We start from the raw sequence: 144,179 nt of genomic DNA, 5'->3' as shown, positions 1-144,179 counted from the left end.
AAATGTGAAGTAGATCCCTAGCTACTAGCAAAGTTGGGCTTATTTTTGATATATTCCAGTTTCTGATTAAGATAATTCAAATATAAATAATGAGTTAGTTGAGTTAATAATAATAAAAATAGCAATATAATATCTATTCCAAGATGACATATAATTAATTCATAAGGTAATAATAGAGAAAAATCATGCTATTAATTTTAGAAAGAAAATATAAAAAAAAACAATAATTTCATTGCACTTATAAAGATATTGTTTTGGGCCATTGTTGAGTTGGATGAAATGTCAGATTCTACCTTTCATATTTATTACTGTTTGTTGTTCAATTTGAATAAAATTTAGATGAAAAATCAAATCAACTCATAAAATAAAATTGAAGATAAAGAATATATCACTAAATTAGTTCAAACTTATACCATGAATACAAAGAATTTTGTGCAGAAAAAACTTTTGTATAACAGTATTTAATTCGGTCTTTCACACACACAAGCAAATACCCCCATTCAAGATGTTCTTTTTGTCCCAAAGAGTTAGATAGTAAGCCTAATCTACATGTTTTATGTCTTTCTATACTTGTTACATGCCAAATGGTATTTAAACACATTTTTATGATGAATTGAATTAGTTTATTAATTCTCATTCAATTTAGTGAAGTAGTTTCCATTTCTGGAAGGTTTTTGCAAAACTCACAATCTTCTTAGGCATCTGGAGAGAGTGACTCATGGAGAAATTGAAAAATATGATAGATTACCAAACATTCTGTCTCACTGGGGACAGAACGTTTTTCTAATCTACACAGTACATACCAAACAGATGGAGTGTGAAAACAAATCTTTGCTGTGGGTGGTCTTATCTTTTCAGCCAAAACAATCCACATATACCAACCAAAAATATGTATCCAATAAATCTTGGGAAAAAATTTCAGGATATTTCTCAAATAATTTGTCTAATTTCTGTCTAATGTTCAATCCTTTGTCAAAATAATCTAATTTCTGGAAATTGATTACTGTTTTAAAAGAGAAATTACTATGTCAAAATTCAGCCTTATTGATATTATTGAAAACACACTGTGATCTAAGTGTACAGTGATAGGAGAATAAGGAATTTATGTTTCATGAAATTTACAGACTCTTACTCAGCCACTATCAGCACAGGGTCACGCAGAAAAGTAGAAAAATGTTTATCATCTAACACTTGGTGGGGAGAAGTAAATATATGTTTCTATGTATGTGGTGATTATGACTAAAAAATGTGCATGAAATTACAGAAGGCTAGCACTGAGCATAAGAAAAAATGTTCCACTCTTGGGTTCAACATCAGTTTTTGGTTTAAAAACATAGTTTTGTTGCCATAATCTTCTCTGTATTGTAATCAAAATGTTATTTAAATTTTATTTTGTTGTTTTAGAAAGTATTTCACTTTTGCTTCAACTCTTTGGCTGTTTTCTGGTTTTAGCTGCAGCACCACAGTGAGCTGACCTAAGTGAAGTGAATAGCACGCGAGAGGATTGTTTAAGTCTGTTAACACTTGTCTTCCAAGGGGGCTATTTGTTTACTGAGTTATCTTTGTATATTTTTTAAGCAATTAAAAATTTTAATTTAAATAATAGTGTAGATATAATACCAGTGATTATTCCCTGTATCTGTACAATATGAACAAAGTAGTTCTATAAGATTTATTTCCAAAAATAATAATGTGAATAAATATAATATGAAGTTACAACTCTAAGATAGTTATAATGTTTTCTATCTTGAGCATTTAATTCTTTTTATTGAAAGGAAAATCCAAAAGTATAATTCATCAGAATGCTTAACATTTTAGGTTAATGTGAGTTTCTGAGTTATTTATTTGATCTGGTGTATGAAGGCAAAAAGAAGAGAAAAAGAAAATTTATAATGGATTGTAACACAACAGCCTTGTGGAAAAAAATACGTATTTATGTGACACAATGAACTATGTCCTCTTCTAGACCTACACACATAAAAACTTCCTGAGAGTACATATTAACTTTTTTTTACACATGACTATTTGGAGTTAGGGAGGTAGCTCAGTTTTCACTACCATTTTAAATTACTAAATGGGAACTTAATGGATTCTATTGTCTTAGATCTCTGGATAGGACAAAATCTATTTGAGTACATTAATGTTTATATAGGTATTTAAAATTTTAAAGTGAATTAATTTAATGAGAGATGTTAATAATACTGTTGGGGACATTTAAATTTTGAATGTGGTATGCAAAAACTGAAAATTGAAAAAAGCAAATTTTGACAGGATTTATATTGTAAGTACATGAGACTATCCTATTATGCCCACAGATAACTGAATGTGGATAAAGTGGGAATTTGAAAATGTCAGGAAGTCCTATGGTTCCAGCAAAACAATTCAGAAATAGTCACTCTAAATGTAAGTTTTTTAAGAACTAAAATCCTTAAAAAACATTCTATTAATTAATATTATCAAAGTATTAGAGAAATAAAAATACATTTAAATAACAAAAGGGCAATATAAGTAATCAGCATCTGAAAGGCACTTAATCAGGCCTTCACAAAAATAGATTCCAATCACCATGTGTCTGTTACCTGTTTGTCACTATACTAAACATTATAAGCCATGTCCTGCTCTAAGAATTATACAACATGGAGAGAGGAGAGTGAGTGTGAGATGCTTGGCCTGACAGAACAGTGAGGAATTTGCCATTCAAATACCTAAAAATTATTCAGCTTTCTGTGCATTGCTCCAAATTGCTTCCATACTTGCCCTCTGGTATATCAATACCCCCCAGTCCCTTAGGGGTCAACACAATGCAATTTGGATACCACTGGAGAAGCAATTTATACTGGAACTGGGAATTGGAGTAATTAGGGGTTAAGACAAGAAAAGAATATGCTTAGGAGACAAGAATGAAGACTGTTTTGATGGAGAATGTTTCCATGTTTTCATATGGAAACTTACTTCACTCAATAATACAGAACAGAATTACAAAAGACATTAAAAGCTTACCAGGAGGTTTTATGCAAATAACAAAGGAACAGCTCTGCAGACCTTAGCTAGGAAGCAACATAAAACTAGGAGTATTTACCTTTAAGTGGAACATAACCAACAAAACAAACAAGTAAGCAAAATATAACCAGAGACATTGAAATTAAAAACAAACTGACAGTAACCAGAGGGGAGGTGGTAGGGGATGATGGGAGGAAAGGGAGAAAGGGATTTCAGGAACAACTATAAAGGACACAGGGACAAAACCAAGAGGGTGTGGAGTCAGGGGAGGGAGGTGGGGATGGCTAGGATGGGGGGAATGGTAGGGAAAAATGCAGACAACTGTACTTGAATGACAATTTAAAAAAAAAAGAAAGACTAGGAGTATTTCAGCTCCTTGACTCTGTTTCTGATACCTTAATCTACTCGGGACAATTTGACTCATTTTCTAAACTACAGCTCCGGAAGTGTCAATGGCTAAGTTTTTAGTTAGCTCAAGTCATTTCTTTGTTTTGAAGTATAAACACAGTAAAAACACATTGCATATTTTTAAAGTTTCTATTAAAGACCATATAGAAAACCATGATGAAATGGAGAAAATTATATCTTACCATGAGAAACACACTAAGAATGGGAATGTATAATACATTTAATTCCAACATTATCTTTCCCTTATTATGGGCACCTTAAATTTAAAAATAGCTAATACACTGCTGAGTTTAATGATACTTCAAATACGTTTATTTCCTCTTAAATAAATAGTGGAATTTATAGTCATGTATTTTATAGGATTTAATTTAAATCATAGCTACTTTTAAAAATAAAACCATATGAAAACAGATAAAGTAATACCAAATCTTGGAGATAAAATGAATGAGTTTTCACTTCTTGCTGTGTGAGAGGATTCGCAAATTTGCACTGCGGCTTCACACTTGGGGTGCACCAAACCCTCTAAGTGTTACCTGAGGAGCAAAGTTGATTCATCCTCACTCTGTAATAATTCCTACTATCTTCTATGTTCAGAAACTAGTGACATCTAGTGTAAACTTTATTTTTGTGTATTTTCTCCTTGGATTCATAATATTTCAGAAGAAAATTAAATACTTGCAAGCAAGAAAAGCAAACTTTAGATAAATGAGGTTGGATGTTTTTCTCTGTCTTCAGTTTCAAACCAATAAGCTATTTATTTTATAAAGAGTTAGAATTAATCTAATATTGCTCCTTAATTTTATCAATGACTTCAAATTAATTTATTCTATGATAGAGACCCTCCTTGTAGTTTTAGAACTATGTAAAAAAAGGAATCTAGATGATTACTCGTGTGTAAAAGAAGAGACACAGACAGAACACACATAGATACTAGACATAAAGGTTTTGTCCTACTTTTCCCTTATAGTTCCACTAGCATCCCTATTTTGATGAATTATACAGGAATATTAATTCAAGATTGATTTTTTCTAAGCCTAAAACAGAATGGCTTATAAAAATTTAGGGTGTTAGAATAAGTTAATTGAAGATTGAAGAAGATAAAGAGATCTTTAATAAAATGAAAATAAATCAGTAACAACAGCAAAGAGAAAGAAAAAAAGAGGGAAAAAGAAAGAAAAAAGGAAGGAAGGAAGGAAGGAAGGAAGGAAGGAAGGAAGGAAGGAAGGAAGGAGAAAGAAAGAAAGAAAGAAAGAAAGAAAGAAAGAAAGAAAGAAAGAAAGAAAGAAAGAAAGAAAGAAAGAAAGAAAGAAAGAAAGAAAGAAAGAAAGAAAGACCTGCCTTTTTTGGAGATATATATATATATATCTACTATGAAGTAGAAGACTACTATGAAGACTACTATGGAAGACTACTATGGTAAATATAGGGAGGCTGAAATTAGGTGGCTTTAGAATATGCAATCAGAATTTACTTCAGGACCATTAAATTAGTAAAAGTCCATAAACATTGAGTTTGAAGACTTAAAGACATTCTACTTTATTCTAAGTCAATGGAGACATTTAGTTTGGGAATTATTAAAGTAGTTCCTTAAATATATGCTTTATTAATTTCTTACTGAGACTGCAACTAAAATCATAAAATCTGATCAAAATAATTATTATATCTGCAAGACTACTATTTTAAAACTGTGAATGTAACTGAATCAATTATGTTATAACCTCTTTTAAGAACTGCATTAACCAAAAGTCTTTGTGAGTGCATATCTGTAAGTGCCAGGCACTGCAGCCAAGAATGTATGCCTCATTAGCCTTATAATCCCACAATGCAGGTAATGAAATTGCTCTCATTTTGCCAAAAGGAAACAGTGGTTTAGAGTAAGTGACTTGTTTGAGGATATGACAGATGTTAGTTATTAAAACAGGTATTAAAAATCAGAAACACAATTCCAGTGCCTACATATCAAACACATTATCTTGCCCTCTTAAGAAGCAGTTATCCATATCTTCCTTATACATATCTTTAATAAAAATTATGATCATGTATAATAGTCTAAAGTCAATTTTAACATTACTTGTATAATCTATAAACACATTAATATACGAGTGTTTTGGATGCAGGGAAAACCCAACTCAAACAGACCAGACAAGAAAAGAGTTTAATCCCATGGAAGGTCAGTCAGCAGGTCAGTTCAGTTGTGTCCAGATCTCTAATTTTCCATGAATCTCTCTCACAAGTGTTCTACCTGTGTTCGGTTTTTCCTAGTCATTTGCATCGGTATAATCCTTAAGTTGCCTTTCAAATATTTAAGGTAGATTCCTTCTCATTCAAATCCAGAGGAGAGAAAATATTTTTCACCCCCGTCATGTAAAAGGTGCCTTGCATATTGAGGTATGGGAAATGTTCTTCACACCTCTGGTTTGGGAAATGTCCTTCACTGATTCATTTAAGTTCAGGTCACTGCCTGTCCCTTATCCTTATGATAGGGGTGTGGGCTGTAGAAAGGCTACTGTTACAGGCTTACACAAATCAAGTCTCACTCCTGCAAATATCAAAGCAACCAATAGATGAAACACCATGATGGAAATGTTTAGTAAAAGTGAAATGTAGTCTACCATCTTTGCCAATCTTCTAGGAAAAATTGAGAGATTTAGTCAGTCTTCTTACTCTTGAACTTATCATCATCCATAAACATTTTCCAATTTTCTGCTCAATATGCCTTTTCAGATGACAAACACAGTCTTCAATTGGTAATAAAAATATTTAATAAGAAATCAGTCAAACCTCTAAGCTTTCTTTTTTTAAATAAGAGTTTCCTCTTTTTAAGATTTTATCTATCTATCTATTTATTTATTTATAGAGAGGGAAGGGAGGGAGGAGAGAGAGAGAGAGAGAGAGAGAGAGAGAGAGAGAGAGAGAGAGAGAGAGAGAGAGAGAGAGAGAGAGAGAGAGAAACATCAATGTGTGGTTGCTGGAGGTCATGGCCTGCAACCCAGGCATGTACCCTGACTGGGAATGGAACCTGCGGCACTTTGGTTCGCACAGCCCGAGCTCAATCCACTGAGCTACGCCAGCCAGGGCGAGCTTTCTTGATATATTCTCCCCTGTGTAGTTCAGACCAGCCTTTGGCTACAAACTCATCATAGGATAAGGATATATGTGGTTGGTGTTTCTTTAAATTTTCTAAAGAAAGAGAGAAGTCCTTATTTAAACTGGTAACATCTTAAACTGGGGTTGTACCCTGTGATGGGTGTTTCAAGATGATTTTCTTATAGAAAGTAATTCGGAGAAGTTCCCCATTAGGCCCTTCTATCATGAAATTCTTTTAACCCTGAAATGCTTTTATTTTCTCCTGGTACTCAATTTTGGCTCCTTTCTCAGGCTCTAGAAGTTCACATCTAGGTTTTTGTTGGTGGAGTGCCTTGACCTTTCCAGGCAGCCCAAAGCATCCAAGCCTATCCCACAGACTCACATGGGAGTAGTGTATCTTCCATGAGGAATAGTCACACATACCTGTATGCTACAAACACTGGGAGTTTAGTGCATGTGATCTCAGTCAAACAAGAACTCTAACAGCTTCAAATTCAAAGTATGTCTCTAGCCCTCTTAAAGTTCTTTAGCAGTAGCGAGATCTTTAGTGTAGTGTATCCTCCAACTATGTGGGTCTCCTATTAAGTATTCTGGGTAGCTTCACAGAAGTTCTACTCTCACTGTCTTTGAGGAGCAGATCCTATTCCAATGTAGTGGAATGGAAGAGAATGCTTATAGCCCTACTTTCCTCAAAAATATCCTACTCACAGAGATTACTTTTTTTCTCTTGTCATTTTCATATTCTCAAAATGGATGGTGGGTGGGAAGGGAATGTTCTAAGAGTTTGAAGTCATAGAAAAAGTATTAGGATATATCCTTAAATCTGCACTGTGCAACTTACACATAGCACTGCATATTAAAATGTCAGCTTTTATGTCTTATTATATTTTTTATAATTATTTTTTCTGAATTATTCATTTTAATATTTCATTATAAAATATATTAAAGATTTTTAAAAAGTATACAAAACATTTCAGAATAATTTTAATAAGATTTTAGAAGAATTTGTTAATACTTTAAAACCATTTCAAGAAATAATCAGTTTTTTCTTTGGCAATTTCAATGTTTCATTATTGGGGTAGTTTTGTTTTTAAATTCAATATCTACTATTATATTAATATGAAATAAGCTTTGTATTAAATTACTTGGAACATACTATGTAAACAAAATATTCATTTATAGCATTGAGTTGTTAGCACTTTTTATTTACATGTACATTTGAGAAGAATGGAACTGGTGGTAAACAAAATTATAGACTAACATTGATTTAGTTTTTCTATTCTAACATTTCTGGCACAGAGTAGGTGTTCGACATTTTTTTAGTACAGTAAGGTTAAAGAATATTTTAAAGGTATAACATATTTCTGGCTCAACTAATTTCAATTTACTCTTTTCTCTTTCTCCTTATCATCTTCTTCTCCCTCCTTAAAAGCAACGAATAAAATTTCAGGTCTGTGTTTCACCAGAAGGAAAAAAATCTGAATTGATCATAAATAGTAGTCTAAATATATTCAACTCAATTTAAACTGACACTAGCCAAATTCACTCAGAACATAAGTTCTGTAAGCATATAAGCAAAGGACAGGAAAACCACTGTTTTAAAATGCTGAATATTCACATCCATAATTATATTAACATCCAGGATTATACTCACATCCAGGATTATATTAACTAATCCTCATTTTAGTGTAATTGCATTAGATGGAGACAATTAAGAAATAGCCTCTTACCCTGATCAGTGTGGCTCAGCTGGTTGGGCATCATCCTAGCAAAGCAAAATATTGCCAGTTCCATTTCCAGTCAGGGTACATGCCTATATTGTGGGTTCAGTCCCTGGTCAGGGTGGGTATGACAGGCAACCAGTCAATGTTTCTCTCTCTCTCTCTCTCTCTCTCTCTCTCTCTCTCTCTCTCTCTCTCTCTCTCTCTCTCTCTCTCTCTCTCTCTCTCTCTCTCTCTCATCTCTATCTCTATCTCTATCATCTCTACCTCTATCTCTATCTCCCCCCGCCCTCTCTCCCCTTTCCCTTATAAGTAAGTAAATAAATAAATCATTTTTAAAAGGGCAGACACTCTTAAACAGGTTGGAACTCAATGAACAATTCTGAAACTGTTTCAAAAATGTAATTTCTTTTACAGCCAAGTTCTTCCTGGCCAGCATTTATGTCTGTTCTTAGATGCACATTCAATGTAGTCAATGAGCCAGTTCTAAAGATATTTCAGGAACCTAGTTTGTGCTTAGGGGCAAATTTTGGTAATTAGGACTTCTATTCTACACAAGCGGAATTTATTAGAGGGAGTACTTTAAGTGGCTCAAGCAGGTTGGGCTATTTGTACTTATTTTCTCAGCTGCCAATATGTTAATCTAACATCTGGTGGAGAAGCAGCTATTCTGCTCTGCCTCTAAACTTTGTTTTTCCTTTTCTCATAAAACTTGTTGTTCTTTACACACATACACACATGTTATCTCTGTTCTTATATACTGCTCTTGTACATACTTCCTGAGATAATATTTGCTTTCACTTTGATCAGCAAAGGGCATATAAGTATGCTAGGCCTTGAACATGGCACCCGTTTGATAATAAATGTGTGTAAAATGAAATTACCCTTCTGAATTTTAATACCCTAAAAATAGCTACAAATATCTGCTAACTTCATTATTTTAAACAACAAAAATCAAAACAATAATAACTACTACAGTATTGAGCTTTTAAAATAAACCAGACACTGTTTCAAGCACTTTGTATATATTAACTAATCCTCATAACAAACGTATAAGTAGGTAGATTTATCTTCACTGTTTACACAATTAGTAATTAGGAATTGAAATTATATGAGAATAAATGACTTTTTCTTGGTCACATATACAGTATAAATTCAAGACTCCAAACCAAGCAGTCTAGCTTCACATAATTCGTGTATGAAAGTAAATCATAATAGAGGCATTTCTACTTATGGTCAGATTGCAAAAAAAAAAAAAGCAACAGATTAATGCACACATAAACACTAACTATAAAAGCCAAATGAAACAAACAATTTATGTAAAATCGTCAGAGAAATGCAGAAATACAGAACACCAGAGAGGCTAGGATTGTGGAAAAGAAAGAAAGCTGAAGGGGAAGCTTAGTATCTGCATTTGCTTTTTTCTGAGAGTATTTGCTGCTGCTGGGCATGGGCAACAGGCCAAGAATATGGGGATGCAAGAATATGGAGGATGCCTGGGCGGAAGGCTATTGCTGTGGATGAGAGAAGCCAGGGAGCTTTCATCATCAGTTAGGTGCTGTTAGAGCAATACCGATGAAACTTAAGGCACCTAACAACACCCGTGGGTCCTTTCCCCTGGAAGCATTTGACAAATTCCAATGTATACACAGCAACAGGATGCTAAACATTTACATAATTAAATAAATAATAGAATATTCAACACTTGTGATGGGAAATATAGATAAGACCCAGCAAGGCAAAGGATGATGGTTTAAAAACAAACAAACAAATAAAAAACAAACATTGACCTTTATGTAAAAACTCTGGAGGACTAGGACTTTAAAAAGGTGGTAAATGGAAGTGCAGTCTTAGCAAACTGCACCCTGGTTTGATTCTGCTGTCTTTCACTGGATTCAGATTTTAGCTCCACTCCATACTCTCCTAAAATAGGAAAGTGTGAACCATTTCTATGAGATGATAATTTCTAGATAATCTGTCTCCCCTAAAATTTTGTCATGCCAAGCATCTCTAGCATTCAATAAAATATCAACTGAATTCCCTTTTAAGAGGGAATTATATGACCAAAAATACAGAAGATAAACAGTCAACAGCCATCCAAAATTTGCTTCAATATGAATTTTATTTGTATTTAACAAAATTTTAATGTGATTAACATGTTTTAGAAAATAGTGAAAATAGAGTCTTTAAAAATGAATCAAGTAGTTTTTCTAGAATTGAAAATAAAATACCTTAATTTAAAAATTTAATGGGTTAAACAAAATGTAAGCAGATTAATATAAATTATCCAACCGAGTCACAAAAGGAAAATAATAAATATGCATAATGAACTTGTAGAAAATTGGAACAAGGTTAAATATAATTGGAGTATTGGAATGAAGGAGAAAATGGCATACCAGACATGTATAAAGGAATTGTGGCCCAAAATTGGCCTAATCTGATAAAAAATAAATAGGCAGGCAGGTAGGTAGAAAACAAGTAGGTAAATAAATGATAGATAATAGATAGATGACAGATAGATAGATGTAATGCATTTAATAATCATTAAGACATTTAGTTCTTTATACATCTCCAAGTGAAGGAATTCAAATTAATACATATAATTTATCTACTCATTGCAATTTCAAACATATTATTTTCCAAAACTTTGGGGTTGATAAAAATAACATGTTGGGTAAGTCAATTTCACATTTTTATAGGAGTGTATAAATGAGTTCCTTGCTTTGCCCTAAACAAATCTACATGTTTATCTCACCAAGAACATATTTACAGGGGTTCTTTCAGAAATTATATTCTCTTTATTTTACTAGATACAATGCACCACTTATGTTTATTTAAGTAATTATTTAATAGCTTGATCTGGTGTTTTACAAACTCTCTCTTAAAGATGCTTGGGCCACAAGAGCTGCAATAGTAAAAGAGTAATAGTGGCTGTTTATTATGATAAATTTCATATTTCAAACTAATAAGTCCAGAACTGTGCTACTGAGTTCCTTTAGAACACTAAAGTCAATATATAAAAATTATGTGAGTATATAATTTTATTATATAATTTATTTTTATACAATATACATTTTATCAAGGTGATAATACCATTAACATACAAAAACATTTAAATGTAAACAAAATTATAAAGAAGGAAATAATGTAGTTCTATCTTAACAAAGGTGAGGATGCCAATACTATATGTCACTAGTGGCCATTACACAAGATATCAAGTATATTCCACAACTGAAATTACAAAATTTTCTAGAAAAATTTATAAATAAATAAAATTATTTTACCTGATGATGTGGTCATCTGGTTCAAAGGTACAGATTGACCTTTGTTAGCTTCCAGCCAATTAGTTTATCAGAAAAAAAGACAAAAACAAAAACATCAATACATTGTTTAAGATTTTGTTTTTATAAAAGTTGCCTTGGCTATGTTTGGTTATGACTAATTGGTTATGACCAATCTGCATATAATTAATTTCTCTTTTGATAGATGAGTAAAGTTGAGCAGAGCTTTAAAAAAAATTATTGTTGTTCAAGTACAATTGTTTCCATTTTTCCCCCACCATCCCCCTACCCCAGCCATCCCCACTTCCCACCCTTGATCCTACCTGCCTTTGCTTTGGTCCATGTGTCCTTTATACACATTCCTAAAAACCCTTTCTCCTTTTCCCTCCATTATCCCCTCCCACCTCCCCTCTAGTTATTATTTGTCCTTAATTTTACTGTTTCTGGTTATATTTTCTGTCCTTATTTGTTTTGTTGATTAGGTTCCACTTATAGGTGAGATCAGAAGCACTTTTAATTGCACTTAACAGTCTTCAGTTTGGGTTTCGTTATCTATGGAGATTCCCCTGAGGTGGCTGACCTGTGTCATGCCACGGAGACTAAAAAGATGTGCTACCTGAGCACAACGGAAACCTACAGCAAAACACCAAGTTGCACACTTCAAATATAAACAACTTTTATTTGTCAGTTATACCTCAGTGAACCTGGGGAATAAAGATTTTCTGAAACTCTTTTTAAGTTGGTCTTCAAATTGAGTTATAATTGAATGCTTGACCAAATACACAGTTTTTCTGTGAGAAATTAACAGGCATTTTTTTGTGGTTAGGAAAAGTATGCCTCTATATGAAAACATAACATATATCCATGTACTGGTATTTAGGGCTAATATAAATAAATAAGTACAGATACATTTTTAAAAAATGGTATGGGTAAGTTTTCCCACATACTTTTCCATATATATTTTTTGTACTGCTGTCATTGGGTGGGAAAGTTATCTTTAAGTTTTAGTTATCATTCAAGGCCCAACATTGGGAGAATATTATTAACACGTTTGTTCCATAAATGCATACACCTAAAAGAAAAATGTAATATATTTTTAAAGCAACAATTTCATATAATGGAATTTTAAGGTTGTTTTGTTGTTAGATTTTGAGAAACTACCCCACTTATAAATAGAAATATAATTATGTGAATATTTAAAGAAAGTTCTGGGGGAAATTATGATTGCTCATTTCCTGATTTGGACTGTTTTTAAGTCTAGAAATCTACCTTTACTTCTCTGTAATATACTCTTTCCTAAGGCAAAGATATTCATGCCCAGGGCTTCTAAATTCAGCCATCTACAAATGACTGCGAAGTATTTATCTCTAGCCTTGACAATTCCAGTTGCCTACTTTGTACCTCCCTTTGGATGTTTTGATATTTTAAAGACACCAAAAAATCAACATTTCAAAATGAAACAAATCCCAATATCTTCCTCCACAAAACCTGCTTCTTAAGCAATATAGTTTTTGAGAAGTTGCACAAATATGTATCCATTAGTGCAAGAACTATTTCCTCTCCGCCCCCAACCTTGATTGGCAATCAGTACAACATCAAGAATTTCAATATTACCTCTTTGTGTCTGTTGACTCATTAAACTGAGCTTCATAAGAACAGAGACTGGACTTCACTTTTTTGTTGTTGTACTCCCCAAACTCTGTACAATAATACCTAATCCCAAAGAGGTACTTAATACATCTTTGTTGGATGAATAAATGAGTGTCCATATATATTTTGGTCTACAACAATCAGTGAAATATAAAATATTTCTATCATTCATGGTCCAGTAAAGAAAATAGAAATCAATATTTAAAATGAAGGGATATTATTATAATGAATTGGTTATACAATTTACAGAAAATTTGTAAAGCAAATTAGGGAATTTGAAGGAAACTAAAGATTTTAGAGAGGGAAGCTGCTAACTCCTATGCTGGAGGGACAGAGGAAGGGTATACAATTACTCAGGTATAAAGACTAGTGTCATGAACAGCAGCTGGTTGTGATGTGTATACTGTGTACGTGCCAGAGCCTTTGGGAAAGAAATGTTGACTGAAGTATGGAGATGGGGAGGCATACCACATTATCTCCAGTTGATGCTTCTTACTATTCACATGGCCAGCAGTTCTACGTCACAGGAACTTGGGAATGCAGCTTCCATGTATTATTGTGTGTGTGTGTGTGTGTGTGTGTGTGTGGTCTGCCCAGAAGGTATTCAGCCAAATTAGCCATGTAATATGAAAAATAGAGACATTTATTGAAGAAGATGCAAGATACAAGAAACATTGTACATAGGACAGTGATGCCTAAGTCTCCTTCAAAGTAGGCACCTTGGGACCTCACACTGTTCTCCCAATAGCCATCAGCCTCACTGTCATATTTTCCTGACTCCCTGATATCCTGAAATCTCTTCCCTTTCAAAAATGATTTTAGTTTTGAAAAAAGCCAGAAGTCACAGGATCCAAATCTGTGCTCTAGAGGGGCTAACTCACCCAAGAGATTTGATATTTCACCAAAAACCTGCAGGAGACATGATGCATGAGTGGGTACATTGTCGTGATGAAACGCCAATCACCAGTTGCCCATAGCTTTGGCCTTCTGAATCATCCAAATAGTTTCCACAGAGCAATGCTCAAGCTTAATGCAAAATCTGATGCAGATACATTGCTCTACTCACTCAGTCATTTTGAATGTGATGGTCACATAATATACATGCTCACTCAATGGTGTCTACCGCCCCCACTGACTAGTACAGTGAAGTGGTCATTGTTCACACATGCACATTCCAGTCAAGTCTTCTGGGTTGCCAAGTTACATTGATGTTGTGCAAACCACTCTCATTATATTAACAATGACTGAATTTCTTCTGGACAGATCTCATTCATGTATATATATATATATATATATATATATATATACACACACACATACATACATTTGTATTTACACACACACACATATTATCTCTGTTCTATGCTGTAGTGTATGTATATGTATGTATTACATATATATGTAATATACACTAAAACATATTGAATGGAGTGAGATAAAAACACAAAATATTAAAAGTCTAAAGACTGTCAGTTTGTCTAAATCTATGAGAAAATTTCTAAACTCTTGTTCCCAGGCTGAGATTCACTGAGCATCTGTACAAAAGCCATTTAATGATGTTTAATCTCATGAACTATGAAGCACTATAGTTCTCTAGATATATCAATTAGTATTGACATATATAATAACATGTAAAAAAAACAAGTTTTTTTTACAGTAAGATTCATTAGATAACTGATAGTGTCTAAAAGCTCTATCTTTCACTCCATTTATTTTTTGAGCATCAAACTTCATACTGGACAGAGAAAGACAAATACTGTATGGAATCACTTAAATGTGGAATCCAAAAGGTCACATGCATAGAAAGAGGGAGCAGAATGATGGTATTAGGGGATTTGGAGCAGGGAAAATGGGGAGATGTTGGCCAAAGTGTACAAACTTTCAGCTATAAGATGACTATATTCTGGAGATTGAGTGTACAGAATGCTGATATAATTTCATAAAACTATATTGTACACTTTAGATTTGCTGAGAGAGTAGATCTTGCCACACATACACACAAAATCATAACGGTGTGAGGGGAGAGATACATTAACTAAGTTAATTGTGGTGATTATTTCAACATGTACACATATGTCAAGTCATCAGGTTATGTACCTTAAACATGTACAATTTTACTTGTCAATAATACTTTTATAGAGTGAGGGAAAACATCTCTTTGATGCCTTAACAAAAATTAATTTATAATTTTAAATTTATTTTATATTAAGACAAAGTAATTAATTATTGAATTTAAACCTAGTTGAAGGCAGCTACCAATGATATAACTAAATGAACCTCAAAGTTTCCAGTAACCTTTGTACAAGGCACAGATGACCTTGCTTTTGAGCATGATACCTAGGGGGTAACTCATCTTTGCCAACTGTCTGGAACCTAGTAGGCACTTAATAGAAAACAAACAAAACCAGAACTCAGTACATGGTAGGCAAGGGTCTGACACTGAGAAAAAGTTAAGCCTGATTCCAAATCTCTCTTTGATCACATTTAGTTCATTTTTATTTTTATTAGAATGAATCAGTTTGCAGGACAATGGTATATAAACTCTTATATGCAGCTGACAAAATATTTAATGTGAGGCTTTAAGAAATTTATATTGAAAAATAAACCATCTCAGTGATCAGCTGAATTCTGTAGCTGTTAGAAAATGTAAAGTAGATTTATTTAATGATGTATTCTATTGAATGAATTTACTTAATGACTGTACTGTAACAATTATTGTCTGTCGCCTCTCTACTAAGCTAAAACTGGGAACTCCACATTGCCTATAAGGAAAGAGACCTAAATTCAGATTTTATTTTTTTCATTAAAAACCCAACTATCTCTACCTATGTAAAAGACAGTAGATCCTAAACAGATATTTCAACCCAAGCCAATTGTTTCTTGAAGCTTTGCTTTCACAAATCACTTTCCAATCACAAAAGTTTCTTTTGTGTTGTACATATTTATTCTAGTGTTATTGTTGTTTTTCTTTTCATCATGGTTGCTGAATTACTAGTTGTGAGGGTCTTTTGGATATACATATATCTTACACAGAGCATACACATGGATGACCTAAATATTCTTACTTTGTATAATAATTTTATCTTGGTTTTTCCTCTTTTTACCTAATTAATATTTCATAATCAGCTTTTACATTCTTTTCCCTGTACCTTTTTTTTTCTGCTTGCAATTCTCCTGTTTCAGTTATCCTGTTGGCATGATAACCTGGTTAAATTTACCTCTTGTATATCTACATTGGCTAGAGCAAAATGCAAAGGCTTTGGTCTAACCTTGACAAGCCTCTCTTTAAAGTCATGGCAACCAACAAAGCTCAAGTGGATTCTATGATGACCAGCAACTCTACTTTCCCACTCTCCACATGAGATGGAACTATTTAAATCTCTTCTCTCTCTTGAAATTTCCAACCACCCCTTGTCAAAACAAATGCTCAGCTGTTGACTTCCCTCCTACTTTATTGACAGAAAAGAGGCAAACTTGAATGGACTCCAACTCTTTTATCTATGCACACACTTTCTTCCTATCTGAAAACAGAGGTGAATTATTCATGTTTGTATGTAACATCAATCTATGTGTGTTCACCACACAATTTTCCAACCATGAAACAGAGGATTTACACCATATTTATTTTATATCATTAATGTAAGTATATTTAGACATTCTATTTAAAGTGGTTTTCTAAGATATCAGATTTCAGAACAAGTGATATTATTTGTATCCTTTAATTACTTTTAAGTTAGAATAATTAAAAAATCAGTTTAATTTTAAATGAAGGAAAAACATTAAAAATGTAGTGTTTTGTGAAAATAAATAAGACAATGCATATACAGAACCCCAGTTTCTGAACATAACAGGAAAAAAATAATAATAAAGCTCTAACCATGTCTGCCTGCCTGAAAGGAACCCCAGGTTGTTTCTAGATATATCTAAGGGACAGTAAAAAAAATTTACTCTGACAACACTTGACTGGCTGATGACTATAAACCTCCCTTTCATCCACAAAAATGTTCAGAATAAAAATGCCATGAGATGGGAACTAATATTTTTAAAGATTAACAGAAAAATGCTATAAAACATTTCATAAAAAATAATTACATAGGAGCACACTTCCACACCTCAATCAATCCTTTTTGAATGGCATATAATCCAAATTCACTTTTAGTCCCAAGTGGTGGTGTTGTGATTTCCATTTAACATCTTTCCACTTTTAGAAAATATACAATTGGGGCTCATGCAAAATCAAACTCTCTGTCCGTGAAATTCTTTGAAGTTTATCTAGCATGAGAAACTACGAAATGTTCTATAAATATTCATAAGCTGGAAGTTACCCACAGCTGAAATATATTTGAGGTATGAAAATAAAAGCTGTTCAAAAAGTCCAACCTGACTATTTTAAATTGAGGTAGGAACTGTTCCCATGGGCTCATGGATGACCAGAGTATTTGTTTTAAATAGCTCTTTTTATTTTGATAATTTCCATGTTATATCCAGTATTAATGTAAAATGAGCTTATATAGTAGATGTTATTCCTTTCATTTGGTACTCTGATATATTGCTTACTTTTTGCTTATAGATTATCCTAAATAGGAAAATATTTTTATATACCTGGCAATACTAAACAGTACCTCCACATTATAATTGATCACTCTCACTTCTTCATGTGATGTCTGCCAATTTTCTACTTTCACCTAAACTTCTTATTTACAATGTTTATTATGAATTTAGGAAGACCAATTTTTATTATTTACAAAGTATATACCTATTTACTATAAAATAATTCATAAATTTTTATAACTTTTATAAATATATACATACAAGGTGATTGATATAATGATCAACTTTTGTGACAAACACTGACAGATATTACCATAATTATTATGTTTAGAGTATTGCACTATCTCTGAATTTTTTTTTTATTTACTCAAAATGTAATGGGGTAGGTCAGAACAGAGGTTCCTGGAAAACAGAGGAGACCCTAAGTTGAGGGAATTCATCCCCCAAAGCAAAAAGGTAGGGGGGTGGGTAGGGTGCCATTGGAGCAGAAGATACAGTGCTTAGGGCACATCGCATAACAAAGGTACATTACTGCAGCCTGTGTCTTCCCAAAGGGAGGGGCTACAGAAGGAGCCTGATGCCCAGGACAAACTGTAAACAAAGAAAATGTGACTGTGAGAATGTGTGCCAGCAGAGTCACTAGTGACATAGTTTCGGGCAGGGGGAGGATCATATAGTACCTGCATGATGTGCAGGAACTGCATGCCCCACTCTGGCCAAACAGACACTGGTGCACCTGTGCATGGGTGGGAAATTTTGCCCTTATTAAAAATGGCAACCAAAATGGTGTCAGAGACATTGGGGAGCTAACAAAAATGGCAGACAATGACATACCATGGGAAAAGTTGGATAATTCCACTTGTTTCCTGCAGAGGTAGGATTTTACGTGGGCCTTTTTAAAGCAAAGGCATGGAAAAACTTGCTCTCTTGGTTCAGTTCTTGGTTCAGGGCTTGGTGTGGTGAAGTTGCTCTCTTGGTATGTGGCTTTGGGGCTTGGTGCAAGCTCTCTGTCTAGGCATTTTGGACTTTCTGGGCCTCCGGCCGTACTTCCTGCACAGATGAGATCACTCATGGGACCAAACAGAGGCCAAGCCCACAGAGGAGCCCACTCCTCTTGGATGGAAACCCATTCCGGAAGGTAGGGTCCCACACCAGGATGCATGCCTCCCTGGGCTCCAGCCTCTGGGACACAGAGATCTAGTGCAGCACAGCGCATGGGTCCTGGCTTGCTACATGGAGACTGAGAGCAGTGCACCCCAGACCCAGACAGCTGCCCGTGAGAGAGTGGTGACTCTGAAACCCACAAGTGCACATTCCAGAGAGGATGGAGTTCAGTTTGCGTGACTAGCTTAAGGGCAGATAAGGAAATAGGGAACTTCTGGACATGATTTTGGCTTGTGGTGTTTTGGAGAGCAAGAGAAGTTCTGGGTTGCATGGGAGAAAAGGGTGCAGAGCAGGAGTGCCCTCAGCATCCCTGACCCCAATGTTGGACACTGTTGATAGAAACCTGTCCTTCAACATTAATTGTTGGGTCATATGTAAAGGTGACAAGCAGCCAAATCCCAGTCTGCATGGTTACAAAGGAAAGCTATAAAAATGATACAAATAAATGTTGCCTATTCCACAATTAAACTGAGTAGTATAAAAAGGATTTTGATTATAATAAAAATAACTTCATAGAGCTTAGATCTAACTTTAAAAAATATGCACACTACCATATATTAAGCATTTACACTATATAAAGACAATATCTGACCAATTTATGTGTTTTCTGTTACCGTATTTTTCACACTTTAAGATGTACTTTTTCTCCCCCAAATTTGGAAGGAATAATAGTTGTTAATGCTGAGGTTGAGTTCTGTTTACATTTACATTGGTGAAATATTATTTATTTTATTAAATATTTTACCACATTTTTTGCTTCAAAATTTTTTTCCCATTTCCCCCCTCTAAAACCTACATGCATCTTATGGCCTGAAAAATATGGTATATTAAAACTATTCTGAAGATAATTAATATTATCTTTGTTATTCTTACTTTATGATTAACATAAGCTCTCAATTATTTTTATAACTTATAACAGTTGAAATTTTGTTGCACAAGATAATTTTCCCTGGGAGGAAAAACTTAAATCAGAAGCCTATGTCATACTAATGAACAAATTTAGTAATGCTTTGGAGTGGAATGGTTGACAGATGGGTCTATGACTTTTGCCTCACTAAACTTCCATGAGTGTTCGCTGCTTAGACATCACAGCTGAGTCTTTCTCCTAGAATTTCCTGATCTTAATGGGTGACGGTTGATGTGCCAAAATTATGCCCCATCTCCAGAAATAGTTTGCACTCAGTGAATATTCAGTGTAGGGGTACAAAGGCCCAACCCTCTTATCTGAAATGTGGACAATTTGAAGAGTCCATCTTAGCTCCAGAGTTCCTAGTAGCATTAAGGCTGCCACTGTAACTGAATCATATTTCAACTTCTACCTGCATTCTATCTTCTCCCCTTTTTTTCTTACAGTAATTTGTCACCCACAGTAAACCACCTAATGAAATCTCCGTTCAGATTGTGCTTCCCAGAGATTTTGACTAAAGAGAGTTGATCCTAAATGTGGTCCTGGAAAGCAGATTTTAAACTGGGATTTTGTAGCTGAATCACTAACTGACCAACTGGCATGAAAATGTCACTGCTGGTAGATAGTACTGACAGACTCTGGCAAACTCTTGCGGTACCTTTTTACATGTTTCACAGATGTGTAAGAATCTTAGTAAAATAAATATAGTCTTGTATACAATACATCAAGTATGTGAGAGGTTAGAGAAAATTCTAATTATATAGGATAATGAATGCATTAGAGAAAAACAATGAAGGACTAAGGGTGATTAATCAACAATTTAAGACAAAGTGTAAAAACTAAAGGACTTTCTAGACAGAATATAAAGATCTTCTCCTGGATCCGAAGGACAGATGAAGCTAAGGATGAGGCACAGGATGTAATTATAATGGTAGCAGAGTTCCAGGGAAGGTTTAATTCTCAATCCAAGCCCTATCTTGGAGGAAGAGACTCTGAGACTTTCGATGTATTCTGGCTCAATACACTTGGAAATCTGCAGATTTGAACCAGTCTCCAGCTCTTGGTTAAGGAGGAGGCAGAAGAGATCTCCCTCTTATAAGACAATACATACACCCTTGAGGATATACACTGTCCTACCTTCTTGATCACTAGACCAATAGCTATGGTCATGTCGCAACTTATCTCAGGGAGTGTGGAGATTTCCTTGGTGAAAGGATTATACCCAGAAGAGGTACATAAGTGGAGGACCCAGTCAGCATGTATAGCAAGCAGAAACTTGCTGTAAGTTTATGGAACTAGATTCTGAAAATGATGAGCCTAGGGGAAAAAACAAAGTCAGACAAAGAAGAGCTTATCAATATGGGAGCACTCTTTCATGATTCGGTATTTCATTCTGTGGTAAGGAAAATGAAGGTAATATGCTGCTGCTAGGTTGGAGCTTAGAAGCTGGAAGCTTGCTTAAAGTATTGGCCCAACTTAAATGAGGTAGAAATGCCAGAATAGCTGTGGCAGGTGGTAGAGAAAAGAACCAAATGCCTTAGAGAGGTATGCATGTTATAACGTAGATACTCTATAACATCAGGAAATTCCATCCAATTATATTGTATGGAAGGTCCTAAAATAAACTATTTTCAAAAGCAATAAGGCTCTCTTTCCCCTGTAGACAACAATATCTCTGGGAAAAGTAGCTATTAGTGAACTGGGCTCACTGATCATAATGTCCTGATAGGATCTTGAACTAATAAAGACTAAGTGATAATACTTGGCCTTCAAAGCAAGACAGGGGCAGTGATGATAAAGACTAAAAAGTCTGAAGGCAGCAGACAGGCATGACTGTAGAGAATTATGGAGACAGTTAATAGAACACAGGGCCAGATAGACAGGTAGACAAGAAAGCATGTCACTACAGTAATATAACAAAAAGAAAGAATAAATAATTGGAATTGTGAAGAAAACTGACTCAATAAAAAAAATATAATGGAACTATAGTATTCCCTTTTTTTCACCAGTCCTCCTATTAAATGAAAATGAAAATGGCAAACATCAGTGGACTACTGCAAGCTTAACCAATAATAACCCTAATCAGCCCTGCCTGGTGTGGTTCAGTGGGTTGAGTGCCGGCCTACACAACAAAGGATCACCAGTTTGATTCCCAGGCTAGGCCACATGCCTGGGTTGCAGGCCAGGTCCCTAGTAGTGGGCATGTGAGGGGCAATCACATATGTTTCTCTCTCTCTCTTTTTCTTTCTCTTCTTCTCTGTAGAAATAAATAAATAAACAAAATCTTAAAAAGAAAAACAAAAAATAACCCCAATCAAAGCTGTTATGGAGATATGGAAAGAAAAAATGAACCAAGATTCAGGTGCATACTATGGAATCATGGGTGTAGCAAATATTTTCTTTTTCACCTCTCAAGGAGAATCAGAAGCAGTTCACTGTCACTGGGATGGAAAATACAGTTCGAATTTACAGTCTTGCCCCAGGCTATGCTAATCTTTCTTCCCTCTGCTAATATAGTCCAAAGAGATCTAAACTGCTTGGATATTCTATAGAATATTACATTGTCCCAATCTTCATCTTGTGAATGCTAGAATGTAGATAGGATCTAATGAGCAAGGAACGGCAAATAAACTGGAAGCCTTGTAAACCACACGTACTCCAAAGAAAGGGAGATAAACATCATTAAGACTCAAGGGCCTGCTACATCAGTGGAGTACTAGGGAATTTAGAGATCTTCAGGATCCTGGAACATTACCTTTAACCTAAAGGATATATCATTGCATCTCACATCTGCTAGCACTTAAGGAGAAAGTGCACCACCAAATAGGCAACTTAGGATTCTAAAAACAGCCTCTTCATATTTGGCAATACTTCTCCAACTATTCACTAAGTGACAAGAAAAGCTGTTGTCTTTGAGAGTGTTCCATAGTATAAAAGATTTCTGCAACAGGTCAAGGTAATCCTGCCACTTGGGCCATATGACTTGGAAGGATGTATAGCACAGAGGTACTTCTGTTAAAAAAAGGTGTCATTTGCAGTTTATGGCAAACCCTAACAGGAGAATAACAAGCTGAGTAAAAAAAACAAAATTCTTACAATGGCTTATGAAGTTTTCCATGATCTGTCCTCTGTCCTCTTTCTGACCTCATTTTCTGTTATTCCCCCAACACTCTTCATTCCAGTCACACTCCGTGCTGTTCCAGGAATGCTCCCACAACAGGGCGTTTGCTAATTCCCTGCTGCACGAGAGCTTTGCTCTCAGATGTCTTCGTGACTAATTAACTCACTGCCTTTAAACTTTGGCTCCATATCGTCTTATTAATATTGTGCATCTTGTATTACAACCCACCCTCTTGCGCCATCACCCCTCACTCCCAGTACTCCCAATCTCTAGAATTATTCATTACTTAAACACACACACACACAATGCAATTTCTAATATCCTCAATATTATATTCATTTTATGTGTTTCACCCTTTACCCCACTCTTCACTTCTAAAATATAAGGCAAAATCTTTGTTCTAATTACTGATCAGTCCCAGGTGACTAGAACAATTCTTGGCATTGAATACTCAAAAAATTTACATAATGATTTTGGAAAAGAAAACAATCACCACTTGGATTAAACTAGCCTTTGAAACAATAGTCTTTTACTTCAGCAAAGTATTGAAGGCAGGGTTAAATATAGTATGTACATCTGAATAATTCCTAAGGGTACTTATTTACCAGAATAGAGATAAACAGTTCAAACTTGTGTGAGGAAAATTGTTATGGTTAATGAAACAATGATATGCCAGATTAATCAGTTCTCTGAAAACTCATTAACACCTAGAGTTCCTTCTCTATCTACAGCACAACATAAACATTATTGCTCATAGTGATAACCTGAGATTCATATAGGAAATGCTCCTAAAATACATTCCATGTGTACTGCTTAAAAGTTTGGAATAGATAATGCATTTGTTCATGATAATTCATTTTGTATAATTGAAAATTTGAATGATGAAAAGTACCAATGGTTAATTTTGGTTATTTAGGAGAAACTAATGTATATTAGCACACTCACCCTTGATTCTAAATAAAGGAAGAGACACACAATGCCTCACTGTAAAATCTCAATTGTTGGTGTGTAGTTTTTCCAGTGTGTGGATTCTGCCAATTGTGTACCATGTGTTTCAAATCACAGAGCAACTGTTCTGTACAACACAGAACATTTCTGACTTTCAGATTCTGTCTTCATCTCTAACCTCTGCTTTTCCAGGTACTCCCACCTGTGTAGGTTACCACTTGCACATGCTGGAATTGGCAAGAGTCTAAAACCAATTCAGTCCCAGCAGAATCCATAAGGGATATTTCCATACTGAGGTGGTAACTTAATAAAACCATAAGTAAATCCTAGAGGGGGCCTTAGATACTAAGGAAATCTAATCCTATGGTATGTGAACAGAGCCCTAAGTGGGCAGCTCTTAGTGCCAAAGAGGGGCATAGCACTTGACTTGAAAGGCTGAATTCTTCAGATTTCCTTTTAAACAGAACATCTCTGCTCTACTTGTAGTTCCTGGGGTTCTACTTGAGGTAGTTTTCTTCACTCCCAATAAGAAGTCCCAAGATTATTTTTAAAAATTAAAAAAAAAATACCTACCAAGTTTTATTCTTTACAGATAAAGAACCAAAATTCCAGAGTGCAGAGAGCTCAAGACTCAGACACACAGGGTTTTCTGTTTAATTAATGATTAAAACATTTTTTTTATTCTATAGTCTAAGTATTGGAAAGTTTTTGTAAATTATCTGAGGTTAAAGATAAAGAGCCAATGAAATGGGTGGAAAGGTCTTTGGAATTCATGGTTTTAAAATGTAAAACCAAGAAAGTTTCCTGTTGTGAAAGCCAAAACCGAAGAGAATGGCAAATCCTTGACAGTCAATATAAGTAGAGTGGTGAGACATATGGACTCCTCTAAAATCTGCATCTCCAGTTCTGAACTTCCATTTGAACTTCAACAGTCTCCTTAACCTCTCCAGTGGATATACAAGAGAATTTTCAAACTTTAATACACCCTCTCCAAGATGACTCTTATTTTTCTCCCTCAAACTTCCCCCTGCCTCTCTTGCTCAGATCTGTAACTAAATTGTAGACCCAGAAACTCAAGACAAATATCTAGTAGTGTCTGTCTTGGTTTCCTTCTTTTATCAGTTCCCTTATAAATATAGAAGCAAACCCTGTCAATTTATAGTGCCAAAATATCATCAACATTTTTATTTTCTCCATTTTTACTAACCTAAATCTAGTTCAAAATCACCCCTGCAACAGAAATTCACTCAAAATCACCCAAAATCTTTCTGCAATTGAACACATGAAACCCTTCAGAAGTGGTCACAGTTTTTATCCCTTCCCTTATCTGTTACCTATTCTTTACATGGCAAATAGATCTAAGTAACCAATCAGTTACTAGTTATATTTTATTTTAATTTTTTGGATTATATTCATTACTATTTGGAATTTGTTAGTATTCACTTACGTGTTCGTGTAATGTTTGCCTGCTTGTATCACTCACTCAGATCAAGGTTACATGGTCCCAGTCTGTCTCATCCTCACTAGCATTTAGAATATGGCTTAGAACATGTAGGTGTTAATATTTATTTGGTGAATAAATTAATAACAAAATATCAAGATATATAATGCTAAACTATGGCTTGGGGTATTTAAAGTACTATTATCTAATTCTTTTGTAAACATGTTGAGTCCTTCCTAACATGACCAAATTCATCGAGCACAACATGAAATGTGTGAGGATTAAAAGGCTGCCAGATTGATTACCATTTGTTTTCATCCAAACAGGGACAGATTATACAGACAGCAATGATTAATGCTGTTTTTTTTTTAACAGAAAGATAATCTCTCACAGTGATCTCATTCATTCTCTAGTTTCCTTTTAAAAGGGGCAACATATGATATATTAATGTAATGCCATGTAGATTTGCTTTAAGAATCCACATCATGTGGTTGTACTTTGGTTACTTTTTAAAGTTATGTTTTCTATATGTTAGCAGTAACTTTAGTTTATTTAAATGGTGCATCTAACATTGCCACAAGGATTCACTGCCAATATTGGCACTTGGAACCTAAGGCATAGTCAGTTAGGGGAGTATGTGCAGAGTTAAGATGAATGCTATGAGTGGGGTTTTAAAAACCTAGTTTTACAGTAGATACAATATAAGGAAGAAGTTTATAAATAAGTATTAAGTATTGTATTTCTTACAGCACTTCACATTCTTGTGTCTTACATAATTCTTATGGTTTACACATCTCCACATACACTTGGTTATTCTAAGCTCACAACCTCACAATGACCCTTTTCAACAAAGAGAAGAGTACTATTACTACTGAGTTTTTTAAATAAATAACTTAGAATCAGAAACTGTAATGACTTGGCACTGTAAAATATCCAAAATTTTATTATAGACATTGACTGAGACACATTCTCCTCTTAGAAATAAAAGCGACAAAACTTGAAGATCTTACAACTCTTTTTGTGCTTTTTCCACTGTTTCAGAATAAACCAGAGTGACAAACAGCAGAGTCATAACAAGGGCATCAGCTAAATAACAATGTGACTTTGAAGACAAAGACTCTTCTAATACAGTAGAAAAAAGCAGAGAAAACATCTGGAATATTCTTTCTTCTAGTAAACTTCTGATTACCTCTCAGAATCTACTTACAATGCAAATGAGAATACAAAGATTCTTTCAGCATTATGAATTATATTTAAACAAGTTTTACTTCATTGCTAGCACACCTGGTTCCTTATGCATAATAATTAGTGTCATTGGTAATGGATTTTGTGTATTCTAGACCACAGGATATAAATCAAATCCTTTTAAAACCTATAAAAAATTAGCCCTGCCTTGTGTGGCTTAGGGGATTGAGTACTGGCCTGCAAACTAAAGGGTCACCAATTCGATTCCCAATCAAGGCACATGCCTGGGTTGCGGTGCAGGTCCCCAGATGGGGGCACAGGAGAGGCAACCACACATTGATGTTCCTGTCCCTCTCTTTCTCCTTCCTGTCCTCTCTGTCTAAAAATAAATTTATTTTTTTAAAACTATAAAAATTAACGCTTAAAGAGAAAAGCATAGTAATTCTATTATTCATTCTGGGACTGTGTTTATTTGTTACCCTTCGTTATTTTAATCTGGTAAATAATTTTTTGTGTTTTCCCACTTATTTACCATGTTATAAGTTTATGTTGTGCTCTTAATTGTAATTGAACAATGTGACATGACCTTTAGTTCTAATATAGTGTCACAAATGATTTTTTAGTTCTTTTGCTTCGTTTTTGATATTAAACACCAATATTTTACATTTAATCAAGTTAGTGTGGATCCAGAATATACAGAGTTTATATCTATTCTAGCAGCATGTGTAGAGCTTATATTTTGTAGGTGGATAGGTCATAGATTTGGGGAAAGCCATGAGGTAGGCAGAATAAAGAAACAGTATACTACAATGTCATTCACATACTTCTGGTCTCAAAGTCAGGACTCAAAGGCTTTGTCTCTCTTATCCTATATTCACTCATGATTCTGCATTGGACTTACATCCATGTTCATTCAATGATCAGTCTTTTATATAATATGGACAATTGTCTAAAACAACACAATAATTTAGAAAAAAATATCAATGTGTAATTTTTATTCAAGATATCCACAAATTTTTATGTTCTTTAAACTAGAATAGGTGATTATAGGCACTTAAGAAATGGAAATATTCTGAATGAAGTTTGCCCAATATTCATTACAAAATTATTTATGTAAAACATTGAAAAGAATATTAATGTCCAACATCTGCTAAATAGCAAGTACATTATGAAATACCTAAAAAAATGTGAATAAGAAACATTTAATCACATAGGAATCTACTCTAGTAGTTAAAAGTACAGATCTTTTGGGGTTCTTCTGATGCCAGCAGCACCGGGGAGGCCTGAAACCAATATTGGTGTCCAGGTTCTTGTAACGGTCTAAGAAAGTGATCCAGAGAGTGACAGAAAGATTTAGCAAAGCATGGTAAATTTATTAAAGCTACAATACACACTTGAAAAGTGAGAACCAGTGACTTTGCATTATGAGTAGCTCTGATGGGGCCTTTTTATTAAGGAAAGGTTTTTATTAAACTTAAGCAGGGAAGGGGGATAGGGTAGTCCTTGGCTTCTGATACTGGTGGGGTGACTGCCAACATGGCTTATCCATGTCCCTTCTCTCCAGGTAGCAATTGCCTTTTTGGTTCTCCAGGAATTGTCATGGCAATTTGATGGGGTTAGGTCCCAAAACCCAAAAGTGTAATGCACATTTATTATACATTTATTACAATAAATGCAAATTTATTATTTATGTCAATATGGCTGCCAAATATGATCGAGACCAGTTATGTCTCAATCACAGGAAATTGAGGCAGGGGATGGAGGGGAACAGGTGTTTAATGAATATCAAGTCTGTGATGTTCCGACCAAGAGGGAAAAAGAAAGACGGGTAGAGCTTGACACCTTTGTTACCTGTTCTAACTTTCCTGCCTCACTCCTGCAGACTTCTAAAAATATCTCCCACAAACTACTAATCGAGCGGTGTAGGACAAGTTATTCTTTCTTTGTCTCTTTTTTCTCAGCCATTTAATGGGGGAAGTAACTACTTTATAGGTTGGTGTCAACATTAATAAATAAATGCACATTAAGATCTTGAACAGTGCTTGGGAGGTAATTAATACTTAAAAAGAAAAGCTATTATGAGTATTTTATTATAATTCTAATTAAAATAGTATCTTAATGAGCAGAAATTAGAGTAAAATGATTATAATAATTATTAATATATAAACCATATCTTGAGATTACCACTGATAATTTCATTTAAAATTTACTGACTTCATGTTTTAAAAAATTTTCAAACATCTTTACAAATAAACCAATATTTTACAATGAAAATTAAAAGCATAAAAATGGACTTAAGCATTATTCTAAGTGATGAAAGTCAACCCTACGATGACCTGTCTACTGACCACTGATTTCTAGGTTCTTAGAAGAATCTTAGAAGACAGCTGACTTCCCGCAAGACTGTTTCAGCCAGGATTAGCTGGGATAGGCTGTATTTGAAAAAACAAACAAAAAGGATACAAAACAAAACAACAAAAACACTATCTCAAGTGAAAGGGTGTAAAACAAAAAGAAATAAAAAAAGGTGTATTTTATTTTTTGCTACATGTGTATCACAAGTCACCAGGATGGGGAGCATGTGGTTTACATCATAGTTTCTCAGGAAGTCTGGCTGATGCAGCAATCACCATCTCAAATCCCCTCTGTTCTGTACAACCTTGCATTGGCGGTAAATGCTTTGACCTGGAAGAGTGACACTTTCTTTAACCATGCATTGATCAAAACTAGTCACATGGTGATACCAAACAATAAAGGAGACCTGGTGTGGTCAAAAAGATTTTAACATCTTTTTTATAAAAGTGTGAAAAATTAAGAAGTTGAGGAAAGTCCATAGCCATCTAAGATTTAAATGCCAACAAGATAAAGATTCTATCATGTCATAAAATGCCCATCACACCTTTCAATTTAAGGGCTCAAGAAAACTGAGCAGGAGAAATAATGGAGATCAAATGACTGAAAAGAGAATGGTGTAACCCACTTAATTACTTGTCACTTCCACAAAAATGTCTGATAAGATTGACAAATCAACAGACTAAAGCCTGAGCTCCTAAATTACCCTGCTTCCACTGTGACTGTTTCTTCCTTTTCCGTCTCTGCAAGAGAGAATTTTATTTTTCAAGTTGCCCAAGTTGAAAAACTCAGACAGAGAAAATGTGAAGCACATTAAATTATTTGGTAAGCCACAAAAATCTTTTCTTTTTAAATTACTCAAAAAGAATAATTTTTTAAATTAAACAAACAAACTTTTGGATTCTCTTGTAAAGAGCAGACCAATAGTACAAAAAAAAAAGAGCTTTGTCCTTTTAATAGAGAGAAAACCAAATTCTACTTTTGTACTAGTGTGTTTTTAATATTAAAACACATTCTTTTAAAAACTTAAATAAATTCCAATTTTACAGAATTCCTTTTCTACAAACTTCTGCAACTTTTCCATATGCATTCATATTTGTCTTTTTTTTCACTCTCTTCACTCTGGAATGCACAGACATTTTAGTTTTGTTTACCTAGTTTTCAAACACAGTTGTTTCCTTTCAACTTTTTCTTTCTAAGTAGCTTAATTGCTTATAATTCATAACCCTCAGAATCCTCTATTTCTAGCAAAAACTAAGAAGTTAGAAATTGTAAACTGTCTGTTACTCTAGAATTCTGTGGATTGGCAAATGTATGAACACATTTCCTAATTCCTAGATATATATTCTTCCTCACAGTAGATTTTTCAGTGTAACACAAAACATGCTTACTAATGAACTCAAAAATATCTTTAGTTTCTCTATTAAAGAAAGCCCAAGTAGATAAACGTATATTTGGTAATCAATGTTTCAGCATTTTGTCTTATTTGGAAATGGCCTAGGTACTCAATGAATAACCATCATTTAAATTACCTCAGTAAAATTTCAAGTTTTCAAATTATTGGCAGAATTTTAAAAACTGTGTTTAATTAGCATAAAGCATAATTGTTGAAAAGTTAATTTATAAACTTTTAACTACATGTATTTAAATTTACTTGTTCTTAACAATTATGTTTAGATTATTCATTAAAATTTCATGATATTTTAAACAGTTAACCATCATGTATGTGCTCATTCTTACTGACAAATTCTGTATCAGAGATAACATAAGCTTATTTCACTTTTAGTAAATCCAAGTAGAATAAAAGTGTTATATTTAATATTGATAACTCTAGAGGCATACCAGTTTTAATTAACCCAGCACATTTAAACTAGCTTTTATTTATCAAGGATTATTCTAGATTATGTGAATTTGTAAAACATTTGGGTTAATTTCTACAATTCTGAGATTACATTTGATTTATACAAATGCCTGTTTCTCTTTAAGCCAATTAAATAGAGATCTTTACAAATTAATTTTGGCAATACCATACAGAGCTAGGAAAAAACACATTGAAGTTAAACATCATTATCTCATTCATTGACACCCTTCTTTACTCATTACTCTCTGCCCAGTATGAAACAACTATCCTATAAATCAGCCAAACAAAAACAGCAGACATGGTGTCTGATATACTTAGGAATACCTGCAACTTATACTTATTTTTTATAATAGCTATATATCATATATACACACACATACACATATATATGCACATGTGTACATATACATAATGTATAATATGCCTTTGTCTTATACATTACCATATATAGACAGATACACATATATATACAAGAGAGGACCCCCTAAAAATGGAATTATCTTCTGGAGGGCAGGTTCCTTGTAGTACAGGGTTCCCCACAATGTGAGTATTCTAGGAAACTATCTGTATCAGTGTATCTGCTGGTGGTGTTGTGAGAGGCTGCGTTGGACTTCAGTGAATCTTTTTGAAGACTCTTTCAACATGTTTGTCCCTTTCACGATGTGTGATTTACAAATGCACCTGTCCACACCCCGACACTGTGCTGAGTGTTGAGCAGTTTTTGACTAAACGTGGCACGTACCCTGTGTCCCACCTTCCCTATTCACCTTATCTCACTATGTGTAACGTTTTTTTTGTCTCCCCAGGTGAGAAAAGTCCTCAGAGGGAAATATTTTGCTGATGTGGAAGAACTGAAACAAAAAAAGGCAAGAAGCACTAAAAAGCATCATATTTGATGAGTTCAAAACTGTTTTAAGCAGTGAAAAAAATGTCTCCATAGCTGTATTACATCAAATGGACAGTATTTTGAAGGTGTGAAGTTGAACATGTAAGAATACATCATTTTTTATAAATAAATCCCAGTTTGGGGGTCCACCCTCATATATATGAAGTCAATATTCTGAATATAATTCAAAATTTCCATGTCTATTTTACATCAGTTGCATTTCTTTCTTTTTACCTTTGACCACCTTCTCCCAATTCTACCCCACCCCCACCTCTGGCAATCACAGATCACTGTTCTGTATCTGTGAACTTGTCTTTCCATTCGTTTGTTAGATTCTGCATAATGAAAGATCATATTTGTATTTCTCCGTCATTTTCCTTGGCATAATGCCCTCAAGGTCCATCCATGACGTGACAAAAGCAATATTTCATTCTTTTTATGGCTGGATAACATGTATATGTATACGTACATGTACTGGTATTTGTGTACCAAAATTTCTTTATCCATCAGTGGAACAGATACTTTCATATTCTGGCTATTACAAATAATAATGCAATGAATACGGCGGTGCATATCTCTTTTCAATCAGTGTTCTCTTTTTCTTTAGATAAATACCCAAATGTACAATCACTGTATTATATGGTAGTTCTATTTTTTAAAGTTTTTCAGGAACTTTGATATTGTTTCCATAGAAGCTGCACCAATTTACATTTCTACTAACAGCACACAAGGGTTCCTTATTCTACACATCCTGGCCAACATTTGCTATTTCTTGACTTTTTCGATAACAGCCATTCTAACATGTCTGAAGTGATGACACATTGTTGTTTTGATGAATGGCATATTCTTTATGATTAATACTGTTCAGCACCTGTTCATGTGCCTGTTGGTCATCTGCATATCTTCTTTAGAAAAATTTTCATTCAAATAGTTTACTCATTCTTAAATTAAATTATTTAGGTTCTTTTTTCTTTTTACCATTGATTTGTATGAGTTCTTTATATATTTTGGGTATTAGCCCTTCATCAGATATGTGCAAATATTTTCTTCCATTTCTTGTTGTTTTGTTAGGTTCCTTGCTGTGCTGAGGACAATCTTTTTTCTAGTGTCCAAGTTGATTGCAAATGAGACACCGATTTCCAGTTCATGGTTTTACTGGACCCCTAGGAGGGTGCAACAGTGGAGGCCCAGGTATTTTTATTTGTTTGTTTGTTTGTTTCTGCCCTTGGGGCTGTTGCTCCACTAGCTTAATGGACTTTTGTTATAGTCTGGCAGTCTCTTAAGAGAGGAGAGGCAATTCAGGTAAAGGATTAGTAGACTGAGTACTGAGAAAAATAGGAGAGGAGTAATAAGAGTCTTGTTAGTCTTATAATCTTTTATTTTAGATACCACTTGTATTTAGGTATGTGTCTTTAATTTGTTATTAGCTTTTGCAAAAAATCTTTCAAAGAAGCTATTTGGGAATCTTAAAGCCTATAAGTATTTTGTGCATACTGACCAAAATATGTGTCCAATTCTGCCATGTTTGTTTGATTTGGGAGTTCTAGTTTTCAAATTGCACTTCTTAAATAAAAAAAACCTTAATTGAAAGTTTCCTCATAATGGTCTTTGTCATTCTAAGTTATCTTAGTAAGATTTTGCCACCTTTGTACATGTACAGCTTTTGTGACCACAGTTCTTGGCCATAGCAGTTTCCAGAAGGTGGCATGTGTAATTCTGTGAAACCTGAGGATTCCATTTATTTAGTTTAGCTATTCCTTGTTTGTCTTGAACAACAGTAATACTAAAGAGGGATGTGTTACTGGCTTGGAGATTTTGTTATGTTTGACAGTGTACTTTGTTGCACAGAAATTTTCTTGAGGTCAGCAGGTGACCTAAGGTGGATCTCATCTACTTCATGACCAACATGCCCTAGATAAAGAGGTTTAGAGGTAGGTGCTGCGTGCTCCAGCAGTTTTCAAGAGCATGACTCATGGCTGACAATTGTGTGGCTTTGGCTTTGAAATTACCATGAGATAGATCTATTATTCCTTTAACTTGTGAGCAAATTAGTGGAAACCAAGAGCAACCAAAGAAACAGAACTGTAAATGAAAGTGGAAATCAACAAAATGGTACTGAAAACTGACCAAGAGGAAGCCTTAGGTATGGCACCAACAAAACTAGCACCATGGACCTAACTAACAGAACCTATTATATCAGAACTGCAGATTAATCAAGGGCTGGGAACTTGGGTGCCAGGTGGAACTGTCTGCAAGCTCAAATGGACCCCGTAAGCCCTAGACTGGAACCATACACTAACCAAGGGCTAAGGACCTGTACGGTTTGTGACCTTAGACTAGGCAACTCCATTTTGGGCCTGTGGTCTGCTTCATAACACCCACTAATACCTTCTCTGCTCACTCTGACCTCCCAGATGTTCTATGCCTTACGATATTTGCACTCTGTTTCCTCTACCTAAAATGTTCTTCCTTCATATACCAACATGAGTTATTCACTCTCCACCTTCAATAAAATGTCACTTCCTCAATGAAATCTTTCCTGAGTACTCTATTTAATTTTGCAAATGCCAATACTTCTCTTTATGCAACTCCTCAACATCTTCCCAAAGTCTCTCTTATTTTTCTCATTAGCAAATATCTCCATTTCCATACCACATGTTAAATATTTATCTTGGTTTTTGTCACATTTTCCTACCAAATGAAAACTTACATGGACTTTGTTAGTAAAAGTACTCTTCTGTGTTGATTCACTGAATTATTTATTCTCAACAGAATAATTCTGAATTGTGATAAAAATAAGATTTCTTTAAATCTCATTCAAATTTTTATATTTGATTTTAAAGAGTTTATAAATATGTATTTTAGCTGTTTCTGTGGTATTTAATTTTATATAAACAAAAGTTTATCTGTGAGAAGGTTGTAATGTTAAACAAATCAGCTTGCTATTAATTTAGAAATGCCTGAAAGACCTCTTGTTTGGTACTCCAGAAACCAAAACCATAAAGTAACAAAAAAGTCACATACTAGAAAACACAATTGTCAATTTTCTGGCATCACGGAGAAGTGTTTAAGTTTTTTTGCCACTGAGTAAAATGACTATAATAAATTAAACTGTTTTACACAAAAGTTGAATTCAAATCAGAGGTGCCTGATTTTACTTCTAAGTTTATAAAATGAATATGTATGGCATGTAGAGTCAAAATTTCCTTCATAATTTTGTAAATCATCCTTAAAGTATATAAAATCTAAAGTTGAGTAATATTCTATATAAATAATTTACAGGTAAACTAACTTGTAGTGTTTTGCAGAATACATATCCAGATTCTAAGAGTTAACATATATATATATTATATATATGCAAGTAATCATATATAGTTATTTAGATTCAGTTAAAAAAACATATGTATGTTGAAATCCCACAGTTTAAATTTAGGATATTTATAATTGATACATGGGTTATTTCCTAAATATTTTAGGAATAATTCAGATCTCTGAATATGATTCTATAGATAATAAAAAAACTGAATAATAATAATATAATAAAATGTAAATTCCTGCTAAATAATTATTTTCAAATTATAGCAAGGGTTTAGTAATTTACTTTGTATAAATAATGACTTAAAAATACTTCTATAAAACTATATAATGTTTGATTTTTATTACCAAATTCTGATCATCAAAAATTAATTTTGGTTTGGCTCATTACATTAATGTTTACTTATATGCAGTGTTTTCACAGATCTCTCTTGATAAATAAAAGGGTCTTTCCCCAGAGACAAAAGTAAATAAATTTCATATTCAATATTGAGGTATTTTAATATAATAATGTTTCTAGTTTCATGGAGATTGCTTTAGTATATAGTGTTCAGTATATTTAAAGTGTTAAAGAAGTCTATATATTTTAAGCTATTTGCTCTGACTAAAATTAATTTAAAAAGCTATACTTCAAATGGTTGTAAAATTTGCATTATTAGACACTAAAAACATAGGTTCTGATTTCATTATGTAATGCTATTAAACTTTTGAAAACAAAATTGCCATGTTAATAGCCAAGTTTCTTTATAACATATTAATTGGAAAAACCACATAAATTGCACACTTGCAACGTGGCACCTTAGAGTTTCTCTTCCAATCTAAATACTGTTATCCAAAGAGTGTTCCATATAGATTTAAAAACTCATAAATATTTTAAAGCTCAGCTGGTGGTCCTTACATCTCCAAAAGGTTCTAGTCTCCATTTATTAAAATAATAGCAAAGGTAGTGCACGAAGAGTAAGAAATACATAAGATTAAGACCTCACAATATGTCAGATACTACGCTAAGAATATTATATACATTTCTGTTTTAACCTTTACAAAAAATGTAGAGGTACTAAACTTATGCTAGTTATACAGATGACTGAATTGCAGGCAACCCATTTAAACAAAGGCTATGGCAAAAAAGTCTCAATCACTGATGAATTTATTGTTTTCGTGTCCCTGTCATTAAGGATAGTAATAGTAAGGACTCATGGACTTGGACAACAGTGTGGTGATTGCAGGGAGGAGGGGGTGTAAGGGAGCTAAATAGCAGTGGAAAAAATACAATAAAAAGCTTTTTAGAAAAGAACAATAACAGTAAGACTGAGGAAATGCCAAGCACTAGGCAACACTTTTATACATTTATTTACCATAATAACCTCAACAGATCACTGTTATTTTTATCCTCATTTTATAGAGAATAAAACTGAAGCTCAAGAAGGCTACATAACTTTCCCAAGGTCACACAGATAGAAAATAGAAGAGTGAGAACTTTCAGTTTTCTGCAGCCAAAAACACAACTGGTGGGTTCACCTCTCTCACAGTCAATGGAGTTTAGTGGCTAACTCAAAAGATCCAACTACACAGACCTGAAAAGTATTAGAGAAAAACAGACTAGCACTTGTTTTTGCTCTATGACCAGAGAAATTGCACCTTCTTCATATTTAACAAGAAAAGGAGGAATTCATTCCACAAAAGTTTTTGTGAGTGTTGGTGCAAATGCAGACTGGTGCAGCCACTGTGTAAAACAGTATGAAGTTTCCTCAAAAAATTAAAAATGGATCTGCCTTTTAACTCAGTAACCCCATTTCTGGAAATATATCCTAAGAATTCCAAAATAGCAATTTGAAAGAATATATTCACTGCTATGTTCACAGCAGTGTTATTTACAGTAACCAAGATCAGCAAAGAGCCCAAGTGCCCATCAGTAGATGAGTGAATAAAAAAGCTATGGTACATTTGCACTATGAAACACTATGTGGTCATAAAAAAAGAAGAACTTCTTACTTTTTTTGACAGCATGGATGGACCTGGAGATTATTATGATAAGTAAAATAAGCCAGTCAGAGAAACACAAATACCATATGATGTAACTTATATGTGGAATCTAATGAACAAAACAATCTGATGAACAAAATAAAAAGAGGTATGGATACATGGAACAGACTGACAGCTGTCACAGGGGAAGAGGAGACTAGATGAAAGATGAAGGGATTAGCCACAGAACAAAGATGCAGAACCCATCAACACAGACGACAGTGCGGTGATGGCCTGGGGAACAAGAGCTGGGTGAAAGTAGGCAAAGAGGGGAATGGGGACATCTTTAATTGTGTTAACAATAAAAATAAAATAAAAAAAAATTATTGTGGGTATTTAAGTCAGGAATTCATTTAATGCACTTAGTGCACTATCACTGAGGAACCTTCATCCTACCTCTCCTCTAGCAGAGGAGTAATAAAAATGCTTTTCTCATTATGGTGAAGCATTAAGTCAAAGTTGTGTGTATTAGATTTGCCACAGATATCTTTCTAAGTGAACTGAGCTTACAGTTAGGTTATGTTTAGAAGGCATAAATGTACTGGGGACACAATGCAAAGAGTAATAAAACAAAGCCACAAAACAGAAAGAATGTAAGTTATCTCATGGTGACTGAATTACTGCCATCTGGCTTTGGAAATTCAATAGAAACATTACTAAAGAATGTGTTTCAAATAATATCTCAATTGAATTGTGTAATTAGAAAATCTATTTTAGTAGTATAATCATGTAAGTATAATTGAAATGTGAACTTACAAGTTTATTAATTCATATGACAATTCTTCCCACAAATTGACTATACATAGAAAATGACAGAATTTTAGACAACCACTATTAGTTGAGTTTCTGAGGAAAAAAACTTTAATTACTGTTTTATTTATCCATAGTCCAATATGTTACAAAAATATTTAACATTTAAGTGCTTTTACAAAGTATAAAATAGCAAAATGTCATAAATAATGTGGTTACTTATAATAACTCTACATATTTTACACTATACTTGTTTTGTTAAGGAATTAATTAAACCTTTACTGAAAAGTCACCACTCTGTGTCACGCAACAGTTGTCAGAAGATATTTATTTATCATATTATTTTGGCTAAGTTAATCATTATTCTTAAAACAAATAAAGCAATCCAAAAACTCTTCTGCTTTCCTATTTGATATGCATTATCCATCTTGTTTTTCACAGTTCAAACCACACTTCCATAGCAATGGAAATTTTAGTAAAAATTCAGTAAATATTGAGTTCCTCCTAGAACAAAATATATTTCCAGGTCCTGAGGGGGATAGAAAGATAAATAAGATTCAGTTGGCAACTTCTAAGATTTTTGCCACAGTATTTGTCTGGAATGCAGGTTATATGATGTGACAAAATGATGAAGGGGAAAATTAGATTAAAAGGGACACTAGGGCCATATCATAAGTCTTCCGTATTGTGATTAAGAGGGGAAGTATACAATAGTCTGAAACAATATTTAGGATTTTTCTATACTATTAGGAGATTTAGCATCAGATAATCCATTTATGAGTTTACATACTTCTATCCAGTTAGCAGTGAAGTATTGATAAAGTCAGTAAAAGATACTCTCAGATCTTTACCCCTTAGCTCAAAATGAAAATAATATTAAGTTTCTTGAAGTTTTTTCGGGGCATTGTTCTTCCTTTTTTTTAACTTTCCACATTCATAGAATGTAGGATTGCTTTATCTGTTCAACTAAAACTTTACATAATCAGGAAATTTTATGCATGGCATTACATTTATGACTGATCAGTTCCCCCATTAAAATTTTCCAGCACCTTGTACTTTTCTTTCTTTGAGATTATATCTTTCTGTAATTGATTTTATAATAGAATCTGTAATCAGCAGAGGGGTTAAGGCAACTTTCATTTGATTTAGTATTCATTTCTAGTACTTAGAATAGTTACTGCATATAGTAGATACAAAAGAAATATTTAGAAAATGAAAAATATACCTGGCAGTACTTGAAGCCTTAGTACAAATATATGTTGTTTTAACACGCTAATTTAAGTTTGAAAAGTCTATGTTAAAGAATAATTAAGTAAATGAGAAATAGATACCTCACCAAAATAAAACAGTTGAGACAGTATTATGAAACATTAAGATATAAGACATCAAGTATAAATTATGCATTGTTCATTCATGTTAATGGAGACTGTGAAAGCTCTCCAAAACATATTAATAAAATGACTGTGTATCAAATAAAATATAAACATTAAAGAACTCATGGTCTTGCATAATGAAACCAACTAAGGGAACAATATTTTACCTGAAAAGGCAAATTGCTGAGACAATATTCTTGAGCTGTAATAACATAATAACAAAACCAACAATAATAACAGAAAAACACTACATTTATAAAAACTAACTGCATGTAATGACCTATGGATAATACTTTTCAACTTCCACAAATTCTATAAGCAAATCTCCTGTTCCCTGGTAAGTGGAATTTTTCCCCTCAGATATAAGAAATATATTTTACTTCTTCCTTTCCAGTTTGGATGCTTTTTATTTTTTCTTCTGGTCTGATTTCTGTGGCTAGGACTTCCAATACTATGTTGAGTAAGGGAGGTAAAAGTGGACATCCCTGTCTTGTTCCTGACCTTAAGGGGAACGCTTGTAGTTTTTGCCCATTGAGTATGATGCTCACAGTGGGTTTGTCATATATGGTCTGTATTATGTTAGAGCACGTTCCCTCTATTCCTACTTTGCTGAGGGTTTTTATCATAAATGGGTGCTGTATTTTATCAAATGCTTTCTGCATCTATTGATATGATCATGTGGTTTTTAATCCTTCATTTTGTTTATGTGGTGAATCACATTTATTGATTTATGAATGTTGTAACAACCTTGCATTCCTGGAATAAATCCCACCTGATCATGGTGTATGACCTTTCTGATGCATTGCTGTATTCAGTTTGCTAATATTCTTTTGAGGATTTTTAGCATCTATGTTCCTCAGGGATATTGGCCTATAATTTGTGTTCTTTGTAGTATCTTAATCTGGTTTTAGAATTAGGATAATACCAGGTTTATAAAATAAGTTTGGGAACCTAACCTCCTCTTGAATTTTATGAAATAGTTTGAGCAGGAGAGGTGTTAGTTCTTGGAATGCTTGGTAAAATTCACCTGTGAAGCCATCCAGTCCAGTGCTTTTGTTTGTTGGGAGTTTTTTTGATTATTGCTATAATTTCACTAAGCATAACCTGTCTATTCAGATTTTCTGATTCTTCCTGATTTAGTATTGGAGGATTTTATGTTTCTAGGAATGTATTCATTTTGTCCAGGTTGTCCAGTTTGTTGGTATATAGTTCTTCATAATATTTTCTTATAATTTTTGTATTTCTTTGGTATCCGTTGTTATTTCTACTGCTGAAATTATAATTTTATTTATTTGGATCCTCTCTCTTTTTACTGTCTTTATTTGCATATGACATGATGCTGTATGTATAGAGTCCCAAAGATTCCATCAAGAAACTACTAGAACTGATTAAGCAAAAGTAGCAGGCTAAAAAATTAATATCCATAAATCAGTTGTATTTTTATATCCCAATAATGAACTAACAGAAAAGGAAATTAAGAGAACAATCCAGTCACATTTGCTTAAAAAGAATAAAATGCCTAGGAATAAAGCTAACCAAAGATCTAAAAGGTCTGTACTGAGAGTAAGTGTCTGTAAGACACTGAAGAAAGAAATTGAAGGGCGTACAAATGACTAGACACACATACTGTGTTCAAAATAGAGAATTGACATCATTAAAATGTCCAATTTACCCAAAGCTATCTATAGATTCAATGTAATTCTTATAAAGCTTCCAATGACATATTTCACAGAACTAGAAGAAATATTTCAAAAGTTTACATGGAACCACAAAAGGCCCCATATGGCAACAGTGATCCTGAGACAGAAGAGTGACATTGGAAGAATCACGCTACTTAATATCAAACCATACTAAGGCCATAGTAATCAAAACAGCATAGTACTGGCATAAAAACAGACAAAATCAATAGAACAAAATAAAAAGCCCAGAAATAAACCCACACTTTTATAGTAAATTTATATTTCACAGAGGAGGCAAGTATATACAATGGGGCTAAAGACAGTTTATTCAATAGTGTTGGGAAATTGGACAGATATGTACAGAAAAATGAAACTACACCACATATATTAATTACACAACATACAAGAATAAATTCCAAATGGATTAAAGACTTAAAAGATAGACCTGAAACCATAAAAATCCTAGGAGAAAACATAGGCAGTAATATCTCATACATCGCTTATAGCAATTTTTTTTAGCATATATATCTTCCCAAGCAAGGGAAACAAAAGAAAAAAATAGGACTACACAAAATTAAAATGTTTTTGCACAGCAAAGGAAAACATCAAGAAAATAAAAAGACAACCCACAGAATGGGAGAACATATTTGTCAATACACCTGACAATGGGTTAATAAACAAAATGTTTATAGACCTTACAAATGTCAACACCAAAAAGTCAAACAATCCAATTTAAAAAATGAGCAAAGGACCTGAATAGACACTTCTCCAAAGTGAACATACAGATGGCCAGCAGACATATAAAATGATGCTCAGCATCACTGATCATCAGAAAAATGCAAACTAAAACCATAATTAGACCATTTCACACCTGTCAGAATGACTGTCTTCAATAAATTAACAAACAACAAGTGCTGGTGAGGATGTGGAGAAAGAGATCTGTCCTATTCACTTCCGTTTGCACTGTTGGTGGGAATGCAGATTGCTGCAGTCACTGTGGAAGGCAGTATCCAGATACCTCAAAAAATTAAAAATGGATTTGTGTTTTGACCCAGTGACCCTACTTTTGAGAATATATCTGAAGGTACCCAAAACACTAATTTGAAAGAATATAAGCACCCCTATGTTCATTGCAGCATTATTTACAATCACAAAGGTATGGAAGCAGCCCAAATGTGCATCAGTAAATGAGTGGATAAAACAACTCATTGGGATATTTACACATGGAATAATACTCAGCTGTGAAAAAAGAAGAAAATTTTATCCTTTGTTACAGTACAGATAGACCTGGAGAACGTTATACTATGTGAAATAAGTTGGTTAGAGAAAGACAAAATACTATATAATTTCACTCATATGTGAAATCGAATGAACAGACTAAACTAACAAGCAAATTAGAGGCAGATTCATAGAGAGAGATCAGGGTGACAGCTAAGCAGGGGATGAGGTTAGGGAGTGGAGGGGTTGTACAAAAAGGACATGGACAACACTGTGGTGATTATGGGGGCAAGGGGATACAAGGGGACTAAATAGTAATGGAAAAATATAATACAATGAAAAATTAAAATAAAATATAGTTTTTAAATTGTTTTTATATAGCTATAAAAAAGGACAACTTTTTTAAACTAAGCAAACCATCAGTTTTTTCTGTGAATTGTTAGAAAACATTTTTGTTCCCTTAGGGTAACATGTGCAAAGAAAATAACATGTGCAAAGAAACTTAACTGGTAGTAGAGTTTATCCCAAATCCACATTTTGAATTAAAATCAATAAGGAAAAATGATAACCTATTACATCGTGGATTTAAGTATACAAAATAACACTTGGAAAACATCCAAAATGTTTTGAGGAGGAAGTAAGGTGAGGAAATGAGAAAACATGTATTTCCTGTGACTAGCAATCATAAAGTCTGTTATGAAGTGTTCATCATTCAAACAAGCTTCCCTCCTGTTTTTAAATGGACTAAATTGAACATTGGCCAGAGGAAGGGAAAGAAAAAGACTGATCGTTCGTCTATACCAGATCACCCTATCAATATTTGGTGTCCTTTAAAACACTACTTTCAAAAGTCCTCAATATGAATCTCTTGAAATCAAGAAATCTGATTTGCCACATTAAAGGTGTGTCATTTCTCTGTGCATTTATTATCCAGTCTCTGGAATATTAAGGTACATAAGTAAAATTTAATCATAAAATTAACCCCACAAATATTCAATTAGTATACTACTATAAAAAAGGCTAATCAAATTATCTGTAGGACTCATTTTATTCATGTGTCCTTCACTCAAAAAAATATAATCAAATATTGAACTTTCTTGAATTTACTGCAGAGTATTTTACATAAAAGCTATTTTTTATAAAAACATGTTTTGACATGTGACAGGTAAGTTGAATCTTACTGTGATTTTAATGTGATAATGTGACTCTTTAATTGGTTTTAAATCACTGCAAAATTATCCTGGCTTGGCTAATTATAATAAACTACTTTTTGTCTACTCATATTGTCACCTGATATCTTGCAGCCTCAACAAATTTAGATTGCTCATTTGTGTGACCATCACATTCTGTGACCTTGGTTTTCACTTCAGTTTTTTTCATTTTCCTGCAACTTGCTGACTATAAAGAGTACACAAATAACCCATTCTATAAGAATTTCCAGCTGAGAATAAAGAATAGGATGTGAATATAAAAAGAGAAGATTGTCAAAAGTCTACCTCTTTCTTTGATGCCTTCCTTAATTCTATTTTTAATGTTCTTTAGTGTAACTCTTCCAGACTTTTTCTTATAAATCATCTATAACCAATCTTAGGAGGATTAGACACTAGAGCAACTGCCTTTGGTTTCTGTTTTTCCATTTGCTTTTTTATCACTTCATGAGGCCATTTGAAGTGTTTTTTTATCAAGTAACAAAGAGCTCCAAAATAACCCTGTAGCCCCATTTCAGTTTGCTTCCAGTAGTCTGGTTCTTGTCCTTCTAGATAAAGAAGCACTCCTATTTTACCTCAAAAATTATTTCCCTGAACTTTGTGTTAATTTACCCTAGACTTGAATTCAGTGGCTCCCCACCCCTGCCCCCATGCCTGCCCGAGACTGCCTTTTTCTTCACATTGGTTTCAAGGTTCATCTACAACTGTAGCATGTGTCAGTACTTGATTTCTCTTTATTGGCTGAATGAAAGTCTATCGAAAGTATATACCACATTAAATTTATCTATTCATAGCTTGGAAAATATTTGAATTGTTTCCAACTTTTGACTATTACGAATAGTGCTGTTATGAACATTCTAGTACAAGTATATGTTTTATTGTCCTTTGAATTGTTTTGGATCTATATACCTAGGAGTGGAATTACTGGGTCATATAAGAATTCTGTTTAACTTTTTGAAGAACTGCCACCCTGCTTGAATAGTGCTGCATGATTTTCCATTCCCACCAGAAATGTGTGAGCATTCCAATTTATCCACATCCTTACCAACACTTAACTATTTTCTTACTCTTAAAATTCATGAAGATGAAAAGGAACAAAATAAACCTCTCTATTTGAGGATGACAAGAGTCATCATATAGATAATTCTAAGGAAGCTAAAAAAATGACTACAACTGATCAATTTAGCAAGATCACAGGATAGCAGGTTAACTTATAATAATCTATTTTTATACTCTAGCATACAACATTGGAAATTGGATTTAAAAATTCTACCTCCAATAGCATTGGACAAAAAATTATTTGAAAATATTTAACAAATATCAAGAAAGTCCTCTAAAAGGGGACATGTAAGGCCCTAAAGTAAACTATATAGCGACTACGTGTTCATTTTATTATTACTTTCAAAACTGCGCATTGATGTGATAAATGTATTTCATATGAAGATTAAAGTGTTTAGAGAAGCTTCCTAGAATATAGTAAGTTATTATTTCCTCTTTAAGTATTATGTTTAATTATAATTTCATTAGGATCACATTGGTACCTGAGTAAGCTCAAAAGCATGTGCCTATATTCTAGCAAAGTAATTTAAATCTTCAAACTTACACATTATTATATAATTCTTTTCTTTTATAAATAAGTCAGATCAAGTCACTTTCTTGTTCAAAACCTTCTAATGGAATTATACTAAATTTAAATTTAAATATAAACTTTTATATGGCCTACATGATCTGCTCCATGCCAGCATGATGTGGTTCAGCCATTGCTTCCCTCCATAAGCTCCTCTGCTCATTCTGCTTTTAATTGCCATTCCTTGAAAATAATGAGTATGTTTCCATTCATGCACACCACCCTGTTTCTTTCAAACTGGAAACCTTTTTCCATAGGTTATCACATACTTTCAAGTCCCTTCTCAAATTCACCCCTCCAGAGATATTTGCATTGGTCATTCACTTAAAATGATTTTTTTTCAATCTCTATTATCTAAACTTCTCAATCCTTTCTATAAAATTATGACCCTAACAATAGATAACATTGAGAATATATTACATATGTTATATATAATATATTATGATATATATTGAATCATATTTTTAAATTGTATATATCCCCTGATAGAATATAAGCTAAATGCCACAAAGTTCTACAAGGACACATTTATTGTTTTATTTGTTGCTATAGTTCTAGTGCCTAAGACTGTTCCACTTTCATGGTTTACCATCAATAGTCATCGAAAGAATGAAGTAAGTACAATTTTCAACTTAGTGCAAAGATTCTCCAGTAAGATTCCTTTAAAAAATTAAATCCACTAATCTCAGATCAATTTTAAAGCATAGATTAACACTCAGCTTGGAAAATCCATAATTCCATGTGTTATATAGCCAGGTTAGTCCACTTTCACAGAATCTCTTTCACAACTCCTAATATTTTCACACTTGCACACACACACGTGCACACACAATTTCTCACAAACCATGTTAGAGTTTTACAGTGTGCTTTAACAATAACAAACACCAGTTTTCCCAAGGGAAATGTAATTTCTGTATAAACATTAGGAGTTATTTCTGGCAAGATTCATTCTAAAAATTACACAATGTGTGACTTAAAAATGTTTCCTTTGTTATCGGTATGGTGTGATTACACAAGATTGCCAGTGGTCATCTAATAACATATCTAACTCACTCTATTTTCCTGAGTAGGTTTATAGTTGTTAGATTTTATTGCATTTCATCACAGGTTTGCATTACTGCATAAATTCCTTAAGGCATTTCACACATTAATCGTTATTTCATCCCAAATTTTAATCTTGAGTATCACTTTATTTGGGTTCTTGTGAAAATGAAATCCATCTGTATGTTGAGATGACTTTGACAGAAAACAAGTGGTTGCCAAACATTCTGTAGAATTGTGCTCAGTGCCAATTTGGTTTTGGCAAATATTAATGGAAAATAAAGCACTAATGAACCCTTTGCCTAGAATAATATTTGATGTTTATATAGTTTCTCTCATCAAAAGACATCAAACATACAACAAGCAAAAATCTCGTTAACCTTCACAAAATCCCGGTGAGAAAAGTAGAGGTCATGGATTTCTATTCCAATTCCATGCATTTTCCATTCTACCTTTCTGGGGACAGAAGTAAAGATTTTACATAATGACACGCACAAAGCTGGAAAAGAAGCTCTGCCTCATCCACAGAATAATTATTTAAACCAGATTTGGTCAAACATTGGATTCAAATTAAATTTTGATAGGGTTCTTTAGAGCATTTCACACATGAAGACAGATGTTAATGATTATACAAGTCTTTGAAATGTATTGGAAATTGATTAAATCTAATTTTGGTGAGGAAGTATTTTGTTACACATTTTACAGTCAAATATACTATAGTTCCTTGAGTATATATGTGTGTGTGTGTGTGTGTGTGTGTGTGTGTGTATACACAAATCATTTACTTTCAAATCATTTACTTTCACAAAAAATAATTGTTTTAAAAATTTATAAATAAGAATTTTAGTTAAAAATTTATCTTAGACCTCGGAATCTTCTGCCCTTTTGCCTCTTCAGTTGCCAGTCACTGGCTTCCTCCTGGCCCCCATTGTGCCTCCTGTATCGCAGTACTTCTAACTGTGTGGTCTATAGACCAGCAGCACCAGCATCCACTTGGCACTGGTTACAAAAGCACATATCAGGCCCCATAATGAATAAGAATCTCTGGAAATTAACTCAGAAACCAGTGTTTTTGGATTGTGATTCTGATCCATGCAAATGTTTGAGGGTCATTGCTTTATATGATTTTTCTTACCAAACCCATGAAAGTCTTATGCTGGAAGCTGAGATGTATAAAATATACAGAACATATGGCATTCTATCCAATGCAGCGTTTAATGTTGCTATTTTCCTTAATTTTGAAATTTGTCTAGGTGTTGTTTAATTTCTTAATTGACATTTTTTCAAGTGGTTGTACAGCCCAACTTGGGAACCAATGTTCAAAAGAAGACAAATTAAATTATTCCTTAACTTAGGAAAAATCTTATTATATAATATTGATCTTAGAATATTTGTGACCATATTAAATTTATAGTTTTATTTTTAGTCTCCATTACTGAAATATGGTAGAAGTAAACTAATAGAACATAGAAAGATTATAACAGAGGGTGATGTGGACAAGAGCTGGGCTGTTGATGTCAGGATAACTTCTCAAAGGACGCAGCATTAAATCAAGACTGGAAAAAAGAGAAGAAATCAGGCATGCACAGAACAATCAATACCATTGTTTATTTTTTCAAATTTATGTACATATTTTTCTGAACCACTTGAGAAGAGTTATACACATTATGCCTCTTTTCCTGATAATACTTTCTAAGAACAGAATATTCTCACATGTATCCACAGTACAGATATCAAATTGAGGGCATTTATTGTTGATACAGCACTTTAATATACAATCTACTGCTATTAAAATCCAGTATTGTCAATTATCACAACAATTTCCTTCACAGCAATTTTTCCTCCAGTACAAGATGCCACTAGGAATCATTTGTTTTAGTTGTGATATTTATTTAGTTGTTTTTCTTTGCTTTTGTGTCATTAATATATTTTAAAGACAGTAGGCCACTAAAGTTAAGAATATATCTTTTGTCCTTTTTATCGAATTTATTGGAGTGACACTAGTTAACAAAATTATACGTGTTTCAGGTACGGAATTCCACAACACATCATCTGTACACTGTATTGTGTGTTCACCACCTTAAGTAAAATCTCCTTCTATCACCATTAATTCCCCCTACACCCTTCTCCACCTTTCCTCATCCTACCCCCAACAATTACCATACTATTGTTCATGAGTTTTTTTCTCTTTTTTTCAATCCCTCCAGCACCCCTCTAACACTGAAACTGCAATAGTTCAGGTGCATGAACCAGCATGTTGTATATAAGCAACGTAACAGATGCCAATGGGTGCTCAGCACATGGAACCAATAGGACAGATGAAAGAGATGACAGAATAGGCATGTAGGAGCCAGATCTGGCTCTTTTCATTTGGAATAAAACATATGAAATTCAGAAATGTTACATAGATTGATAGTTTGTCTTTCCTCTTACTTAACTGTCATTCATTGTACCAATGTGGTTTCTTTATGTAGGCCTAGAAGTTCAAAGAAAGAAGTTTAGATTTTATTGTAATAGATGAGAAAGGTCTTTGTTGGTGGCAAGTACGGGGGTGACATTATCAGCTGGTGTCTGCAACAGATAGGGTGTTTGCACCATTATTAATATAGGGTTTTTTAACTTTTTTATTGTTGTTCAAGTACAGTGGTCTCCATTTCCCCCCACCACTTCCCCCCATTATTAATATAGTTTTGAATGTTCTATAATGTAACATGGCACAACAGGAGCAGGAAATTTGTTTAATAAAATACAAAATTTGCTAACACCTTCACTGTATCACAGAATTACCATTTTTTTGTGGTCAGAATATTCAAAATGTACTGTCTTAGTCATTTTCAAGTACAAAATATAGTACTGGTAACTCTAAATCATGACGCTGTGCTTTAGAGCCCAGAACTTAAATGCACCCCTCATGTTGCAATATATAGGTGTATAAAATGCCATTTATATCTTAATAAAGCTAAAAAAATAACTACTTTCACATTAATAGTTTATGTAAGTATCTTTTCTTTGGGCCATGTTTCTCTATATTTAAAAAATCCTTCATTTAAAGAGTTAAACGTGAAAATAAAACACATTTTTAAAATTTAATTTAATTCCTTAGGGTAATGCATTATAATAAAGAAAAATATAAAAATAAAAAATAATAAATTTTACTACAACTCAGAAAATGTTTAAAACCTCAAGCAAATAGCACCTGGAATATGTATAGGTAATAGTAACATTGTGATTGGAAAGAAAAATAATGCTCTGAAGCAGATAGTCCCGAATCCTGTCTGAGTGGCATCATTTGCAGATAGCACTTTTGACAGTTACTTAGTTTCAGTGGGCATCTGCTTTCTCTCCTGTTGAGAAGGGGAAATAATATGTATTTTTCAGGTTTGCACTGAAGATGAAAAATGACAGTAGAGTAGTCTCACCTTATTCACAGGGGATATGTTCCCAGACACCATGCATGACACCAGATCTATATGTATTATTATTTTTCTATACATAGGTACCTGTGAAAGGGTTTAATTTATAAATTAGGTACAGAGATTGATAACAATAATTAATAATAAAATAGAACTATTATAACAATATACTGTAATAAAGTTATGTTAGCGTTTTCTCAAAATATCTTATTGTACTTTACTTACCTTTTCAACAAAAGGAAACCCTTTATAGCTTCTCTTTGGCATATCCAAGTCACCAGCATCTCTACTCTTGTGTTTTGGGGACTTTATTAAATAAAATAAGGGTGATTTGAATGCAAGCACTGCAATGATATGATAGTCAATTTGATAACGGAGCCAGCTCTTAGTGACTGACAAGCAGGGAGCGTGGGCATCATGAAGAAGCTGGACAAAGGGATGCTTGTCATGATGCTAATCAGAGGGCATACAGTTTAAAATTTGTGAACTATTTCTTTGTAGAATTTCCCACTATTATTTTCATACCACTATTGATCTCAGGTAACTGTGACCATGGAAAGTGAAAACATGGATAAAAGGCAGGCTATGTGCAATTGAACAGCTTAATAGATAGCAAGCATCGCCAGCTTAGCTACTAAAATTCTCAACAGAGTGAGAATCTTATTCTCACTCTGCAAAAATATGTGAGTTCTTAAGTATAGCAATTCTCCTGTACAACAGCAATAACCAATAAAAAAATACAATGGAAATGAAAAGAAAGAACCCTATCACTTAATAAGAATATTAAAGTATAAACTGTGGAGAAATCAAAGCATTTTAAAGAGTAGAAGAAAATATTCCATTATGTATTCTAAGTATGTATTATATCTTTGCATAAGGTATGTTTTCCATATTTTAAAAAACAATCCTTTAATTAAAGAGTTAATTAAAAAGTTAATACTTGCCCTGGCTGGCATGGCTCAGTGGATTGAGTGCAGGCTGCGAACCAGGCATTGCAGGTTCAATTCCCAGTCAGGGCACATGCCTGGGTTGCAGTCCACAGCCCCCAGCAACCGCACATTGATGTCTCTCTCTCTCTCTCTTTCTCCCTTCCTTCCCTCTCTAAAAATAAATAAATAAAAATCTTAAAAAAAAAGTTAATTCTTTAATCCTTTAAGTAAAGAGTTAACATAAAAAATAAAATTTAAATTTTAAAATTTGTTCCATAGACTAAAATGAATTTTTAAATAAAAACCAAATGTCAAAAGTAAAAAATGATAAATTTTATCACATTTTACTTAAGAAATTCTATGAGGGAATGACAGAATTTTTAAAATGTATTTGTAAATTCACATATGTTAAAATTCACTCTTTTTTATATATAATTCTATGAGTATTGACAAATGATAAAGTCATGTAACCACCACAACTGAGATAGAGGACAGTTATATTAGCCCCCAGGTACATTCAACATATTTACAATACTCAGTAGTCATAGGAGTCCCCTTTTTAAGCCCTAATTACAAGTGATGTTTGTTCCTATAAATGTCATATAAATAGAATCATCCAATATACAGCCTTCAGCATCTGGCTTCTTTCATTTAACCTAACACATTTGCAGTTCAGACACATTGTTCTGTGAATCCATAGTTTGTCGTTTTCTATTGTTTAATAACAGTCCATTGTGTGGATAGAGCACAGTTTTTGTTTTTTGTTTTAAATCAAACACTATTGAAGTGGATTATTTCTAGGTTTGGAGCAATTATAATAAAACCATTATAAACATTCACATGCAAGTTTTCATATAAGCATCAGTTTTTGTTTCTCTTGAATAGGTCTTTAGGTATGAGATAATTGGATCGTGCAGTATGTTCACATTTCACTACATAAGACACTGCGACACTTCACAGTTTTGTATTTCTACCAGAAGTGTATGAATTCCAACTGTTTCATGTTCATATCAGCACTTGGTATGGTACTCTCAGGATGTTTCTTTCTTTGTGTTTTTTTTCACCATAGCCATTTTAATAGATATAAATAGTATTTCATTGTGGTTTACAATTTCATAATAACTAATAATGAATATATGTTATGTATGTAACTACAGTCCATATTTTTTGGTAAACTGCTCAGTACTATCATCTTTTTAGTATTTGCTTTTTTCTCATTATCATGTCTTAAGAATTCATTATGTACTCTGAATAAAAATCCATTATTTTGAATAAGTTTTTCTTGTCTGTGAGTTTTCATTCTTTAAATATTGTTTTCAAATAACAGAAATTTGAAATTGTGATTAAGTTCAATTAACATTTTTTTTCCAAGTCATGGTTTTGGTGTTGCACCAAACAAATTTTTGCCTAGCCCAAGATCACAATAACTTGTGATCTCAATAACTTGTGATCTCATACATTTTTGGTAGAAAACAGATTGGTGGAAAAATGCTCTGGAAAACAGATTGACAGTGTTTTAAAAGTTAAATGCATCTTTTACATGATCTAGTGACTTGACCCAAGAAAAATGAAATCGTATGTTCATAAAATGGCCTGTGCATAAATGTCCATAGCAACATTATCTGTAGTAACCAAAAACTAGAAACAACCTGAATATCTATCAAATATATATGTACATACAATTTGTGTTCTTTCTACATATGGAAAATTAACAATACACAGAACTTATTAAGTGACATCAGAGGAATAGTGGCATGAGGGATCTCCTCGGTCTCTCACCTTGAAGTTTCAACAATTTGCACAGCTATCTATATAACTCAACAAAGGGTGCCCTGCTCAATGCACAAACACACCTGAGAGATGCACATATTGAAACATCTAAAGGTGAGCAAGTGGTAGTAAATGGGAAAGGCAAAAGAGGGAGAAAAGCTGAGATAAGCCATGGCACAGCTCTACAGCCTAGAGCTCACAGTGGGGAAGAGAACTTAAGTTATGGCTGGCACTCTCTTCAGCTAAAAGTAGCAAAGAGATTCAATGAGTGAGCATTCCTGCAGGAGGGGACAGTATGAGGTGCAGCTGGGTTGCTACTAAGGTGCTACTAAGCCCAGTAACCTGGGTAGTGACAGAAGAGGTGCAGCTGGGTTGTCTAGTTGTCAGCATTGCTTGACAGAGGAGAAAACCCAGGAGCTTGGATGTGCTATAACCTCCCAAGGCTTGCCACCCTTCACCCTTGGTGTTGTGTTGCTGAACACATTATATGTAAACCTGAGAACTGGTACTAAATCTGAGAACAAAGGAAAAAATGTATTTTACCAAAAAGATTGAAATGAAAACAGAATAAAATCACTTCAGCAGTTGAGGAACTCAATAGAAGAATGAACTAGTGAACATTGGCAATAGAGTTATCAGGTGAAAGAAATGACTAGTGATATGAAAGATAAAAATTCAGAAATGATGCAGTAAAGAAGACAGAGACTTGAGCATAAAGAACATGAAAGAATTTACAATCTCACTCCAACAGAAAGGACAAGTTGGAATAGTAAACATACCAGAAGAATGTGAGAAGAAGCAGGGATCAGACAGCTTATTCAAGCAAATAGTTGATGGGAATTCCCCAAACCAAAGAAAGAGCTAGATCCTTGAATACGAGAAGCAAAGAGATCACCTAATTATGTCAATCCATAACGGCCTTCTTCAAGGCACATGCACTAAAATGGTCACAAATTAATGACAAAGAAAGAATTCTAAAGGCATCGAGGTAAAAGAAGAAAGTGACCTATAAATAAAAGCCTATTAATTTATCATTGGACTTCTAAGCAGAAACTCTAAAAGCCAGAAGAGAGTGGACCCAAATATTCAAACTACTAAAAAAGAGAAATCACCAGCCAAAAATTAAATATCTAGCAAGGCTATTCTTTAAATATGAAGGAGATAACCTAGAATAAATGGATAACTTCCTAAAAATATATAACCTTACTCAATTAAATCATGAAAAACTGGAAAATCTAAATAGACTAATAAACAGTTTGGAGATTGAAACAACCATCAAAAACATCCCACAAAAATAAAAGTCCAGGACCAGATGACTTCACTAGTGAATTCTACTGAACAAAGATTTTATACCTATCCTTCTCAAACTCTTCCAAAAAAATGAAGATGAGGCAATATATCCTAGTATATTTTATGAGCTCAGTGTAACCTTGATACCAAAATCTGGTAAGGATAATATAAAAAATAAAGCTATAGACCAATATCTCTGATGAATACACATGCAAAAACTCTAAATAAAATACTAGAAAATCAAATACAATATATTAAAAAAAAACAACACATTATGATCAAGTGAGGCTTACTCCAGGACATAGAAATGGTTCAACAAATGCAAATTGAGCAATGTAATAGAATACATACATAAAACAAAGGATAAAAATCATGTGATCTTATTAATATATGTAGAAAAAGCATTTGATAACATACAATATCCTTGATTAAATACTCATGATTAAATACTCGATAAAATGAGTATAAAAGTATTATATTGAATATCTCAACATAATAAAAGCCATATATAATAAGCTCTCAGCCAATATCATACTCAATGTTGAAATATTTAAAGCTTTCCTCTAAAATCAGGAAGAAGACAAGGATGAACATTCTCACCACTCTTATTCAACATACTTGTGAAAGTCCTAGCCAGAGCAATCAGGCAAGAGAAAGAAATAAAAGGCATCCAAATTGGGGATAAAGAAGTTGAAAGTGTCACTTTTTGCAGAAGACATGATTTTGCATATAGAAAACCCTAAAGACTCCACAAAATAGAATTAGAAACAATAAATAAATACAGTAAATTTGCAGGATACAAAGTCAATGTACAAAATGCACTGCTATCGAATTTTTAAGTTCTTTATAAATTTTGGATATTAACCCCTTATCAGATATGTTGGCAAATATGTTCTCTCATTCCATGGGTTGTCTTTTTATTCTGTTGATGTATTCCTTTACTGTGCAAAAACTTTTTAATTTGACATCCTCCCATATCCTTTATTCCTTTCATTTCCCTTGCCTGAGGAGATAGATAAAATATTGCTTCGAGCAGTGTCTAAGATTTTATTGTCTGTGTTTTCTTCCAGGATTTTTATGGCTTCAGGTATAATATTTAAACCTTTAATTCATTTGGAATTTATTGTTGTGTGTGGTGTAATAAGGTAATCTAGTTTCATTTTTCTGCACATCTTACCAATTTTCCCAACACCATTTATTGAATAAACTATCTTTAGCGCATTGTATGTGCTTGTATCCTCATCTGAATATCAATTGGCTACTGATATTGATATTGAATATTGATGTCAAAAGGTGTGGGTTTACTCCTGGGTTCTCATTTCTGACCCATTGATCTATGTGTCTGTTTTTATGCCACTGACATGCTGTTTTGATTATTATGGCTTTGTAATAGTTTGATATTATATAACACGATTCCTCCAAATTTGTTCTTCTTTCTCAGGGTTGCTGTTGCGATGCAAGGCCTTTTGTGGTCCCATATAAATTTTGGAAATATTTTCCTAGTTCTGTGAAATATGCCAGTGGAATATTGATAGGAATTGTGTTGACTTTATTGATTAGTTTGGGTAGCCTGGGCATTTTAATGATGCTAATTTTTCCTAACTATGGAAAGGGTATGTGCTTCCACTTATTTGTATCTTCTTCAATTTCTTTCTTCAGTGTCTTATAATTTTCTGAGTACATGTCTTTTATACCCTTGGTTAGATTTATTCCTAGGTATTTTATTCATTTTGAAGCAACTGTGAGTGTGATTGTATAACCCAATTTAAAAAATGGTCAAAGGACCTGAATAGACAGCTCTGCAAAGAGCTAGTAGACACAGGAAAAGATGCTCAACATCAATAATTATCAGACAAATGCAACTTAAAACCACAAAGAGATATCACCTCACATCTATCAGAATGGCTATCATTAATAAATTAAGAAAAAACAAGTGCTGGCAAGGATGAGGAGAAAGGGGGAGCCTTACACGCTGTTGGCAGGAATGCAGATTGCTGCAACCACTGTATAAAGCAGTGAAGAGCTACCTTAAAAACTTAAAAATGGATCTCTGTCTTTTTACCTAGTGATACCATTTCAGGGAATATATCTGAAGAAGCACAATTATTTTGAACAAACATAATAACCCCTATGTTCATTGCAGCATTATTTACAATTGCCAAGATATGGAAGCAGCCCCAGTGTCCATCAGTAGATGAGTTGATAAAACAACTAGGGAACATTTACACAATGGAATACTACTCAGCCATAACAAAAAAGAAAATTTTACCATTTGTGACAGTAAGGATGGACCTGGAGAACTTTATGCTAAGTGAAATAAAGCCAGTCAGAGAAAGACAAATACCATATGATTTTACTCATATGTGGAATCTAATGAACAAACTGAACTAACAAGCAAAATAGAAACAGACCAATAATAGAAATCTTACTGACAATTATGGGGGGGTCAGAGATTAGAGACTGGAGGGATTGAGCAAAATGGAAAAAGGACTCATGGGTATGTACAACAGTGTGCTGATTATGGGGGAGGGTATAAATAGTAATGCAAAAAACGCAATATATTTTTTTAAAATTCTACCACTTTCCAATATACAAACAATGCAACTTCATAAAAAGAAATGAAGAAAAATTAAAACAAAAAAAACCCAAAATGCATAGAAATAAACTTAACAATGGATGTGAGGGACCTATATCCTGAATGCTACAAAGCATTGTTAAAGAGAATTGTAAAAGACACATTGAAATAGAAAGATATTCTGTGTTTATGGATTGGAAAAATCAACAATATTAAAATGGCCATATTATGCAAAGCAATGTAGAGATTTAATGCAATTTAAGTGAAAATACTGATGTCATTTTTTAAAGAAATAGAAGAGAAAAATTATCAGATTTGTATGGAAACACAAAAGACCCAAATAGCTAAAGTAAATCTGAGAAAAAGAAATGAAGTTGAAGGTATCAAACTACTTGACTTCAAATTATACTACAGAGCTACAATAATCAAAACAGCAAAGTATTGATGAAGAAACAGACACACAGACCAATGAAACAGAATTGAGAGCCCAGAAATAAAGCCACCTGTGTATGGGCAAAAAATTGTGATGGAGGAGTCAAAAATACAAATGGAAGAAAGACTTCAATCAATGGTGCTGGGAAAATAGGAAAGCCACATGCAAAAGAATGAATCTAAATTACGTTTTCTTTCCTCGTGTACAAATATTAATTTAAAATCAATGAAAGACCTAAATATAAGATTTGAAGCAATAAATTATACAGAAGAAAACACAGGTACTAAACTTATGGACATTGGTCATAGAGAAGATTTTACGAATTTGACACCATATGCAAGGGAAGTAAAGGCAAAAATAAATGAATGGGCCTACATCAAACTAAAAAGCTTCTGCACAGCAAAAGAAACCACCAACAAAACAAAAAGGAAACCAGCAGAATGGGACATGCTATTTTCAAACAACAGGTTCAATAAGGGATGAATATGTAAAACATGTGAAGAATTCATACAACTCAACATCAAAGAACCAAACAATCCAATTAAAAAGGGGCAGAGGACCTGAACAGACACCTCTCCTAAAAAGACATGCAAATGGCCAACAGATATATGAAAACATGTTCAGCTCCATTAGTTAGTAGGGAATGAGAATCTAAACTACAATGAGATACCGCCTCACACCTGTTATAATGGCTAACATCAGAAAGACAGGTAATAAGTGTTGGAGAGGTGGTAGAGAAAATAGAAGCTTCATTCATTGCTGGTAGGAATGTAAACTGGTATAGCCTCTATGGAAAATAGTATGATAGTTCCTCAAAATATTAAGAAGAGAGTTATCATATTACCCTGCAATCTGTCTTTTGGGTTTCCACCTTAAAAACTCAAAAACATTTATTCACAAAAATATATGCACCCCTATGTTCATTGCAGCAGTGTTCACAGTGGCCAAGGCATGGAGACAACCAGAGTGTCTTTCCATAACAGATTGGATGAAGAAGATGTGGTCCATAATATACACTATAGAATACTTCTCAGCTATAAGAAAAGATGAAATATTGACATCTGTGATGACATGGATGGACCTTGAGAATATCATGCTAAGCAAAATAAGTCAGAAAAAGCTAAGGACCATATGGTTTTGCTCATTTGTGGGATATAAATCTGAAACTCATAGGCACAGACAACAGTTTAGTAGTTACCAGAGGGAAGAGGGTGGAGGGATAGTAAAGGGTGAAGGGGGCCAAATATATGGTGATGGAAGATAATTTGACTTTGAGTGGTGGGCACATATGATATAGATCATGCATCATAAAAATGTACATTTGAAACCTATATGATCTTATTAATCAGTGTCACCCTAATAAATTTAATTTTAAAATAATGTATTAATACATCTAATATGTTTCTCAAAATAGCTGTTCATATTTTTAATAAGCTAAACAAAAATAATTTATAAATCATAATTATAATATAAAATTTTACAAAATGCAAACTAATATAATGACAGGAAACAAATTAGTGTTTGTCTATAGGAGGGGCTGCAGTAGGGAGAGAAATTGGCTTAAAAAGTGGTATGAAAAGATTTTAGACTCTGGCTAGTGTGGTTCAATGAACTGAGCACTGGCCTGCAAACTAAGGAGTTGCTGGTTCGATTCAGTCGGGTCTCCAGGTAGGGATGTGTGAGAGGCAACCACACATTGATTTCTCTCCCTCTTTCTCTCTCGCTTTCCCTCTGTCTAAAAATAAATAAATAAAATCTTTAAAAATTTTAAAAAAGATGTTAGGGGGTTTTCATGTATTTATTGTCTACATTGTAATGATAGGTTCATGAGCGTATACATATGCCAAAACTCATCAACTTATAAATTTAAAATACGTTCAGTTAATTTTGTGTTAGTTGCACCTCACTGAAGCTTTAAGAGTAAAAGAGTCTTACATTTAAAAGGAAAACAACAGCAGCAAATTTTGAGAAAAACTCAATTAACAGATACAAATGTTAAAATTTCTGGGCTTTGAACATAAGGGAAAGAAAATCATTAAGGGGAGTACAAAACTTCAGCATTGATCTTTATCCTTTATGTCACCATTATTACTGAAATATTTAAGTTTTATATCTAGGTTGGTAATAAATGTAAATTTCTTGACACTAACATATCTTTTAAAAAAGTTAAAATATAGGCATTTGTTTGTAAATATTCACCATCAATTTTCCTCTATGTAGAAAAATTATAACATTTGCAATTTTCTGTACATTAATCTACACAAGTTAAGATTTTTTTATTTCTTCAATTCTAGCTTAGAAATGTAAATTTTTGGAAGAGCTAAAAATGCCTGAGGTGTGAATTTTTATTAGAAAGCAAGCCTGAATCTAGAAGCAGATTTTAGTTTGAGTTAAAAACAAAACATTGGAATGAAATTTGTTTTAGCATGATTCCTCTTGAAAAAATAATGTCTCATAAATAAAAATCCATGTATTACCTCTTGGAAAAAAAACAAAGATGTAGACAAGTTACCTGGGGATATTTGTGATGCATGGCATCAAAATTAATGCAACTATAGACAATTGCCTTTTCCCACAAATCCCTTAAAAATGTTGTCTTTTACACTTCGGCTTTCAGTGGTATAACATCTGAATAAACAACCACATCAAGCTTTAAAATAGGCATGCTTAATCTGTCGGTGTACCTTTAAAAGTTCTAAATGTTGGTGCTTATTATTGATTGTTCTTGGTTCCCTAGTGATCAAAGAAATGGATGACTGATCATGGAAAGCAAGTGCCAATTCTTTCTCAGTAGTCAAAGTGTAGTTCGGAGCACAACATTGTGAGAGAGAATATGGTAGTAATAAGCAGGCCAAGAGCTGGACACCTTGTTTCTCAGGGCATTCATTATATGACATCAGGATACAGGATACCCCAGTATACTTTCCCTCTGATTATATCCTCATTACTTTAAAAGTCCTATTGGTGGCTAAGGACCAATTCTTAAGCTTACTTATCGAGCTCTAGATCTTTCTCAGGACCACCGGGCATAACACTTGGAATTGTAATGTCCTTGCTTTCCCAGCACTAATAGTATATTTGTTTATGTAATTTCAGAGTATTTGACATTTTTTCTTGTCCCTGACACCTGTCTTGACTTCATGTCACTAGAATTTTATTTTATCTATTGAGTATTTAAAAGATTTAATATTTTGATGTTATTTTGGATCCTCTGTTTTTTTAGTTTTCCAATATTATGTTGCCAATGTTATGTTCTTTGTTGATTTCATTATCATTGGCCAATGTCATTAAGCATTCATCATTAATTTTTTAGCATTATTCACCTTTCCTTGGATCATTTGATACTAGTAGAACCAGTAATAACAAAGGTGTCTGGATAAAAAGTATTTTCCAAAAATGCATTCTTGTCAATTTTTAACATATTATTGTTACTTTTAAGAGTCAGGGCTAATTTAAGTGACAAAATGCAGAGTGTCATCTTCTTCACATTTTATCTTTCCCTCAGATCTTGAAGCATTTTTCTCAGTCTTTTAGTATCCTTGAGCCACACACTGTGGACTTGTAGGTGATTGCATATGTTAATTTTTTATTTCAGTTATTCTTCAGAACACACTGCCACAAAATACCAATGGGAAATCATAAGGTATTTCTCACTCCCCCATGTAAGAGATGCCTATAGTAACTCTGCCCCACATGTTTTGCTCTGGGACCAAGGATGAAGGGACAAGGGCTATTCAAGTTGTGGATTCCTATGACAACGGCAAACACCTAGGGCAGCAAGAACAACAGCACATACACATTTAAGCTCTGTGTGAACTGCATCTGCTGACCCCAGCTCAAGGCAAGAGGTGAGGAACTATACTCTTTCCATGGATAGGGTGAGAGTTGGGGGCTACATAGTGAGTATTTGCTGAAAAATAATCAGCCATACCCATAGAATGTTTGCAAACCCTTTCAACAGTCAAAAGTCTAAAGAAGTAAAACAATAACTAGTATGACACTAGTGCTTCTGTGAGAAAGACATATTGATTTATTTTTCCATAAAAATGTAGTTATATATGGAGATTAGAATCAATTTTTAAATTACATTTTGGGTTAAGTGGATTTGAAGACTTGCCTGAAATAAACCACCATGCATAACATTATTTGTGTTCCAAGACATAAAAGTTCAACTCATCTATGTATTTTTATGGGGAAAATGGTAATTTGGGAATGAACTGCATATGCCACTCTTTTATACCTCCCACAGAAGACCTAGATTTTCATTTTTGATTCAAATGATGGAAGTTTAGAATATAATCTGAGTTTATTCAAATGTGCATTTCCATAAAGTCTGCATAAAAACATAGACCAAAGCATATACCATATTCTAATACATTAATAAAAATATTATCTAAGAGTATCCTCTGTACTATCTGTTGTTGGGTGTGAATGTGTAATATTGACTATATGGTTGTCTTTTAAAACTACAATTCTCTACTTATGTTATGTAATAGAACTTAGCAAAATAAATGGTGGTTAATTATAACCTTAATAAACAAAAGCTCAAGTAGGACATGTAACTTTATACTTCTACAATAGTCAGGAGATTTATACTCATCTCACTATTCTCCCTCTGAGGCACCCAGGTGACCTAAGGGCACACTTTTAAAAGGATGAGTAGGTGAGAAGAACACAGAGGCCCTACACAGACACACACACAAGAGGCACACACACAGGATAAGCTCATATATGTATGAGTTTCCAAATCTTCCTTGGTATTTAATTAGTCTCTAGTCTGTACATGAACTAATTTGTTGTTTAGAAATTCCATTTATCTATGTTTACTATTAATTAAGATTAAGATAGTAAAAATCAATATAGTTTGAATATTTAAAAATCTTAGAAAAGCTAATTAAAATACCCATTTTTCATATTTTGAGGTATAAATGGCATACAACATTGTATTTGAGTGTACAACACAATTCTATATTTTTAAATATTGTGAATGACTACCAGAATAACTTCAGTTAACATCCATACAATATATAAATATTTTTGTGTGTGTACATTTATTTATTTTTCTCATTGATTTCATAATTTTCTTTTTTTTTAATTGTTGCCCAAATACAGTTGTCTCCATTTTCATCAACCACTGTGGAAAATAGTATGGAATTTCCTCAGAAAACTAAAAATGGAACTGCCTCTTGACCCAGCAATGCCACTGCTGGGATTATGCCCTAAGGATCCTGAAACAACAATTCAAAACAACCTATGCACCCTAATGTTTACAGCAGCACAATTTACAACATCCAAGTGCTGGGAGCAACCTAAGTGCCCCTCAGTAAATGAGTGGATCAAAAAACTGTGGTATAATTACAAAATATATAAATGTTTTATTTATATATTTTATGCATTATATATATATGTGTGTGTGTGTGTGTGTATTCCTCAATATATGAATAGCCCTTTCAGAGTTTGTAATAGAAGTAGAGAGTTTATTCTCACTATAATAAAAGCTAACATTGTGCTTATTTCTTACTGACCTATCTTTCTTCAAGTAGATTGAGCTAATTTTAACATTGATATTCATGACAAAGAAAAATATGTTTAAAATTCCCTGCTATCTTTCATCATCAGTTTTTATTCTAAGTTACTACTTAATAATAAAGTAACATTTTATAAACAGTCCATGGCATGGATAGAGGCTGAATTCCATGGAATTCATTTTGATATTTGATGCAAGATAAGTTAATTAATGTAAGGTAATTTTGCACAAACTAAGTGTTGCTAAAACGTACTGCATTACTTGGTTCCTAACATATTTTTTATTATTCCAGCACATTAACACCTGTGGCAGACAATAATAGAAACATAAGGATGTATCAGTAATGTGGTATCTGATCGTGGCTACTTTCAAACTACACCATATTTACATCCACCCTAAATTCTGTAGCGTCAGCATTTGGGGACCTCTGAAGCCTAGGCAGTTGTGTTTTTATGTGGCTGTCAGTCATAATAGTAATTTTCAGACTAAAAGTTATTACCTTGCAAAATGGAAGCAAACATTGATTGACCTGCTCAGGTTTTATAAATCCTGCAGCGTTTAATCTGGTCAGTTTTCTGGTCATGTCAAATGTGGTATTTTCTTACAAATCAGCAGTTGTGTAACTAGAACATAGGAGGCATGTCTTAAGTAAAAGGCAAAATTTGAAATATGCATCTTTTTCTCCATATCTCCAACTGTTAGCTGCTGGTGTGTAAGATTCTGAGTAGGTCAAATGTGGAATACATAGGGGACAATGAAGATGGTAGAGGGCTTTAAATTAATGTCAGTTATAGAACGTATGGCCTTTGACCTGCATTCAAAGACCTGTTTTCACCTATGTCAGTATCTGATATTCTATGAAATCAAAATTATCCCAATTGTTGCTTATTTGTCCTCTAGTTGAAGGGATTTCACCTCTATTTCTTTAATATAGTGGTACTAATCAGGGGCACGGGAGGGAGATGAGTCTATATGATCTGATCCAAGGTTTTCATTGCCCCACAGTGCCTTTATGTAAGCATACATGTAGATCTCACTGCCCTGGGCACAAACGGTACACCCTGGCATGTTCACGTCCCTCTCCCCTCAAAATGCAGTTACCTTATAGTCACATGGTAAAAATAATTTATTGTGAAGTACAACCTCACCTCAGGACAAGAAGGCACACATCAGACAAAAACTTTAAGCTCGTTGTGAGGCTGCCCCTTGGTACACTTCCAACCAATAGGATTGTACTTCTGATTCACATGCATTGACTAGGGATGAAAACAAATTATTTATCTATTAATAGAAAGATACACATACTACATTATAAAAATGAATATGACATAATATTTTAACATTTTTGGAATTATCTTTCAACTTTCATATGTCTGTTACTCATACCTAGAATAGCACTGACCGTGCACATTCACTAAGATACAGAACCTGGAGGAGGGGTGGTGTATTTGCTAGAATTAGATTTAAAGTCTCAGAAAACTGTTTTTTAAAAGTATCTCAAACAAGACAGAGTGTTTCTCTGTCACAGAAATGAAGTAAAAAGTTCACTGATCCTGGGTTAGTACTCCCAACTGTGCAAGAAAGGAATTCTTAGGCTGCTACATATTCACTTATACCTTCTTGGTGAAAATTTAGTCACATGTTACTTATAACAACAAGGGAACCCTGGAAATGTCATATTTATTCTGGGGAGCAAACAAAGATTTCTGAAAGAAGTACTTAAATACTTTAACAAAAGGAGATAAAGTCAAATCTGGAGCCCAGTTTTGAGAGAACAATAGAAAACTTAAAACAAACACTAAACAAACTAAAAAAAAAAGTAAGAATACTTCATTGATCAAATAAGTATATTTGATTGCCTATTACACACAAGCATATTCCATGCACTGGGATTTATAAGTGAAAAAACACATGTACACACAATCTTTTCCACGGTGTGGCTTATGACATTTTAGTAGACAAAAGACAGTTTTTTGTTTGTTTCTTTTGTTTTGTTTTGCTACACTGCCATAGGTAGGCTGATTTTGCTAAAATTGAGTAATCATCCAAAAACAAAAACCTCTAAGAAATCTAGAATTTTAATTTCCTAATTCTCCTCCTTTCTTTTACAAACATGAGATATTTACAAAATGCTGTACCTCTCTCACAATCAAATCCAACATTAGATTCTCAGTTTTACTGAGATGAATTTGTTTGTTTAATTTCAGTGTATGGCAAGGTTTTCTCTTTTATCTGTTTATTCAATTTCCATAACCTATTTTAAATATCAATATGACATATTTTCCCAGCAGTGAGTCTTTTGAAAGTCAAGTATCACTGTGCCCTTTAAGTGCACTTAAAAAAATTGAAATAACTCAAGAAAACCAGCTTTATCAAATTGTAAAGACTACCCAGGATGGTGCTTTGAAGAGTTAAATAAGCTACTACATAGTGGTGGTGGAAGTGTTTAAGATGCTATACTTTACTTTTAACACTTGTTTAAGGCATGTGAAATAAAGCATGTTCTACTTGATATGTTTTAGGAAATTCTTATGTTAAAATAATTAGTAAGGATGCCTTTACAGACAAGAAAAAAGAAGAAAGGATGCATTTTTCTATAAATATGGATTTTCAAGAGCAAGTAGAATAATTACATATGTGTGTATTTGTGTGTCTATTTGTGTGTATCTGCATGTGTGTATATACACATATATACTATATATAGATGTATTGTGTTTATGTAACAGGGTGGAGCCAAGAGGGGGGTCCCAAATAGGGGTTTGAAATGGGGTCCAGAACTCAAAGTGTTCAGGAAATATTAGGATGTCCTCACCCCCTCCCCAACAGATGTGGGTTTGGGGGAAAGGGACAAATGGAGCAGGGACATTGAAAGCTGTTTTGCATAGTAACAGCTTTGCAGCTAACCTCTGGTGTGGTCATTTAACATATCTATAACCTTTAACTGGTTACATAGATATGTTAAACAGCTGTGGCCAGTGCTCTGAGCTGGGGGAATGGAAGTAACTTCCCCACCAAGACATAACTGGGGGGCAGGTCCTCCAAGTTACAGAGCCTTCCTGGGAGCTCGGAGAAGACTGGCTCCATGATATGGGGCCACACCTGCCCAGACCCACAATGGTAGCCCAGTGAAGCTGGAAGGATATGAGAGTGCTGGAGAGAACCACTCAGTCTTTAGCAGAGTGGGGGCTCCGGGAGCCCTGCAAGAGAAAATCACCATGATCACCATGCGGCTTTAGCAGAGAACCACCGCTCTGCTTTGGCAGAATGGCAAACCCCCTCCTTGCAGCCAGTGGACAGAGGACCACGCAGTTTTGCCAGAGTAGGGACTCCCTCGGCCCTGGGAGAGAGAACCTTGCAGCTGGGGCAGTGGCTCTGGCAGAGTGGAGACTCCCGCAGCCATTGTGCAAAGAGGACCGCACAGCTGGGGCAATGGAGAGAGAACATCAAAGCTTTGCCAGAGTGGGGACCCCCACAGCTTTAGAAGGGGGAACCACCACCCGGCTTTAGCAGAGATCCCGGTGACACAGCTGATGGTGCTGGGAAGCGAAGGAGGCCTACCAGCCGAGACACATTACTGAGAAGAACCGGGGGCTGAGTGAGCCAGGGACTTCTATTTCTTTTCCTGAGATACGGTACCCCAGACTGGGCAAAGGGGGGAAGGAAGGACTGTGTGTTTTTTGGGGTATTTTAAGGGACTTTGGGATTTTGATGAAGACATTAGTTCACTACTTTAAGTCTGTATAGCATTAAATAAATATTTCCTTTCCTTTCCGCGAATCTCTGGCATTGAGAGATGTCTTTTCTCTGGTAGTGGACATAACAAACCTGGGGGGTTCCTTTCGGGTAATAGTATATTGTCCCAGGCCCCACCTTGTTGTTCTGTAACATTTATATATAAAATTTGTGAATATAGGTAGAAGAAATAATAGAATTTTATTTATATCAATTAACTTATAAACATATCCATTACATATTAAGTTGTTAATACATTGTTAAGTTCAGACTTGTTTATAAAGTATTAACATATTTATATAAAACAAAAATTCAAACTTCATATGTATGTATATGCATGTATATATGTGTGTAAACAAGAAGAATTTGGTAAAAGTATGAAATAATGGACACCAAGTGTCCTAATACTTATTAACAGTTAAGAGCACATTATGAAAAAAAATTTAATGCTGTTACTTATAAATTGCATTGTTTTATCTTTGATAACTTGTGATAGAAAGAAAAAAAAACTAACATTTTGAATTAGTATTTGACTGCTTCCTTTTTTAAGATTTTATTTATTTATTTTAAAGAGAGGAAGGAAGGCAGAAAGAGAGGGAAAGAAACACCATTGTGTGGTTGCCTCTTGCACATCCCCTGCTGGGGACCTGGCCCGCAACCCAGGCATGTGCCCTGACTGGGAATCCAACCAGAGACCCTTTGATTCACAGGCCCATACTCAATCCACTGAGCCACACCAGCTAGGGCTGACTAATTTTTATTTGCATAAAATGATAGAAAATCATTTAGAGGCATAACTGCTTAGGCTCTGGTATATATTGAGATTAAATATGTTTCATACATGTTCTTTCAGATTTTCAATGTAACAAAATGTTTTGTACTATTGGGTAGTTCTTATCTTTTTCAGTTTTTGCTTTCTGAACTTGGCAATATTCTTGAGGAATATTACTTTGTACAAAATTTTATTTTATAAAATAAGTCACCTATTAACCATAAATAACATTATGCCAGGCATTTTAAATTCAATTTCAGAATTTCAGCTGGCTGTGTCTGCCAAGATCATACTACAGCCAGGCTTGTTTCTGAGTTAGTGATGTGGCTTATTAGTTATAACACTCAAAATGAAGACATGATCCCCCACATACTGAGAGTTATTGGTCTTCACCAAGTTTTAAATTGCTACTGCAATTAGAGCAGAAAAGGCTTACTTTTTGCCAGCTATGTTAATATGTGCCTATGAGAGACTCTATTAACTGGCTTCATATTTGAAGCATGTTACAATGATGGCTTGTAGACTCGTGCCAGGCATCTGCCCAGCTGGCCCAGGCCTTAATAAAACACTACACTCAACTGCAGCAGGCAGTGCATAGACAGCTCAGGGTTGTGTCCACATGCTCACACACACTTCCTCCAAGGTGCTTCCTGTCTGCAATTCAGCATCTGTGGGACATCTCTGTCTCTAGCTTTGATTTTGATTTTTCCCATATCACTCTTAAGTCTATGTGCATAAATAATCTCATTTCCACCAAATTCTGTATTGTGATCTGCAAATCTTTCAAACAAGATATGCATGAAAATAGTCTTTGTACATTTTAATTCATTTCACAACATTGGATTAATAGCTGCATTTACCCACAACCTACCCTCATTTCAACAAGTTCCCCCTCCCAGTATTATTAAGATATCATTGACATAAAACACTGTCATTTAAAGTGTACAGCTTTTACTTATATTGATAATATATAAATATATACATATATAAATACATATACATATATGTAAATACATATATACATGCATATATATGTATATATATGACCAATATAACCATTTTATGAATGTGTGGTGAAGGCGTTAAAGATTTACTTTTTCAACAAGTTGCAAGTATACAATAAGGTACTGTTAACTATGGCCACCATGCCCTACATTAGATCCCCTGAACTTACTCATAATTGAAAGTTTGTTCCCTTTGACCACCTTCACCCTCCTCCCCATCTTCCCTCTCTTTCTATGAGATCAGCTTCTTTTAGATTCTACATATAAGTGACGTCATACAGTATTTGTCTCTTTCTGTTTGACCTGTTTAAAATTTTTAATATGGTTTAACATTTTGTTTTTTCTTTTTTAAATATATTGTATTGATTATGCTATTACAGTTGTCCCATTTTTTTCTCCCCTTTATTCCCATCCCACTATCATTCCCACAGCTTAGTTCATGTCCATGGCTCACATATGTAAGTTATTTTGCTTCTCCATTTTCTATACTATTCTTAACCTCCATTTGTCTATTTTGTACCTAACATTTATGCTTCTTATTGCTTGTACTTTTCCCCATGCTCCCCCTCCCTTTCCCTACTGATAACCTTCCATGTGATATCTATTTCTGTTAATCTGTTCCTGTTCTAGTTGTTTACTTAGGTCTTTTTTTTGTTTTTTTAGATTTTATTTATTTATTTTTAGATAAGGGAGGGGAGGGAGTAAGAGAGGGAGAGAAACATCAATGTGTGGTTGCCTCTCACATGGCCCCCACTGGAGACCTGGGCCACAACCCAGACATGTGCCATGACTGGGAATCTAACTGGTGCCCCTTTGGTTCTCAGCCCATGCTCAACCCACTGAGCTATACCAGCCAAGTCTTGGTTTTGTTTTTTTAGGTTCAGTTGTTGATAGTTGTGAGTTTGTTGTCATTTTATTGTTCATAGTTTTGATCATCTTTTTTTTCTTAGATAATCCCTTTAACATTTCATATCATAAGGGCTTGGTGATGATGAACTCCTTTAACTTGACCTTATCTGGGAAGCATTTTATCTGCCTTTCCATTCTAAATGATAGCTTTGCTGGATAGAGTAATCTTGAATGTAGGTCAATCTTTCATGACTTGGAATACATCTTTCCAGCCCCTTCTTGCCTGCAAGGTTTCTTTTAAGGAATCAGCTGATAGTCTAATGGGAACTCCTTTGTAGGTAACTGTCTCATTTTCTCTTGCAGCTTTTAAGTTTCTCTTCTTCTCTTTAATTTTGGGTAATGTAATTATGATGTGCCTTTGTATGTGCTTCCTTGGGTCCAGCTTCTTTGGGATTCTCTGAGCTTTCTGGACTTCCTGGAAGTCTATTTCCTTCACCAGATTGGAAAAGTTCATCATTATGTTTTCAAATGAGTTTTCCGTTACTTGCTCTTCTACTTCTCCTTCTGGCACCCCTATGATTCAGATATTGAAGCATTTAAAGTTGCCCCAGAGGTTTTTAAGCCTCTCCTCATTTTTTTGGAGTTCTTGTTTCTTCATTGTGTTCTGGTTGAATGTTTATTTCTTCATTTTCCTGGTTGATTTGAGTACTAGTTTCCTTTCCTTTATTGCTGGTTCCTACATTTCTCTTCATTTCACTTTGCATAGCCTTCACTTTTTCCTCCATTTTGCAATCATATTCAATAATTTTCTGTGAGCATCCTGATTATCAGTGTTTTGAACTCCACAACTGATAAGCTGGCTATCTTTTCATTGCTCAGTTCTATTTTTGGTCCTGCAAATGTGGGTCTGACTGCTCCACCAGCAACAGCCTTCCTCTCCACCCCTGCTGCCCACCTCCACCCCTTCTACCAGTCTGGATGAACGTCTCTTCTTAACTCCTCAGTTGTAGGACTTCTACACAGTTTGATTTTCTGTCAGGTCTGGTTATTTTTTGCTTTTAAATTTCTTGTTATCCTGCTTTTGGTTGTGTGAGGAGGCAAAGTGTATCTACCTATGCCTCCATCTTGCACGGAAGTGCTCCTTCACTAACATTTCATTTTGAAAGAGTCATAGTGTTCTGGGCTAGTCTCAGCCTATGGATAGTGATTTAATCAGCTGGAAATGCCTGGGGGCACTTTCCTGGGCATGAGGGAGCCCCCTCAGATTTTCAGTATAACAAAATATTTTGTATATATTTTTTTAAATTTTATATTGTGTAGTTCCTTATTTTTTCAAGTTTTGTTTTCTGAACTTGGCAATATTTTTTGAGGAATATTAATTTGTATAAAATTTTATTTTATGGAATAAGTCACCCACTAATGATAAATAATATGCCATTCATTTTAAATTCAATTTCACACATGTCCCTTTTCAGAGCCAATGTGGCTGCACTGGCCCTCATAGTTCTTATTACAATTGCAAGATGCACTTCAGTAACAACTATGGAAGATTTTGGGGGAAAAATAAAAGATTTGTTACTCACACGTGCAGGAGGGATTCATAGCATGCTGAAGGCCACACAGCAAGGTTGGTAAGGTTGCAAGTAGAGATCGAATGAGCAGGCTCCAGGTTCTGCTTTTACTAAAGTGGAGGATGGGGGCAATGGTTTTCTTGGGCTCACTCATTATTGGTGAATTTAAAACATAAAAGCAGGATGTAAAGCCCCAGAATTAAATCAGGAAGGGGAAAAAGAAGCAATCATATGTAAGTGGTGAGTATTCTCCACTATGTCAACCAGAGATCTCTAAAACAAAGGAGACCTCCTGGGTGGAGCACCCTGTCTCTTTATATAGTCCTGGAGCTGACAATTTGTTACTTCCAGTTATTCATGTTATAGAACACAAAGTGTCAATCCACTCCAGCTATCAGAGCACTAAACACCAAGCAGTGAGGTAGGAGAAATACTAGCTATTTTATTATGAGTAGTGCCATCCAGGAGGAAAGGAAGCTAATCCTCAAAAGCCCAAATTCAGGATGGCATGTAGGTTACAGATTACAAAGGGCAAAATCACAAGGCACTAAGGATTGTGCTGGGAGCTGATTGGTTACAGGGTGAGGGAAGGGTGTTGAATCTTTTCTTTAGGTCTGGAGGACAGCTCTGAAGTTTTTTCTGGTGTCCCTCTGTTTGGTCATAGGAAGGTAGCCAGGGGGTCATTCCACCTTAGGACTCAGAACCTGAAACGTAACTTAAATCAACATAGCCTGCCAGAGGTCAGACCCTGTGACAGTCAGTCAGATTCAGACTACTGTCTCCTATTGCTTGGGGCAGGGTAGGGGTAGGGGTTTTGCTGATTATTGGTGGGCTATGCTAGATTTTATTTAATCAAAGTCATAAGGACACCTGATTCAGTAGTGTTTGAAAAGCCTAATATCAGGCACTTGCATTACAATAAAAAAAGCTGTGTCATGTTCTTATACCACAGGTTCTTTCACAGAGAATTCCTTACAGGATGGCCTCATTTAAAGTCTTGGATATGTTCTAGGACTTTAAGCTAAATGATGTATAACAAATCCAGTTTTACTATAGGCTTATTGATATAAACAAGAGTTAAATTTTTATGACATTTTACTAAAGTTATAACCTATAACCAAATGGAGTTGAATGAAATATTATTCAAGGACATGCTGTACAAAAGCAATACAGAGAGACTCAGATACCCTCTCCCAGTTTTCCCTAATGGTCACCACCCACATAGCCATTGTACAAAATCAAAACCAGGAATTTGTCATTATTACAAAGCGCATGTAGAGTTTTATGCTGTGCTGACCCATGTGTAAATTTGTGTAATCCCCAATTCAGTCATAAAACAGAACTATTTCATCATCACAAATCCCTCCTTTATTCTACCCTTTATAGGTACACCTGTCACCCTTCCCCACACCACCCTAACCCATGGCAACCACTAAATTGTTTTCCATGTCTATAATTTTGTCATTTCAAAAATGTTATGTAAATTGAACCAGACAGTATGCAATATTTTAGACTGATCTTTTTTTACTCAGCATAATGCCCTAGGGGCATATCCAAGTCATGTTTATCAATAGTTCAGTCCTTTTTATTACTGAATAATATTTCTTGGCATGGGATTACTATAGTTTGTTTAGCCATTCACTAGTAAAGGGATATTTTAGTTGTGTCCAGGTTTTAGTTATTTGCTGACATTAATATTCATATACATATTTTTGTGTTAATATAAGTTTTATTTCTCTGAGATAATGTCCAGAAGTACAATTTCTGGGTCATATAGTAAATATATGTTTATTCTTTGTTTTTTTAAGATATTAATACAATATTTTTCAGAGTGGACATAACATTTTACATTCACACCAGCAGTAGATGAGTGATCCAGTTTCTCAGTATCTTCACCAGCAATTCATTCTCTCACTTAAAAAATTGTTAGCTGCTCTAATAGATATATAATGATATTGTAGACATGATTTCAATTTCCCTAGCCTAGTTATGTAGAATGCAGTTTCATATGCTTATTGCTATTTTTTTTTTCTTCTAAAGTGTAATGTCTCTTCATGACTTTTGTCCACTTTCTACTTGGACTGTTTGTTTTTAACTGCTGAGTTTTGAGAGTTCTTTATATATTCTAGATATGATTCCTTATCAGATATGCAGTTTGTGAATATTTTTTCTCAGTATGCAGCCTGTCTTTTCATTTTATGATAGGGTCTTTAACTTTTGACAAAGTCTAAGTTACTTTTTTTCTTTTATGGATCATATTCTTTGTGTCAAGTCTAAAAACTCTTTGCCTACTGCTTGGTCCTGAAGAACTTCTGCTTCTTCTAAAAGTTTTAGTTTTACACTAAGTGTGCAGTCTATTTGGAGTTGATTTGTGTAAATATAAGTTTTTATAAGTTTTAAATATAAGAGGTAAGGTTTAGGAGGTTCAATTTCTTTCTTTTTTTTTAATTTACTTCCACATTTTTATTCCAATTTTATTTTAACCATTGTTCAAGTACAGTTTTCTGTCCTTTACTCCCATCCTAGCCCACCCACCCATACCTCCCCACCTCCCTCCCATTTCCACTGCCCTCTAGTTTTTGTCCATGTGTCCTTTATAATTGTTCCTATAAACCCTTCCCATTCTCCCTTGAAATTCCTCTGAAATTCCCTCCCCTCTCCCATCTGGTCACTATCAGCCTGTTCTCTATTTCAGTGTCTTTGGTTATATTTTGCTTGTTTGTTTGTTTTGTTGTTTAGGTTCCTGTCAAGTGCTGGAAGCAACCTAGGTGCCTATCAGTAAATTAATGGATCAAAAATCTATGGTTCATTTACACAATGGAATTCTATGCAGCAGAAAGAAAGAAGGAGCTTCTACTCTTTGCAACAGCATGGATGGAGCTGGAAAGCATTATGCTAAGCAAAATAAGCCAGGCAGGGGGTTCAATTTCTTTTGCTCACACATTTCCAATTGTTCCCATACCATTTGCATTAAAGGGCTAATTTTGAATTACAATTATATCTTCATAAAAAATACCATCCAGCCATACTGTGGTGTGACACTATTTCTGGTTTCTCTCTTCTCTTCCATTGATCTCGGTACACACAGTCTTGACTACTGTAGCTATGGAATGTATCCTGAGATCAGATATGTACTATAGTATTTTTCTTTTTTAAATGTTTTTAAAAATTTTAGAAAAATTTTTGCCTCTAAACACAAAAACAATGCTGAAATTTTTATAGGACTTGGTGGGAGTGAAAGTTCAGACTCCTTGTGGTCACTACTTAGGCTATGAAGGATGGGGGCATCTTATGTACAGTGGGATGAAAGTCCCTCCTGCCCACTAATCCTTCTCTGAAAACACTGTGTGAAGAGTGGGGGATTGGGTTACCTCATTACCACCTGACAAAGGTGGGTAACTAGACTATCTATTTTGTCTTTACTGGCAAATTCAAAAGTAAGGACATAGATTTTTTGTGGTGTTAGCTTCAAGAGCAGTGCTGTCCAAATGTTTCCTATCTTGCAAAGCTCCTTCCCTGGTTCTTTGGCCAGAGAGACCAGGTTTACAAGATTTTGTCACAATGCTTTTTATTTGTCATCTGGATTCATTCATTGGCGGTGTGGGGTTGCCAGCTCATCCAGCTGCGTGTCTGAGATATATGAGGCCAAAAGGTAACCCAGCACAGTCACCACTGTGTTATTCTTTGGGTACCCAATGTATTTCTCTTCTCCATCTTGCAGAGACTTCTTATGATTGTTTTATATATGATGTTCCAAAGTTATAGTTGTACCTAACAGTATGATTAAGGAAAGGTATATCTATTCCAATTTCCTGGAAGACACTGTCATAAATTTATAATTAATTAATATTTTACATGCCCTATACTGTGCTATTCAAGGGAAATTTAGATATCAAGGAAATTATTTTCTGCTAGAGAAGGAACAAGCCTAGTCAGACTATTTCTAAATGACATAAATGGATATGCACACCTGTGCAAGAGAGCTCAGAGGAAGATTACACAGCTAAAACTAGAAGTTCAGGGACTAATTCCTATACGAGATGGTACCTGAAGTGAGTCTTAAAGTATAAGCAAAATTCACCAGATAAAAAAAAATACAAACAAAAAAGTCCAACAAAAAGTATATTTACTTGAAAAACCATAATTTGCCATAATTTATATACTAAAAACTATTTTATGACATGAGGATAAAGAAATAGGAAGAGATCAGGCCTTAAAAGTCTTAGAGTTCTGTCATAAAGAATATAAATATTCCTTTTCTGAAAGCAAAGGGAATTATATAAGTACTTTATAAAAACTTAAGATAGAGGTAATTCTACCTCAAAAACTTAAGGCTTTGAGGTAGAATTATCAAAAAATTAGTTAAAAAGTAAGTTGAAAGGAAATCATATTAATGGCAAGATGAACAAGTATAAAATCATTGCAATATCTCAAGATACAGATAATCATGGTCTTAAATATAGAAATGGAAGTAAGGAGTGATTACTAAGGGAGAATAAAAATATTCTATAGATAAATTTATCAGTATTAATTATTGATTATTACCCATTAATTACTATAAGAAAGTGTGATACAAAATGTGAAGCTCAGAGAGAGATCAAAATTTTGAAAGCTTTGATAATTTCAAAATATAATTACAGGGCAACACACATTTTTAAGGGGAATAAAACCCAGGCATCGTAGAATGAAAGAGTAACCCAGGACAGAGAACTATGAGAGAATATTATCTCTGTGCTTGTGGATGTGCAGATATTCCACATGGCAGTCAATATCTGCAATGGTTATGAAAGTAGAAGTCCAGTAGGAAACCTTAAAAACTATGTGTGCTTTTTTATTCAGCATAAGGTAGTTATTGGTGTTCCTCATAAGAGAAATTTCTCTGGTGTGTGTATGCATATATGTGTGGGTGTTGCAGTGGGATTTACTTTCCTTTGAGAAGTATTAGGCATTTAGAAGACAATAATTTTGAATTTATGAAAATTGACTGACGAGGGACAAAAAGAGTCTAATAGTGTATGGGTAACCTGATTAAAATGTATGTTAAATCATGGGAAAAATAGGCTTATTTATAGGCTAATAACCAAAAAAGTAGAGGAATACTTAATGCTGAAGGCAGTGGGGAAAAGGCAATCGAGAGTATATAGTGGTAGCATGGCTTTAAACAGTGTTTCTCATTATGCTTGGCACGGAGCGAGCACTTTTAAATTTTTTATTCACTAATGGGAAGAAGTTCAGGCCTATGAAATGATAGGATAGAAAGTGTTTAAGTCAAGTGTCAAATACATATGTAAAGGTGAGCAGTGTGACCGGGAAGTTAAGATTGTCATTATCTAGTAGTCTCAATTTCAGTGGACATCTTACTCATCTGTTAAAAGAGGCTTGGTCTTGGATGCTAGTCTTAAAGAAAGAGATTGCATTTTATGAAAACTGAAAGGAGATTGAAATAATAAAAATAATGAAAAAACAGAAAAAAACTATACTAAAAAACACTATTTTGTATAGCCATGTACAGAATCAGTTGAAATTGAGAATGTCCATATGTAAGTAAACAATTCCACAGTATAATTTGTCTTTCCTTTATTCTTACATTTTAACTAACCGAGACAAAATTTTGATAAAGTATAACCCCAAAGACACTGTCTTTAAGTAGACACCTAAATTGTTGTTTTTTTAATTCCAAATATTCTCCATCACAAAAAAACATTTTATTAAAAATTACCAGCACCTATCAACTGTCAAAGCATATTAATTATAGCCACTTAATATTTACCAAGGAAATGAGTCATTGAGTGAATGGGTTTTTGACATTGTGAAATGGACACAAATATCTGTCACACCAAAATACAGGATTTTCATCACGTTAGTAGTTTCAAGTACTGTGCAAGCCTCCTTGTATCTATGTGATCTCTTCCTACTGTGCTCATTTTCAAGTGCCCCATTATCTTCTTCAGGATGACAACTTGCTACTGAATTATTACAATTTTCAAAAGAGGCAAATATAAGAAGTCACCTCACCCATCAACCTGTCTCCTGATTAGATTACATCTAAAACAATTCTAATTATAATACCTACAAAACAGGAGATTCCACAACTTTTCTTGACAGCCATTTAATAATTTATTCTTCTTTGCTATTAGAAATAGTTTCCTTAGATTTTCTTCAAATGCTTCATGCTCATGAAGGAGCCCCCTCTCTTTTACTCTCTGTTGAGTTTAAAAGACCAGACCACAATTGTTACATACAAATCTTGAGTTTATTCTCAGATATTTCTGATAACTGAAACACAAGCAGTCAAGCCAGGATCATCCTGACTAATACACAGCTGAATGAACACGTTTCAAGGACATATTTTTTTATTATTGACATTCAACATTTTGTTAATAGAGTTTGTATTTTTAAATATTTTTAGGTCTACATAAAAATTGACCAGATACTACAGTTTCCCATGTATCCCCTACATCCAATTTCCTTTATTATTAATATCTTACATTAGTATGTTACATTTATTACATTAATGAGTCAATTTCAATCATTATTATTAAAGTTCCTTTCCTTTAAGTACCCAATTCCCCTTTCTGTTCTAGGATTCCAACCAAAATACCATATTAGATTTTATATTCATGTCATCTTAGGCATCTCTTGACTATGATGTGGTCTCAACTTTTCTTGTTGTTGACCTTGATAATGTAGGGAAGTAGCAGTCATATATATTGTAGACCCTTTTATTTAAATTTTTCTGATGTTTTTCTCATGATTATACCAAATTATGTGTATCTGGAAGAACAATCACATAGAAAGACATTTTCATTACATCGTATCAAGTGTACATATTATCAGTAAAATTTATGACTGTTGATATTGTTAGAGAACAGAGACAAACTGTAAGAGAGTGATCCTCTTTAGCCCTGATAATATCCTTTGTTCTGAAGTTGGCTTTATCTGAAATTAATGTAGCTATTTTCTCTTCTCTCTGAATGGTGTTAGCATACTGAATGTTTCTTCATTTCTTTACTTGTAATCTATCTGTGCTTTTACATTTAAAATTGGTTTCTTGTAAATAATATATATTTGAGTCTTGCTGTTTTAGGCACTCTGCTAGTCTGTCTTTCAATTGGTGTTTTTACACCACTCATATTTAAGGTAATTATCCACACAATCATTGGCTTTGAGACTCATCAGCTTTACCTTACCTTGTACTATAATCCCAGAGCAGATTCAGAGGTCCACTGTGGCCCTTTACAACCTAAGGATCACTGACATGAATCCAGTTATTTTGCTTTTTAATGCCTTAAGCCCAAGGAAAGTGTACAAAAGTTAAAACCATTATCTTTCATCAAAAAAGCTTTGCACTCCCCTGAGAGTAAAGATCACCAGTACCTTGAAAATGCACAAGCCTGCTCATTCTCCTGTACATTGTTTGGCTGATACTTAGAGAAACCAATGACATGAACAACTGTATTCCAACTTAGGCAGTAGAACTTTCTAGAGTCTTTTAACTAAAGCAGTGAGAAAAAAATTTAAATAATCTCTGAACTAATTTAGGGCTTCTGCCATCAAGGCATTACCTGTGGTTAAACAGCACAACTTTAGTGATGCAGCTCTCTCCCTCACATTATTGCATACTTGTTTCTTAAGCTATTTTGCAAAAATATGACATTTAGAATTGCTTCTGCCTGGGCACAAGCACAAAAATCTCCTGCAACTATGCATAACCTAACCTTATTTTCTTAAGGAGTTGGTTTAATTTCTCGCTTTCTACTACTGAGTTAAAACTACCTATCATATTTTGCTCCTTAGCCAATCTCACAACAGAGCAGGTACAAAATGTAATTTGGCAGTAAGTGTAAACTTTTGCTTACTTCATATGTACTTCATATATTGTCTAACAAGCTAAGCAGCATATTTATTCAGTTTTATTACTACAACTCTTCTATGACCTTTATGAAAAAATTATGTGCCTAACTTACATAGTAGGAACAAGCATGCTGTTCTTGACCATGCTACAAAAGCAGAGTTCTGCTGTAAAATAAGAAGGAAATAAGAGCAAAAAAGAAAGAAAGCAAAAAAGGTATATTTTGAAAGCAAAAGGATACTTACTTCTAGGAAGAAGGGAAGCTAAGTCAAGTATGTATATACTGAAGAATGCTCTTGGATTTATCAACAAAGGTAAGGCCTAGAAAAGGTAGATTCAATATAGAAGTAGAGTGAGGGCAGATTATAGTACATAGAGAAATGAACACTCAATGAAGCAGTGAAGACATTGAATTTAGAGTTAGAAGTTTTAGTTTATAAGGATATTTCAAGAAGGGTATACATATTTAGGAACATCTTCTCTCTATTTCTTCATGTTTCCATTTACTGTAGTCTCCGTCATCTGTAGCTTTGATTTCTGAAGTTTCAGTTACCTGTGGTTAACCATGGTCAAAAATATCAAATGGAAAATTACAGAAATAAACTTTTTTTTGCATGCCACTGTGAGTAGAATGATGATATCTCATGCTGTCCTTCTTCATTCCACTTGGGATGTGGATCATCTGTTTTTCCAGGTTACCCACACTGGACAGGCTACCCACCAGTTAGTTGCTAGTAGCCATCTTGGTTATCAGACTGGCCTCATCTCACAGTGCTTGTGTCCAATAATCCTTATAGTAGCCTAACGCTATGTCACCATGCCTATGTTATTTACCTCCCCTCATCTCATCACATATGCATTGTATCATATCACATCATCACAAGAAAAGTGAGTGGGGAGGAGGGTCTGCAGGCAGACCTCTGGCTGCCACAGATGAGAATAATTCTATCAAGGCATGATCTGCTTGGGGAGGAAAGATGGCCGATCTCTCAAAAGAGAAGGGCCAGGAGCCTGTTCTTCAATGGGCTTTTACTGGGTTTAATTTGCACAGAAATACAGGTAAAGCTCATTAGTCATTGTCAGGCAGTAAGGATCAAACAATAGATAACATACAAAGAGCTATGAGGGCTTGTTTTGAGTCAGAGTCAGTTAACTAAAGGGCTTTAAAACTTTGGGAAACAAACTCATTTCATGCTTCCACTCATCAGAAAATTGAGGGCATTCTTAGCAAAGCTGGTTTTACTGGATTTTATGCATTCTTTCTGAGGCCTGATTGCCCCAGGGAGCTGCCCTTTCCTGCCCAGGGCTGTACGGCCCTCTGACATTGTTTCTGGCTTAAGTCAGGCAGGGGAAGTAAGGCAGCCAAGAGATTAAGAGATTTCACACAGACAGAATGAGGACTCAGGCTACGTCAAGTCAAGGAGCTGAGGGTCCATCACCCCCTTTTTCTATAGCCTCCCAAGTCCTTCCCTGAGGGCCCCTTTGTGACCATGCCTGTCTTAGGCCATCCCTCCCTTGAGGAATCTTACCCATCTTTGGCTAACCGGTCATCTGCCAGGAGCCAAGTGAAGTGAAGTAAATGGGGAAGAGGTGGCTCCCCTGCCAGGAAGATAAGCTTTGTCTCCTTAGTGGCTTCGGGTCCCAAGGTCTCTTCACTGAGCTTAGCCATGGGGGTTTACAACTTCTGAAACTAGGCACGGCAGTTCCCATCAAATGAGTATAGTATAATAAAACATTTTGAGAGAGAGAAATCACAGTTCTACAAATTTATTACAGCATGTTATAATAATTATTTTATTTTATTATTAGGTGTTAAACTCTTACTGTACCTAATTATAAATCAACCTTTATCATACTAATGTATGTATTGGAGAAAACATAGTGTGTGTGTGTGTGTGTGTATATATATATATATATATAAGGTTTGGTATTAAACAAGGTTTCAGGCATTTACAGGGGTCTTGGAATATATGAGAGGATACCTCACCCAAAAAAAAAACCAGAATTTATTTATAAAAAATTGTGTATTTATTCTTAGATGGTTAAATTTCAGTTACCTTTAAGGTACTCAAGACATTTGTTCTATTGCTCAAACAGTTTTGAACTTGTCCATTTTTATGCCTTCTAGAACTTCTACTATTTTTTGTTTTACCTCTTCCACATCAGCAAAACCTTCCCCTTTGAGGACTTTTTTTATCTGGGGAAACAAACAAAAAATGTCACTCAGGACAAGATCAGGTAAATAAGGAGGGTGGGGTATGGGGGTCATGCCCCCTTTTGGACAAAAACTGCTGAACACTCAGCATGGTGTGGGCAGGTGTGCTTGTAAATCACCCATCCTGAAGTAGACAAAGGTGTTGAAAGAATCTTCAAAACAAATTGGCTGAAGCTGAAGGCAACCTCTCACAATGATACCAGCTAGTACACTGACACAGATGGGTTCCTAGAATGCTCACCTAAAAGGGGAAGCCTGGACTACAAGGGGCTTGCCCTCTAGAAGATAATTCATTTTTGGGAGTCCCCCTTGTATATCTCTACAGATAACAGGGGAGTAATATATTGGTTATTTCCTTCAAAAACTGTACCATATATCTTTGAATACAGTCTGTCTCCAATTCTTTTCCACAATAAGCCCAGCACAACATATGAAAAAAATATGAGTTGAAATTGCCATTTAGTGAGAGTTGTAGTAACTGCAATGCTTCAAGTATTTTCTCCTTAAAATCTCTTGTCCATTCTCTTTTATCTTTGAAGCTCAGCTCATACCTATATACATTAAGAGTATCAGAAATTCTTGAGCCCTGGCTGGCCTAGCTCAGTGGATTGAGTGCGGGCTGCGAACCAAAGTGTCACAGGTTTGATTCCCAGTCAGGGCACCTGCCTGGGTTGCAGGCCACGGCCCCCAGCAACCGCACATTGATCTCTCTCTCTCTCTCTTTATCCCTCCCTTCTCTTAAAAATAAATAAATAAAATCTTTTTTTAAAAAAAGAATATCAGAAATTCTTAATAACATCACATCACAATTTTGTAATTATATTCTCATGGAGGATTTCTCTTGGGATGTCTAAATGACTTGTTTCACTCTCTAGGTCTGATTGATTCAACTGGAAATATGAAACAGACCTCACTGCATTAAGGCTAGAAAGCAAACACCTCCCCCTCTTAGCTACCTGAATGTAGAAGCATAAATAAAGAATTTTTATTAAAATATTTGAAATTTTATTAATTGCTCAGTTACCTTTGAGTGGTAATACATTACTCAAGCATTCATGATACGATCAATGTCTGAAAGTTCGACTCACCACTGGTAGGGCATTTGGAATTATTTCCTCAGACAGAGTTTGTTGGTATGGGTTAAATTTCTTATTTCAATTAGTATTCAAATTGATTTTCTATCGTTATTATTCAAATTGCTCTCACTAGTATGAGAGAAAGAAAAAGAAGAAAAGATTTCTAATTTCTACTGTTACATATTTAAATAGACTTTATATATATAAAAGAGTTAAATATTTTTCTTATTAAACCAAAATTACTTTGTGCCAGTTACAAAATATATTTAGCAGAATTGGATGAACAGAAGAGTTTAACATCATCAGAGTAACATTTATTAATTAAATAAATAACAGATTTTATTTCTTCCTGTATATTGAAGAATATAGGCAAAATCTGTTCTATGCAATTTGCATGATTTTGAATTAAAATTCAATCCTTAGAGCAATTAGATTCTAATTGTGTGAAGGCTCATTCTAAAGTCTATACAACTAAAGTTATCAAGTACAATTTTGTATTCTTAAGTGCATAGTTTTTTTTGAGGAACAATGTGTGAGTTTTGTATATTATCAAGGATTCATTTATTATAATTCATTTATTTGCATGAGCATTAAGATAATTAATGTATTCAGATGCTTGAGTTAATGGAATTCTTTACTTACCTTATTTTGCATTCTTTACCCAGAGTTTTCTCTAGGCATGCCTTCTTTGTCAAATAAAGTGCTTGTTTTCTAAACATGGAACTAACTGCCCTTGTTGTTTTATTTACTGCCTTACACTAATTCTGCAAATTATATATATTTATATATAAATAAATATAAAAACATATATTTATTAATTATATATACACATTATTAATTTCACACAGGAGGGACTACCTTGAGAACTAAAATATAGAACTAATGGCATGTACATCAAACATAATTTAATAGTGTGCAAATAATATGTATTTGTTCTACTTTTACCCTTTACTTGGCATTTATAAAGTAAAGGGTATATGAATCAAAATTTGTAATTTGAGAGGTTGTAATAAATACACATTGCTTTAATTTAACAACAAAAGAAATACAAGAGACCAAATGGTGATTAAAATCATGAGGATCATTTTGTAAAGTATGTGATTGTCTAGCCACTATGCTATACACCTGAAACTAATAAAAATAATAATGAATATGAACTGTAATTGAAAAATAAAATTAAAAAAAGAAATGTGCACAGAAAAAATATTTCATTGAAAGGTCAATATAATAAGTTAGTATATTATGATTACATAGTTTAGAGTTATTAGTTAGTTTTTCTCATTTTGTTTCAGTGATCTTTAACCATGTAAGTGTGATATTTCTACAGTACTCAAAACTCAAGTTCATGATGGTTTTGGGAATTTTCAGGCTTTTTTTTTTTTTTTGCATTAAAAACCTGAAGTTCTCTCAGTGATTGGAAGAAAGGATATTATGCTTTCTATTTTTTTATTTTCCAAGAGTAGCCAAAATATCCAAAGTGTTCACCTTTCTACAGTCTGAGGATTTCATGAAGACACTAAAGAGTCACAGGAATCATAAGTGAGCATAAGTGAGGCCTGGTCTTAAACAGCATGCATGCTCACATCAACATATCCGTATGAACACCAAAGTTCTCATAGGTGACTGAATAACTCTGAGGCCAATAATAGATAGATAGATATTGTCACTGAGAAAAAGGAAAGAACAGCTTAAGAGACTAAAGTAATTTTTAACTTGTTTTTAGTTGCACAGTGCTGGTTGAGAATTCCCCCAATGGACTATTATTTAACTTGGTACTATGATCATATTTGGCATTCTATCCGGCCTTGCTCCACACAGCTTTTGCCTAATAACATCCTGAGTTTGTCCAGACATTCATGCCCACTCTTCTAGGTAATGCTTGGTATTAATAGTGTGTGTGTGTGTGTGTGTGTGTGTGTGTGTGTGTGTGTGTGTGTGTATTTAACAAGTGCTATTGAATTTTAGAAAGGAGAGCATATTTCTAATAGGAAGAATTTAAGAAAGTATTATAAGGGACATGATATTTAATCTGAGTGCTAAATAACTTATTAGATTTTTGATGAGAGGTTAGAGCGATTTCCTTTTAAAGGGGAGAATGCTGACCAAGGTATAATGCAATAAAAATATGAGCCTTCACCAAGAAATAGTAGTCTAGTTTGTTTACATTAAATATGTCCAAAGAAAATACCTAGAGGTAAGGCAGATATTTAATTGCCCTTGAATAATTATCAAGGAAATTTCAATTTTGTGTAGTAAGCAGGAGCCATGTATTAAAAATATAAATATACCCTAAAGCAGTAGTATGAGACATGTTAACATTGAATTATTTTCTGAGGTTGGATTCTAGTCTGTCATCACTAAAGAGGTATACATGAGAAGTACTGCTCTAAAAGTCTCTTTAACAAAATTCTATAAAATCATTCTGTCATTCCCTTGCTGCTAAAATGGTATATCTTTTGCATTGTATTCTTATAAGTACTTTTCCCTGAAATCAAATTTTAAGACTTAAGGATTGTTTTTTTTTGTTAAATATTTCTTTTTCATTTTAAGCTGTCTTTAACACAATCATATATATGTATATATATGACTTTATCAATAATGAGATAAAATTATCTGTGCTTTATATTAATATCCAAGTATCCATCACTCTAATTAAGAGTACAACTACTAGACAATGTTTTAAACATAGTACATGATCAGTAAGTACCTTCTAACAAGCTAAAAAAAGGCTCAAGGGTTGTACTGACCGTCCTTTATTTCACCTCTTCAGAGATTAAATTTGTTTGAGTGAAAGGAAAAAGCTAAACAACCTGATTATATAAAATAACCCAAATATATAACTTAAAAGAGAAAAAAACTTTTTTGGTGGGTAATTTAAGAGAGGAAAATAAAAACTCCCATGTTTATAACATGTTAGAAAAATGAAAAAGTTGGTAATATTAGCTGTCTGGTTTGTGTTAGCATTCATTAAATTATACAGCCCTGCATCTATAAAAAGACATTTGAAATGGAATCAAACATCAATATTTTAGTTTTTAATATAGCTACATCATTATTCTTACTTATGATAAAAAGATATCTATATTTTCTTTGTCTACTGTACACTCAGCTCAATGTCATGCCCTTCACTTTACACACATTCAGGGTGTTTGAAATCTGCAAGCAACTAATCCGGTATCTATTGTGAAGAATTTGGCTTTTTCTAAATTCCGTGCATCAGAACTACATCAGGCACAAGAAAAATAGCATGCCATTGAAAAAACTAAATAGGATGCTCTGCCATGAAATTATGACCCGTGTTCAGCCACTGGAGGACTTTAAATGATATTTCGTAAAGACAGGTTTCAACCATCTCCCATTTCACATGTCAAAACAATATTACACAGTTTCACAGCATTTTATTATGAGTGTTGTGATATGTTAGATTTGATTTGCTAGAACAATCAAAATTTTAAAAAGACTACTTCTGATAACACATTTTAGCTTTTGGAAGAAGGTTATATTCAAACAACCATTTGCTGGCCTTATGCCAAAAAATGATGCCATGAAAAAGGAGGGAATCTACTTCAAAGAATACAGGCGTTTTATTATAAATATTAAATACTTGGTGCAAATTATAAACAAAGATCTTTAGAATAATCATTTGACTCCAAATATGTATATAAATTTAGGAAATACTTATAAACAGTTATCCTCCAATTCTTTCTATAGACCAGCCTAGAGCTATGAAACTAATCACATTTCTCCCAAATTAAAATAAAAATTCATCTCTCATAAACTTGTAAGTACCAGCCTTTGCATCTATTACTTCTGCCAAGTCAAATGTTTTGGCTGGATAAGTAATATATTGTGTTAATACGAACCTAATAAATAACCCAGCTAAAAGATCAGTCTCATCACCTTTGACAGCTAAGTCAACCAGCTGGATTCTCTCACTCCAAAAAGAAAATGCAAGAGCAAGGTTATTAATTCCATGTTAATTTATATTTTTGTTGAACTGAAAGTATAATTTAGTTTATGTCTATTCTTTCTAGAAAATACTGACATATAAGACAATATTACTATAGAGTTTTTTAGGTCAAATATTTTAATAATTCAGTGATAAATGAGTATGTTTATTCAGGTAATAAAGATTGTGTTCTTTAATCTGATCATAAAGTAATTAGTAATGATCAGATGTTTGTATAGCATTGTGCATGAATGATGCATTCAACACCTTTATTAAGTCAGCAAATTAATAACTTTACAGTTAAGAATGTTGTCACATAAAGAAAAAATGTGTTTATTATTAAAGAATACATTAACATTTTTAGCTTATCAAGTCAATATCACATTTTAATATAGAATGATTATTTTCTTGAACTGCCTACTTTCAGAGCACCTGTGCATATTATTTATTATTGTGATATATAGAAGTAAATTCATGTTGGAAATACAGAAGTATAGTAAATAGTGCTCATCATTGTTTCATAAGAAGATAGCTTTCCCTAAGTAATCCCTGTAGAGCTGTGGACAGATATGAAGAAACTTGTGTGTGTGTCACTCACACATGCATGCACTCAAGCGCAGGTGGTAATAAGTAGGAAATTTACTATTTTCTAGAGTGAAGGTAGATATTATAATGAACATGTTCTAAAATGAAGAATCTTACCATACTGAAGCTAGATAGTTTGGTATGGAATAAGAAACTACAGTATGTCTAATACAGCATAGTAGAATTGAATAAGATATAGGATAAATAAAATGGATAGATAGAATAGGATGGTACAGTATAGCATAATATAGTATAGTATAGAAGAGAAAAATAAAGCATAATTAGAGCATAGCATTAAATTTCATATCAAAACTTTATATACAAACACAAAATCCAGAATATTATGATTGTGTTATATTGGGCAGATCACTTAATTATATTGAGTTTCAGGTTTCTCATTTGTAGAATGAGAATTCAAAATAGTTTCTATATCATAACTTTTTTGTGGGGAATAAATGAAGCATAGTATGTGACATGTTTAACATGACATCTGTATAATGTATACACAATTATTTGTCCTGCTTTTCTATCATTTTCTTCTCCCTTAATTCAGCTCACATATAAGAAAAAGAGATTATTTATGTCATATATATTGAAATATTTTTCTAGTTTGTAGTTTTTTTTTTTAATTTTTAGAGTGTTTACTGCTATACAGATGTTTTTTATTTGTACATGGTCAATTGTACCCAAGTTTTTCTATAGAGCTTCTGTGTTTTTTGGTCACAATTAGAGATGGTTTTGATCCAATTTTATAGAAGTACCATGCTCTATCTTCTTGTAGCTTTTAATTTTAAACCTACAATCTTTAATCCACCTGAGATATAGGAATGATGTCAGGCAGCTGTATAATTTATTTTTCCAAATGGTGAGTCAATTGTTCTAAGCCACTGAAGAGTTAATTTGTATGTCTTCATGGACCTGAATTGTCATCCTTATAATATACCAAATTCCTCTAAATAACAGATTATCTTCCTGTACTTTGTATTCTAATTGTTGACATCTTCTTCTCCACAAGCAATCCATCAAAAATGACTACCAACACTACTTCTAAAATAGAGCTGGGGCCCTGGCTGGGTAGCTCAGTTGCTTGGAGCATCATCCCCATATTCCAAGATCACACGTATGATTCCAGGTCAGGGCACAAGCAAAAATCAGTCAATAAATGCACAGATAAGTAAAACAGTAAATTGATGTTTCACTTTCTCTGTCTCTTTTTTCTTCTCTCTTATTTCCTCTCTCTTTCTAAAATCAATAAATTAAAATAATAATAAATAAATAAAGCTGGAATTCATCTAGATATTCACTGTTACCACTCTAGTTTTAACTACTACCTTCTTTTAAGTTAGAGTTCCCATTCCACTCTTGTCCCCTTCCCTCATGTCTATTTTTCACAATGAATACTATGTAGTTTTAAAAGGGGAAAAGTTAGATCCTTTGCTTACATTACTTCAGCGGTATATCATTACAAGCATAAGAAGATTCAAACTCTTTTCCATGACCTGCAATGCAGGCCCTAAAGTTGAAATCCAGAATCACTGTTTGAATTTGTCTGGGACTATTGCTCTGTCATTAAACTGGTTCTTTCATTGGTCCTTCATTGACTGTGTCCTGCTTATAGTTCTGGTTTTATTTCAGAGGCTCTTTTCTAACTCGTCCCTTCAAATCTAAATTAACATATGCCTTGCATACAGATCCTATTGGTAAATTTTTCCCTAAATGCCCAAGACATTTTGGTTAATTTTAAAAGTGTACTTGTTCTTTCTTTGTAGCTGAATATTTTGTTTTATGAGTATATTTTTCCTACATTTCCCTGAGAATACTTCTTATGATATGTTCAAAGTACTGTCTTATTTCCTGAGTTGTTTCTGTTTCAGTGACAATCATTTTTCTCTGAAGATTTCTTCTCCTTTTTTTGGAAGTTAATTTTCCTTAATTGTTATTTTCTCAATATCAAAAATTCAGGTTTAGATTAAAGACTAATATTAACAGAAATGGGCTTCTTCAATATTTATACAGCTCACCTTTTCAATTTCCCCAGCGGAATTCCTCAAAGCACTGCAGCTGCCCAGAGAGGACCACAGAAGGAACCTGCCCAAAGGGCTCTGCTATCAGAAGTTGTGGTTCTCCTCCGTATGGGTCACCCATGTGGGGTTTACTCATGCTCTCACTTCTATTATGGATCTAACAAAGATTTGTTGAATTTCAGTTTCTTCAGCTTTTTACTTCTTGTTACGATGGAGTGGTGATTTGCTTTTATGAAATTTTGCTCCTGATAATCTGTGTGATTTGAGATTTCAGAGTTAGAATCCCCTATTATAAGTTTATTAAGCAAACAAATAGTCCTTAAGAAAAAAAGAAATAGAGAAGTAGATCATCAAAGTATTATCGCTCCCTGAGGAGGGAGGGTGATGCGATGAATTTCCTGACAGAAGAAGCCATAAAACAATAAGAGAGCTTGAAACGCTTTTTATCACCTCTGTGGAAGCAGTCTCTGCAATGACATGAGGACTGCCTTGGAAGAACAGCAGTGACAGGAGGGGGAGCAATGCTTCTATGACAATGAAAGGAGACCTACATGCAGGCAACAATGTCAAGCATGAACCGTGAGGCGGAACTTGTAACAGCTGGTGAAGGCCTAGGGGCAGACCTATGTAAATAAACAACACGGATTGCTAATTTTAATTGCTGTCAAGGAAAAATGTAGGTGTTCTGTTGTTGTTTCTGTTTGTTTGTTTTTAGTTTCTTACAGAGGCAGAAAAATAAATTTCGATTTGAAGTCTTACCAATTCTAAGTGGCATGGATTCAAAATAAGATTAGTAGTAGTAGTAATATTACCAAAAGGAATATTCCCTACATATGAAGACTGGAATCAAAGGTTACGAAGGTGATAGGGAATGGGATGTGGAGAAAGGACGTTAGGGAAAATGTTCTGGCATTCAAACTATGCTGCAGCTCAATTTGGTTGTTTCAATACATTTTGTGGCAGCATAACTCAGTGAAATTTTTGGTATGATCTACTTTTCCTCAGCAAGAAGGAAAATTGAGCTTTTTCCTTGCAAGAAGGAAAATTAAGCTTTAAATGAAAAAAAGATAGGGTTCCTTTGTACTGAGAAGAAAGGTAAGAGGGTCTTGTTCTCCCATGACTCTGATCTGAAGGGCAAATAGTTTACTGTCCTAATTAAATAGGACTGTCCAACTAGCCAAGGATTCTGGATCATGAGAAACAGAAGGCCTTATTCCTTAGGGAGGGAAAACAAAAACTCCAGGGTTTTTCTTTTGTGACAGTGACAAGGATACAACAAATCATAAACTGATTATTTTTGGATGCTGATAGGACAAGCATCATGGACTTACTGATGTTGTTATGTCATTAAAAACAAGGACAGAGGGAGATTTTTGTAGTTCCTTAAACTTACACAAATTACAAGGGAAAACTTTAAAAATGGAAAATTATGAATAGAGTGCTAAAGTACATGTTATTTAACAGAAAATCACAAATTATAAATTTTAAATAGCTAATAAATACCATGATAAAAATTCAGAATAATAAAATAATATATTACCTATTCTGCCATATCTTTGTAATACATTTTGGTCTTTATTTTTTGTTTTATATTCTGTAGACATATATTCTCCTTTTATTAAACTATTTTGTAATATAAAGAAGAAAGTGAAAAGTTAATCTCTTTCCAAGATTATTAGCCAAAATTTATTTATTTTTTGTCATTGGTAGTCTAGAAAAGTCTTGAAAACTTGTTGGTGGTAATATCATGTATACTTTTAGGATTATTGTCAAATTTGGGAGCCTTCTCTCAAGAAGTAACATATTCTTATATTTTAAGTTCATTTTGACAGTGACTAATTCTAAGCAGTTGTCAATTTGGTAACATTCATTAACCTGTTTATCAAAGATATATTTGTCATAGTCCCATTTTGTACTTTTTAATAATCTACATGTTACCATTTTATGCCAAATAATTAAGGATTTACATTTTTAATGTGTCCATGTGATTCACTCTTCAATATTAATTATATTATCAGATCTCCTATGACTTTATATTTTGCTTCAACTTGAAGTCAATTTCTCTTAGTTAATTATTATTTACCATGTGATGTATGCTTCATTACAAGTCAATTCTTGGTATCTGTGTGAATTTCCTAGGGCTACCATAACAAATTTCCACAAATTTGGTGACTTAACACAAATTTATTCTCTCATAGTCCTAGAGGCAGGAAGTCTAAAATCAAGTTTTCTGGAGGGTACTCCTTTTGAGGGACTTTAAGGGAGAATCTACTCCATGCCTATTTAGCTTCTGGTGGTTGGCAGCTTCCTTAGCCTGTAGCCACATCACTCCAATCTATTTGTCCTCTTAACACCTTCTTCTCCTTGTCTGTCCTCCTGTGTCTCTTAAGAAAACTTGCCATTGGGTTTAGGGTTCACATGGATCAAACAAGATGATCTCTTCACTTAAAAATCCTTAATTTAATTACACCTGCAAAGACTTTTTTTTTCCCAAGTAAGGTAACATTCACCAGTTTCCAAGATTACAATGTAGACATATCTTTTGGGGGTAACAGGCAATGTGCAGGCAATGTAGTATCTGGATAATTTCAATTAATTTTATTACTCATGTTGTTATGTTTCTTATATTTTACTAATTCTTATCTTATTCTCTTTTAGTTTTTTTCACTAATAAAAATAAAAACAAGTAATGCACCCTTTGTATCAGGCATTTATTATCATAATAACAGGCACAATAAACCCACCACAAAACATAGGTTGGATTATAAAAACAAAAACATAATTTCCTTTCTCAGGAGTCTCTGCTTTAGCTAGTTGTTTGTGTCAGTCCAGGATGGGTTCTGCTGATCACTGCTGGACTCTCTCAGGTGTTTCCATTCAGCTGGTTCATCCACTGGGAGCTGGTTGGTCTGGAATATTTCCTAAAGGGAATGATGCGTATCGACTTCACATGGTTTCTTATTCTCCAACAGGCTTCAGAGGTATGTTTTCATGACAATGACAGAGGTCAAATAGATTCTGTAAGCACACAGAGCCTCTTGAGGCTTGGAGTCAGAGTTGGCACACTGAAACACTTGCCCATTCTATTGTTCAAATCCACTCACAAGTCCAGTCCTCTTTTAAAGGGCTGACTCAGCAGACACTGCAGGTCACATGGCAAAGTGCACAAAAGCAGAGGGGTTTGGAATATTGGAGCCTTCATGCTACCTACCTACTACAACTTCCTACCTTCAAGCCAGGTATCTGCAACTTCTAACATGGTCTATTGAAATTGTTCCAAATGTCATTCCCACTATATTTAAAAGAACATTCAAGCTTTATTAAATTTTTAAATATATAGTTTGCATTTCATTTATGAATGGGCTCCTGTCTGATTCTGCAAAAATATATTTTCAAGTGTTACTTTACATGATTTGAACAGCTTTATCATGAATATTTAAATGATAAAAAATCAATATGCTGTGTTCAAAGCATTTTGCGTAAGACACAAATTCTAAGACAAAATGTAAAATACTGCACATTACTGAAATAGTCAACACCATAATATACTGTGGTGGAAGCCTTTTCTTTAATGACAAAAAAATTGAGCTACATTGGACTTAAATTTTGTGCCATTTGATGTCACAATAATGCAGAATAAAGCAGCACAGTGAAAAGGAGAATTTCTATAGCAGTTCTAAATAACTTAATACAGATGTGACTACAAACCACAAAAATAAATGCTTTAACCAAATGTAATTATAACCTAAGTCAAGTTTTTATGCTAAAGTCATCTAATACAAGACAACATGTAAGGTAGGGAAAGTTGAAATGATAGATACAGAAGTCCAGCAACTGCACTTTTTAAAGTATTTGCAAAATTTAAAACAGAAAATGCCTATGACCAGGTAAACAAATTGCTAGAATCCACCCCAAAGCCCTTAAGAGGTGCATGCAAGTGTGGAGTCCTGAAGCTTGACCTTCATTAGCTCCATGGAAAATGCTTATGGTGATGGTTTATATGGGTTAATCTGCAGTCAGAGGGACTAGTCACTAAAGAGAATATTTCTGAAGTTTCCTGAAGTAGAAGACCATGTCTGTACCTCACTGTAACATAGCTATAGGTAGAAGAGTCAATAGTAACAATAATGAACCTTATGGGTAAATGCCACACACCCCTCAGTCTTTCTCAACATCGTGAAAAGATCCTTTGAGTAGGCAAGACTCAAACTCCAGTAATCTCTGAGGTTAAATGTTTCACTGAATGATACAAGAGGGTTTAGTTTTATGATTTAGATAGAGAATAAATAAGTGCAGAATATCTTATATACAAGTTTTTAAGCAAGCATTTATTTTATCTATAATCATTCTTATTATTAATGATCAGCAAATTTCATTTTTAATTAAATTTCAGAAATACTGTATATCCTCTTTGGAGATCTGTAGCATATAGTAACATAGTTACTATATGTGTTTAACTTGTTTAAATCTGTCCTTACTAAAATTATTTGATACTGAACCATTACATGCCCTTGCAGGGAATCAAACCCTCAGCCTTTTTGGTGTATGGGACAAGACTCCAACCAAGTCTCTGGCTAGGGCTATATCACAGTCTTTAATGAGTTAATTGAAATTGCTTTTAAGCATTATCTTTTATAATGAGTGTGGGGGATCCTCAAATTTTATAATTGTAATATTATGACTAGCAAAGAATTCATTTACTTATTTTAATTATTTTTCTAATATCTTGAACTTTAAAATTATTGTAAGTAAATCTAGCAAATTAATCTTTCTTAAGTTTTAGAAAGGATATAAAATAAAGATTCTCTGAGTGCACTTATATTTTCCTTTACTATGAGAAGTAACTCAACATTGATTTTTTCATGTGGATGTGATTGGATGGTTTATTGTTGCTTTTTATTGTATATACTGCTGTATGTTTAACTACTAAATAAAAAATGATGATTCTTTTAAATACCTTTATTGTTTTACAATATAGTCCTATTTTAAATTGACTTAGTGATTATTTTTAATATAATATTCACTTTTGTACAGTTTTTGAGATATAACTTACATACCATAAAATTCATCAATTGCAAGTATTTAATTTAATGATTTTTAATTTATAGAGTTCTGTAGCCATACCCAAAATTCAGTTTTAGAAGTTTTCCATCACACTCAAATTTTCCTCAATCTCCTTTGTAGGCAATTTCTGCCCAGGCCCTAATATCAGGTAAATATTAATTGGTTTTCTGTCTCACTAAATTTGCTTTTCTTTTCTAGATATTTCATGCAAATCAAATAATACTATAAATAGCATTTTTATCTGACCTATTTCTGTCACATAAACTTTTTGAGATATGTCCATGTTGTAGCACAGGTCACTATTTCACTCATTTTTACTGGTGAATAATACTTCATTAAGTAGATATACCACCTTTATCTGTTAATGGTTGAGGAATGTTTGAATCTCCCCATTTTTAGCTATTATTCATGATATCAATATATGAACATTCATATGCAAGTCTTAGTATAAATATTTCTTTCTGTTTACCTTGGGCAGATTCCTACAAATGACATTGCTAGTAAGTCACATGAGACCCTTCCAGCAATATCAAAGAGGCTTCTGGTTTTCACAGCCTGCCCTGCCTCGTTTAAACTGGCTACCAGCCACTCTGGGGAAACAAAAGCTGCTTCAGGCAAGAATGCCATACACTTCAAACTATTCTGATGCGAAGGTCAGTAGTTCACATGAATAGACAGTTCCCAACATGCTCAATGTCACCGATCAATTTCTAGGCCATCAAAATGGCTGATTTAACTGTTGTCTCCAGCAGTTGTTTTTTGGGGAGAGCATTTACTAACCTCTTCAGTCATTCTGTCAAAAACAATCTCCAACATTTATTTATCAATTTTCTATGTATTTTCCAGTGTTTCTAAAATTGTTTCTGATGCTCAGTATAACAGAGAGAGTTGTTATTTTGTTTAGTTTTTCAAGGACATAGATGTCCTAGGTCAAAAATTACATTTTTATTCTTTCAAATGGAGAATTTAAGATTAAAATATATGCAAATGTTTATTTACATTCTATAAAGTATTTCTTTATTATTTTAAAATAGGGTTGCTTATGTTCTTTCAAATTAGTGTTTTGGTTTTCTTTGTATACATTCCAAAAAGTGGGATCACTGGGTCAAAAGGCAGATTCGTTTTTAATATTTTGAGTTATCTCTATACTGCTTTCCACAGTAACTGCACCAGTCTGCATTCCCACTAATGATGCAAAAGGGTTCTTCTCTCTCCACATCCTCGCCAGCACTTGTTGATTGTTGATTTATTGATGATCATCATTCTGAAAGCTGTGAGATGATATCTCATTGTGGCTTTAATTTGCATTTCTATATTCTATATTCTAATTCTATAATATATCACCTGTATATTGCATTTGGTGTTTACCATGTCTAGTTAAGACTCCTATCAACATTTATCCCCCCTTTACCCACTTATATCTCCCTCACATCATTCCCTCTGGTAATCACCATACTGTTGCATGTCCAAGAGTCTTTTTATTCTTTGCTTAATCCCTTAACCCTTCTCATCCAGTCCTCAACCCCCTCCCTTCTGATATCTGTCAGTCTGTTCTCTGTATCCATGAATATATGCACTCACTCTTATGTTCATAGCAGCACAATTTACAATAGTCAAGATCTGGAAGCAGCACAAGTGCCCATCAGTAGATTAGTGAATAAAGCAACTATGGGACATTTACACAATGGAATACTATTAGGCTGTAAATAAAGAAGAAAATTTTACCATTTGTGACAGAATGGATGGACTTAGAGAACATAATACCAAATGATTTCACTCACATGTGAAATCCAATGATCAAATTAATTAACAAGGAAAATGGGGACAGACTCATAAACAGAGAACAGGATGACAGCTATTGGAGGAAGGGAAATTAGGAGGTGGAGGGATCAAGCAAAAAAGAAAAAGGACTCATGGATAGGGACAACAGTGCGATGCTTACAGGAGGTAAGGGGGTAAGAGTGTTAAATGGTAATGGAAAAAATACAATAATTTTTTAAAAAAATATGTATGACCATAAAGTATCAGTAGATGCCCAATTACTTAAGTCATTCACCAATATCATCAAAATAAAATTTTATAATTTTTTTTGATATAGTAGCTTCCTATCTCTGAACGCTTCTATTACTTTGCAGTTCAATTACAGATTTTAACTGGTCTTTAAATCATGTTATTTATGGAAAGCTGTGAGTTAGCAGATAATTTCCTTGAGTCTGAGGACTATATCACTTATTTTTATCCTTGAAACACCTATTTTGTATCTTTATCAGGTATTACTAATTGTTTTTTGACACATTAAGTATTCTGGGGCTGTGTATAATGTTACATATAAAATTAACCTGAAGAGAAATTTGTTGGGTTCATTGGTATGATTTATTAGTTTTTTAGCAAGTAGGTATTCAGCAAATAGTTTTCTTGCTATTATTTGTGATCCCTTGCTTACTGTGAAGTATTGCTGAGGATCTTATAAATGACACTAGTACAACAATATCTAACAACATATTACACTTACTGAAGTCTGGGACTTGATCTCAAACTTTATTAGCATACTTACTTTAGACATTAAAGGAATTCTAACAAAATTAGTAAATCGAAATGGAAACCTTCCGCATGTTACAACTTCTTTACATTTAATTAAAGGAAACTCAGGGGAGTCAATACCATAGATGCAATATATCCGATCTGATGAAGTACAAGAAGGCTGGATTATTGAATTCCAAAGACTTGCTCCCTTTCAGAGATGAGGTAAATCAGTGATGTGGGAAATAAATTTATAGCCCTTATTACCTCTACTGTTCAGTTTTCTGGTCCCTAACCCTAGGCTATGATAATAGAATAATACTGTATCCTTGAAAGAATACTAAATCAGGATTTGAAAAGTTCTAATGCAAGGTAATTCTAGCTAATCCAGTTAGAGATGAGAAAGTAAATACATTTAATAAGCATAAAAAAATTCAAAGTAGAGTAAAAGTACTTCCTTCCCATCTTGTAAACATGATTGACATACACAAAAGTGTGGATTACAACTACCTGTGCTATATTGTGTAATGTGTGTTTTTTTTTTCTGAAGGTTCATAAAACTCTGCTGTTTGGGTCAAAGTGAACAGTGTGAAATAAATCATATTTAATAAAATAAATTATTTAAGTGACCCCCTTCCATCCTTGTGTTAAACAACAACAACAACAACAAGTGGTTTCCACAAGAGTTTCTCAAAAAATACAAAATAAAATAAACAAAGTCTATCTTTAGTTTTGTTGATATCTTCTCTGTGTGAAAGAGAATCTTAGTGCTTGGCCACCATCAGTCAGCAATGCAAATTAACAGATTTTTGTAAAGATTTGAAAAACATAGTAAAAGAACTGTTAATGACAAGTATACACTCCTATATGTTTCTTTTGCAGTGAATGAAGTAAATAACGTTCCTCTCTAAATTATAAAAATCTGCCACAATGTCAAGTGCTCTCAGGAAACATGTCTTTATTTCTAAATATTTACTTTTTCAAGTCCCATGTAGTCAAGTTGTTTCTTCCTATTTACCAGTTTACTTATTTTGTGATAACCTGACCGTGTAAACTTAGCTAATTGGAAATGGATTGGAAATATTTTTGTGTTCATTGAGTGTCTGTTGTCTTTTTGTGAAGTTTTATTACCCTTTTGAGAATTTGATGAAAGCTGTGTACTGTGCCTTCTCAGAACAAGGCACTAAGGCTCCCATCTGCAAACTTCTGAACACAGTTTCAAGGGGTTTAGGACCTCTGATTTTGTTTATTCCCCTCTCTGATATACAAAGAAAAATAGTTTTCTACCATGTTCCTAAAACACTTGGGAAAAGATGTTTCATAACACTACTTAGTAATGCGTTCCAAACCTTTCTTAATCAGTTTCGTATCTCGGAAGAGGTCAGACCTCATAAGTCAATGGAGGCAAAAACAAATTGTCTTCCTTTTGACTGCCTCTGAGATAAGTTGGGGGTACAATGATGGAAAATAACTAAAAGTAAAAATCCCCAAATCCACATTTTTGTGCCATTTCTAGTTGAATAAAATTTTCCATCTGAATTGTTGACAAACTTAGAAACATGGAAATTACATGATGAACTGTTTTTATAAAACAAATATCTGTATTCAAAATTTCTTTTAGTACATTTAGGAAAATCTGGAGGCACTGCCCAAGACTCCAGATCAGAAAGAACTGAAGGTTGAAAGCAAGGATACTCTCAACAGATTTGACCCTATGCTCACTGTCAATATTCTCATTCTCTCTGCTCTGAATTTCTGTTTTTCTTGGTTTTGGCTGATATGCGGATGGAGAGCAGCCTTGATTCATCATGTATTCTTCATTTTGTCTTTATACTTAGAAGCATTTTCAGCAACAGAAACCAAACAAATGATAATTGTGTTTACATGTAAACTTAATACATTCTTGACCCCATGAATAAACAATAATTTCTTTTGTTTTTTCCAGTCTCTTAATCTTTTAATCGCTGGTTCAAAAAAATCACAAATTATCCTAGATTCCCAACATTGTTCTACAGAAGACAGTAAGAAAAGATAAAAATTCCATTACCATTATAGGCAGATACATTACAAATGAGGGTAAAATGATGGTGTAAAAAAGTGAAATATGTACATTACCATATGATATTGAAATAGTTTGTACTATCGCTACCTTTACTTAAGACAAAATGAAGTATTCTAGAATGTTACATCACATTCTTACCATTTCACCTATATTCTGTGTGATTCTATTAAATCATATTTTAAGCACAGTCAAAATACTTGTGTAATTATAATAAAGTTTAATTCACATACTAAATATGTATCTGAGAGTGGAGTAGAACATGATGCATAGCCAATGTGACAAACAGAAGCTAGTAATTCATGAGCTATATCCAAAGGATTTATGCATAAAGGGATAAAATGGGATTAAAATCTATAAGGAAAATGAGTTTTCTTCCTCTTTTGAAGACTGAAATATGAAAGATTTTTAGTTTCTGGAACATCAAAATCTACCAATAAATTATATAAAACTCTTAAAAATAAAAGTAAATATAGAGCTTTGTTGAAAGTACAAGGAATCCTCTGGATCTCAAGGGATCTGAAAAGTAGAACGAGAAGCATTGGGTCCCAGACTGTGGCTGCTGGGCAGGGATGTCAGAGGAAAACTAGACATTGGGAAAACTTGTTTCTACCACCGTTAGCTTGACATTGCCTCAATGGTTAAACACACCTCTGATGATATTAATAGTGATGTTTATATGATATTTTAAAAATCCATAATGAAATGTAGAAATATTTAGAAGAGGTACATAGTTCAGTAGCAACATATTCTAAAGTCATACAAGGGTAAAGAATTAATTCAAAGAGCAACATGACCAATGGACTTTAATAAAACAAAGTAAGAAATGTTTCTTGATACAGTTTCCACATTGCAACTAACCATTCAGAAACTATGCATACTGAGTTAAGGTTTAGTATCAAAGAGGAAAATCCAAAATGATCTGATAATTTTATGTCTGTGAGAATCTGAATATATTTCATACACTTAAAGCAAAACAATATTTTAACACAATAAAGCTCAAAACAAATATAAAAATATATTAAACATTAAATATGAAAATATATTAAACATTAAAGTAATTTTGTCAAAATAAAATGCAATGCCACCTTTCCCATTAAATATTTCTTGGAAAAATAATTATGGTTCAACAAAGGTACTTATGTTAAAAGGTAATGGGTTTATTATGGTCATTTAAAATGAATTAACATATAAATATGTTAAATGTTTATCTGTTTTAATTTTATTATAACTATCAGCATATGTACCCCACATGAACAAAACTCTTTGGGGCTTTCGATAATTTTAATAGTATAAAAGAGCCTTGAGGGCAAAATTTGAGAACTCATGAAATAGAACAGCTAAGTGACTTATGCAATGACCTACAGAAACTAAAATTCATCTGCCCCTTCAACACTTTGATTTTCCTTTCTCTACCAAGCCATTCTCCCTCAACTCCTATTACTACCCAGATGTTCTCAGATTCAGACATCCATCAAAAAGAAAACTATTAATGTGTATATATTAATGTGGATGCAATATTTTCTGTGTATGCCATGTGTGTTTATGTAGTTTGTGTGTGAGAACTAATAGGTGTTGATGAAGGTTCATGAATACTCAACTATTCTTATATCAGCAGATATAAGAATATCTTATATTCTGAGAAATCAATAAAATGTATGCATTCCATTGAAATGCCAATAAGTATAGAAAGTGAGATATTTGAAGATACATCTCAGAAGCTGTATACTATTTTCTTTGTTTATGCATAATGTAAGTTCCCTGAGTGTCAATTTCTGCCAAATTGTTTACTACCTTATTTCAGGTACCTAGAAAAATACCTGGTAACAATAACTTTTTAATAAATGAACTAATGCTAAAAATATATACCAGATAAATTATAAAAGGTGACATTGACCATCCTCACAGTTAAGCATTTCTCCCTATTCTTTTCTTTCTAAAAATTTTATTTCTCTATTCATGCCTTTTTCTCTTGCAACTCAACTCTATTCTCTCTTGATTATTTTCTTTTTCTCCATTTCCAGGCTCCCAAGCCTTGCTAATACAGCTTCTAAGGAGATAATCAAAATTCATACCCTAAATTACTATAGTACCAGGGAAATTTTCCTTTGTTTGTCTATGCCTCTCCAATCTGGGCTTGCCTTTCATGACCAAAGACACTTTATAAAAGTGATTTTTCTTCCCAGTGAAAAGAATAATTATCATTTCTCATATCATAAAATACAGGATTTGATCTACAAGAAATGGAGAATCTCTTGAGAGTTTTAAGAAAAGATATGACATCACATGATGTACCCTTTCAAAAGACAATCAGCAGCATTTGGAAGAGAGACAAACTGGGGACAGAGCCTTGTTAGTAGGTTATGGCCATCAACAGAGTAATAATATGAATGAAAACCAAAGCAATCAGCTAGGAGGAAAGGAGATAGAGCTAGAAATAAGCAAGAGAAGAAAAACCATATTTACTTTAGGTAATTATGTGTGAGGTAAAGAAAAACTCATGGATGGCTAACAATATCATGCTCATTTTCTGAGAAAATGAAACGCATTATACTTGAGATAATGCCTATGAGGAAAAAAAAACATTTGCAGAGTGTAAATATTTGTTTGAAAATCTTGACTGAAGTGCCTGTTAAATGAGATGAAGATGTCTGCGTAGCATTCAGAATGATCTAGTGCTGATGTTTAAGAGAAAGAGCAGAGCTGAGGCACAGATTTGACAATCATAGCACAGGTGAGAGCAGGAGTTGATGAAAAGGATGAAATCAGTGAGGGAAACAGAGAATGAGTCATGAAAAGGCACCTAAGGGTAGAAACCTACAGCTCAATGTTCTCAAATATTTTGGGAAAGTTAAATAAGATAAAGAAATATATTTAAAAGAATAAAACTGCAACATGGTTTTTTTAATGTTACCTATCCAATTGTCTACATTAATGTCCACCAAAAAAATTAAGAAAATTGTGGATTATCAACCCCAAAGATCATAATTGAATCATACAGTGACTGATACTATATATTCATAAGAAAATATTTTAATACTAGACTAGATATAAAAATAAAATCATAAAACAATACATGTTATATAGTATATAATACTATGACTAAACCAGTATAAAAATGTTAGCATATAACTACTGGTTTAAGCAAGAGAAGAGTATTTAAGTATGGGCTGAGAGATCAGATTGCCTGAATTTTAATCCAAGCTGTGAAAGTAGTTTTTGACTTTTGTAGGTTTTTTCCGTAATTTTCCAAGTCTCATGTTCCTCACTTGTAAATTGGGAATAATAATAGTGCTTCCTTCTGCTTGTGGAGAGGATTAAATGTGATAACTCGTGCTTAGAACATGACTAAAACTTGGTAACTATTAGATATAATTTTAATTACTGGATAAAAATAAAGAAAAGCAAAATAAATTTCCATCTTCAGATGGTTATTTTCTTCTAATAGAGACTGAAGTAGTGGACAATGTGGTCAGTCTCTGTTCATTCAATTTTGGCAACCTGAACAAGTTATTTAGTTTCTGTGCATAAATAACAATAGCACTCGCCCAACAGATTTGTTGTGGAAACTGAACTAGATAAAACCTAGAATAGTGCTTGCAAAAATTTAGACTGGAAACTTCTTTGTTAATATTCACAATATTAATTATTATTGTAAAATGCTCAGTTTATGCAGGTCTTTGAAATTTTTTTACTTAAAATATAGATGTTTAAAAAAATTCTCACCTGGAGATAGGTTTATTGATTTTAGGGAGAGGTGAAGGGAGGGAGAGAGCGAGGCAGAAAAACATTAATGTGAGAAACATTGATTGGTTACCTCTCATTCGCACACTGACTGTAGAACTGAACCCACAACTGAGGCACGTGCCCTGACCAGGAATCAAACCTGAGACCTTTTCATTTGCAGGATGATGCTATAACTAACTGAGCCACACAAGCCAGGGCTAGACTGTTACTGAAACACAAATTCAACACAGAAAAATATCCAGTGAAAATAAGATTGACATGGGCTATCTTGATCTGCAAAGTTAGACCATTTATTTTCCCAATTGCATTAATCACCCATAAAAATAATATGTAGCCATTGTATTGTACAATATTATGATGTGATATTTAAGTTTATTTTCTGTGTGTATTAAATATAAGCACTCTTCAATTTGGAAGATCACTGACCATTAATTTTCATATTCTTGACATTTTGTGCATTATATTTTGATCAATATTTATGAGTTCTATGATGGAAAGTAAACACACACCATCTTTAAAATGAGAAAGAATACTCAAGAAAAACACAGACTCATATTTATATAATCTTAAGGTCAAACAATATAAATGCCTCATAACTTTCATAGTTGAATAAAAAATAAAATGAGAAATGTCAAGGGGAACTTCAGGTTTATTCACAGCTACTTATAATAAACAAGATTCTTCAGAAATTGGAGATAATGAGGAAAACAATGACAAGTAAAAATATATCTGTGAATGCACAAAAAGCTCTATAAAACAAAAATAATGCACTTTGTATCTCACATACTTAGGCTTTTCTTCACAGTAACAAGAATTCAATCATTTCATGACTGAATTATACAAAGAAACATTATTGTATCAGAGGATAATTTCCCATGTATGTCTTAAGAATTCCAAGTCAAAATTGGATATATTCATTAGTATTCTTTACAATTACTAAAATATTATAGTAGTTATTGTGACAAATTTGTAAATTCTATAATATAATCAAACCTCAGTTATTATATCCCTTGGTTCTTGAACAATTCAGTTCTCAACCAAGGTGTTTATGAAAATATGTCTCAATTATCTAATAAAGTTTCTGTCTTTATTCTCTACCCAACAACCCTCTCATTATGAAACCTGTGTGATCAGTCGCATGCCTCTCATGCAACAAACAAGGAAGATTTGGTTTTCAAAAAAATTACTTCTTGAACGGTTTCCCAGAATGACTTAAGTTAAAGACCAAGGTTCCACTGTAATAGAATCTACTTTTCTCTTTGATGAGCAAGAAACCAAACAATAAGCATTGCATACTGCTTAAGAATACGGACCCAAAGCTTGAGTAGTGCCTTCAATTTAACTCTGCCACTTATTATTGAATAGTTATGTAATCTTAGACAAATAGTCTAGTCTAAGGAAAATTTAGTTTTCTCATTTATAAATTAAAATAATTATAATGACCTATAACAGTAATGTGACTCTTGAGCCTGTTTTGAATATTGAATGAATCAATGCACATGTACCACTTAGAATAGTGGCTAGCAAACTGTAGCACACACTAAGCATTACCTACTATTAATATATAAATGTACATCTTTATAGGCCTTAAATCTGTAAATGTTTCAGGTAATTTTTGTGATGATGAATCAATTATCCTCTCTTAATAAAATTTCCTCATCACATTTTAAATTGTCAACATTCAATATCAAACTTGTTATTCAGACCCAAATTCCAATTGCCTTCATTTACTCTTCTTTTTCTCAGGGCTGATATTTTTGGATCTACCTTCAAAACATGTCTTAAACTCTACTTTCTATCACTATTTCTACTTTAACACCTTAGTTCAAGCTTTCCACCCCTTTAAGCTTGACTGCTTACAAAGTTGTCCTTGTAGGTCTTCTGGTCTCACTTTTTCACCCACCTAGCCCCTTCACAGACATTTCTCCACACACTAGTCAGAAAATGTTTTGTACCTGAAGTTAAGTCACACAACTCCACATCTACTCACTCCCACAATTACTCATACACTCCAGTGCTTCTTCACTGCATTTGGAATAACATAGAAAATCTTGAACGATATGACTCCTCTTCCACTTTTTCATGACAAACCATTACCTTTATCTTCTTGTTGTCTTGAATAAGTCAAACAAATTTCCTCCTCATGACCTCTGCACTTGCCACTTTTGGCTTGGTCAATTATTGCCTGGACATAATACATGCTGCAGTTCATTTAGCTCCTCACTGAAAATTCATTCACTCTCTATTCCCTTAGATCTGTCATCCTATTTCTATGTCACTACTTGACAACTAGCTTTACTCTGTTTTACTTAAACTTGTATCCCAGAGCCTAGAACAATGCCTGTGTGCAGTAAATACCAATATTAGTTAATTAATTTGATTACTATTTTAATTATTATCAAAATAAGTTCCAAAGTACATATATTTCTTTTTTATTATTGCATATAACTGCTTATAAATTTATAAATTTCAGAAAATAAAATATTTGGCAAAATTTATATTGTAAGAATCATCATTACCCACACTTACTTCAAGAGAAAATATCATTGGAACCTTTTGACATATTTTCTTTCATAATACTTTTAGTACATTTCTGTTTTAAAGAATTGAGATGGAGAAAAAGTCAAGGTTGTGTTAGTAAAACAGAAATGATTACAGAAATAGGTTTAACATGTATACTTAGATGCTTATGAAATCATTGAGTAATGAATATATAAAGGTTTGAAAAGCCACCATTGGCTCCCCATTTGCTGTCTCCTCCCAAGTTGTCAGGCATTTGCAGAATCCCAGGAAACTTCAGAGTATGATCTTAACCATTTACAGCAGGAAGGTAGGTGATTCAAAGGAAAATGCCTGGAGACATTACAAAAGTCACATCTGCAAAAGTCCATGCTTGTCCACTAATTCCTTGTCCACTAAGGAATATAACATGCCCCAAAGCATTTTTCTCATTCTCTTCCATCTCAATAAATATTATCCACTTTTCCCAGTAGTTTACAGCAATAATCTAGATGATAATATTAACCTTTAGTCTCTCTTCTCCCCAGATTTCAGTCCCACTAGGAGTACTGTCCATTCTAATTCAAAATTATCTTAAATTGGCCCCTTCTTTTCATCTTTACTTTCAGCAATTTATATCATTCCTTGATTGCTATATTGTTGCTCCCCTCTGGTTGTTCTCCGTATGAGAGTCAAAACTTCTTGTGTTATCTTAAACTAGAAGCACTTCCCTCACACTTAGGGTGAGGTTAAAATTTGGTTTGTGAGACATAAGATATAGCAACTGACTGCATACACGAAGTGAGTAAAAGTTTAAAAAGAGATGTGTGTCTTTATGCACTTTAGAGGTGGACTGGGTAGAGATGTCAAGCAAGCATTTGAGCTGTGTGTCTGGATTTGGTCAGGAATTGAAAATAATAATTTAAACAATGGGAACACAAAATTATTTCTCTAAGAAGTCTATCTAATGATGATAGTCTTTCCAACACACTAAGTTCTTAAATAAATTAAGTGCATTGAAGAGAAAATAAGATTCATTGATTAATTCACAAGATGGAACACAAAAAAACTGTCTAAAAATGAAGAAAACAGAGCAACAGGAAAAAAATTGTAAAAATTTTTAAAATAAGATTCAATGGTAGGCCTCTTTTTCAAATTAACTTAGATACTAGAGAAAAATCCAAAACTTAATTCAATGATTCTAGTCCTGGGCACTTCTCCATGCAGATAAATCCTCAAGGTTCATAGATTCTTATTATTTACCAGTTGGATGTTAGGAATCTGCTATCATACAACACAGTTACACCACACACACACACTCACACCCAGTCTGTTACACAACAAATTCTAAAATCCTAAGACATCCTTAGATATTCAATCATGAGTTTTAACACTCTGATTAAGTAACATGTAATTTTAATAACATGTCCATATAATAATACATAAAAATGCAAGATGATGTGAAATATATATTTGTTTACAAAAATATACTGACATAAATATAATTGCATTAAAATGTTTTTCCTTCTTCAAACCAGCCCTTTTACATTTTTATTTTACAGAAGCAGTTTTTAAAATTCATCTGCTAATGCCTATAAGGTCAAACCAGTATTTTTTCCTCAACCCTTTGGCTTTCATATGCTATTTAAAGGAATCAGACATCAGCTTTAACATATCAAATGAAGTCAACTGTGACCCACGTTTAGGTTCGCTCTTTCATAGCCCCCAGTATTCCTATTTTATTTAGCTAGGAACATTCATCCACACATAATAATAACAGAAAACTGACAAATGTTAACTGATGAGCAACCGGTACTTATTAAACAGAATCTATAATTAATCATAGACTATGTTTCTTTCTTAGCAATAAAACTCAATACAAACAAACTCACTGAAGCACTTTTCAAATATATAAAATATTTATTATGATGGAAATATAATTAAATAACTCAATGATTGTTTTAAAATATAATTTAACATTGCTTATGTATTCCTCTTTTTAGTATAGGAACCATGTCTTAATTTCATCAGGAACATCACTGTCTTTAGTTTAAGATGGCAATTTCTTCAGCAACGCATTGCAACCAACCACTATCCAACCAACCTAATCTAGTAACAAATCAATTACATGCTGATATAGAGATCATCATCGCTGAGTGCTTAATTTTTCTTTTCTCTAATACAAAACAACCAAATTGAGATGAACATGCGTTTTAAAAGTCTATTTCCTAATCAGAGACTTACCCTTTTAGTAAGTTGCATGCAGTTAAACAATAGCTTGATCTAACAGATTTAGGAGTAATGAGTACTAGAAAAAGAAAGGAGCAGAGAGTGGAAGTAGAACATAAATTTGCCAATGGCATTTAATTTACACACTTATGGAACATCTGCTGTCTGGGAGTTCTGCTCTTGCAAATGAACTCATGACTTCAGCTGAATTTTTTTCAGATTGATTTTTTTTTATCAGTGGTGCAGCAGAAATGCAGTCAGAAGATTTTAAAATTTATGCAGCAATCTGAATTGAGCCAGATTCCAGCAAATGTCATCCAGTGAGGGAAGGGGAACAGAGGAAGGACAATATATTTTTTGTGCCATGAGTATATGCAAAAATATTCCTATATATGGTACTTTTAAGATATTTTTGTTGCCTTCTATGTGATGACATTTTATTCAGTTACATATCATGTTTAGAAATTGGCCAGCTAACAGTTAGGACTTCTTTATAGTTACTGGTCAGTTCTAAGGTCCACATACATAAAGCTGACCATTTAAATAATCATAATTAGAATTCTGTATAATCCATTCTCCCTCAATATTATTCAGTATTGGTGAACAGCTGACACCCTAACTCAGTCCCCTAGTCTCAATGAAATATTGCTTTGGGAGGGTTTTTCTGAACATATTAACTTCAGAAAAACCCCAAGAAAAATACTGCATTAGTCAGCACAGGCTGCCATGACAAAATACCACAAACTGGGTGGCTTAAACAGCAGAAAGATATTTCCTCACAATTCTGAAAACTGGAATTCAAAGTTCAAGGTGCCAGTATAGCTGATTATTTGATGAGCCTTCTTTGGACTTGTAGGTAGTTGATATCTCCTTTTGTGCTCACACATACTCACTCTTCTTGTGGAGAAGTCAGTAAGATCTCTGGTTTCCCTTCTTAGAAAAATGTTAATTCTATGAGACAAGAGTCTCTCCTCGTTGACCTCGTTTAACCTTAGCTACTTTCTCAGAGGCCCCAACTCCAAATATAGCCACTTTGGAAGTTAGGATTTCAACCTATGAATTTTGGGGGCACAGAGACCATTGGTCGATAACATGTAAGTTACAAAATATGAAAGAAATGAGAGAAAAAATTCTGCAGTTCTGATTAATAATCCTTTTAAATAGTGCATACTTTCAAATGCAAGTATAGTACATTTAATTGTTAACACAAGAAGTGGAAAATAACATGTAAGCTTTGAATATGGAAACATTTTTACTCTATTAAATCTTACCTCCTAACATATGTACTAGAATGAATTTCAGCACTAATAGACACTTTTGAATTTAAACATAGGTATGCAGCATTTGGAATTTTTGAATTTTGTACTAATTGTTTAAGTAACACAAGTCACCAAACTAAAATCATAATAAAACAAAAGCATGGATTTTTAGTTTATTTATACAGCAAACTCAGCAAAAGTCCAGTTCATGCTAAGGTCAGATACAGGTTATTATGAACCATGCTGGTGCAGTTTTATGCATAGAATGACCTTCGACCTTCACATTTCCAGATGTTACTGTTTTGCTGTTTAATAGTCTAACTCACATAAGAACCGGCAGGAATAGTACAGTATTTTGGGCTATTGATTTTACATATGAACAGAGTTTGGGCATGTCCCAATCAGTGTATTCTCATAAATCACTGTTATACATGTTTTCTAAGGATTCTTTGAATTAATGAATGTGTGTTCCCTTTTTCTCTCTTCCTCTTTCACTGTGAATAAATTGTTTTCAGTGCTGTAGCAGAGAATGCAATTTCATTCCATTTATTTCAGAAAGACAGAAAAACAGTTACAATTAATACCTGTGCTTTGCTGTGTATTATAAGAAAAGTTCTAAGGACTCCACAAATGCAGATATAAAAAAATTTAGAAGTGGTGCTAAGTGAATGTGACATAATACATATCATTTTATTTACAAAATGGGTTTGAGATAAAATTATTATCATTTGCCTATTTAATGAAAAAAAAGGCCTAAGAAATAGTTTTAAGGTTATCATTGACAGTCTTTAAATTGGTTGTAAAGATAGTCGTATAGAAAATAAATTTGTTTAATCACTGATCTGTCTGTATTTAGGTATTTTTTTCTTTTTAACAATTAGCCATATCTTCTATATTCAATAACCTTAGATAGAAATCTCAAAATCCAGAAATATCAAGAAAGAAATGACTACTACATATTAACATGTAATATGTATATAATATATAAACCAAAGAAAATATTTTCACAATTTTTCCATGCTTACAATTTATAACATTTTTATCTCAGTATACAAGGACATATTTACTTAGTATTTGATTTGTTTTAAATAACATATGCAAAGTATTTGTTAGTTAAAATAAAAATGTTTAATCATTAAATATACTGTTATAGAAAAAGCTTTTATAATTTTATTAATACTATCATTTATTTTTAGAGTGAAAAACTGGATAAGAAATAATGAAAGTATTTCGTAGTATCTATTAAAGTTATTATATAACTTTGCAGTTACATGTGGCACATTGAATGTCATTCCTCCTGAAGCTCTACCCCCTTCCTCTCTTTTCCTCTCATGTTCCTTTTCTTTTTTCTATTCCTTTTGCTCTTTATCTTCTTACTAGTGATGGATTTTTACTCTGTGCCATGATATAAAACACTTCATGTGAAATCTCTTGGTAAACCTTATCACATGTACAAACTCTAACAATTCAGATGTGTTATCTTTCTTTTCTTATTGAGGAGATCAAAATTTAGGGAACCATTTGAATAGATATCAATTGTAAATAAACTCAACTTTTGAGCCACATTGCCTCATAGGTGTTAACAACCTCCCCTTTGTAGAAGTTCAGATTATAAATTCTATGAGTAAAGTATTTCAATAAAAAGACAAAAAAGAATGAATTATCGTGGTTCATATTTAGTATTAGTAATTAATTATTTTTCTGGCTTAACTGATTCTCTAGATTCAGTTTTTTCTTCAGTATGTGTTTTTTGTTCCTTCCTGGAATTTCCTTTAATGGTGACCTATTGATGGTAAACATTTTTAGCTTTTAAAAAGTAATAATAAATAATGAAATAACCACTCTCAACTTCAGTAAATTAGCTCTTTGACACATGTTTTTCAGTACTTTGCATAGTATGTTTCCACACATGATGGATATTGTTGTTATAATGGAGAATCTGCTATTACTATAACTTCTAATATGTCTTTTCTTAGTTTTCTTTTTCATTGATTTGAGAGAGAGAGAGAAACATTGATTTGTTGCTCCACTTTGATCAATGGTTTTTAAGATTATGTTTGAACTTTTAAAATCTTCAGCTTCACATGTTTGTAAATATAGAGTTCTTATTACCTGTTTGGGATACACTGTGTCTCCTTAATATGATTCTTTCATCAGACCTGTTTCATGTGTTGTAAAATTGTGCCTCTCCTTCTCTCCCTCTCTCATCTTATTTAAGAATTCCTATAAGAAGTATTTTGGCATTTCTCCATGTCTCTTTTTGTTTCCCTCTTAGCAGGTTTTTAATTATTATTTTTTATATTTTACAATTTAGAGCACATTTTTTATTGTTGTTAAAGTACAATTGTCTCCATTTTCAACCCACCATGCCCCCTCTTCACACCCATCCCTGCCTCCTACCTTCAAAGCCACCCCCTTTGGCTTTGTCCATGTGTCCTTCATACATGTTCCTTGATGCACCCACATCATCCCCTGTTATCCCTCTCCCCTCTCCTTCTCTGATTACTGTCATATTGTTGTTTATTTCAATGTCTCTAGTTGTATTTTGCTTGCTTGTTTCTTTATTGATTAAGTTCCACTTATAGGTGAGATCATATGGTATTTCTATTTCACTACTTGGCTTCACTTAGCATAATGCTCTCCAGGTGCATCTATGCTGTCATGAAGGGTAGGAGCTCTTTCTTTTTTCTGCTGCTTAGTATTCCATTGTGTAAATATACCACAGTTTTTTGATCCACTCATTTACTGATGGGCACTTAGGTTGCTTCTAACACTTGGCTATTGTAAATTGTGCTGCTATAAACATTGGGGTTCATAAACTCTTTTGAATTGGTGTTTCAGGATTCTTAGGGTATAATCCCAGCAGTGGAATTGCTGGGTCAAAAGGCAGTTCCATTTTTAGTTTTCTGAGGAAATTCCATACTGTTTTCCATAGTGGCTGCACCAATCCGCGTTTCCACCAATAGTGCACTAGGGTTCCCTTTTCTGCACATCCTCAGTGGCACTTGTTTTTTGTTGAATTGTTTATGATAGCCATTCTGACTGGCATGAAATGGTATCTCATTGTGGTTTTAATTTGCATCTCTCTGGTGACTAGTGATACTGAGCATCTTTTCACATGTGTCTGGGCCCTCTGTATGTCCTCCTTGAGAAATGCCTGTTCAAGTCTTTTGCCTATTTTTTAATTGTGTCATTTGTCTTCCTGGAGTGGATTCATCTGAGTTCTGTATATATTTTGGAGATCAAACCCTTGCCCAAGGTATCATTGGCAAATATGTTTTCCCATACAGTTGGCTCTCTTTTGATTTTAATGCTATTTCTTTAGCTGTGCAGAAGCTTTTTATTTTGATGAGGTCCCATTTGTTTATTCTTTTTTTTATGTTCCTTGCTCTAGGGGACATATCAGTGAAAATATTGCCGCATGTAATATCTGAGATTTTCCTGCCTGTGTTCTCCTTGTCTCTTAATCTTTCATTTTTCCACAACTTTATCTCTTTGTGCCCCATTCTGCATAATTTTATTCTGGATAATTCTGCCAGTTTACTAGTGCCTTCAACTTCAATTAATTTGAATAAAAAATAATTAAGTGCTGGATTTAATTATAATATCTAAAAATTTAATTTATAGGTATACACTTTGATTTTTTCCCAAATCTGTGTGTTCTTTACTGAAATAACTTTTCTTCATTTTAATTTTTTATTTAATAACTCATGCACATTTCTATGGTTTATTAATTTGTTTACTGCTAACTGTTTCTGTGAATACACAACCAATCTCTGTGCTGCATATTCCTTGCAAATGTAAATAAATAACATCAGTCTGGTGTTTGGGGCTGAGTGGTCTTGTCTATTCGAGTTTATAATCTCCTTCAGCATCTTGAGTCCCCTTCCTCCAAATGCATTCTGTCTTCTCTATTCTACAAGAATATGATAAAAAAAAAGAGTGGAAGATGGCATGTTGGAAGTTGATATCAACTAGGCCTAGAAATGACATACATCATTTGTAAACACATTTCATAGACCAGAACTTTGTCATATGGCCATAGTCAACCACAAGGGAAACTTGGACATGTGATCAATCTATTGCTAAATCAAAGAGGAAGATAAACTAATTTGGGAGAGCAACCAACCAGTCTATACTACATAACCTCCATTCAATAATTTTGTTCTGTATTATTTTTGGAAGATTACAAAAAAATTTATTGTTGGCACTATTACAGATGTCCTTATCCAACCCCCCCCACCTCTCAGTTCTCAACAGATTAATCATGCTATTTGTTTCTCTCTGATGCTGATATTATAGTAGCTTGCTTCTTCTTGTACTTTATTAATTTCTATTAAAAGTTCATATTTGGTCAGACTTTTCCTCAGAAATTGTGTGTTGTCTGACTTCTTAAACACCACATGTAAAATAGTATAAATATTAATACAAAACCCATGTGACCTGAAACATGGTAAAAAAAATATCAGGAATATTTTTTCTACCTTATCCACAACAAAACTGAAAAGGACAATAATTTCTTTTATTTTTCTATTGAAGATGGCATTTCCTTCTTTGGTCTACATTTATACAAAGGACAGAGACCCTGTCTTTATGCCAGAATCCATTTCTCGAATTCCTAATTGCTACCTTCACCCTGTACCTTCATGGCCATTAAAACTCAAGATCTTTGACTACCACTATCAACTAATGTCACTGAGCACAACTGAAGCATCAATAAACACTTTTTGCCCAAGTTTGTAGCTTACACTTTGCCTTTTGGACCATTATCAGCCAAAACTTTGGTTACCACTATCAAGGCATGTCTCCTAACACAGCTTCTACATCTCTCCACACCTTCTCCTCTAGTGTTTGATTTATCTTTTGTTTCTTGAACCAAGATGTAGCACTCTCCATCCTGAGAACATTTCACACATTTGCAATGATGTTTGCTATATTCTATTCAACTTTCTGTTTTGTCTTCTGCATTTCTAAAATAAAGTTTCTTTCCTTGTTTTATTTTTTCTCTTATTTCCATGATATTTTAGCCACTTTAATAAGCATAAGTTGTTTAATACAGTGTAAAGTTGGTTGTTATGATTATTCTTCTACAAGGATATATACAATATGCTTATTATCCATCACCTTAAACTATTCCATTCCTTCCTGTCTTATACAACTTTCTTGTACATTATTTTATTTTATTTTATTTTATTTTTTAAAGATTTTTATTTACTGATTTAGAGGGGAAGGGAGGGAGAAAAAGAAGGGAAACATCGATGTGTGGTTGCCTCTCACACAGGCCCCACTGGGGACCTGGCCCACAACCCAGGTATGTGCTCTGACTGGGAATCAAACCCTTTGGTTCACAGCCCATGCTCAATCCACTGAGCTACACCTGCCAGGGCTTTTGTACATTATTTTATATATCCAAAATTTAGTAAGCCTTAATTGGGTTTATACATATGTTTAACAGATTATTTGATCATGATATCATGTAGTATTCTATTCCATTCAAGTATGTGGAGATTTCTTTCTCTGAAATGATGCCATAAGATTTTTTTATTCTTTTTTATCTTCACCCAAGCATATTGTCTTTCATTACTTTTCAGAGAGAGAGGAAGGGAGAGAAAGAAACATAGATGTGAGAGACAAACACCGATTGGCCACCTCCAACCCCCCCCACCCCCATATGCACCCTGACCCAGGAATGTTCCCACTGGAGCCAGGGATCTTACCCAAAACTTAGGTATGTTTCTTGAGTGGGAATCAAAACCTACAACTTTTAGCTTATGGGAAAACACTCCAACCAGCTGAGCCATACTGGCCACAGCATCCTTAGTAAGATATTTTATGAATATCTATGAATGTGGACTCTCATTCATTGTTTCTTTGGAAAATGTCTATTTCATGCCCATTCCTAATGGTAGTGCATCTGAGTTGTAAATCTATACTAATAATTATTTTCTCTAAAAACTGAATATTTTTTATTATGTGTTGATGTTGTGCTGATGACAAATTTACAGTTTTTGTAGTTATTCTGCTTTTTTCAGGCTGCTTATAAGATCCCTCAAACTCTGAAATTTCCTTTAGAATATTTCTTCATATAAATATATTGTTATTTATCCTCACTGGGAACTGATTATATTTTTAGAATTCAAAGATTTAAGACAACTCTGGAATATTTTCAATCATTTTCACATTACATATTGCCCCTTTTCTCAAGGGGACTCCATTATAATACATTATACCACATAATTTTGTCCCACAAGACTTTTAAAACTAACATATTTTTTACATTAATCTCCTTCAGTCTCCTTAGTTATTTCTTCAAGTTAACTAATTGCTTTCAATTTTATCTTAAACTGTTATTTTACCCATACAATGCATTTTAAATTTTAATAATTTATTCCTAAAATTCTGTAGTTTTAAACCTGCATCCACTGCCTCATAGTACCTCATTTTTAAGATTTTAATTTATAATATATCTTAATCTTTTAAATATTAATTTTACTATTTATCATAACATAGATTCTTGACATTCTAAACCTACTTTTAGTTGAGGTTTCATTATATTCAATCATTTTAGATTATTTTCTAATAGGCCTTCTAATTTTCTATTTTGAGGTCATAATATGTAAGTGGGTGTGTCTATAGCAGGTATCCAATGCCTGTCTCATCGTAGGTGTTGCATATGTTTGAGAGAAGGGTTTGGACATAAGGGGCAGAAAACTGGTTTTTGTTTCACAGGTCTTCCTATCAGTAGTGACTATCCCTGAGTAAGTTCATCCGACCTGGATGTGGTGTATAGCATGCGATCCTGGGCCTTGATCCTGAGCCTAATGCTGCAATGAAAGAAAACTTAGGAGGGATCTTAGAAGGTATGTTTTGCAAGTGGAAGGAATATAGGACATAATTTTTAGCCAAAATGCAGACCGTGGTGGTTTTAACCTATGCCCACTAATTCTTTAACAATCTTTCTTATTAAGGTGGTTCCTCTTCTTCCTTTGACTCTTGCCTGATACAAATAACTCACATTTAACAAATATAATAGAATATAGCAGAAGTAATGGTGCAGGACTTCTGAAGCTATGTCATAAAAGCCATGTTGATTCTGACTTGTTTACTGAGACACTTCACTTTGGAACCTTGGGGCCTCCATTCAGTGGAGAAGCCCAAATCACATGTAGAGGCCACATTGTAGTGTTCCTGTGAGCTCTCTCTGAGTTCCCACACAGCATCTAATGTCAACTCACAGACATGTGAAGGCTCCTCTGGTTGATTTCAGCCCCCAGGCCTGGAATCATCTCTATTTGTCATTTTTTTCTTTTAAAAATTTTCCCCCAAAGATGTTTATTATTTTTATATAGAGAGGAAGGGAGAAAGAGAGAGAGAAACATTGATTAGTTGCCTCCCATACACACACCAACCGGGATCGAATCCACAAACTAGATAGGTACCCTGGCCTAGGATCAGACCCACAACCCTTTGATATATGGAATGATGCTCCAACCAACTGAGCTACCTGACCATGGCTTATTTGTCAGTTCTTCACAAGCATATGTTCAAGACATCATACAACAAATAAAACAGTCATACTATTCTCTTTCTGAAGTCTAAACCATAGCACCCAAGAATATGAGGTTGTTTTAAGCTGGCAGTTTTGTAAGGATTTTTTATTCATCAATAGTAATCCTAATAGGCTTTGTAAATTTATGAGCTAAAAATTTGAAATACTTTATCCTGAAACTCTTGTGAATCTTAGGTTTAGAGTTTATCTTGCCATACAAATGCAATTTGTTTAGAATATAACTTTATATTTATTTGTCAGCTAAAACCCAATCTTCTAGGTTATAAAAAAGCTCCCATCCATCCTCACATACTCATCAACTTACGGAAGCAAAAACACCAACCTCACTGTCAGAGGTTTGCTGAACTTGTTTCACACTTTGCTTTAAGTTTAGAAATCAGGAGTTGTGCTTTCCTTATATAATGTCAGTTATGCATGTATAAGAATGATAAAATTTTCATTCTTGTAACAATAATATTTGTCCTACATATCCAAATATTTATAGTAGAAAGCTTTTCTGATTATCTATTCATGTATATTGCTGTCACACATGTATTATTTGTTATAAACAAAAAAGGACCATTTAGAGTTAGACAATATAGCTAAGCATATGAAAAAAGATACAAGATTTTTTAAAAGTCAGACATCCATATATTACATTTTAATTTGATCTATAGCTTTTCAATTTTTTATTATACATATATGTTCAAATAATTATATTTTCTTTTAGCAAAATGAAATCATACCAGATATAATGTTTTGTGACTTATTTTACACAAATATACACCATTAAATATGTGGGCAATCAGAGGTGACCAAATTTATCCAGGCTGATGGGAGAGGCAAAAGCTCACCAGATATCTGCTCATGAGCAAGTTTTTACCCCAATGTTACAAAGAAATCCAGCGGTCCCTCCAGGATGACCTCCAACAACCTGAAAGCACTTACTTATAGAGCTGTGTTAAGTTTTCATAAGATTTGCTGTGGATGTTATGAAAGTAACATCCTGGGACTGATTATTGATGCTACTTTCTATCATCTAAAAAGCCACCTCCTGGGAATCCAAAGTAGAGCTGGGGTGCTCTTCTTCCTGACCAAAAAAAAAATCCAATATTTTAGTTGCATAGCATGCCTGGAGCTACTTGTGGTAGAGCAGGAGCTCTTTATAAATGCATGTATCAATGGGTACTACAGGGTGTCATTTTATTTCTCTGGGAAACTGTTATCTAATTTATAAACCAGGAGGACATTAGTAAGCATCATATTTCCTTGTATAACATACTTCTTATTAGAATTGAAACTGGTGGTGGAGGTCTTCATCATATTTACTCTTTTTATTTACAGGTCAGACTGTGGTATCCATTGCAACACTTCTCATGAATATCTTACCTTTACATTGACACCTTTATTTTGAGGATGACTTTTTCAGGGCAGTTGTCAATCTCATGCACCAAAGCCTTAGTATTTCATCACTCCACAATGTGGTTATATGCCTTTGCAACATAATGAATTTTGGGGACAAAACATCTCTCTGGGACTCACTATAACAACAGACAATACCTGCAGCTTTGCAATATGTACTGGCAAATAATTTTTTTAAAAAATAGGGCATTGATCTCTCTCACTTTAGGGCCTATGGAAGAATGGCATAGCCTTGTTATTCATGACTATTACCTTCCATAATTGCCTACCTATAATTATTACTTCTTTAAAATTATTCTTAAATTCCTCTCTAACTTACATGACTTATGTACACTTTGAAAAGGGAGCATCTTGGTGAAAGTATTTTAAAATATTTCATAGATATCATATTCATGTTATTAAATATATATTGTATACTTATTTTATTGCTTCTATAAAGTTCTACTGTTGGACTGCATAAAAATTTTTTTTGTTCTCTAATGTTTGATGTTATATTTCAAATATGTCAAATTAAAAGCAGACTTGTGATGATTATCTAAATATTTTCTTACATGTGGTCTATATTTTGGTTTAATAAGCATGCTTGATTTATCTCCAAGTACAAATGGTTATGTATTTTATTTAGCCATGCATCTTTATTACACATCTCAAATTATATAAAACCATTTTAACTGTGCACTTATCTTGAAGGGGAAGATTGAAGTGTTTCTTTAGTTAACCTGAGACAGGATGGCAGCATCCCAGATCTCTGAAGCTGGACTATCCAGTAGAGTAGCTACTAGCCACTATCACTTTTGAGCACTTTAACTACAGCTAATCTCAACTGAGATCTACTCTAAAAGATAGATTTTGAAAACTTAATACAAAAAAAGTTTCATTGATAGGTTTACACTAAGCTCAGTGAAATGACAATAGTTTGGAATATTGGGTTAAACAAAATATATTGTTAAAGTAAATTTCACCTCTTTCATTTTATTTTATTTTTAATGTTTATTACCAGCATTATATAATAATCTTTAATACTGCAAGGTCCTGATTCATTTTATATTTTATTTTATTTTATTTTATTTTATTTTATTTTATTTTATTTTATTTTATTGTACTTTATTAATTGTTGTTCAAGTATAGTATTCTGCCTTTTACTCCTATCCCAGTCCTCCCCCCAGCACTCCCTATCTCCCTCCCATTTTCACCCCTCAAACAAGTTTTTGTCCATGTGTCCTTTATACTTGTTCCTGTAAACCCTTCCCCTTCTCCCTTGAAATTCCCTATCCTCTCTTCTCTGGTCCCTGTCAGCCTGTTCTCTATTTCAGTGTGTTTGGTTATATTTTGCTTGTTTTTTTTTGTTTAGGTGCCTGTTAAAGGTGAGATCATATGGTATTTGTCTTTCACAGCCTGGCTTATTTTGCCTAGCATAATGTTCTCCAGTTCCATCCATGCTGTAACAAAGGGTAGGAGCTCCTCCTTTCTTTCTGCTGCATAGCACTCCATTGTGTAAATGTACCATAGTTTTTTGATACATTCATCTATTGATGGGCACCTAGGTTGCTTCCAGCTCTTGGCTATTGTAAATTGTGCTGCTATGAACATTGGGGTGCATAGGTTCTTTGGATTGGTGTTCCAGGACTCTTAGGATATAATCCTAGCAATGGAATTGCTGGGTCAAAAGGCAGATCCATTTTTAGTTTTCTGAGAAAATTCCATACTGTTTTCCATACTGGTTGTACCAGTCTGCAATCCCACCAACAGTGGACTAAAGTCCCCTTTTTTCCACAACCTCTCCAACACTTGTTTGTTGCTTTGTTTATGATGGCCATTCTGACCAGCGTGAGATGGTATCTCATTGTGGTTTTAATTTGCACCTCTCTGATAGCTAGCAATACTGTGCATCTTTTCATGTGTTTCTGGGTCCTCTGTATGCCCTCGGTGGAGAAGTGTCTGTTCAAGTCCTTTGCCCATTTTTTAATTGGGTTGCTTGTCTTAGAATGGAGTCATGTAATTTCTTCATATATTTTGGAGATTAAACCCTTGTCTGAGGTATCATTGGCAAATATGTTTTCCCCTACAGTTGGTTCTCTTTTTATTTTAATACTGTTTTCTTTAGCTGTGCAGAGCTTTTTATTTTGATGATATCCCATTTGTTTATTCTTCCTTTATGTCCCTTGGGGACATATCAGTAAAACTGTTGCTGCATGAAATATCTGAGATTCTCCTGCCTATGTTCTCCTCTACAACTTTAATGGTATTACGACTTATATCCACTTTGAATTTATTTTTGTGTATGCTGTAAGTTGGTGCTTGAGTTCCATTTTGTTGCACATAGCTATCCAGTTACATTCTCCCAACACCACTTGTTGAAGAGGCTATTTTTACTCCATTTTATGTTGCTGTCCCCTTTGTCAAATATTAATTGACCATAGAGACTTGGGTTCATTTCTGGGCTCTCTGTTCTGTTCCACTGGTCCATGTGCCTGTTTTTATGCCAGCATCAGGCTATTTTGATTACAGTGGCCTTGTAATACAATTTAGTATCAGGTATTGTGATGCCTTCTACTTTGCTCTTCTTTCTCAAAATTGCAACAGCTATTTGGGGTTATTTATGGTTCCATATAAATTTTTGAAGTGTTTGTTCTACATCTGTGAAATATGCCATTGGCACTTTAATAGGTACTGCATTGAATGTGTAAATTGCTTTGGGTAGTATGGACATTTTGATGATGTTAATTCTTTCAATCCATGAAAATGGTATATGTTTCCATTTGTTTGCGCCTTCCTTGATTTCTTTCTTCAGTATTGTGTAGTTTTCTGAATACAGGCCTTTTATCTCTTTGATTAGGTTTATTCCTAGGTATTTTATTTTTCTTTTTGCTATTTCAAATGGGATTTTTTCTTGATTTCTGCTTCTATTGTTTCATTGTTGGTATACAAAAATGTCTTCAATTTCTGGATATTGACTTTGTATCCCACTGTTTTGCCAAATTCATTTATTAGGTGGACTAGTTTTTTGTCAGAGTCTATAGGATTTTCTATGTACACTATCATGTCATCTGCAAAGTGACAGTTTTGTTTCCTCCTTTCTGATTTGGATGCCTTTTATTTCCTTTTCTTGTCTGATTGCTGTGGCTAAAACTTCCAATACTATATTGAATAGAAGTGGTGAAAATGAACAACCTTGTCTTGTCCCTGATCTTAGTGGAAAAGATTTTAGTTTTTGCCTATTGAGTATGATGTTGGCTGTAGGTCTCTCATATATGGCCTTTATTATGTTGAGGAATGCTCCCTCTATTCCCACTTTGCTGAGTGTTTTTATCATAAATGGGTGCTGTACCTTATCAAATGTTTTTTTCTGCATCTATTGATATGATCATGTGATTTTTGTCTTTGCTTTTGTTTATGTGATATATTACATTTACTGATTTGCTAAAGGTCCTGATTCTTGGAAGAATTTGGAGATCACTGAAGGGCCCAATGATGGATGCAAAAATCACACTTGATAGTGAAAGTATACAACATTATATCAAAGGGAGGCAAAGATAGGGATTATAAACTAAACAGATTAAGTCTGGTCAAATTTGTCTTTCTCCTTGACATTGGGAATGGTTCACCAGAAAAGAGGTAATGGTTTGACCTAAGTATTTTAGCAATTATGAGCTCCTTTTTAAAATAAATGCATATCTAGCCAAGAAACTGCTTCTTTTTTATTACTGTTTCATGGATATGTCTGGTGGATAAAATTAATAATAAAATGGTACATTAATTATACAGTGTTGTAGACATTCAAAATACACATGTAAAATACTTACTAAAACATATTTAAGCCCCCTTTTTAAATAAAAGATCCAAAATTTGCTTTTTGCAAATTCAAAATAATACATTTACCTTAAATAATTTTATATTATTATTGAGATCAGAGCTGAAAACCACATATCTTAAATATAATAATAAACAATTAAATTTATCAAACAGTTTTGATAGTATAATATGGTAATGTTAATATAATTTATTTATATCTTTCAGTATTATATAGCTAGTTCACAATTAAATTTTCTGTTTTCCACTGCACAATATTTTTTCACAGAACAAAATGCATTATTATCACTTACTTAAAGTCTATTTTACTAACTTAGCAAAAAAAAAACAAATTTAGTGTCAGTAGCAAAGATCAACAATAAAAGTTATAAAAGTAGTAATGCTTGATAGCACATTAAGCTCTTTGTCCTAAGCATTATGGGTGTACTAGTCCTTTTATGGTCTCAAAGAAACATTTTTAGATTTACAAATTTTCTATGAATATTTCTAGGCTGCAATACCTGCTTTCATAACATTTTCCAGAATGCCCAGGTACAGTTTTGGAAAGCACATTTTAAAATATGTACATTGCAAACTTTTATTAGAATCTTTTTTTGAAGTGGTGATCCTTTAAAAGGCATTTGTAATTATTTTGTATTTATAAGATTAGTTACATCTCACTGTCTCAGCCTCATTGTCCTTAGAAGGGGTCACATGACATAGCTCTGGACCATGAGGTATATTTAAAAGCCTACAAGTGTTGCTCATGAGAAAGCATTTGCTTCCTTATAATAAGGAGCATTAGAGCCTAAACCACTCTTACATTCCCTTTCTGCCATTTAAGGTTATTTCTATTATAGGAACTTAGGGCAAGGCCATTGAACTTGCTCATACAAAAGAATGCAAGATTATTGAACTATTGTAACTATGATCATCACCACCTCTTTTTGCAACTGACGAAAAGAAGAAAAAACTGATTTGTTTGAGCCATTACTAAACAGAGTTTATATGATAATGATCACTATAATAAATAATGTGGTCAAGAGAACAGTAATATAATAAAAGATTTGAAAGCCAGGTTGCAGAAATTACTCAAATGCAGTGACTGCACCAGTCACATCGTATTGCCTCTTCTAATCCTCTGGTCTGGACCTCCCTCAAAGGAAATAAGAAGTAAATAACTGTGAGACTTCTATGGTCACAAGTGTTGCTTACTTTTATGCATTTAGCAACATATGCAATTTTAGCCCCATATATAAAAATATGTATGGCAAAGAGCTAAATCTATTGGATGCTTAGAGAAACACTTTGTTAATATAATTTGAACACATGCTTTAATCCACTTAACTCATAGTCTTCAGATGGTGTGATTTTTATTTTTAAGAATGGTGAGAGAAATGTAATCCAATAATTTGATATTTTTATCACTCACTTTTTGTCTCTATTACAAAATAACTGCACTAAGATATGGAACATGAGTAATGTTCTAGAAACCAATCGCATTCATAATTTCAGTAATAATTCTGCTTTAATTTTTGTCAAGGTCTTTCTTATGTGTTTCTTTCTAGGGCATGATAACTAAGGTGTTTGAGATATATTGTGCAATGTTTAAAATATAATTTGTGGACACTGACACTTTTTCCCACGTACAGCTGCCAGCTGAGTGGTTTACCCCCAAGATGGATTTCCCAGACCTCTTGTAGGCCTATGCATTATAAATTGGTCTCCTCCAGGTATTTTTGCAGATTCAGGAAACAATTTTGCCACCATTAGTTTCACCATGTTGGGTCAGAGGCGCTTCATAAACCTTTGCATGGTCGTTTTAATTTTATGGTTTTTATTGAGAAAAAGTCATAAAGTCGTCTAAATCATAAAAAGAATCAAAGACTAACATGCCTGTGCTTTACAAAGGCATATTTTCCATTATTTGAATGTTTCAGGGTCTGAACAAATTTATTGAATATGTCATAACCCCTTTTAAATTTTGGAATCATTAAGACAAAGCAGAACAATAAAAAATGCCCACTAAATAAATAAGAAATTGCCTGAGCAAAGTGAAGAAATATTAAGTAATATTAATGTTAAATATTGAAGTATGGTTATTTTATTTTATATCAAAATTATTATTGTGATATTTATATAAAATATCTTTATAAAATATAATTTGATATTTAGGTGGGTAAAAGTTTATGTTTTCATTAAATTAATCTCTTTTTTTTAGTAAGGAAAAGTTGTATGATAGAATAGTTGTAGATAAATGAGGACAAATAAATGATACAGATAAAGATATCCTCCTCCCAGATAAAGGAGGACAAACTCCTTCCATCATAATGCCTGCATGAGAAAACTTGAACAGCTAGGGGTTAGAACAGCTGGGCATCCTCAGTGAGCTCTTTGTGTATGTATGTACGGTTTTTTTCCCAGCTAAAAGTTGTGACATTCATATTCCTTATATTGCAGCACAGAGCTCCAAAGGCATTTGCTGTAAGCAAGAGAGAACTAGGTACTACCTTTTATGACTTCCCCTCAAAAGTCACTTAGTCATTTCTGCCATGCCTTATGACATGAAGTTTAAGACACATACCCAGGTTTAAGAGGAGGAAGCTTTGTTAGAAGAGGATATGACATAAGATATATAAAATTAGCCAAAGTTTACAGTTGTGAGTACATGAAACAGAATTTAGTCTTGTATTATTATTTATTAATTATTTTATTACTTTCCACATGAACAATTGTAAACCTACTTTTGATCACCCTTGTGTATTGGTGAGGTCATGTTTGGAAATTACAGTTCTGCTACAGGATACAAACCCCCTGATAACTCCAGAAAACATTCTTGGCTTTAGCTTATTTGGAAAATTATGTAACATGGATATGAACTCTGAACCCTCATGAGGGGTACTTATGATTTCAAATTTTCAAACAAGTCTCATTCTTAGTTCAAAACCAGGACACATAAGTTTCCTTGGTGGATTGGACTTTGTGGCAGTGGTCAAATTTATCACTTCATTGAGCAAGCAGTCCTTGAGATGAGGTCACCTACTTCAACTCTCTGCCCCTTCACTCACCAAACTGTAGACCGAAGGCCTTGCTTTTCATCCTTCTCTTCCTTCTGTAACCTAAACCTGGTAGATTTTACCCTTGGAGAGCAGTGGAGTAGGAAAAAGACGTGGTAAAGAAGCTTCTAGGGTTTTATAAATGTTACATTTCTGGTTATGGGTACTGATTAAATAGCTAAGTTCACTTTATAAAGATTGAGTACATCTGTAATTTGTACATGTATGTCTTATGCTATATATCAAGAGAATGTAAAACAAAAACAATGAACAAAAATCTGTGGGAAACAAGAAGGTTACAAATGATCTTTTACAGCTATCTCCTGTTTCACATTTTAATCCTTTGTGGTTTTAATATTTTCATTTTATAATCTTCTCTATGCTAACAATACAAGAATGGAAGTATAGCATCTCATACTATTTTTTTAAAATATACCATTGTTTTCAATTTAACCAAGTCTGTCACAATTTAAATTAGTGCATCATCTCTGTAAGAAGAAATAAAAAATTCATAGAAAGTTTGCAGGCTATCAAGTGTGGTGACTGACAGAGGGAGGTGGGTATAAGGAGAATAAATGATAATGGAAGAAATATAATAAAAATGTAAAAAATGAATAAGCCAAACAACCAAACAACATGGTAGTTTAAACTGCAACACTGTTGTATCAATGATAGAAGCAAGACTCATCACATTAAAATCAAAGCATGGATCACTTATTTAAAAAAAGAAAGGAGAAATTTGGTCTCTCAAAAATATGACACAAAAATGACTGCATTCTTATGGATAAAATTTACAAAACAATTTCAAACAATGTATTTGATTTTAAACTTTCATGCAAAAGTGTACGATATAGATCTTTTTAAATTTTTTTTAATCTTCCCCTGAGGACATATTTATTTTAGAGGGAGAGAGAAGGATAGAAACATTGATTAGAGAGAGAAACATTAGTTGGTTGCCTTTTTTACGTGCCTCTGCTGAGGAACAAACCCCCAAGCTAAACATGTGCCCTGACTGGGAATCGAACCCATGACTTCAGGTTTACAGGACAACGCACTGGCCAAGGCTACACATTTTTTCCTAAATCTTTACTTTATATATTTTAAACTTTAAATATTTTTTAATTTTTAAAATTACAGGTGGTGTACAATATTATATTAGTTTCCAGTGCACAACCCAGTGATTAGACACTATATAACTTACTAAGTGACCACCTCTATAAACTAACTACATACCTGACATCTATTATTGACAACATTCCCTGTGCTGTACTTTCCATCCCCACAATTGTTCTGTAACTGCCAATCTGCACTTCCTAATTCCTTTATTTTTTCACTCATCCCCTCAAACATCCTCCCCTCTGACAACTGTCAGCCATTCTCTGTATCTATGAGTGTTTTTTATCTGCTTGTTTGTTTATTTTGTTTTGTAGATTCTACATATAAGTAAAGTCATATGACATTTGTTTTCCTCTAGGTCCATATTTGTTGCAGATGGCAAGATTTTATTCTTTTTCTATGGCTGAGTCATATTCCATTATTTATATATATATACATATATATATGTATATGTATATATATATGTATATGTATATGTATATGTATATGTGTGTATAAATGTACAAATGTGTATATGTATATGTATGTATATAAATACACATATGTATATATGTATATGTGTGTATAGTATAAGTATATATGTGTATATATTTGAGGGGGAACCCCTCAAAAACAGAATTTATTTATAAACATTTGTGTATTCTTACATGTTTAAACTTCAATCACCTTCAAAGTACTCTTCATTTGATGCAATACACTTATCGAGATGTTTTTTCCACTGCTCAAAACACTTTTTGAATTCATTGATTTTGGTGCCTTCCAGTGCTTTAGCCATTTTTTGTTTCACCTCTTCCACATCAGGAAAACATTTCTGTTTAAGGACTTTTTTCATCCAAGGAAATAAAAAATAAGTCTCTTGGGGCAAGATTGGATGAATAGGGAGGGTGGGGGTTGTCATGTCATTTTTTTATTAAAAACTGCTGAACACTCAGCGCAGTCTGGGCAAGTGTACTGAAAAATAAAATGGGCAAATGTGTAGAGTCTTCACAAAACTTCACTGAAGACAAATGCTGCCTCTGACAACAATGCCAATTGGCATACTGACAGAGACGGGCTCCTAGAACACTCACCTAGCAGGGGAAGCCTGTACTACAGAAGGCCCACCCTCCAGAAGATACAGAAGATAATTTCAGTTTTTGGAAGGTCCTCTCATTATATATATAATATATATCATTTCTTTATCATATATATCATATGTATATGCATATATCATTTCTTTATCCATTCATTTACTGAGGAACACTTAGGTTGCTTCTCTGTGGTGTACATGACTTTTCAATTTAGTGTTTTGGGTTTCTTAAAATAAATACCCAGAAGTGGAATTGCTGGGTCTTTCTTTGGCTTTTATTATATAGCCTTTGTTTTAAATTCTATTTTTTCTGGTATAAGTATTACTATCTCAACTTTTTGTTTGTTTATTTGTATTCATTTTCATAAAATATCTTTTTCTACTTTTTAAGTCTGTGCATGTCTTTTAACCTTGAAATGAGTCTCCTACAGACAGCATATGTAAGGTCTTATTTGTTATCTATTCAACCTCCATATATTTTTTGATTGGGGCATTTAATCATTTTCATTTAAAATAATTTTTGAAAGATATGCATTTACTACCATTTTATTATGCACATGATTAAAGCAAGCCTACAATACTTCATGCAATACTGGTTTGGTGGTGATGTATCCCTTTAGCTTTTTCTTGTCTGGGAAGCTCTTTATCTTTTGAGTCTAAATGATAGTTTTGCTGAATAAAGCAAACTTAGTTATAGGTCCTTATTTTTCATCACTTTGAATATTTGTTGTCTATCTATTTTGACATGCAAAATTTCTGTTGAGAAATCAGCTGACAGTTTTATGGGTGCTCCCTTGTAAATAACCAACTGCTTTTTTCTTTCTACTTTTAAGATTTTTTCTTTGAGATATGCTTTTGCCTCCTCGCACAACCAAAAGAAGGACAACAACAAATTCAAAAACAAAAAACAACCAGAACTGCCAGAAAATCGAAGTGTATGGATCTGACAACCAAGAAGTTAAGGAAGAAACATTCATTCAGACTGACAGGAGGGGTGGAGACAGGCAGCTGCGGCAGAGTGGAGGCATAGCAAGGCAGTGGCTAGAAGGGTTGGTGGTCCCACATTTGGGTGCAGATAACCAGGAAGAACAACTGGGGAGCGAGGGTTCCAGCATAGGGAAATAAAGCCTCAAAACCTGTGACAGTAAAAACCTGTGGTGGTTGCAGCACTGGGAGAAACTCCCAATCTCACAGGAGAGTTTATTAGAAGGACCCAAAAGGTCCTAGAATGTTCACAAACCCACCCACCAAGGAATCAGAACCAGAAAAGCCCAATTTGCTTGTGGGTAGCAGGAGAAGTGACTGAAAGCAAGGTGAGAGCAGAGCATGCAGAATTGTTGCCTCTTGGACCCTTCCCCCACATATAGCAACACAACACAGAGATGTGGGTTATTCCACCCTGGCAAATACCTAAGACTCTGCCCCTTGCTATATAGCAGCTGTGCTGAGACAAATATATATATATATATTTGATCTGTTCTGAAAGAACAGATCAAAGCTCCAAAAATAGAGCTAAGCAATGAAGAGATAGCCAACCTATCAGATGCAGAGTTCAAAACACTGGTAATCAGGATGCTCACAGAAAATGATTGAGTATGGTTGCAAAATGGCAGAAAAAGTGAAGGCTATGCAAAGTGAAATAAAGAGAAATGTACAGAGAACCAACAGTGAAGGGAAGGAAACTGGGACTCAAATCAACCATTTGGAGAGGAAGGAAGAAATAAAAATTCAACCAGAACAGAATGAAGAAATAATTTTAAAAAAATGAGGAGAGGCTTAAGAACCTCTGGGACAACTTTACATATTCCAACATCACAATCATAGGACAGCCAGAAGGAGAAGAGGAAGAGCAAGAAATTGAAAACTTATTTGAAAACATAATAAAGAACTTCCCCAATCTGGCAAAGGAAATAGACTTCCAGGAAGTCCAGGAAGCTCAGAGAGTCTCAAAGAAGTTGGACCCAAGGAAGCACACACCAAGGTACATCATAATTACATTACCCAAAATTAAAGATAAGGAGAGAATCTTACAAGCAGCAAGAGAAAAGGAGAGACTTACCTACAAAGCAGTTCCAAAAAGACTACCAGCTGATTTCTCGATACCTTGCAGGCAAGAAGGAACTGGAAAGAAGTATTCAAAGTCATGAAAGACAAGAACATCTGAGATGACTCTATCCAACAAAGCTATCATTTATAATGGAAGGGCAGATAAAGTGCTTCCCAGATAAGGTCAAGTTAAAGGAGTTCATCATCACCAAACCCTTATTATATGAAATGTTAAAGGTACTTATCCAAGAAAAAGATGATCAAAACTATGACCAGTAAAATGACAACAAACTCACAACTATCAACAACTGAACCTAAGTCAAAAACAAAAACAAAAACAAAAACAAACTTAGCAAACAATCAGACCAGGAACAGAATCACAGAAATGGAGATCACAGGGAAGGCTATCAATGGGAAGAGGGTGTGGGAGAATGGAGGAAAAGGTACATGGAAAAAACAAAAAATTTTCCCCTCTTGTTTATAATTTATTTATTCATAATCAACATCAGAAAATCTCCTGAAGTTTGTGAATGAATTTTGAGGAGTACTTACTTCTTTCTGGTACCCTTTTTTTTTTCCTCCTTTATTCTTCTTTCTGAATCAGCGAGTGTTTTTGTGATTCATATCTAGTAGGATCTCATTACTCTGTGATTTCCCTTAATGTCGCCATACTCAGGAGTCTCTTGGGCCATGTAAATTATTTCAAAAACACATATAGAAATGTTTCTATTGTTAATGGGTAGCTGGTGCTTCCAGATCCTACAACCTATGTGATTTATATATGTTACTATTACCTATGTAATAAAACCATGTTTTCCTTCTCCTAAAAGAAAATTACCAATGGTCTTCAATGTGACCCCAGTTGAATGGCTCTAGAGATTCATGTGTCCCATGAATAAAACCTAGGAAAACATAATCTTACTATTCCCTACTGGATATCATAGACACAACATTTTAAAATCACATGTTTCCTGGAATGAAATATTTGGGAAAGACTCTGAAATATTTCATTGATTTTAAAAAGTTCAAATTAATTATGTAACTGCTGAGTTGTTTTATTCAGCTTCCTATTTTATGTCCCAGCTTTTTTAAGTGATAAAATTTACTAAGATTTTATAAAATGTGAAATGTTCTTATTTGAATCTGCATATTTCCTTTTGTACTTAAAAAGCAAAACACCATCATAAAAATACATAAATGAAGGTAAAAGAAAAACACTAACATTATACTGAATGCTGGAAACTAGCATCTAAGTCTATGTTCCATCATGGCATGTCCTCCTCGAGAGAAACCATTCAGTAATGGAGAAAATGGAGTAACAGAGGGGTTTAGAGATGAAAGTTCCAGAAAGTTCCAGAGTCAACTTGCTGTGTTGAAAGGATCCAAAGTTCATAGGACTTGGTGTCTTTTTTTATTTTATTTTATTTTATTTTATTTTATTTTATTTTATTTTATTTTATTATTTTATTTTATTTTATTTTATTTTATTTTATTATTTTATTTCAATCCTCACCCAAGGACATTTTTTTTCATTGTTTTTATTTTTTTTTAAAGAGGAAGAGAGAGGTGGGGAGAAACATCAATGGGACAGAGAAACATCAATCAGCTGCCTTATGCACATCCCCCACCAGGATTAAAACCATGACCTAGGTATGTGCCCTAACCAGGAATTGAATCTGCAACCTTTCAGTGTATGGGATGATGCTCCAACCAAGTGAGCCACACTGGCCAGGGTAGACTTGGTGTCTTTAAATATTGGCTTGAACTCCCTGATATCCAAAGTGTCACAGTGATGAAACAGGTAAAGAATTAGCTATTTACTTAACTAAAACATCAATTTTTATATTGACATCCATAGTTTGTCTACAATGAAGTAACATATAAAAACCTTTATTTAGGCAATGTGCCTATTACAGAAAGCCAGTGCATCTTCTCATCACCCTGCAAACTTTCTATTTTTCCTTAATAGTTTGGCAGATACTTGGAAACATTTTTAATATAATAGATAATTTCATCTGTAAATATTCACATGCAAAAGCAATTAATCCCTCTATTTCTCAAATGTTCCACTTAGCCATTCTTTCCTCAACTATTAGTTACTTGTTGATGGAAACTTATATTTTTTCTTTATCTATTTTAGTTTTCTAGAGCACCAATTTTCAACCTTTTTCATCTCATGGCACATGTAAACTAGTTACTGAAATTCTGCAGCATGCCAAATTATATATATTTGAAAACCTGACAAAAAATAGGTATAAATTTAATTCATTCACACTGGACACTGGATAGCTATTGCTGTGTTGGCTGTTGTCATTTTAATTTTATTTGACAATCTAAGAGAAAAGATGTCAGTGCCCCTGAAAAATAGTCAGGTATTACATGTTCTAAAAATTCTTGCTCTGGAAATTTTAAAAAAAATAATCAAACAAAAGAGAAAAATATTTCTGATAACCAAACACTGAATGTATGATAAATATTTTAATATATTTTATCAGGTATTTTCTTGGTACTAATGTTACATTATGGGATTAAAATAATAGGAAGGAAAGAAAACCTTTGTACTCTGATTTTGGTGGTGGTGGAGTGGTGGGGAAATAGGTTGATAGGAGGTGTGAAGCTTTGTTTTACAAGTTATTTAATCTTGCACAGACTCTGTCTTCTTGCTTGAAAAACTGAAAGGATAAAATATATTATAGATGTTTCTTAACTTACTGTGGGGTTATGTCTTGATAAACATCTTGTAATTTGAAAATATTGCAAGCTGAAAATGCCTTTAATATACCTAAACTACCTAATGATATAGCATCGTCTAGCCTGCTTTGAACATGCTCAGAACAGTTATATTAGCCTACGTTTGGGCAAAATTATCTTGCTGCTGCTACCCAGCATCAGAGGACAATATCATACTATGTATTACTAGTCTAGGAAAACCTCAAAATTCAAAATTTGAAGTGTGGTTTCTATTGAATGCCTATCACTTCACACCATTGTAAAGTCAAAAAACATAAACCAAACCATCATAAGCCAGACACTGTCTGACTATATAAGTCTATGAGAATGACTCTATACACATATATCATGTATGTAGATACATGTAAAACTGTTGGCATAATAACTAAGTATAAGATAATTATTACTATTGTTTTCCACCAATATTACACTATAACATGTCTATGTTGTTAAATACACTTTGAAAACATGCATAAAACCTATAGCTTACTTTATTAAGTGGTTAAAGATACTTTACCAAATCTCTGAAATGCATCCATGTAGACTTGGCATTATTATACTGACTCATATTCATCTTTAATTATCACCTCAGAAAAATTGCTGAGCTGTAACTGTAAAATTTCTGTCTATTCTGTTCCACATTTTTATTGATCAGTTTTGGTTTAAAACATGCATCCTTTTAATTACTATAAAGCATTAAATGATTTTAAAATATATGTGTCAAATCAGATTTCCTATCTTTACTCTGGTTTTCCAAATATTTCTTGGCAATATCCCTGTGAGATTTTCCTAATGTGTTCTTAAAATTATTTTATGTCCTCTATACATAATAATCCTGATTTCTAATTATCTTCATATTTTATCACTTTTTAAATTATTTTTATGACTCAGTTTGTTGAAAACATATTAACTGATGATTAGAAAACAATATGCTATGTATCTTATATCCTATTTTGATAGCTTTTATGTTATACAGATATTTTACTAGACTGCAGTTATGGCTAGAAAATTTGCTAATGGTTTTGATTTTATTGTGACCTATTATAACTTTTTAATTTCTTTTTTTCTTTTTGATCAAGTACAGTTGTTTTATAACTTTTTAAAATTTCAAATAGTGAGAAATAGAACTTAGAAATTTCCTGCAAAGTGACTGATTCTCAGACTGAACAGATCCCTTACACACGTCATCTGTCCCATGCCCTGCATGCATGTGCCTGCTGCACCCTCTCTCACAACACTCAACCCAGCCATGAAGTGATAGTAGAGCAGCCTGCTTCCAACCTTGCCCCTTGTTCTCATTCAGGCAGCCATAGTGGTTGTTTTAAGATATAAAATAAATTAACCTACTCCTTTGCTCAGTCTCTAGTGCCATTTACCATTTCACACTAAGTAAAATCCAAAATTATTGCTTGAATCATCTGTCCCCCAATGACTTCATTGATGTGATCATCTATTATCCTCAATTTTCCTCCTCAGTTGAAGCTTTCCTATTCATCAGACAGGTAAAGGACTTTGTTTTCTTGGAAATCTTTACTAGCTTTTCCCAGTGTCTGAGTTGTGATTCCTTCATATAACCACATACTTACTTCTTCACATCCATGAAATTTTCCCTGACCACCCATCATAAAATAACACCCCTTTCACCAGCACCTTATATATCTTTTATTTTAATCTGTAAAATTTATTGCCATCTAAATATATTTGTTTGTATTTTTAACAGAAATTAAATATTCATTTAATTTTTTGGTTTCTAAAAAATTATAACCTGAAATAATGATTTTATGAGAAAAATAGTGTTAGGAGCAGATACTCAAAATCTACACAACATTTTAACTAAAGCACTAACAAAAATTATTAATAGCAAAATGCAAGAAGTGTTTTAAAATATATTTGAATGTTTAAAAAGTAAAATGAATATTAATAAAGCTTTTGCTATAAAAAGTGAAGACAACTTGATGGCAGGGAGTATAAAGGAGACTCAGAGCTCCAACTTATAAACACACAAAAAATGCACAAATATTCTCAGGAAATGAAAAATAAGTTTTCTCAAAGAGTGTATGTGGCCAGACTAAACTAAAAGAAATAAAATGAGAAAATGAGCACTCATGGCATACTGAATTTGGCTATATTAGTGTATTTTCATTTTGCACCTATAACTTAGTTGAACGGTTTATAAAGTTATTGTTTCTTGATGCTATTTCCATCTTTCCATAATCAGCTCAGTAATGCAGATGCTGGGCCTCTGACAACTGCAGTTCTCCTTTGCCACCTGACTTCTTGCTATGTTCACAGAATAGGGAGCACAGAAAGGAGGCTTGAAGGTAGGAAGGGAAAGAGTACTTGCTTATTCCTCTGTGCTTGCTGATTCTTCCTAGCTAAGGCAGTGTACTTTGACAAAGGCAGTTGGCTCCAGCTTGGAGCTTTTAGTAACACTCACAGAACCAACTGGTTGAGCCACTGGTAAGATATTGGAACCTTTGGCCATATCATCTCCCCAGTGGGATCCATGGTGCTTATTCCCTGAGTTCTTGAGATAACAGCAGTAAGTAGCAGAACATATTTAGTAAATGTATGCTTATTTACTTATTTTTTACTTGCTAGAATTTAGGAAGAAAAGAATATATATAAGAATATATAGTGTCGCAGGTTCGATTCCAAGTCAGGTACATGCCTGGGTTGTAGGCCATGACCCCCAGCAGCCACACATTGATGTTTCTTTCTCTCTCTCTTTCTCCCTCCCTTCCCTCTCTAAAAACTAAATAAATAAAATCTTTTTTAAAAAAGAATATATGCTTATTAGAATATATGCCAAGAAGAAGATATGTTTTTCCTATTGTTTTCCACTCTTGAAATCTAGAGCATAGACAAGATACTACAATGAAGTCCAAAAGATGCTCAATAAATATGGATCAAATAAGAAAAAACTGACTGATTATTATTAAAGAAAACTTCTAACCCCCCTCCACATATTCACCTGTATACTCAATGCTCACAACAGTTCCATTAGCTACTCTCTTCTTAAGGAATACAAAATCAAAGATAAAAATAGCTGACATATAATCAATTGAGGAAGGTAAATCTACTGAGAGAAAAATAGAAAGTAATATTTTCAAAGCCAAGTCAAGTAATTTGTTTCATTGTAATGTTGTTTGGGATTTTCTGTCTCTTTTTATTGCACAGATAATAAAAGCTGTGTATTTAATTGGTTTACTTGGGAAAGGATCAAAGAAAATGAATTGCTTTTGTAAACTGAAATCAACATTTATGTAATGTTAAAATATTGAATAGTTTTAAAGAATCTTATTAAATCTCCTTATAGAAATTTTATTCCTATTAGAACAATTCTTAAACTAAATTATTCTCCATAAATATTATTGAACCATTTGACTTTATAGTAAGAAAACATACACATATAGTAATATATATTCACTATTCACCAAGTACCCCTGAGAAAAAGGAAAATGTGAGGGGAGAAGAATAAGTGAGTTTCGAGCTTAAAATTTCAAATGGTGTATTTCATGATCACTTCAGAGCACACATAAAGATGAGATAGATAAAACTGAAGAAAATAATCTTAGTTTAAATTGATAGTTGTATATCAAAACAAGCCATAATTTTTACTTTTAAACTAAGGTGGGACAATGCATATCATATTAACTTAACAGATGAGACATTTACTCATCAAGAAACCATACTAAATATAGTCTGGATACTTAATAAAAATCTAATATCCCAGTCCACTCTTAGTTGTTTTAAGTATTTTAGTCAAAAACATATGTACTGATTTCATTTTGGAGAAAAATTGTATCTACACATTCTGATAAATATATGTTTATCATAAAACTAGGCAAACTCCAAAAAAAATAAATAAATAAAAATCTTTTTTAAAATGCCACATTATATATAGAAAACCTAAATACAAATTAAGGCTGACTTCTTTTCAAAAAACAGTAGGGCCTGAAAGACAATACAATGTGATCTTTAAATGTCTGAAATAAAACAAAAATTATCTACTTAAAATACTATATTGAGCAAAATAATCTATCAAAAATAAAGGCAAAGCAAAGGCATTCTCACATATACACAAACAGAGAATTTATGCCATCAGAGGCATTTGCTGAAGGCAAATAACAGTAGAAATTTGATATATAAGAAACACAAACAATAAAGTGGTGATTTAACTACTGTATTTCTTTAAAAATTTTATTTATTTATTTTTAGAGAGGGGAAGGGAGAGAAAGAGGGAAACATCAGTGTGTGGTTGCCTCTCATACACCATCTACTGGGGACCTGGCCCGAAACCCAGGCATATGCCTTAAGAAGGAATTGAACCGTTGATCTTTTGGTTTGCAGGCTGGTGCTCAACCATTGAGTCACACCAGCCAGGGCTTAACTACTGTTTTAACTAATATAAATGGCATGACTGGTCAAAGCAAAACTGCACAGTGTACATTATGTGTATAGATTTTTGTATACTTTATATAGAGTTTTGAAGGCAGTAGAAAGGGCAGAGGAGTAAATGGAACTTTATTATTGAAAGTTTTCTATATCCTATTCTCAGAAGTACAATATGAACTACAAAGAGAATATAAGGAGGAAAAGACATGACTATTGCAATACTAAGAAGCTCTAAAACATAATGCACAGGGTAATATCTAAAATTTCAATATACATGTTAAAACTAATTATTATACACAATGGAATTCTATGCAGCAGAAAGGAAAAAGGAACTCCTACCCTTTGTGACAGCATGGATGCAACTGGAGAGCATTATGCTAAGCAAAATAAGCCAGGCAGTGAAAGACAAATACCATATGATCTCACCTTTAACAAAAACCTAATCAATAAAACAAACAAACAAGCAAAATATAGAAAGACACTGAAATAAAGAACAGGCTGACAGTGACCAGAGGGGACAGGGGAGGGAATTTCAGGGGAAAAGGGGAAAGGTTTGCAGGAACAAGTATAAATGACACATGGACAAAAACAAGGGGAGAGGTGGAAATGGGAGGGAGATGGGGAGGGCTGAGGGGGTGGGCTGGGATGGGAGTAAAAGGCAGAAAATTGTACTTGAACAACAATTAAAATTAAAAATATATATATAAATAAATAAACAAAAAGTAATTATTATAAAATATTTCATTACCCAAAAGGAAATTAAACAAAAGGGGACAAATAACAACAACAAAAAAAATTGTAAGGAAAAAATCTAAAGCAGTCTAATATATTAAATCCCACACTATCAATATTTACATTAAATGTATATAATATAGATTACATATTCCATTTAACGTGAGAAATATGAGACTCAAAAAAGGTAACACTTAACTAAATGTTATTGTGATGGTTAATTATATGTTCCAATTTGACTGGGCCACAAAGTGCCCAGAAATCTGGTTAAACCTTATTTCCAGAGACACCTGTGAGAGTGTTTCTGGAGGAGAAACAGCAGTTGAATCAATGGGCTGAGTAAAGCTTGCTTCCGTCCACTACGTGGGTGGGCATCAACCACTCCAGTGAGGGCCTTTGTAAAATGAAAAGGGAGAGGAAGGAAAAAATCTTTCTCTGCCTGACAGTTACAGTAAATCAGGCAGTCTTTTCCTGCCTTTGCACTAGGATTTTCACCATCAGCACTCTTGGTCTTCAGGCCTCAGGCCTGGGACAGGAGCCCCACCACCAGCTCTCCTACGGGTCCCTCTTACAGACAGCAGTTCACCCACAGCTTCCGTAATTGTGTGAGCCAGTTCTTTATTGTTAGTTTCTCTGTCTCTCTCTCTCTCTGTAATTATCGGTCTATCTATCATCTGTCTGTCTAAGTGTCTATCATCTAACTCCTACTGGTTCAGTATCTGGAAAATCCAACTAACACAAATATCTATCAGACAAAATTTAAAGGAGAGGAATATATAAGATTAAAAGTAAAAGCATGGAGAAATAATATAATAGTAAAAGCATGGAGAAATATTTATGTTACAAACAGAAGATTATAATAATACCAGATAAAAGACTTTCAGGAGAAAAAAGTATTCCCAGAGATAAAGATGAGAATTTCATGATGATAAATACTTAATTTATCAATAGGACATAGAAGTCTTTAAACTATAAGTACTTAGTAACAGAGCTTGAAAACACCTGAAGTAAAATCTTACATAAAGAAATAGACACATCTAGCATAACTGGAGGCAACATCCCTCTCTCAGTAATTTATAAAACTACCAAAGGAAAAAAAAAGACTTATAGAACTATTAATTGTCTTAATCTAATAAAACAGAATACAAAGTCTAAGTACTATATATAGAATGTTAACAAAGATAAATGCTAAGTTATAAAAAAGTTTAAATCTTATAGCACATGTTCTATAAACACAAGTTAAATTAGAAATCAATAACAATGATATATCTAGAAAACAAATATTTGGGTGTTAACAAAATACATTTCTAAATCATCTATGAGTCTAAAAAATTCAAGGATAATCAGAAAATATTCTCAGGTGTAACAATGAAAACAATATATTGATATTTGTAGAATACTGATAAAATAGTATATAGTGGAAAAATTATAGCTTTCCATGCTTATGTTAAGGAAAAAAGGATTAAAAATCAATGATCTAAACTTCCACCTTATAAGCTAATAACAGGAGTAATTTATTTTTCTATTTATTTATTTTTTACCCTTATGAAGGACATGCTTATTGATTTTAGAGAGAAAGGAAGGGACGAAAAGAGAGAGGGAAAGAAACGTTGATGTGAGAAAGTAACATCAACTGGTTGCCTCTTGTATGTGCCCAGACCAGGAACCAAACCCACAACCTAGGCATGTGCCATGTCTGAGAATCAAACCCATGACCTTTGGTTTATGAGGTGACGTGCCCAGCAAGTGAGTCACACCAGCCAGGGCTACAGGAATAATTTAAACCCAATGTATATATACTCTATAGCATAAAAAGATAGCAGCTGTCCTGACTGGTGTGGCTTAGTGGATTGAGTGTGGGCCTGTGAATCAAAGGGTCACAGGTTTGATTCCCAGTCAGGTTAGATGCCAGGGTTGAGGGCCAGGTACCCGCCACTGGGAGGTACCACACATTGATGTTTCTCTCCCTGTCTTCCACCCTCTCTTACCCTCTCTGAAAAATAAATAAATAAAATCTTAAAAAAAAAAAAACAACAAAGTGAAAAAAATACTTTGTGTTTTCTAGTGCATTTAGTTCAAAATACTTTTTAATAATATTTTTTCCTCATGGGCTATTTAAAAGTGTACATTAATTTTTAAGAATTTAGCCCTGGCTGGCGTAGCTCAGTGGATTGAGCATGGGCTGCGAACCAAAGCATTGCAGGTTTGATTCCCAGTCAGGGCAGATACCTGGGTTGCAGGCCATGATCCTCAGCAACCGCACATTGATGTTTCTCTCTCTTTCTCTTTCTCCCTCCCTTCCCTCTCTAAAAATAAATAAACAAAATCTTAAAAAAAAGAATTCTGTATGGAATACATTTATCTTTCAGCTTCAACTGGAACAGCACTATGGTTCCTCACAGGGACATTTGAGATTCAGGTACAGACGTTTGGTCAAGATAAAGCTGAGATGGACTCCAAATAACCTATAATATGCTGTTTAAATCTGAAATTATCCTAGTGATACCCATGGAAATTCATTACATTGTTTAAAGATGTGTCAATTGATGCCTTAAAGCTAGTTTTAATTGGTTTGCTGATAGGTTTGGTTACTTGACCTGTGGGTAAAGTTGCCAGATAAAATATAAAATACCCATGAATTATTTGGTACTAACTTACATTAGAAAAGTTGTATTTCTGAAATTCAAATGTAACTGGGACCCTGTGCTTTATTTACTAACTTGGCAACCTTACCCACAGGGTGTCAAAGACCCAATATGAAATATTTGTCTTATGAAGTCCTTAAGAAACAAAGATTTTGCACATTTATCCTTTTTTATTTATTTTTTTAATTCAATTACAGTTTATAGTCAATATTATTCTATATTAGTTTCAGGTATACAGCATAGTGGTTAGACAATCATATACTTTACAAAGTGGTCTCCCTGGTATTTTAAGTACCCAGCAGGCATATTTCATATGCAGTAATTATTGATAATTCAGCCACAAAGTTTGTTTTTTGTAACTACATAATGACTCTAGGGAGATACTAAGATAAGTGCCTTGGGACCAAAATATTTCTCTGTACATTCTCATGCAACATATATTTTATATTTATTAAAGCTTATATAAATATGCTCTGTGTAATCTTGTCAGGGCTTTCAGTTATTTTAACCTCTGATCTTTTGAAATTCTGTATAAAGTTATCTATATCTATATCAATCTATTGAAACAAAAAGAAATTAGTGGGATCAACTTGAAGGGGCTTTCGCTGGCCAAAGATGCATTGGAAAACACTTTCTTGGAATGGTAAATAAGTGTAGAAGGAATGATGTGGTTAGATGATCACTGTTAGATGCTAAAAGTAATTGATGAAAGTTTGGTTAGGAGCAAGATATTTATGTAGTCTTATTAATTTTCAAAAAACACAGTATTTCTTCAGTGGAGACATTTGGTAGGCCACACCTTAAAGAGATGGTAAAGTCAAACACTCTCCATAATGGGACAGACGCTCATCCTGTGACTCCTCACGGGATGCCCTGAGGTGGACACACTACTGCCGTGTGACTCCTGACAAAGAGCCCCAAAGAGTCCAGGACTTCCACAAAAACAGGGTGTTCGTACTCCTTAAAAATACCAAATGTAAGAAAGACAAAGAAAACTGTGAAGTGTTCCAAAATAAAGGGAACTAAAAGTGCATAAAACTAAATAAAATGCATGATCCTGAATTTGATCCAAAAACTGGTGAAAAAATTGCTATTGGTTAAATGTATTAAAAATATGTACCTAAGAAATGTATATTATTTTGTAAATAACTTCTGAAATATGTAGGGGTAAATGTGCATTACAGTTCCAACTCATTTTTAAATATTTCAGAAAATATTTCACCTATTTTTATATAGAAATAGGTCTAGACTAGATAGGTGATTAACATGCTAGATAATGGATAGGTAGATATATAGGCAGATTAAGTTATTTTATCTTTATATATCTATCCATGTAGATAATTATGTTGTATATACAATTATCTAGAGAATTTGAATAAAGAATATATTGTAGTTTATTTATTATTTTTGAGCCAGTGGAATTATATTCAACAAAATAAAAACATAACACTAGTACTTATCTACAATTTTATTTAGTTCAAAAAAAAATTCAGTACTAATATCAGAAAGGATTTGTTCTATTGGTTCTGTTATATTGGTCTCTTATTCCTTTATTTTTTTAATTTTTTAAATTATAATTTATTCATTATACATTTACAGTTGTCCCATTGTTTCCCCTTTTGTCTCCCCTACCCAGTAACCCCCACTCCCTCAGGCAATCCCCAAGACTTTGTTCATATCCATGGGTCGGTCATACATATAAGTTCTTTGGCTTCTTCATTTCCTATACTGTATTTTATATCCCCATGTCTGTACTGTCACTACCTATTTGTACTTCTTAATCCCCTCATGTCTTCATCCATTCAGCCTAAACCTTCTTCTCATCTGGCAATCAGGAAACTGCTCTCTGTTTCTGTTCTTCTTGTTTGCTTATTTTTTTTAAAATTTAATTGTTGATAAGTATATGTTTATTGTCATTTTATTGTTCATAGTTTTGATCTTCTCCTTTTCCTTAAATAATTCCCTTTAATATTTCATATCATAAGGGCTTGGTGATGATGAACTCCTTTAACTTGATCTTATCTGGGAAGCACTTGATCTGCTCTTCCATTCTAAATGAAAGCTTTGCTAGGTAGTGCAATCTTGGCTGTAGGTCCCTGCTTTTCATGATTTGAATGTTTTTTTGTCAATCTCTTCTAGCCTGCAGAGTTTCTTCTTAGAAATAAGCTGACAGTCTTATGGGGACTCCCCAGTAGGTAATTTAACAGCTTTTCTCTTGCTGCTTTTAAGATTTTCTCTTTATCTTTAACCTTTGGCATTTTAATTATGAAGTGTCTTGGAGTGAGCCTCTTTGGTGCCTTTCAAGCTGCTACTCCAGTGCTGGGTCTCAGAGGGAGTGAGTCTGCCTATGTTCATGTGCGTCCCCTTCAAAAGGAACTGATTAGATTTTCCATAGTTACTTTCATTGACTCCAACCCGCTGGTTTTTTTATAGCTAGAACTTACAGGGGCTTATCTTCCTGGCAATGGAACCCTAGGTTGGGGGGCCTCATGTGGCACTGGGACTCCTTGCTCACAAATTTTTACCCACCACATGTGGGTATGAAACCAGCCCATTCTATGTCTCTGCATCTCCACATCAACTACTTAGATGGATGTGGTTTCTTTAGCTTGTAGTTGTCAGATTTCCATTCCTCTCAATTTCTGACAGTTCTGAGTGATGGTTGTTCTATATTTTAGTTGTAATTTTGATGCAGTTATTCAAGGAGGTGAGCAATGTTTGCCTACACTGCCATCTTGACTGGAAGTCTCCCCTAATGTTAATTTTGATAATCCCTTGTGCCCCGGCATGCTTCACTAACACTGGCCTCCTTGCCAAAGAACCATATCCCCCAACCTCTCTCTTCTTCCTTTATTGAAATTAGAAATAATACAGTTTCAATTGCATCAGACTTCATGTTAATGTGAATTTGGTTACATAAAAGTTGGTCAACTCAAAAAATACTCTTTGCCTTAATATTGTCTAATTCTGTTATCTACCACAAATTTCACAAAAGTTAATGTAATTCTTTTAAATGATTCATTTCTTAAAACATGAGCTGTTATGCCACTTAAAAAGGAAACAAAAGAAATAATTCAGTAAATGCGAATTCAGACAAGTTAGGAATGTCAATTTCCTTTAAAACAATAGTAATTTTTCAGCTTCTAAATTGTTATCATTCATGAACTTTTCTTCCTGGGGTTTTATATTCAATGATCTTCCCCTAAACTGCACAAAAAAGACATGATACTGAGGAAATTTTTTCATAATTAATCATAAATTATACTTGCTATTCTAAAGGCAGTGATCTGTAAAAATTTGATTAAGAAATGAATAATACCACATTTCAGTTCTGATTCATGGGTTTTTTATTCATTTGTTCCATTGTATTTGTTTAAATATATGTCTTGCTAAAATGGAGAGATCATAGTGGCTGTCTCAAAGGTCTAACTCTTTATTCCATTCAGAATAACCTACTTAGAATTCAATAATGTCATGTAATTATCAAGATCTCACATACATAAATCAGGCTTTACCAACATCTCAATATGGAAAAGAGGTTTTCGTTCTACACTAGAAAATAATCATATTGTTTCCACTTGACTCTAGGGTTTTGAAGTCCAGGACTAGATCTCATAGTTACTTTATTCCTGATAAACTTAGCACAGAGCCCTACTCATAGCAAGTTTTGATAAATTCTTAATTAATTAATGAACTATGAGTGCAAGGACAACATAATGAAATTCATACAATGATAATTATTTGAGTATCTACCATATAATACATATTAGCAATTGTGTTGGAAATATAATGATGAAAAATACTTTGACAAACTCAGAGATTAACTCAGATAAAGACAAGCTTCTCCCCTTGACTGAGAAAGTAGGATCCATGATGAGATATATAGACTCCAGTTTTAAATTACATCACATAGGACAAGGAGGCAGCATTAGAATGCTCAAGACACAGGAAATAAATAAAAGGCATAAAAATAGAGTAAACGGTATTTTCTGTGAATTGAAAAACCTTCAATGAGTACTAAGAGATGAGACGAAATAATTAAATTGAGGCATCTGCATATTAAAAATGATAAAATAAATATTCCAATAGAAAAATATATAAATTAATTATTTAAAATTTTTTTTCAATAACTTGTAAGGATATCAGATGATGTTCAATCTCACTTTAAATTGAGAACAAAGCTGATTTAAGATGAAATTAAAGTAATAATAAAAGGTCACTTAATATCTATACAAAAAACTGTCAATAGATATTACTGGCAGTACTATGTGGAAAAATGAACTTTCATATGTTAGAGAAATTTCCATCATAACCTCAAGTGAAACAATTTAGTAATTTTAATTGTAGTTGATTATAGCCTGAATATATTTTTCTTTATTTCTGGATATTCATGAGCATATAACTCAGAAAAACAAAAGCATGAAAATGCATAAAAATGTAAAAGGTACTTGATTGTAGAATTGTTTGTTGAAAGCAAAACTTAGAAACAAAATGAATGGCTATCAATAGTAAAAGTATGGAAAACATACTGGTACATTATTTAGTAACAGGAAATTTATAAAACCTATAAAAATCATATCTCTGCCATTGACTTGAAAAGATTTCTATGAGGGACTTTTTAAAATTTATAGACAGAGGGGAAGGGAGGGAGAAAGAAAGAGAGAAATAGGAATGTGTGGTTGCCTCTTGCACATCTCCCCCTGGGGACCTGGCCCCCAGGCATGTCCCTCAGCTGGGAATAGAACCAGCAACATTTTCGTTCACAGGCCTACACTCAATCCACTGAGCTACACTAGCTAGGGCTCCATGAGGGATTTTTAAAGTTAGGGAAAGTATTGCTTCAACAACATATATTATTGTTGTTAAAAAAAAAGCTGTCACAGTAAATCCTCTACAAGTAGTGTGTATGTGTGTATGAGAAAGAGAGAGTTTTTGAGTGTGATTATATGGAGAAATGTGCAGAAGGAAACTCACTTAGTTGTTCACTTTCCTTTGGTTGGGATGGGTTAGGCTAAGAAAGCAGATAGAAATGGCTTCAAAAATCTGTGCATTATAAAAATATCACAAATGATCTACAAAGACAGGTGTGAGAATGTGACACCAGAAAATAAGAATAATACAATTAACTAATAAAAAACTTTATTTGTAGTCAAGTAGTAGTTTTTTTCCTGTTTTTCATCAATGTACTTTCTCTTTTCCAAGACCAGCCAGTATCATACATTTCATTTAGTCCTCTTGTCTGCCCACTCACTTGCAGTTGTGACAGTTTTGTCTTTTATCTTTCAAGACATTCACGTTTTTTAGAAGTATTGACCAATTAGTCTTAGAGAACACTCCCCAATTTAGAATGTTCGATGTATTCTCATAACTGGATTGAGTTTATATATTTTAACAAGAGTACCACAGGAGTGATAGGCCCTCTCAGTATACTATGTAAATGGGCACATGATGTCACTATGATGCATGAAAAGTTGGATTTCGATATATACTTTTATTTTGTTAAATGTTTCATGTAAATTGTTATTATGAATGTATACAAGTCTGATGATCAGTGAAAACAAGGGGGCAATAAATGGATTAGGTAGATGGTGCAGTAATTAAGTTGCTACTAACCTAGTTCATAACTCTGGATACTAAATAGGTTTCTAGTTTTGTAGATTATTTTCTTTTTTAATTTTCTTATTTGAATATCAGTCTGACTAGTTTATGTTTTTGGAATAGAAGTGTTAATGGCAAATAAATTGATTCATGGCAAAAAGAAAAGAATTCCCATTTTTAAGCCTTCTAAACCAGTGCAATAACTTTCCAAATACAAAGAAAAATACATACAAAGAAAAATAGTGATCTACAAAAACACAGTGAAATTATCTTTTTGCGTATAAGAGCAAGGTCATCAATCTAATACTCGTGTTAATGGGGTATATAAGAAAGCACCATTTTCACTCATGTTTTATAGAATAATGATGAAGGATTTTTGGAAACCACTTTCCAAACAAAAAAATCTTAAGCATTCTTTTTAAAAGAAATGACTAGTGTTTAGTGACCAACCTGGCATTCCTTCTTGATTTCAGATGAAATAAAATAGGCTGTCTTCCAATTCATTAAAAATCTCTGATGCTAGCCAACTTTTTCCACTATTAATGTGTTATAGTTCTCAATTGCACGTCAAAGCTATATTATATAAATATTACAGTAATCAACTGTGAAGGTCCCAGATGCATTGTGGAAGAGAAAGGGAAGCCTTTTATCAAAGGCCAGTTCCTGCTTCCTGAACAATGATACAGTTTCTGCAGTGTTTCTCTAGAGAATTGAATTTACTTAGTATTCATGCAATGGGAAAATGAAATTTTACAACACGCACACAGAGTATGCACTCAAACTTTTCAATAACCTTAATATGTCTTTTTGTTTTTCAGATGTTTGTTTCAGTGATTCTTTAAGACATATGTTTCTATGCATTTTTAAGGCAGCAATGTTATTGTGCTTCAAGGAAGGGTTTTATTGTTGTTTTAGTTTTCTTTTGAAAAAAGATTTTATGTTCTGCTGCTCATCTAGAGCATAGCATGAAGTTATATAATGACCAGATGTTATGCTAATTTAACCTGGCCATCTTTAGTCTGCCACTCAAATTACTACAAATTTATTTCTCAAACAACAAGAAAATTTATAGCACTCGTGTTGTAACATTAACTTTAGTTATTAAATGTGGAAGCTTAGGGCAATAGCTTAAAAATTAAATTTGTTATTACAATGCTAATAAGAAAAGTCATACCATCACTTAGCCTGATAATCTTTCGTAACAATCTCAAATGTATCTTACTCCCTTAAATATATTTGTTTGGTTTCAGGCCTTGATCCACAACATATTTGTTTCCTAAGTGTTCATTT

Source organism: Phyllostomus hastatus, unplaced genomic scaffold (genome assembly GCF_019186645.2).
Source record: "Phyllostomus hastatus isolate PE091 unplaced genomic scaffold, TTU_PhHast_1.1 phas_contig_152, whole genome shotgun sequence".
Lineage (NCBI taxonomy): Eukaryota > Metazoa > Chordata > Mammalia > Chiroptera > Phyllostomidae > Phyllostomus > Phyllostomus hastatus.
The sequence above is the reverse complement of the archived record's forward strand: the minus strand, read 5'-3'. Positions refer to the sequence as shown.